This window comes from Euleptes europaea, chromosome 3 (genome assembly GCF_029931775.1).
Source record: "Euleptes europaea isolate rEulEur1 chromosome 3, rEulEur1.hap1, whole genome shotgun sequence".
Classification (NCBI taxonomy): domain Eukaryota; kingdom Metazoa; phylum Chordata; class Lepidosauria; order Squamata; family Sphaerodactylidae; genus Euleptes; species Euleptes europaea.
In genome coordinates this window covers 9,802,912-9,930,340 of record NC_079314.1, presented here as the reverse complement: position 1 = coordinate 9,930,340, position 127,429 = coordinate 9,802,912, and the positions used below count along the sequence as shown (strand labels likewise).

The 127,429-nt window shown below is 53.0% G+C and overlaps 3 protein-coding genes across 6 annotated transcripts; 1 reads left to right on the top strand and 2 right to left on the bottom strand.

Moving 5' to 3' along the window:
* Nucleotides 1-10,392: 10,392 nt before the first annotated feature.
* EXOC3L2 (exocyst complex component 3 like 2) lies at nt 10,393-43,550 on the bottom strand. Its single transcript, XM_056846187.1, has 11 exons — nt 42,860-43,550; nt 31,091-31,727; nt 29,680-29,797; nt 27,454-27,561; nt 26,321-26,421; nt 23,534-23,644; nt 22,879-23,014; nt 22,254-22,376; nt 20,442-20,597; nt 17,420-17,541; nt 10,393-10,687 (listed from the first exon to the last, which is right to left on the bottom strand). Exons 1-11 carry the CDS (start codon nt 43,548-43,550, stop codon nt 10,393-10,395), a joined length of 2,598 nt encoding a protein of 865 aa, XP_056702165.1.
* A 22,133-nt stretch (nt 43,551-65,683) lies between these two features.
* On the top strand, nt 65,684-103,675 carry MARK4 (microtubule affinity regulating kinase 4). Of its 4 annotated transcripts, none has more exons than XM_056846191.1 (18): nt 65,684-65,746; nt 81,126-81,392; nt 83,318-83,371; nt 85,043-85,091; nt 86,136-86,201; nt 88,863-88,933; nt 89,240-89,296; nt 89,733-89,969; nt 90,653-90,772; nt 92,374-92,473; nt 93,074-93,183; nt 94,067-94,229; nt 95,590-95,807; nt 96,968-97,071; nt 98,766-99,035; nt 101,119-101,198; nt 102,366-102,410; nt 103,339-103,540. In XM_056846191.1, the coding sequence occupies exons 1-18, from the start codon at nt 65,696-65,698 to the stop codon at nt 103,401-103,403; spliced, it is 2,127 nt and encodes a 708-aa protein (XP_056702169.1). In that variant the 5' UTR covers nt 65,684-65,695; the 3' UTR covers nt 103,404-103,540. The 4 variants fall into 4 exon arrangements, with proteins under 4 accessions (XP_056702169.1, XP_056702168.1, XP_056702167.1 ...); XM_056846190.1 differs by having other exon boundaries at nt 94,064-94,229; XM_056846189.1 differs by lacking the exon at nt 101,119-101,198 and having other exon boundaries at nt 103,339-103,675.
* Nucleotides 103,676-106,683: 3,008 nt separating this feature from the next.
* CKM (creatine kinase, M-type) lies at nt 106,684-116,845 on the bottom strand. The gene is made up of 8 exons (XM_056846195.1): nt 116,778-116,845; nt 113,634-113,849; nt 111,108-111,262; nt 110,856-110,988; nt 109,376-109,547; nt 108,059-108,182; nt 107,393-107,582; nt 106,684-106,930 (listed from the first exon to the last, which is right to left on the bottom strand). Exons 2-8 carry the CDS (start codon nt 113,824-113,826, stop codon nt 106,752-106,754), a joined length of 1,146 nt encoding a protein of 381 aa, XP_056702173.1. The 5' UTR covers nt 113,827-113,849; nt 116,778-116,845; the 3' UTR covers nt 106,684-106,751.
* Nucleotides 116,846-127,429: the final 10,584 nt, after the last annotated feature.

The window sequence follows — 127,429 nt, the reverse complement described above, 5'->3', positions numbered from 1 at the left end:
AATTCATCCACCTTTAGACAGAAGCCTTCCATGGGGCAGGGGCAGGTGGGAGGAACCCCCTCTCCCTGCATATCTGTCCATCTCTGTTTTCACCAAGCCCTTCATGCAAAGAGTCGAGGGTGGCTGGCATGGGTGCCCTCTCCTCCTTGGCAGAATTCAGCAACAATCTCCCTTTTGCAGCGAGGTCTACAGAATTTGCTAGTTTCTGCTGGGCCCCCCCTGTTGACACCCGCCAGGGCTAGTTGGGCACCTTAGAAGAGATGATCGTACAGAGCTGGCTGGGATCCATACGGAGCCCTTTCTGGCACTGCCTCCCACTGAGTCAGGCCCTCAGCCCATCTGCCTCAGCATTGGCCGCTCTGGCTGGCAGGTGCTCTCTGGGGGTCTCAGACCATTGCTGGACTCAGCTCCCTGAGATCCTTTGGCTAGAGAGGCTGGGGGCAGAAGTAGCTGTCCTGCCGCTGAGCGACGAAGCGCGTTCAGCATTCCCATGGTTTCAGATGCATCTTCTTGTAAGCCTTACAACAGGCCTGTAAAGTAGGCTGGTTTTATTTGCCCTGCATTGCAGATGACGAAACCGAGGCGAAGAGAAAGTGGCTTTCCCAAGGGAGTCTGGGTGGATGACCTGAGATTGGAACTGGCAACATTCTGGGCCGCAGCTCACTCTTAGCCACTAAGTCCTATCCCAGTTCTGGATCAGGCCCAGGCTTGAACGATGCCAGCCTCTTGTTGCCCAACTGTGGCCAACTGGATTCCACCCCAGGAAGCCTGGGCCTGAAGGCAACGGCGCTCCCCTCTTCCCCAGCAACTGGTATTCAAGGGTAGGCTGCCTCTGGACATGGCTGTTAGGTCTTTTGTGGCACACCAAGAACCTAGGGTTGCCAGGTCCCTCTTCACCACCAGTGGGAGGTTTTTGGGGCGGAGCCTGAGGAGGGCAGGGTTTGGGAAGGGGGGGACTTCAATGCCATAGAGTCCAATTGCCAAAGCGGCCATTTTCTCCAGGTGAACTGATCTCTATTGGCTGGAGATCAGTTGTAATGGCAGGAGATCTCCAGCTTGTACCTGGAGGTTCACCACAAGAAAAGAAGGCTCAGTGCTGTAAGGATAATTGGAGCAACCCAAAACAGCACTATAACACTATAAAGCAAATAAGTGAATTTTATAAAGTGCAAAGTGAATAAATATATACAGCATATACAAAGGGAGTACAAACAGATACAAAATTTACAATAACAATCCAATAAGTATGACTTATCAAGAGGATGCCAAGGATCCTGATTCAACAGGTAAGTTCAAGTAATCAACCAATTAAGGTATCATTTGATATTAGAATTTTTTGAATCATTCAAATTCTTTTTAGGTTGCAGTTATTGGAACAAAGCCACAGGAAAAAGATGTCAGACGTGTTGTCTAGATCGGGACCACGTTTCGCATATGGCTTCTTCGGTGACCTGTATCAATAATAGATATAAGTATAAGTGCCTTAGTAGGTGTTGTCTCATAGGGACCGCAAAGATTTGTATCCAGGTCTCCAAAAGATACAAATCTTTGCGGTCCCTATGAGACAACACCTACTAAGGCACTTATACTTATATCTATTATTGATACAGGTCACCGAAGAAGCCATATGCGAAACGTGGTCCCGATCTAGACAACACGTCTGACATCTTTTTCCTGTGGCTTTGTTCCAATAACTGCAACCTAAAAAGAATTTGAATGATTCAAAAAATTCTAATATCAAATGATACCTTAATTGGTTGATTACTTGAACTTACCTGTTGAATCAGGATCCTTGGCATCCTCTTGATAAGTCATACTTATTGGATTGTTATTGTAAATTTTGTATCTGTTTGTACTCCCTTTGTATATGCTGTACCTGGAGGTTGGCAAACCTACAAGAGCCTAAAGGTGACTGCAAAAATGTTTAGACCTCTGCTGCTGGTTCCAGTGCTTAGAGACCAAGCAAAGGTGGTTTTCAAGCCTAGCTTTAGAAATGCACCTTGCCCTCTGTTTCTGGAAGGAGAATTTCCCCTTCCTGTAGGGTGTGTCTGCCCTTTCTCAGAGTATCTCCACATCAGGAACCGAGCTGGGGAGGTGGGGGGCTTGCTTAAGGCATTGCAGGTGTGGAGTTGGTGTCACTGGTGGGCTCCAACACTCCTGCTAGTGAGCCCAAGGGAGACCATTGAGGCCATGCGGAGCAGGAGGGGTGCAGACCTTCTGCCCCACCGGGATGAGCCAGTGAGTCCGGCTGGGGGCCTCCAGGCTGCCTGGCCAGGGCTCGATCTCTGCTCATGATGGAAAGGGAGCAGGGCGCAACACTACAGAGTGCTTCTGAGCTTGTGCAGAATGCCTTTCCATGCATAGCCAGTGTGGCGTAGTGGTTAAGAGCGGTGGTTTGGAGTGCTGGACTCTGACCTGGAGAACCAGGTTTGATTCCCCGCTCCTACACATGAGCGGCGGAGGCTAATCTGGTGAACTGGATTTGTTTCCCCACTCCTACACGTGAAGCCATCTGGGTGACCTTGGGCTAGTCACACACTCTCAGCCCCACCTACCTTACAGGGTGTCTGTTGTGGGGAGGGGAAGGGGGTTGCAAGCCGGTTTGATTCTGCCTTAAGTGGTTGAGAAAGTCGGCATATAAAAACCAACTCTTCTTCATAGCTTGCTGCCTCCAGCCAGCCATACCCCTCTGAATGAGGAGGGTGTTGGGGGCAGGCAAAGCGTGGCCCCCAAAGCAGGCTGAAGCCACTGTCAGTAGCTCTGAAACGCTGGCCCCAGGCCTGCTCCCCCCACCCCCCACCCCCAATGCAAGGGCTGTATTTCATCTCTGTGGGCAGGCAGGCCTGTTTGGAAGGAAATGCACTTCTCACTTAGAGCATTTCCCTGCCTTTCCCAGAGAATAAACATCCCCCTGACCCCTCACCTCCCTGCCTCCGTTGCACCAGTCATGGGGAGGGCGGGGGTTTCCTTCCCCCTTGCTGGTGCCCTTCGACCCCCCACCCCCAGCACCCTTCTGTCAAGTGGTCTTGGCTCCCCCAAGGCCCGCCAGGCACCCCTGCGTCCTACCCCACCCTCAGGCGCCAGAGCACCTTTCCAGCAATTCCTGCCACCCCCACCCCAATTTGAGCGGCCAGTTTCTCTGGCAGCCCTCTGACTGACCGGAGGGAGTTGGCTGGGCCCTGCAGAGAAGCTGTTGGTGTGGCAGCTATTTATAGGGTCCTCTTCCTCCCTGGCGCTAGACTGACCGGTTATTTTCAAGCAGCATCCCCTCCGCACGAGTTGTGACCAATTCCTTTGCCCCCCCCTCCTTTCTTGGACACTGCTATCTACTGAAATGACAGAAATAGCTGAGAGATGCATTTCAGTTGTTTATTTCCAAGGACTGGCGCAGGAAAAACCTGTGGAACTCCCTTCCCCAGGAGATTTGTCCTAAGAGTTCCGTGCTTCTGTTGCCATTTCATTGCCAGGACTAAGCTGGCTGAGGGGGGAGGGCGGTTGGAAGTTTAGGATCTATGTTTCCTCTTGTTGGTTTTCAGGCAAAGGCACTCAGTTTGTGTCAGCCGTCCTGATTAACACGGGGGGCCCAATCCAGTGAGAAAGTTTCCTGCGTAAGCTTCATTTACACGAGCAGGCTCTTGCGCCTCTCCTGGTCACATCAAGGAGCATTTGCAGGGATCAGCTTCCTTGTGGATCAAGCTTTATATCCACAATCCTAAAATTCCTACTGAGCGTAACCAAAGGGTAGGGAGAGCATTACATGCACATCAGTTTAAAACAGGTTTCTAGTCCCCAGGAAAGCAGAGCAAAGCGTGAGCAACACCCACTGGGCTGGCGTAAGGAGTCCAACAGGTCAGCGTGACCCAGAGTCTCTGTCTGTGGGGCACCTCTCAGCATCTTCCTTTCTGGGGGGCTGGTCTTGTTGCTGCCTGTGCTGTTTCCTGGGGTCTGCAGGGGGGCTTCAGCACCTCCTCCCTCACACAGCAAAGCAGAACAAATTATGCCACATAGTTTGGGCAACGGAGGCCGGTGACAGAAATCACCCTGTATTTTGCACCCCGGAACTCTCTGTGCACCTGCCTGCAAAACACAGTTTTGTAGGAACACCCGAAGAGCGCAGACATGAAGCTTTCTAAGAATCCCAGCTTTCATTTAAAAAATACAAAACCACCAACCAAGTTTCTAGCCCTTCTGGTTACAAGATGTGCTTTAATGTGGGAGCAGTGGCGGATCTACTATGAAACTAATGAAGCTTGAGCTTCAGGGACCCCTAATCCTGGAGGGGCCTTGAAGCAATTTTTTTTTTTAATGAGTTAATTTTTCAACAAAATCAATGGAGTTTTTATAAAGTGTTTGTTATTAAAATAAGGCTATTTTAGTGATAGAATCATAAGCCAATGGGTTGAAGTACTTAATATTAGAATATGCTCTAATACCCATTTCATATGGCCTCAAAATGTCCCTGTAATTGGTCAAATTTCAAAATTTTCTCAGGGGCCCGAACCCACACAGCTGTAGGGGCTCGCTGAGCTCACCCCAATCTATTCATAGTCTACATTTTGGCAGCTGGATTCTCAAATCCTTTGTTGGTGCACGGCTTAATAGTTCCACAGCTCAGCCCTTAGGCTAGAGCCAATCGGAACCATAAAAAGTTATCTGAATTCTCAATTCAGGCTATGCTTGTCTCACTTGTGCATTCGAACACCGAAAATCAGATTTTCACCTACGAGCCCGCTCTGATGACCTTCTACCTTTCTATTAGAGAACGAACCAATACGTCTGCCATAGAACAGCCCCACTGAAGAAGACCAACAGCGGTTACCCAGACCTCATTGCCGGTGGGAAGGGGCTCACTGCATGGCCCATTTCCAAGGACTCCACCCCACCACCCTGTTCTCCGCCATTTGGGCCTCAAGGTCCTTGCAAGGGCAGCAAGGACCTTTGGACCTTGTTGGATGTTGCCGTATTGTTGCCGGTTGCGAAGGGGCCCCCATAACAGTTCACTCTTCATGTTCCCAAAAATGTAGGTCCGCCACTGTGTAGGAGGGCAATTTCAGCTGAAATCTCCCAGGAGTGTACAGTTGCCAGCCTCCAGGTAAGCTAAATAAAACAAACAACCTGTGCCATAATAGGATACCTAAGGATATAAGCAGCATGGAGGCTCTAGTATTAGTCACGGTGCAAAAACCGACATACACCGTGTAGTCATAGAACATTCAAAAATATTTGCTAGGCATTAACGTCATGCCCTAGAATGAATCAAATGCAAAGTCAAAAATTATATATATACATACAATATAACAACCAAAAAGATATACAGAATTGCAATCCAATAGCAGCGCAACAATAGTTCATGGGCACAAAGCCTCAAAATAAGTTGCGATAGCACCCGAAGAGGGACCCGTCGTGGTCCACAGAAGAGTATCCATCGGGTGCAAGGAGAACCTCAGAGAATTCAAGGTGGATACGCTTCTGTGGACCACGACGGGTCCCTCTTCGGGTGCTATTTTGAGGCTTTGTGCCCATGAACTATTGTTGCGCTGCTATTGAATTGCAATTCTGTATATCTTTTTGGTTGTTATATTGTATGTATATATATAATTTTTGACTTTGCATTTGGTTCATTCTAGGGCATGACGTTAATGCCTAGCAAATATTTTTGAATGTTCTATGACTACCCGGTGTATGTCAGTTTTTGCACCGTGACTAATACTAGAGCCTCCATGCTGCTTATTTCCTTAGCCTCCAGGTAAGGCCTGGAGATCTCCCTGAATTCCAGACAACAGAGATCAGTTCCCCTGGAGAAAATGGCAGCTTTGCAGGGTGGACACTATGGTATTATACCCCGCTGAGGTCACCCCTAGTCATACCCTGCCCTCCCCAGGTTCCACTCCCATATCTCCAGGAATATCCCAACCTGGAGGTGGCAACCCTAGCCCTGGGTGGGTGACAGAGCTTCCAAGAGAGAAACGGGCTTTCTTTCCCCCACAGACCTCCTCGTTTCCCCAGAGAACTTTCCCAACTAGATGTTCGGCTGACGTGGTGATTCTACTATGCAGCGTAGCTGAGATTGGTCATTTGCTCAATTTCCTATTGTTTATGCAGGTTGCAGAATTTGGAGGTTTTTGGTGCACGGCCTGGAGTTCTTGAGTGGAGAATTTGTTTAAAAAAATGTTTGATTCTGGATGTATCCAAGTGCCTCTCTCCCCCAAAGGGCTGCTTGCAGATTTGCTCTGGTGGCTCTCCATCCCGTTCTTGGGATGTGGGGCTTTTTTGTCTCACATGAGACAATTTCCTGATGGATAGAGTCCAGGGGGTCCCATCTAATAGTTATTTACTTTCTTACTTCATACCCCACCTTTCTCCCCAGTTGGGTTCCAAAGTGGCTTACATTGCTCTTCTTTTTATCCTCACAACAACCCTGTGAGGTAGGCTGTATCCTCTGTTCCAGGCTTAATGGCATCCAAAACCTTAGCAGTCAGCTCTACTGAAGGTGTCCAAGATTTCAGCTTTTTTCTTTTTTGGGGGGGCGGGGAAGCTGTTCTTGGAACGGAGTGGCGGTGAACTTTGGCTTCCCTTCTGCGAAGGGACAGCCAAGAGGTCGCGGGAGGGGTTGGCAGGGGGGCTGGCTGGGACTGCAGCTATTCTTCAGGTTTCAGGAGAGTTTACATGTTGCAAGATAAATGGCCTGTCCTTTTCCCGCCAGTGTTTACTTCTGGAGGGTCTATTGGACAGGTTGGACGTGCGAAGGAGTGATGGGGGGTGAGGTGTGATTAGCAGGAAAGGGGGGCAGCAGAATCTCTGCCTGGTGGAGCAGGATCCAGGCAACTTCTGAGAAGGAGAGCAGGCAAAAGAGTGCGGAGAGGCCATTTGAGTGCACAGCTTCCAGGCGCACATGGCTGCCAGGGCAGAGCTCTGGATTTCTCTCTGGAGCTCCCTCCCCCTCAGAGACCCATAGCCCTTTGACCAGCTGGGCAACCGTAGCCTGCCAGTGGCTTGCCAGGGGGTGGGTACGCCAGGCAGGCACCTCAAGGACCCCCAATGGGCCTCGCATGGGTGTTCAGCCCAATCGGCACAAAGCATGGGGCTTGGTCTGAAAGCGGGTGGGGTGGGGTCCAAGCCCACCTGCCCATCATGGTCTGCCCCAAATAGGTTTGCCAGCTGTTGAGGTCAGAAGGCAGGACACCTTGAGCAGGGTGCCTCTGACCTTGTGTAGAGTCTCTCCCCTCTCTCAAGGTTGCCAGGGGCTTTTCTCCAAATATCTGAAAAAATTTCACCCACATACTGGGTGTTTATGAAGAAACCCACCTCTGCCGCTCCTTCTCTCTTAAAGGGCTTATGGACTCAGTGCCTCTGAACATATGCAGAGTGGCCCCAGGAAGAGTTCCACCTTTGAGGGTTTTTTTTTTTGTATTTTGAGAAACACATTTTATAGAAAGAAGGGAAATAAGAAAATGCTGGACGCCAAAACGTTTTGCTTACTGGCTTAACACCTGGAGGTTCCCATTCCAGCTGCTGAGCCTGCCCTCCCTTGCCCCCACTGCAGGGCACTTTGCACACGCTCATGAGGATGCCAGCCTCTATGTGGGACCTGAGGATCCCCCCCAGAATTACAGCTCATCTCCAGACTACAGAGATCCATCCCCCTGGAGAAAATGGAAGCTTTGGAGGGTAGATTCTATGGCATTACACCTAGGGTTGCCAGGTCCCTCTTCACCAATGGAAGGAGGTTTTTGGGGCAAAGCCTGAGGAGGGCAGGGTTTGAGGGGGGGAGGGACTTCAATGACATAAAGTCCAATTGCCAAAGCGGCCATTTTCTCCAGGTGGACTGATCTCTGTCGGGTGGAGATCAGTTGTAATAGCAGATCTCCAGATAGTACCTGGTGGTTGGCAACCCTAATCATACCCCACTGAGGTCCCTGCCCTCCCCAGGCTTGACCCCCAAATCTCCAGGAGTTCCCCAGCCTGAATCTGGCAACCGTACCCCATCCCCTGCTGGTGGCCAGGGGGGACCAAGCAACCCCACATGCTCACCATCACCCTGTTCTGTAGAATTACTTCTGGCATTACCCCTGACTTTCGCAATAGGGCCCTTTCTCAGCTGAAGCAGGATCCCATTTCCCTCCCTGCCCAGCCTACTCACCACCAGGCTGTCAAGCTCTGCCTTCCGCACGTGCCCAGAGGTGCCCGTGTCCTTTCTGCGTAAGGTCTTGGCTCGCAGGGAGCACCGCCAGCTGCACACACACCTCCGTCCCGGGTGTGACCTTTTGTACCGGTCCCCGCCAGCCACAATGTTCTCTGTCTACCTGGCCGCTTCCCATGAGAGGCAGGGCCTGCTGCCAGGCCGGTTCCCCTGCCCCGCTGACAAGCCACAGAGGGCTGCCCCGCCTGCCCTGGGTCTGGCCTTCTGTACCTATGCCCCTTTAGTGGCTCGGGTGGGGGAGTCAAGATCAGGAAGGGTGATGCAGTCTGCCTCAGTTGGCCCATTTGCCTGTTGCCAGTTATTTCAGGGGGAGCATTTAGGTTTTGTGCCTGGGTTTTCTCTAGAGGGGAGACGTCAAGGCTGCCTATCTCCCCCCCCCACCTCCACTTAAGGTCTGGCCCCCACTGGCTGGCATGGGGAAGCCGCAGGGTCCAGCTGAGCCCGGGGGAAGGGAACTTCGCAAGAGCCATTCGGATGCTGGGCTGAGAAAGTCGTAAGGACACACTGCTCCCCTTTGGCTTACTGCCCTCCACCTTGTTTGGGGTGAGGGTATGGGGGTCAAGACCCAGCAGCTTGTGGGGGGGGGGGAAGGCGGGAGCACCCAGCTCAGATTCCCATTCTTCAGACTTCATCTTTGGATTCCCACAAATTATTTGTGGAGGGGAAAATATCGAGGCCGAATCCTGCTTCGAAGGCAAATTGTTTGCTTCCAAGCCCCATAATCTTCATGTCCCATGCATGGGTACTTGCAGGTGAGAGACAGGCCCTCTACGTGTGCTCAGAGGTACCCTTCTGGGTCATTTATTCACAGGTAGTAGAAAGGTAGTACCTTTCAAAGGTAGTAGAACTGTTCTGGGGCTGTCAAAGGTGATGTTGCTTGTAGAGAAACCATTTTCCTGGGAGACTGCATGCACACAGCATCTTGTTTCAGCTTGGGTCCCTCATGGGGGGGGACTTCAATGCCATAGAGTCCAATGGCCAAAGCGGCCATTTTCTCCAGGTGAACTGATCTCTAGCGGCTGGAGATCAGTTGTAATAGGAGATTTCCAGCTAGTACCTGGAGGTTGGCAACCTTATGTTCTCAGCCCTCAAGGAGTTGAGTGCACTACAAATCACAAAGTCAAATTCTGTGGCCCCTCACAAAATTGGCATAATTTATACTGCGGAGCACATGAGGGACAATGGGGCGGGGGAGGGAGAAATATGCGGAGTTCTGAAGTTTCCACCTTCCTGGTTTCTTCACTACCTTCCCCAGGCTTTTCTCTGGAGCTCTGAGGATCACAAAGTTGGCCAGTCCCTCCACCAAGGGTGGGGTGTCCACAGCCCGGCTGGAGAGGCCTGAGTGCTAGGAAGACCGCTCAGAAGAAAAGTGGGCATGCAAAGATTTTAGAAATAAAATTCCACCCTTGGATTCTACATCCAAACCAGGCTTCAGGGCTTAGTGGCAGCAACTGCCCTGTAGTGCCACCTACCCCCCTACCCCCCACCCCCAATGCATGGGATGGATGAAGCCAGTTCATACCATTCCCCACTTCCAAAAAAATACAGGGCAGAAGAGATAAATTAATATGCATTTATTTGTTCTTTACACAACAGAAGTATCTTCTATTGCCCTCCTTCAGCTGAACTCTGCCTCCTGTACCCCGCCCCAAACAATTGGGCTGGACAACCCCCCAATCATCCCTTTCATGCTGTCTATAGAGCTGGATGTGGGGAACTCGATGGCTGGGGGTGGAGTGCGTGGGGAAGCAGTGGGGAGGGGCTGGGCTTGGTTATTGAAATAAGCCCAGTTCTCCTTCTGCTACTGAATTGGGGGGGGGGTCCACTCTCTCCTCTTTCGCCAGATTGGGAGTGGCTGAAGTTGCTGAGTGGGGCCCAAAGGAGGGATCCAAGGCCTCCCACCACCACCACCAGTTGCACCCCATGAGGCGATTTGAGCGCATTCCTTTGGCCGTCCCCAGGCTGGACAATTTGCATTGTTGCTGTGGTCATTCTTGGCCAGAGAAAGAGGCTCTGTGGGGAGGAGAAAAGCCGGAAAGCAGCCAAGGCGAGTCCTGCATGAGCGTTCAGATCCCTCACTTTGAGCGCAGAGTTCGTTGGAAGCAGGAGGCAATGGGGGGGGGGGCTCCAGGCCCCTGCTCAGCAGCCCCCAGCGGTTACATGGAAGACTAGGCGTGGGTGGGCCAAAGTTCTTACACCTGTGATTCAGCCTCGTGCTCTTTGGGCCGCTGCTGCCGCTGCCGCTGCCGCCTGGGCCTCCAGCGCAGCCGGGAGAGGCAGGCGTGACCCACGTGCGAAAGGTGCTGCAGTTTGACTTGGACACAGGACACCTCACTGGTGGGGATCTTGGAGAAGAAGGCCCGTTCCTGGCGGGGCAAGTCTTCCTCCTCTGTCTTCTCCAGGCCCTCCATCACGGCCAGGATGTCCTGGCGCTGGACTTGGTTCCGCAGGCCTCGCACGTCCAGGATGGCCGACACGTGCTTCTTCCTGGAGGGGGCGAGAATCCCTTGACCAACCAGCCTTTGCTTTGGGCTGAAGGCAGCTTTGGAAGCACCACAAGAAAAGGGTCTCATCAAAAACAACTGTGGGCTTCCAGGCCTGAAAATCAGCTCACACCAGCTACTCTTTTAGACTGACCACGTCAAAGAAGGTGCCGTGGCGCTCTCAGGGCAGACTCCGATACCCGACTACTAGTGTCACGACTGCGGTCAGTGGCTCCCCGCACATCTGCAATAACTTCACCGACACCAATCGGAGCCTTCTGTTCCTGCGCTCCTGTGTGTGTGTGTGTGGGGGGGGGGTCCAGGTGGGCAGAAGTTGCTCAGGAGGAAGAGAATCCTCCAACCGACACCTGGCCTGAACCACTTCAAATGCAGCTAGGGGATCAATGGTGTGAATGCTCCGGGCACCGCATTTAGGAAACAGCAAACTCCCCGAGTGTCCCAGGCCACCCTGGCTGAGAGCAAGTCCCAGCCGAGCCCTCTCTCTTCAGAGGAGGAGCCTGCCTTTGGTGGGGGCGGGGAGATCCCGGAACGGCCGGAGAAGAGCCAGGCCATGATCCGATCACGTGGGCGGTGTGTGCACGTGGCTCCGTCCAGTCGAGCAGACCCTCCTGTGGCCGTGACTCCGCACAGCGGAGAGACCGCAGCCCCAGTGCCTTTGCCAAGGGGGCAGTCTTCGTGGACCCTGACACTCCAGACAGGGGAGGAAATGGGCTCTGAAGCTGGCCTAGGGTTGCCAACCTCCAGGTTCAGCCTGGAGACAGAATTACAACTGAATTACAATTTCGACAGGGATCTCTCCCCCTGGTGAAAATGACTGCTTTGGAGGGTGGAATCTATTGCATCATATACCCTGCTAATGTCCCAGCCTCCCCAAATCTCCAGGAATTCCCCAACCCGGAGTTGGCAACCCTAAGCCTGCTGCCCCCCAGGCCTTCAGAATGGCTCACCTAAGGCCATTGCCAAGTGCCTCACAGAGCAGGGGCTTGAACCCACGCCAAAGACCTGCGTTCAGAGGCAATCCCCTCCTTCAAAAAGGGGTCCTGGGGCTGAGGCTGGGCCCCCCACAGCAGTGCCCCTTGCGCCCCCTTCCCTCTCCCCCCTCGAGTCTGTGATGCACTCCCGTTCCCAGGCGCAAGGCAAGAGAGCGCCGGCGGCTGGCTCCACATCCCTCCTGCAAGAGTTTATTTAAAGCCCCGCTGATTCGGATGTCTCGTTAACTTCAGGAAGCTGGCATGGGGCCCACCTAATCAGCCAGGCCCCGTGTTGCTGGCTGCCCGGCAGGGGGGGGGGCAGAGAGCCGGAGCATGGCTGATCATGGGGTTAATGGCCCCTCCGAGGCATTTTTCCCCAGCACTGGGGCCTGCAGTGTGCAGGGGAAGCCACCCGCTTTTGGAGAAAGGCGTTGCTAATCAGCCGCTCGCATCCGTCTGCAGGGCTCACGTCTCCCTGTGCCTGGCCTAACCTGGTCTCCTCCAAGCAGTGTCCCCAATTTCCTAGGAAGGCTCGCCTGGCAAATCCCCCCCCTTCCTTCCTGCGGGGGAGCGGAATGCAATCAGCAAGGGGGGGGTTGGGGGCCGTCTGCTGTTCTTCCCCCTCCCCAGCAGGCCTTGGCTGTGCCAGAAGGGAAAAATGCCCTCCGATGGCCAGGGAGCTCCCCAATGGGCAGCCAAGGAAGAAGAGGAGTTGGTCTTTATATGCCGACTTTCTCTACCACTTAAGGAAGAATCAAACCAGCTTACAATCACCTTCCCTTCCCCTCCCCACAACAGACACCCTGCGAGGTGGGTGGGGCTGAGAGAGCACTAAGAGAGCTGTGACTAGCCCAAGGTCACCCAGCTGGCTTCATGTGGAGGAGTGGGGAAACCAACCCGGTTCTCCAGATGAGAGTCCACCATTCCAAACCACCGCTCTTAACCACTACACCTCGCTGGCTCTCTGATGAAAGCGGCAGGCCCCACCGGCTGCAGGACGGGCTCTCCTCCCCACCATTCAAACAGCCATTGAGTTACAGAGAAACGGCAGGTGAGATCGGTGTGCCTTCCTGGGGTTTCAGCCTCTGTCTCCGGGATTGTGGGGAATGGGGCAAATCTTTGGGGTTGTTTTCTGCTTGACTTCATGACAGCTTTGGCTGGCCGGTCTGACTCCTGCCCCCCACCCCATTCCTCCCAGCTCCACCCAGCACAGCCAGGGTCTTTCCAGGGTCATGGGGGCCTTCCGCTATTTATTGGCTACTCTTCAATACTCACCCTGCCTTTCCCAACAGGCCTCAAGGTAGCGGTAGAACAAGCCCATCAGAATTACAGCCCAAGAAGAATAACAATCCACAATAAAACCCCAAACACCAAATAATCTGGTAGCAGCGGCAGAATGCGCCGTCAGGTTTCTGCCAACTTATGGCGACCCCTCATGAGTTTTTCAAGGCAAGAGACAGGGATAGGTGGTGTGGCATTGCCCGCCTCTGCATAGCAACCCTGAATTTCCTTAGTGGTCTCCCTTCAAAATACTAACCAGGGCCAACCCTGCTTAGCTTCCAAGATCTGACAAAAGTGGGCTATCCAGGTCAGGGCAGAAGATGTTCAGAGGTGGTTTGCCATTGTCTGCCTCGTGCAGTGACCCTGGACTTCCTTGGTGGTCTCTCCCTTCCCCCCCACGTTGTACTAACCAGGGCCAACCCTGCTTAGTTTCCAAGATCTGACGAGATCGGGCTAGCCTGTTCCATCCAGGTCTGGGAAATTCCTGGAGATTTTGGGGGTGGAGCCTGAGGAGGGGTGAGTTTGGGGAGGAGAGGGGCTTTTGCCATAGAGTCCACCTTCCAAAGTGGCCATTTTCTCCAGGGGAACTGATCTCTGTTGCCTGGAGATCAGTTCTAATAGCGGGAGATCTCCAGCCACCACCTAGAGGTTGGTAACCCTAGCTCTCTCTGACCAGCCCATGAGCTTGGCCAGGACTGTGCCCCAAAGGGACAGCCAGGCCTGGGTGAGCCAGAGCAGAGGGCGGGAACTCTTTTTCTCCACACTATCAGAACGATCCCGGGACCTCTTCATCCCAGCAGGGCCACCCTGCCACCCACGCAAAATGGCCCCTGTCAGGAAGCTTCGACTGAGCCCACTTCCTCTCTGAGGTCCAGCCGCTTGTTTTCCTTCGGCTGCATGTCTGTCTGTCTGCCTTTCTTTTTTTTAAAGAAACAACAAGCCCAAGAGGGTCCAGATAAAACAGGAAACGTCCGTCAGCCACACTTAACGGGCAATCTGTCGCCTCCAAAACAATTCCTGAGGACGCGTAAGCAGGAAGATGGAAAGGGAAACAAACAGCAGAGACACACGATAAGGTTCGGCTTCGCCTCCCTGAGTGACGCAGTCGGCTGGCAGCAGAACGGGCAGCAGTGTGGAAGGGAGGGTATTTATAACCCGCCAGTCACCTCTTTCCTGGGAAAATGGTGGTGACACTTCAGTTCCAAGAACACACTGCTACGACAACCCTCCGGGAGGAAGGGGGACGCTCCATCTACTCCCCGAGGGCTCTCTGGAGCAGGGCTTCCCAGCCGCAGCTTCCAGGGGCCCAAGAGGAATGAGAGAGAGGTCATGGCGGGGCTGGTTTCAAGCAAGGGACACTCACGACCTCCTCCCGTGCCACTGCCGTGGCTCAGAGCAGATCTGGCCGGTGGCAGGACTGCCCAGGATATTAGCCCATCACCACCTGTGCCGATGGCCAGGTGCAAGCTCATGCGGAGCGTTGCCACGTTCCTTGCGCCCCTTCAGGCCAGGGAAAACCATCTCTGGATCCAGCTCACGGGAGCTGTAAAGGGAAGGATGCGTTAAGACAGAAAAAGAGACGTCTTGCAGGAACAGGGAGGCAGGGCACGCCGGGGCACTGGCAGCCTCTCATGGCACTGCCTGGGAAGCCCTGCCCTGGGCCTTAAGGCCAGCGCTATCCCTTGATCTGCTGTGAGGGGCAGAATCCAGCCTCAGTTTTGTAGGGAAACCTGCAAGGCAAGAGGTCTCAAAGCCAGGTCCAGTTCTGCGTCTCTCAGGCCCTCCTACTGAACTCATTGTCCCTTAGGGTTGCCAGGTCCCTTTTCACCACTGGCAGGAGGTTTTTGGGGCGGACCCTGAAGAGGGTGGGGCTTGGGGAGAGGAGGGACTTCAATGCCATAGAGCCCAACAGCCAAAGCGGCCATTTTCTCCAGGGGAACTGATCTCTATTAGCTGGAGATCAGCTGTAATAGCAGGACATGTCCAGCTACTACCTGGAGGTTGGCAACCCTACTGTCCCTTTATCCCAACATGGCCACGTCTTTTCACACAGGCAAACGGATGTGCCACCAAGCGGAGAAACTTCTCCGGCACGCAGCTTCAGCAATGTCCAACTCCATGCTGGGGATTATTAGGAAAGGGTTTGAAAATAAAACAGCCCATGTTGTAGGGCCCTCGTATGAAGCCATGGGGCGGCCCCATTTTGAATGGTGTGTGCAGTTCTGGTTGCCGTATCTCAGAAAGGAAAGCGCACAACTGGGGAAAGTACGGAAGAGGGCAGCCAAAACGATTAAGGGGTTGGGGCACCTTCCATATGAGGAACGGCTGGAGAGTCTGGGACTTTTCCATCTAGAAAAAAGATGGCTGGGGGGGTGGGGGACAGCCATGAAAGAGGTTTATAAAATTATGCACGGGGAGGAGAAAGCGGACAGAGAGAGCTTTCACTCCCTCTCCCATAATACTAGAACTTGGGGCACCCCCCCAAAATTGCAGGGAATTCAGGTCAAAAGGAAATACTACTTTACTCAATGAGTAATTAAATTGTGGAATTCACTGCCAGCAAATGCAGTGAAGGCCACAAACATATTTAAAAGGGGATGGAGCAGATTCATGGGGGAGAGGTCCAGCAACAGCTACTAGCCATGGGGAATAAAGGGAACCTCCATATACAGCAGCAGTCAACCCCTGAAACCCAGCGCTGGGAGGCAACATCGGGGAAGGCCTCGGCCTCTGCGTCCTGTTGTTGGACCTCCAGACGGATTGGTTGGCCGCTGTGTGAGATGGGATGCTGGGCTAGATGGACCCTCACTGGTCTGATCCAGCAGGGCTCTTCTGAAGTTCATATGCTGCCAAGGTAGAGGCTGTTCCAAGTGAGGTCCTGAGAGGCTGCCTTCGCCTCTCCATTCTTGAGGGTGGAAGCAGCCCCTGGCAAAGTCCGGATGGCTTCTCGAGGGCTCTCTGCTTTGGGGAGCAAGCAGCATCCTCGTTGGCCATATGCCTGGACCTCAGGTTGCGCGCACATCCTTACCTGATGGGCCTTTTCCGCTGACGGGGGAGGCGGCTCTCATTAACGCTTCCACTTACACTTTGATCTCGCCTTTGTTTGTTCTCTTGCATGGAACAGACCCGCTGCGGCTCCCCAGGGCTGTGGGCAACCAGCCACGGCTTGGAGCTCAGCCACCTGGCCTGGCAAAGCCCCAGGCTGTATCGGCCCGGAGGCAAATGGGGTGAGAACCCGGGTGGGACAGGGAGGGAGGGGCAAGCCCCAAGGTGACAGTGTCTCCGAAAAGCAGAAAGAAAACTGTCTCCCCGAGTCCCGTCACAAGCAGAGGACAGGGAGCGAGTCAGGGCAAGCGACAAGCGGCATTCCTCCGAGCCGAAGGTAGCCATCCAGCCCGCCAGTAAAGATCCTCCTGGCCAGCCAAGGCCTGCTCTCAGTGCCCCCGCTTGTGACAACCAGAAGCAGGCCCTCTTCAGTGGTGGCACCTCACCTGTGCAATGCCCTTCCCCTGGCACACATACACACACAGAGCCTCTTTTGGGCTACATGCCAAAATAGTTCTCTTTAAAAGGTAAAGGTCCCCTGTGCAAGCACCGGGTCATTCCTGACCCATGGGGAGACGTCACATCCCGACTTTTTCTAGGCAGACTTTGTTTGTGGGGTGGTTTGCCGTTGCCTTCCCCAGTCATCTTCCCTTTACCCCCAGCAAGCTGGGTACTCATTTGACCGACCTCGGAAGGATGGAAGGCTGAGTCAACCTTGAGCCGGCTACCTGAAACCGACTTCCGTCGGGATCGAACTCAGGTCCTGAGCAGAGCTTTTGACTGCAGTACTGCAGCTTAACACTCTGCGCCACGGGGCTCCTAGTTCTCTTTACCCAGGCTTTTAACCTAGGGGTTTTAATCCTTTAAAAATGGTTTTTGCAGTCCACTTTTAGCCTGAGTATTTTCTGAGAATCTTTCTAGCCTGCGAAATATTTTAAAGCCCTGGCCTGAATGGCCCAGGTTAGCCTGATCACAGCAGACCTTGGCTGCTCAGCAATTTCAATTTTCCATTTTCAATACCTTTATTGGCATACCATCAAGCAATCAAACAAAGTATAGGCTGCTCAGCAAGGTGGGCCCTGGTTAGTGTTTGGGCGGGAGACCCCCAAGGAAGTCCAGGGTCGCTATGCAGAGGCAGGCAATGGCAAAACCACCTCTGTACATCTTTTCCACTGACCTGGATGGCCCAGGCTAGCCTGATCTCATCAGATCTTGGAAGCTAAGCAGGGTCGGCCCTGGTTAGTACTTGGATGAGAGACCGCCAAGAAAGACCAGGGTTACTATTCAGAGGCAGGCAATGGCAAACCGCCTCTGAACGCCCCTTGCCTTGAAAGCCCTACGGGCTCGCCGTAAGTTGGCCACAACGTCCCAGCACTTATTACCACCCCTCCTGCCAGCAACTCTATGTCTGCACTCACTGCACGTCAGGAAAGTCTTTGGCGAGGAACCCCACTGCCATCTGGACGGCCGGTGTGTCTTCCAGCTCGATCATCTCGGCCAGGTGTGGTACGGCGGAGTCCAGCCAGGAGGAGGTGGATTTCTGCAAGGGAGGGAGGTGTGTGTGTTTGTGTGTGTGTGTGTGGGGGGGGGGGGTAGTCAGCAGCTGTCAGGGCATGGAGTTAATTATAGCTCACCCAGGGGGGGTGGTTGGGAGGACGGGTTGCCCCGGCAAACAAACTGGAGGAAGTGACCTTTTCAAACAAATCACACACGACCAGAGGAACTCCCTGCTGGGGGGACACAGGGAGGTGAGGCAGAGTTCCCCGAAGGAGCTGATAAACATCAGGAACCACTCATCTGTCAAAAGGACAAATGCATTTTTCGCACTGCAGGCAGCCTCAGCTTAGAGGAGCAAAGGGCGGGAGAGAAGAGCCATGGCAGGAAGGTGGGGACAGGCCCCTTCCCGGCCCCCACCCATTTCCCCCTCACAGCCCTCTCCCCAGCTGCTTTTCTACAGAGGGCCCTGAGACCTGGGAGAACAGTGCCTGGGGAGGGGGCTCCACGGAAGGTGGACCCAGCCCTTCTCTGCTGTCACTCACAGCATCTGGCACAGGACCCTCTCAATGAACCAGGCAGGATCATCCCTGCCCCCAGCCAAGGGTGGCCCTTTTCTCTGCAAGCGGCAATTCCGGAGCGGAGCCCAGCCAAGCGAGGACAGCCCTGCCTTCCTTGGCCAAGAGATGGGACCCAAAAGGCTGAGAAATGGGGGAGGGCAGCTGCAGATGGGTCCGGATCACAGCCTCATCCGGATCACAATGACAAACAATTCTGAGTATGGTGGGTGGGCTCTCTAGGTTATCTTGAGGCAGCTAATTTGAGCTGCCCTCCATTTTAACAACACTACCAAAGTTCAGTGGCACCATGTTACTGCCTTAGGCACCAGAGCCGTTCACATGAGTGGCAAAAGTCTGCTTCCGGTAACACTGGGAGGAGAGAGTTTCCCCTTCAGAGAAATCCTGGGTGGTGAGTAGGGTTGCCAGGTCCCCCCTCGCCACTGGTGGGAGGTTTTGGGGGTGGAGCCTGAGAAGGGTGGGGTTTGGGGAGGTACTTCAATGCCATTTTGGGAGGGGAGGGAGTCCAATAGCCAAAGCGGCCATTTTCTCCAGGGGAACTGATCTCTATCAGCTGGAGATCAGTTGTAATAAAGGGAGGTCTCCAGCTACTACCTGGAGGTTGGCAACCCTACATAGAGTCCAATTGCCAAAGCGGCCATTTTCTCCAGGGGAACTGATCTCTATCACCTGGAGATCATTTGTAATAGCAAGAGATCTCCAGCTAGTACCTGGAGGTTGGCAACCTCCAGGTACTAGTTGTGAGAAGCTCTGTGAAGGTGGAGAAACTTCCCGGGCAGGCCGTGGCTTCTATCCTACCCGCTCCATGTAACCATGCCTGAAGACCTCCATCATGTTTCCGTCAGGGGAAGGTTCCTTGGGCTTCAGAAGTGGCAGAACTGAGCCGAGTGGGAGGATACCAGGAGGCAGGAGGCTCCCCTGAGCAGATTTTGCATGGGAGTATTGGGGACACACCTGGGTATGAATCAGGAGGCCAAAACATGACTGCAAATGGACCCTCTCGCCTGGCCATTGGTCGGTTCAGAAAACCACATTTCTGGTTTCCATACATCCAACCCCACCTCCCACCTCCAGGATTGCCAATTTTAAGTTGGAGATTTAGGGGTGGAGCCTGGGGAGAATGGGTTTTGGGGAGGGGAGGGACCTTAGCAGCCTATAATGCCATAGAGTCCACCCTCCAAAGCAGCATTTGCTCCAGAGGAGCTGATTTCTATAGTCTAGAGATCGGATGCAATTCCAGGAGAACCCCAGGCCTCACCTGGAGGTTTGCAACCCTAAAGCCCCCAACCCTGATTCTTGTGTATTGAGAACTGCCCCTCTCTCACAGATGCACAAACACCAGGGCAAGGGCAGGCAAGGGCTTTAAGGGCGAGTGGGAATTTATCCCTGGGCAGCCCCAAAAGGCCCGGCCAGTGGCCCAGGTGGGGTCTTTAGAACATGCCCAAGCCAGAATCCCTTAAAAAGTGTGCGGGGTGGGGGTGGGGGTGGGAGGTCCATGACAGGCACTTGGGGTTCCCTGAATGCCCCTTATCTGGTTATTGACAACATTTCTTGCCTGCCTTTCTGCCCAATCAGGGCCATCCTTGAGGGCAGAGAACTTGATACCTGCTGGCCAGCCTAGACTGTGCACACGAGTTCCCCGGCAGGCAGGCTGGCAGGGAGGGTCCTGAAGGGCAGGAACTTTGACTAGATTCCAAGGGATTCGGGGGGGGGGGAGAGGCATTCTTCACTCTCTCCTGTGACACCAGGGGACGGTGGGCCGTGTCTCAGAAGCAGAGCCTCTGCCTTGTGTGCAGAAGGTCCCCAGTTCAGCCCCTGGCATCTCCCATTAAAAGAAGAAGAAGAAGGAGTTGGTTTTTAAATGCCGACTTTCTCTACCACTTAAGGAAGAATCAAACCAGCTTACGATAACCTTCCCTTCCCCTCCCCTCCCCACAACCGACACCCTGTGAGGTAGGTGGGGGCTGAGAGAGCTGTGACTAACCCAAGGTCACCCAGCTGGCTTCATGTGGAGGAGTGGGGAATCAAACCCAGTTCTCCAGATTAGAGTCCACCGCTCCAAACCACCACTCTTAACCACTACAACACGCTGGCATGAAAGAGGAAAGGATTTTCTCTACCTGAGGCCCTGACTGGCCAGAGGACAGAGGCCTGACCTTGACAAACCAAGGGCCTCACTCACGAGGAGGCAGCTTCATGCGTCCACCTTGCCTTGTATTTGGGGACACCCCTCCTTCTACTCCAGGGTTCCAAAATCCAAGTGCTCTCCCTCCTCCTCTTCATGAGACCCCTATTCTTCTGCCCTCCCCATTTGGAAATTGGTGATAGAGCCTGCCCCCCCAAAAAAACACACACAAACGCTTCTCACCAGCTGAGCGAAGAATTCCTGGAGCTGTTGAGCCTCACTGCGCAGCTTGGCGGCCATTTTTGACCTCATCTTTGAGGATGTGCAGATGATCCGAACCCGCATCAGGGGGCGAATGTATTCAGTGAGGACACCGTGGTGCACGTCTTTCACCAGCAACTGATTGGTCAAAACAAGAACAGGGCAGGGGAGAGACCAGTGTTGGCAACAAGGCAACAATTTCTGGGGCACAAAAGAGAAAGGGACCTGCTGAACCACACTGGTCCTCATGGAGCAGAAGGGCTGCAGCCTTTGGAGATGCCAACCAAGGGCTGGGCTTACCACATCCCTTTGCTGGACCTGCTCCCCTGCCTATAATAGGAGCCTGGCATGCCGAAAGGAAGCAGCCCAGTGCCAACTCCCTGGATGCATTTCAGATTCCTCTTAAAGGCAGAATCACAGAGCCAAGAAAAGGGTGGTGACCCGAAACGGGGCGGGTGGTCCCTTGCTCTCAAGGCTGTGCCAACCTCCAGCTGTGCCAGAGATGCTTTTGCATTGGGGGGGGGGAGTAAATGAAAATGTATCCCCCTCCCCAGGGAAAGTGTTCCCACTGTGCCCCAGAATGCCTCCAGGGTCTGGCTGGTCTGACAAAGGGAGCTTTGACTCTTGAAAGCTCACCCCCCAAAAAACCTCGTTGGTCTCTAAGGTGCTACTGGACTTGAATCCAGCTCCTGCTCTGCCAAAGGCCTTTTATGCCTGGTCTGTTTCCGCTGGATCTGCTGCTCTCTAACTGCACAGTATTTGCAGTTGAATTCTCAAAACACTGTGCACAGGGGCTTTTTGCCCTGAAGGAATTCCAGGAGTATGCATTCCCAGTGAAAACTCAGAGCTTCTGAACCACGTGTGACTCCCTCCCCCCTGCAAACGTGGCTTTGTAATTTGCTGTAGTATTTTTTTTTTAATATGTCACCACCCACCACCAGCCCGGCAGTGGGATTCTTTTATTTGATCTGAACCGAGTGGCCATTTTACAGCCAAAGCAAAGAGGAGTCTGGACAACCCCACCACCACCGCCACCACCAATTTGTTTCTGGTGATCTCAATGCAGGGGTCATAAGAACATAAAAACGGTCATTTGTGATCATTTCATCATTTCATTGGTAGCCTTCACTGGCAAACAAAACAAAACAAAGGTAATAGGGGGCATATAAGGGGAGGGTGGCAAATCAGCCCTGCTTTGCTCCATCCTGTTGAGAACTGAAACTGACCCACACTCACTGTGAAACTGACCAAACAGGCAGCCTCATGGTATTCCAGCATTATTCTCTCACTTATACAGAGGCATAAGGAACGCCCCTGAACATGTGAAAAAGGAATTTTCTCCTTCCCCACAACTGTCACATAATCCCAGCACATGCATACCTCACGTCTGATATAATGGGATGCTGCGGAGATGGGCGCACGGCTTGCTCGGAGGCACCAGGCTGCCCTCATTTTTCCCTCTCCACTTATTTCTCTTTGGACTGAGAGGCTAGTAGTTGCACAGTGCGAGATTGGGATGGGGGGGGAAGCAAGAATGGGCGTGGGGGAAAAAACCCAAAGTGACAAGTATGCACAGGCTTTTGAGTTGGGATTGAGGCAGACTTTAAACTCGGGGTAAAACAGCATCCTGAAAATCCTGGGAAACCGCGGTGGGACAGCGAGGTAACTTCTGAAGGTCAGAAAATACATGCATAATTAAAATGAAGCCCCAAAGCAGTCAGGGGGTGACCTCGACAAGAACAACACGTGCATAAAAGGCCAAAGTGTCCTCTGCTTTCCTGGCAGTTTGCTCACCTGGTATGGCTCCAGCTTCATCTTCTTCATCTTCTGGGCATGCTCCAAGAGAAGACCCATGATGGTGGAGAAGGCCTCGGAGTTGTTCAGCCATTTCCTCTTCATCAGTTTGTGGAAGTAAGGCTGTTGGGGGGGGGGCAGGGAGGAGATCAGAAGGAGCAGAGGGCAGTGTGGTCTGCAACAGGGAGGCAAGCGGTGGGATTGGGACCAGGGAGCAATGCTGCTTCCCTGGGAGCGGCTGGGATCTGCTCCTGCACAGAAGGCGGGACCTGGGCAGGAGCAGCGGGGTCAGGAGCTGTGTCTTCCTGCCCGCCAACATTCCCAGCATCCCTTGCTCCCGGCGACAATGATGGAGACAGCAAGAGCTTGGAAGGGATCCTCTTGTTTCCCGGGGGCCCTGGCCCACTGGGGCCGGAGTCTGACTGGCCACATCCGCTGTCTCCCCCAGGATGTCCACCTGGGAGTCAGGCTGTAACAAGATGTTTTGCTTCTGCATCCAAATAATCTGGACAAATTAGCTCTGTAAGAATTAATCTATTAAAACATTTAGCCTCACATATCTCCAGAATCTACCTGATACAAACTGTCTTGCAATTTTTAATTCGGCCCTCCCCGAAAGGAATACCTTCAGGTTTTTAAAGAGCTGGCTGGCCAATGTGTGGTTGCAGAGCCGAGTCACCCTGTCCAGACAGGCGCTGGCCTGGCCCTCTGCTTTCTCGCTCTCGGGGTGACCAAATCTTGCCAAGTCCCTGACGTATTTCCTGGGGAAGAAACAGTTGTCACTGGGGTTGTGAGCCACGAGTGCAAACAGCAGGCCTTTGGGCACCAGTGCCATTCTGTGTATAAAAAATCCAGCTGACTGAGGATGCACTCCGTGGCACCCAATGGAGCCCTTGGGATGCTTCTTTTTGGGGTTGCCACACTTGGACACAGTATACCCCGCTGGAACATGCACATCAAAACAGGCCATGATGTGCCAGGAAGGGTGTCAGTCTCTTTGCTCACCCAGAGGCGTGTAGAGAATGCCACAGTTGTGGGAGCAGGGACTAGTCTCCACAGCAACTGTAAGATCACCCACTCCTTCATGCCTACAAGTTCCAGGCTCACCCAGCCATTGGCTGAGCTGTGGAGGTTCCAGGGAATGTTCACAAACACTCTGGAAGGGAATATGTCAGTGGTAGGATTTGGCACTTTCTACGGGGGGTGGTGGTGGTGGTGGTGGTGGTTAAGTGGCTGCCCCTATTTTGTCATTCAGGTTGGACGGAGGGGGGGACACTCACTGGAAGGGTGGGCAGCAATTGACCAGCGCGATGGTCCGGCTCATGTAGCTGTCAGCCGTTAAGATGCTTTCTGCTTGCCTCCCGTGGAAATTTTCCACCTTCTTCTGAAAACTGGGGGGGGGGGGGGTTGAAGACAAGAATGGGGGGGGGACAAAGTGGAAGAAATGTCAGGGGGGACAGATGCCCCCTGCAAGCTCAAAGCCCAATTTCATTCCCACGTGCCCACAGCCCTGGCCTTGGGGCCTGCCCTGCCAACCTCCTCCCCATGGAAGCCCTGCAAGTTTCCTCCATGGCCCCTAGACCCACTTTTGTCCCAGTGCCAACCAAGAGAGCCCCTTGTCGTCCCCCCACCTGGAGAGTCCAATTCAGCCCTTAAAGAACCACCACTACTGCACCTCCCGGTGTCCCCTGCGCCGCACCCCCCCCCCCCCAGTCTGTGATCCCTCCTCCTCTCCCATTCAGCCTCTGGATGAGCTCCAGAAAGGGAGGGGGTCTCTCCTGATCGCCCCTCCCTAGAGACTTTGCACAGATGTACAGGAATTATGAACTGACCCCAGGGGCTCCTGAGTGGTTCACCAGTGCCGGATCTCTCACACCTGCTAACCCCAACCGGCACTGCTGCCCTTCAGAAATGCACAGTCTCCTGTGATGCCAGGGGACGGTGGGCCATGGCTCAGAAGCAGAGCCCCCGCCTTGTGTGCAGAAGGTCCCCGGTTCAGTCCCTGGCATCTCCCATTAAAAGGCATGAAAGAGGAAAGCTCTCTACCTGAGGCCCTGACTAGCCGCTGCCGGACAGAGGACAGAGGACTGACCTTGACAATCCAAGGGCCTGACTCACGAGGAGGCAGGTTCACACATCCACCCAACCTTGAGCCACCTCCCTGGGCTCAGCGGCCCCTGCTCTCCACCCAAAGAGGGCTGTCCCTAGGGTTGCCAGCTCCAGGTTGGAGATTTTGGGGGTGGAGCCTGAGGAGGGCAGGGTTTGGGGAGACGAGGGGCTTCAATGCCGTAGAGGCAAATTGCCGAAACGGCCATTTTCTCCAAGGGAACCGATCTCTATCGGCTGGAGATCAGTTGTAATCGCCGGAGACCTCCAGTCACCACCTGGAGGTTGGCAACCCTAGCTGTCCCACACCCTCCGCTGTGCTCAGGGCAGCCCCGTGGGCACCTGTGGGCACTCACTGTCTGCGCAGACAGCATCCATTCTGACCCACACGTACATCCGCCCCAGGTCACTGAGGCAAGCACTCCGAGAGGAAGTCCAGATAAAATTAGCCTCTGGCAGAGTTTGGATTATCCTGCCAGCTCCATCAGGCCCTCCTACTATGCCCCGGCCTCGCTGGCATTCCTCTAGAAAGCTGGAGCAGAGCAGCTATTTAGATGCCAGGATGAACCCAAGTCTTGGCAACCCCTTTAGAGCTGGCAGCTGTGCACCGCTCTCCCCTCTCCCCTCCCCAATGTACACACAACCGTGCTCAGCACCACCAGTGTGCTTTCCTCCTACAGGAAGCCCTTGCAGGAAGCTTGTTCAGAGCAGACAGTGGGGAACTGGAAGCCACTGAAGGGGTGAATGTGACAGCCTCCCCCCCCCCCATGTGTCCCCTCCCCAAAATTATGCTTCCCCACAGAGTAGAAATGGGTGTCCTGCTTGGGGGGGGGGGTAAACAAGACCCTCAACCCTTTTGTGTTTCCCTGCCACGTCCAGGCTGCCGGGCCGCTTTGCTCTGCCTGCCCACTGTGGAGTAAACGGAATGGGCCATCAGGCATGGGTGGTTGCAGGGAGGATGGCCTATGGGATCTGCATGAGTTTCTGAACTGAGGTCCCAAGAGAAGGCTTGAGGCCCATTCGTGACAAAGCTGGGTGTCTGAGGCCTGACACACAGCCCACAGGTCTGTCACAAGGAAAGCAGATTTGTGCTAACATTTCCCCGGTGTGTGCAGTGGTCTGAGTCGGATTCCCAACCTAAAATAGCCGGGTGGTGGTGGTGAGAAACCACCACCACACCCCATCAGCACTCTTGGAGGCCTCAGTGGTGCAAACGGAGCCAGATTCAAGTCCAGCAACACTTTAGAGACAAGCAAGATTTTCAGGGTATGAGCTTTTGGGAGTCAAAGCTCCCTTTGTCAGATACCTGATGAAGATATCTTTGTATCTAACAAAGCTCTGACTCTGGAAAGCTCTTGCCCCAGTTGGTCTCTAAGGTGCTACTGGACTCGAATCGAGCTGCTCTACTACAAACCAATGCAGCTACTCTTTGAAACTAGTTTCAAGCCAGGAAAACAGTGCGGGTGGGAAGGCCTAAAGCACCCCTCTTCCTGCACTCTGCGGTCCTGATCGAAATAGGACAGCACGCACCTGGGAATTAAGTTCCTAACAGGCGCACATTGGATCCAAAGTCATTCTGGCAGTCACCAGGATTTTATAACATGTGAATCAGCTCTAAGAAGTGCAGGTGTGGCGGGGGGGTGGGGGGGAGGATGCCCTGACAATTTTGCCAGAGACTGTCCCCAGCACTAACAGGTCTTGAATCAGGATAGAAACAGCAGATTTGGGGCAACCATAGCTGTCAAATTTCCCAGCATTCATGCAGGTGACCAATTTTCTTTGGACCGAACCATCAGATGCTTTTAAATACTGCAAAACTGGGGTGCCAGCAAACATAATTTGCTCCAGCTCTGGACAAAACACTGCCTCCCTGTCAGTCCGTCCACCAGTCCTGTCCCCAAAGGGTCCCCTCAGTGGCTGCAGAAGATGCCCCCGCATGCCCATGCTCCTTGGCACCATACCTCTGCAGGAATTCCACCAGGCAGTTCAGGCAGCACTGAGCCATTCTCTTCCCAAAGTCTGCCGTGATCTGGGGGGCTCGGTCTGTGTGAGCCTTTAACACCTGCGAAGGGGGAAAGGTTCAGTGCTGGCCAAGCCGGAGGGAGCAGCAGCCTTCTGAGGCTTGCCCCCAAAGTCTCATTCTCCTCCGCTGCAAAGGACAGGACAGACAACAATGAGGGGTTTCCGCAGGGGACAGCTCGGAGGAAGAATTTCCACCTGGAGGGGGCCAAGGTCTTGAGAGGGGGCTCTAAGAGTCATAGAATCATAGCATTGGAAGGGGCCATGCAGGCCATCTAGACCAACCCCCTGCTCAATGCAGGATCAGCCTAGAGCATCCCTGACAAGTGCTTGACCAACCTCTGCCTGAAGACTGCCAGTGAGGGGGAGCTCACCACCACCCCAGGTAGCTGGTTCCACTGCCAAACTACTCTTACTGTAAAAAACGTTTTCCTAATATCCAGCCGATACCTTTCCACCCCATTATTACGAGTCCTATCCTCTGCTGCCAACAGGAACAGCTCCCTGCCCTCCTCTAAGTGACAGCCCTCCAAATACTTAAAGAGAGCAATCCTTTCCCCTCTCAACCTCCATTTCTCCGGACTGAACATTCCCAACTCCCTCAGCCTTTCCTCGTAGGGCTTGGTCTCCAGGCCCCTGGTCATCCTCGTCCCTCTCTGTCAGACCCTCTACTTACTTCCTGTTCAGAAGCCACTGTGCGAGCGCACGTGGGTCAAATGCACACACAGAGCATGCAAGCAAAACAGAGAGAGCTGCAGGTATGAGCGAGAGAGTCCAAAGCACCGGTCAGGACTTCTTACTGGTCCTGGGGATGAGCCCAGAGAGGCAAAAGGCTGGTTGAACAGCACTTGACACAATCCCTGAGCAGAAGGGACAGGACCCCAGAGGCCTCCCACCAAACACCCAAAGCCTCTAACTTGGTTGCGGCGGCTGATTTGGAAGCCAGGGCTACATGGTCAAGTGTGAGGCCGGGGTGGATGTGAAAGGATTGGGATGAGCAGAACATGCAGGCTGCAAGGTGGCGTGCAAGAAGTGCCTAGAGTCTGATGTATAGGAGGTCCAGAGTCTGACGTACGGGGATGATTTTGCTGGACAGGCAGGACTGGGAGTCGTTGGCTTCCTCCTGGGACCACTTCTCTTCCTCCTTCTGCAGCTCTTGTTTCATGTCCTCCATGATCTTCGCCTGCAATCAAGCAGCAAAGGGAGATGGAAAGGGATGTAGAGAGGGAGGGAGTGCTTTCCTATGGAGCGGGGCCTACATGCCATGGAGCATCTCTCTCTCGGAGGAGCCATTGGGTGACTTCAGCAGCCTCCATTTCCCCAGTGTTGCCTTCCAGCCTTCCAGCCACTAGTTCCACACGTGACAGGCAATCAAATGAGTGATATGTGATCACTTTGTCATTATATTTCCACCCACACTACCCTCCCTCCCATGAGCTCCAGGCACCATGAGTGGCCCCCTATCCCCCTCACTATATCTTCCCACATGAACACCCAACCAAGGTCATCCAGTAGAGTTGCCCAACCCACAAGCGGGGCCTGGAGGTCTCCCAGGTTTACAATTGATCTCCCACACTAGAGATCGGAGAGCCAGCACAGTGCTGTGGTTAAGAGCGGCAGACTCTAGAGAACCGGGTTGGTTTCCCCACTCCTACACATGAAGCCAGTTGGGTGACCTTGGGCTAGTCACAGTTCTCTGAACTCTCTCAGCCCCACCTACCTCACATGGAGCCTGTTGTGAGGAGGGGAAGAGAAGGTGATTGTAAGCTGCTTTGACACTCCTTAAAGGTAGAGAAAAGTGGGGTATAAAAGCCAACTCTTCTTCTTCTTCCCCTGGAGAACATGGCTACTTTGGAGGGTGAACTCTATGGCATTATACCCCATTGAGCTCCAGCCCCTCCCCAAGCCCCAACTTCCCCAGGCTCCACCCCCAAATCTCCAAGAATTTCCTAAGCCAGGGCTGACAACCCTGTCATCCAGTCAGATTCAAAGATATATGGTTGCCAGTTCTGGATTTGGAAACTCCTGCAGATTTGGGGGTGGCGCCTGGGGAGGGCGGTATTATACTGCCAGGAGAAGCCACCGACGTGATCTGTAGCAGAGATGCTGTGATGTATAGATTGGAATGTAACCTTTGAAAATCACGTAGCAATCCCCTTTGGGAGATAAACAGACGGCAAGCTGATGAAAGAACAGATTTGAAACGTGCACAGGATCGACCCCACATCCTTTCCTTCTTACATCGTTATTCCACGAGCCACTCTGGATTTTTCTGGTCAATAAGTGTGTGAGAAACTACTCAAGTTGCAAGTGAAGTGCTCCCCCCCATTATTGTAGTGGCGTGTCACACTATACAGCACAGAGTACTGCGTTCTGAACTTCTTTAGCGCTTGGAACTTTGTGCATCTTTTTTGTGCATCTTCTACTGTACAGCAGGCGCTCCTTTGTTTAGGATCGATTCCTTTTTAGCATTTTTGCTTAGGTTAGTGTTCTTTCTAGTACCTGGAGGTTGGCAACCCTATTGCAGGGAAGAGGATGGGGTGAAGGCACGAGACAAGAGGGGCAGGTGACAAAAGGAACCAGAATGGAGAAACCAGCTAGGGTTGCCAACCTCCAGGTGGGGCCTGGAGATCTCCTGGAATTACAACTAATCTCCAGACCACAGAGATCAGTTCCCCTGGAGAAAACCTCTGCTTTGGAGGGTGGGCTCTACATAGGGTTGCCAGCTCCGGATTGGGAAATATCTGAGGAGAGCGGGGTGAGGGGAGGGGAGGGACTTCAGTGCCATAGAGTCCAATTGCCAAAGCAGCCATTTTCTCCAGGTAGGCTTACCTCTAGGTTACCTCTCCTCCAGCGGGAGGTTTTTGGGGTGGAGATGAGTGAGATTGCGCGCACGTACCACAATCACATCACTTCCGGTTCACACCCAGAAGTGTGAACCGCATCGCAACGGGCCTTTTACTTTTGAGTGGTAAAAGGCCCGTTGCGATGCGGCACTTCCGGGTGTAAACCGGAAGTGACGTGGTGCCTCTGGCAGGTGCGAGTGCACGCGTTGCCCGCCGACCCTCACTTTGGCAACTCTATCTCCAGGTGAACTGATCTCTACCAGCTGGAGATCAGTTGTAATAGCAGAAGATCGCCAGCTAGTACCTGGAGGTTGGCAACCCTACTGATGGATCCCAAGCCACAAGCAGCTTTGACGCCTGACTGCGGTCTCGTTCCTGGCCTCCTATGAGCCACAGAAGGATGAAATCGTTTTTTAAAAATGCTGCACCCACATGCCCCCCCCCCCCGACATTACCTTGACGGCTGCGATGCAGTCCTCTTCCAGGCTTAGCTGAGTCTCGTGGGGCAGCAGCGGGCCCAACTTCTGGGCCTTGTTGACCAGGGGAGCAATCTCACTTCGGCCCAACACCTCTCTGTGTGGAAGAAAGAGAGTTAGAGAAGGGGCCCCCAACATGGTACCCACTGCCGGCCCCACGGTGCCTGCTGGCACTTTTCCTAGCAGCCACCAAGTGTTTTGAGAAAGTGAGCTGGGCCAGGTGGGGCTTTTGACTGGCCACTGGAAATGTGATTGGCTGTGCTAATTTTTAAAAACACTGCTTTGGCAAAAGCTGCCACCGCAGCACAAGGATCTTCACTGTGTGACTGAAGGTAAGCCGCGGCAGCCATTTTGTGGCTGGCTCCGGCTCTTGCAATGGCCATTTTGCAGCAGCCATTTTGTGGCTGCGCCTGCTATGCTACAAGATTCCAAAGATGACCACAGTCTCAAACAGCCTGGGGACCCCTGAGTTAGGGGCAGGGTTGCCAGCTCCAGGTTGGGAAATGCCTGGAGATTTTGGAGCTGGAGCCTGAGGAGGGCAGGGTTTGGGGAGGGGAGGGACTTCATTGGGGTATAATGCCACTGAGTCCACCTTCCAAAGTGGCCATTTTCTCCAGGTGGATTAATCTCTGTCACCTAGAGGTAATTTGTAATAGCAAGAGATCTCCAGCTACCACTTGGAGGTTGGCAGGCAACCCTAGTTAGAGGGATACTGTTTCCCCTAATCAGTCCCTGGGTATGGCCAAGCCAGGCCATGCTTGGTTTCCAGGCTGGGTTCCCACCCACCGTTTCTTACAGGGCCTTGTGAGTGGGGCCATCCCAAGCTCACTCAATTCCTGAGGCACAAAACCCATATGGTACCTCCTGCCCTATCATCAGCATGGGAGGGAAGTTCTCCTGCACACGCCTCAAAATTGTCCAAGAACACCCCCCCCCTTGCCCAGCTCCCCCTCGTCTCCAAAGTGGAAGAATTTCCCAGAGGGTCAGATCTGCTGGCCTAGAACCTAAGGTTGCCAGGTTCCTCTTCGCCACCGGCGGGAGGTTTTTGGGGTGGAGCCTGAGGAGGGCAGGGTTTGGGGAGGAGAGGGACTTCAATGCCATAGAGTCCAATTGCCAAAGTGGCCATTTTCTCCAGGTGAGCTGATCTCTATTGGCTGGAGATCAGTTGCATTAGCAGATCTCCAGTTAGTACCTGGAGGCTGACAACCCTACTAGAACACCCTGCCGCTCTTTGCCTCCCTGCTGCAACCTTGAGGAGAGGCTTCATGTGAGCGGGGGGGGGGGTTCCCAGAGCCTTTGGGTTCTGCTCTGGAGCCCACAGGGCAGGTGGAGAAGGGCTGTCGGCCTTTGCCCCTTGCCCTTGCTTGCAACCCTTCTTTTCTCCGCTGACCTTTGGTAGATGTTGCAGTTCCAGTCCAAGACGAAGTACAGCTCAGAGATGTTCATGCTCTTCTGGACCACCTCAGCCAAGCGCTCTGCCAGCCCCTGGTGGTAGCTGCACAGATAGACACTGAAGGCCTCGTACTCCTTCGGATAAGCATGCAGCAGGTGGAACCTCACTGCGCAAAGGTCCTCCCAGGCACACTTGGCCAGCCTGTCCATCAGCGCGGCCACGGGGCCGGCCCTGCCTTCAGTGCACTGGCACAACCTCTGGCACACCAGCTTGTTCACCGCTTCCATCCACTGCTTCTTCATGGCTCGGGGCCGGCTTCCCTCCACCGTGCCCCCCTTGGACTCCAGCCACCTGCGGTCCGTCTCCTCCTCCTGCTGTATCACCCGTACCATGAGCTCCAGCTCTGGCTGCATGCCCTTGGCAGTCAGCGCCTCTGCCAAGACGGCCCAGAGCTCCTTCAGCAGGGCTTCGTAGAGTAGGGCCACGTCCTTGGCCTTCCGGCTCCCATCCTTCCGCATCTCACGGTTCTCCGGGCTCTGCTGACCATCTTGATCACACTCCGCTTCCAGTTCGATGATGTGTTCGTCAGCGGTCACGAGGTCCCTCTGATGGATGAGGTTCAGGATCTCCAGAACTGAGAGTGAACAAGAAGAAGACATCCAATGTGTAAAGATGGTTGGGGGACCCCCTCTCTACCAGGAACCTTCAGGGCAGCATGGCGGTCGTGGTGGTGACAGCAGACCAGAGGCCAAAGGGAAGAACCACCAGCTTTGGACCCCACCTTGGGAAGTGGTTATGGTTCAGTGGTTAAGCATCTGCTTGGCATGCAGAAGGTCCTAGGTTCAATCCCTGGCATTTCCAGTTAAAAAGGACCAGGCAAGAGGTGATGTGAAATATGCTTTTCCGCCTGAGCCCCTGGAGAGCTGCTACCAGTTCAAACAGACAACACTGCTTTGATGGACCAAGGGGTCTGATTCAGTATAAGGCACACATGAAGCTGCCTTGTACTGAATCAGACCTCTTGGTCCATCAAGGTCAGCCTTGTCTACTCAGACTGGCAGTGGCCCTCCAGGGTCCCAGGCTGAGGTCTTTAACATCACCTCCTAACTGATTCTTTTAACTAAAGGTGCCAGGGATCTTCTGCCAAGCAGATGCTCTATCACTGAGCCATGGCCCCTCCTCATGAAGACAACTTCCTGTACGCTCACCCACAGATAATCCATTGGTATCCCCAGACCTGCCCAAGTTATCCGTTCCTCCAGAGCAAGATTGGCTTTTTGCCTGGGCCGCTATTGGACTTCAGCCTTGCCTGTCTCTCTTTGGCCTCTTCCTTGCCCTGCGTACATAAGAACATAAGAAAAGCCTTGGTCTGATCCAGCAGGGCTCTTCTTCTGTACGTATGTCGGGTCAGCTCCTGCTACGGTGCCCTTGTCCTTCCCAACTGCACACGGACAACACAGCCTCCTTCCTCACCCCCCCTCCAGCACGTGTGTGCCCTAAAGCACACTGAGCAGTTTCCACGGGGCCCCTGCACCCTCCCGACATCCTGACCTTTCCCAGCTCAGGTTCAGCATGTGCCTCAAGCCAGGCAGCCATCAGAATATTCCCCTCCCTTCCCACTGGCTAATCTTTAACAGGAGCGCTGCCAGAGGTCAAGCTTGCTGAGAAGATTCCAGGGGTTCTGGGTGAAAAGCCTGGACCTATGGAAAGTCGTCTTGGGATCACTGTGTGGTGAGAGAAATACTGCCACGGCCTTCCTAGAATCTGACCCTCAGAGACATCCATCAAGAGGGTGGAGACACCCCCAGGACCAGCACACACCACGGCCTGGCCTCTGCCAGATGCAGAGGGAAATTCCAGCAGAGAGAATGACGCATTTGCCAGCCATGGGAATAACGACCCTGCCTTGTCAGCATTGGGGAAGGGGGTGTTAAGGGGGGCCCCTCTGGTTTCTCAGTTCTCAGCAGACATGTTAATGACAAAAGGAGCGGATTTGCCTGGAGGTCACATAAAAACCACACCTGAACACTTAAAGCTGCCTTATACTGAAACAGTCCATTGGTCTGTCAAAATCTGTATTGTCTACTCAGCAGCTGTCCAGGTCGCAGGCAGAGAAAGGTCTTCCACATCACCTAATTGCCTGGTCCTTTCATCTGGAGATGCCGGGGATTGAACCTGGGGCCTTCTGCATGCCAAGCTGATGCTCTGCCTTGGAGCAACAGCCCCTCCCCCAATGCTTTTCCTGGGGCAAAACTGAACCCTAGACGCAAGTCTGCCCCAGCCAACCGGCCAGGCTCCCCAGAGTTCCCAGTCCAGCCAGTAGGCCCTCTGTGAGGCTACCAACTATGAGGGTTCTGCTGCAGGTGAAACGCCCCCCCCTTTCCTAAAGCCATCTCTTTGGCATGGTGTGCTTCCCTGGGGCTTTGGCTCCCGACTTTCCTTCTCTGCAGCCGGGGCTGCCCTCCTCCAGGTGGTTCCTTGGAAACTGGACCGACCTTTGGACCAGCCAAGAACCTTCCTAGCCTCGGGACAGCCGCAGATTGTTGAAATAAGCCCGCCTGCTTATCTCCGGCTGCAGTTTCCGTGGAGCTCCAGGCCTGACTCAGCAGATCTGCCTGGAGAACTGCCCGGCATGACTGAGTTCACAGATTGCTAGACGGCACCCTGGACTTGAATGGAGGGTCCAGGGCTGAGCTCCCGATGAGTTTCTCTCCCCCAGTGCCGGGGGTCCCTGGAATTGCAGGAGAAGAGAGTCCCGCATCAGACTACCTGTACTTAGGGTTGCTAGCTCTGGATTGTGAAATTCCTGGAGATTTTGGGGGTGGAGCCTGGAGAGGGTGGGGTTTGCGAAGGAGCGAGACCTCAGTGGGTATAATGCCACAAAGCCCACCTTCCCAAGCAGCCATTTTCTGCAATAGACCAGTTGTAATTCCGGGAGATCTCCAGCCGCCACCTGGAGACTGGCAACCCTACCTCTACTGGTTGCCTTGAATGCAAGGGGGGAATGTCAAAGGAAGGTTTTGTCAAAGGAAGGTTAGAGTTTCTTGAGGACACTTCATTTGAGCCCCTGCTCTAGTCCAATAGAGGGGTGGCTCCAAGGGGCCCAAGTGACCAAAATCTGAGCAGCAGATTAAAACAAACAAACAAACAAACAAAAAACCAGAAATCCAGCCTGAAGATGTGGAGGGGGTGCAGTTGGGCCTCTCTCTGGATTTGCTTTCTAAATCCTCCACATCCAGGAGTGTTGATCTGTAACTAAGGGAGAAACAAAACAACAACTAGATATATTTTTTAAAAGTTCAAAAAAGGGGGGACTCTAAGAAGTGTGACCCGATTTTGCTTTGACAAAATAACAGCATCTCTGCACTGCAGGGGGCAAAATTTGAGCTCCAGCCCTCAATCCTGGAACTTGTGCTACAGTAGTAGAAGGAAGTGGCCTTTGAGCATGTGCAGAGTTGCTTTTAGCCATTGCACCTGGAGTTAGGGGTGCAGGTGCAACCCACAAACTTTCTTTTTAACGAGTTATTTAATTGCTATTAAAAAGGTTCAGCATTTAGGGCCCAAGGAGCAAAAGGTCACGGAGCAGGGGCAGTTGCCAAGAGGTGCAACAGCCCTGTCCCCTGAGCCCGCCTGGCCTGCAGCAGGAGTGAGGAAGGTCCCGGGCAGAACTGAGGGAACTGCTCATTTCTCTGCAGGCAAGACAGAAAGAAAAGAGCCGTTGAAGAGTATGCAGGGGAAGAAGAAGAGTCGGTTTTTATATGCCGACTTTCTCTACTGATTAAGAAAGAATCAAACCAACTTACAATCACCTTCCCTCCCCCCTCCCCACAACAAACACCCGGTGAGGTAGGTGGGGCTGAGAGGGTGTGACTAGCCCAAGGTCACCCAGCTGGCTTCATGTGGAAGAGTGGAGAAACCAACCCGGTTCACCAGATTAGCATCCGCTGCTCATGTGGAGGAGTGGGGAATCAAATTCCTACATGGACACATGAAGCTGCCTTCTGCTGACCCTGGGGTCCATCACAATCAGTTTTGTCTACTCAGACTGGCAGTGGCTCTCTAGGGTCTCAGGCCAAGGTCTTCTACACCACTTACTACCTGATACTTTTTAAACTGGAGATGCTGCCAGGGATTGAACTGGGACCTTCTACATGCCAGGCAGAGGTGCCAGCTCTGCCACTGAGCCATGGCACCTGCACTGTGACTAACTTCACAGTAAACATTTCCAAAACTGGGCTGTTGAACTCTTCGTCAATGTGTGCATGTACTAGTAGGGTCCCCGACCAACTGGGTGGGTTGGGTACAGAAATATGCCTGTAGCAGAGGCAGTGGGGCTGCTCCACCTGCCCTCCCCTTGGCCCCGGCTTCCTTTCTCTCCTGCCAGTCACCCCCTTGCCCATGAGCCCCCCACTCTGAACGTGGAGGTTCCCCAGTAACCACTGATAGACCTCTCCTCCATGAATCTGTCTAATCCCCTTTTAAAGCCGTTTATGCCTGTGGCCATCACTCCATCCTCTGGCAGCGTATTCCATATTTAAATCACTCGTTGTGTAAAGTACTATTTCCTGTTGTCCGTCCTGCATCTACTGCCCATCAGCTTCATTGGATGCCCTTGAGTTCTAGTATTTTGGGAGAGGGAGAAAAAGTTGTGTGTGTATTAAGTACCGTCAAGTCGCTTCCGACTCATGGCGACCCTATGAATGAAAGTCCTCCAAAATGTCCTATCTTTGACAGCCTTGCTCAGATCTTGCAAATTGAGGTCTGTGGCTTCCTTTATTGAATCCATCCATCTCTTGTTGGGTCTTCCTCTTTTCCTACTGCCCTCAAATTTCCTAGCATGACTGTCTTTTCCAGTGACTCTTGTCATCTCATGATGTGACCAAAATATGATAGCCTCAGTTTAGTCATTTTAGCTTCTAGGGTCAGTTTAGGCTTGATTTGATCTATAACCCACTGTTTTGTTTTTTTGACAGTCCGCAGTATCCGTAACACTCTCCTCCAACACCACATTTCAAAGGAATCTATTTTCTTCCTATCAGCTTTCTTCAATGTCCAGCTTTCACACCAATACATAGTAGTAGGGAATACCATGGCATGAATTAATCTAATCTTGGTGGCCAGTGAAAAAGTTATCTTGGTCCATTCTCTCTATCCGGGGCATAATGTTATAATAATGTCTTCCTTTAGTTATCTTTTTAAAACTGCAATGTCCCAGACTCTTAAGCCTTTCCTTATAGGAAATGAGCTCCACTCCCCAGATCGTTTTGGCTGCCCTCTTCTGTACTTTTTCCGGCGCTGCAATGTCCTTTTTGAGGTACGGTGACCAGAATTGCACACGGTGTTCCAACTGAGGCCATATCATAGATCTATACAGGGACATTATAATTAGGTTTGCCACCTCGGGGTTGGGAAATTCCTGATTTTGGGGTGGAGCCTAGGGAGGGCGGGGTTTGGGCAGGGAGCGACCTCAGCAGGGTACAATGCCACAGAGCCCTCTCCAGGGGAACTGATCTTGGTTGCCTGGAGATCAATTGTAACAGTGGGAGATCTCCAGGTGCCACCTAGAGGTTGGCAACCCTAATTATAATATTGGTCATTGTTTCCAGAGTAGTGTAGTGGTTAAGAGCGGTGGTTTGGAGCGGTGGACTAAATCTGGAGAACCGGCTTTGATTCCCCACTTCTCCACATGAGCAGCAGAGGCTAATCTGGTGAACAGGGTTTGTTTCCTCACTCCTACACATGAAGCCTGCTGGGTGACCTTGGGCTAGTCACGGTTCTCTCTGAACTCTCTCAGCCCCACCTACCTCACAGGGTGTCTGTTGTGGGGAGGGGAAGGGAAGGTGATTATAAGCCGGTTTGATTCTTCCTTAAGTGGTAGAGAAAGTCGGCATATAAAAACACTCTTCCTACACACTTGACACTGAGAGACACTGTCCTTCAGTGTTACTCCTCTGAGGATGCCTGCACAGCTGCTGGCGAAACGTCAGGAAAGAAAACTCTTTTTCTTCTTCTTTCCTAACAATCCTCTCCCAGGGGCAGGGATGCAGGTTCCCCAAAACTGTGACCGGTCCCTTCCACTCAGTTCCTGGTTGATCCTTTTCCTACCCCCAGCCGCAAATCAGCTCAGCAGAGAAGCCGTCCAGACCAGGGGAGGGTGGAGGCAGGCGTTTGTTGTTTAGACCAAGGTGAGCGGGCTGTCACTGACAGATTGTTCCGGGCAAGGAAGGAAGGTTCTTTCCAGGCTTGTGAACCAAAGTTGACTGGGCTTTGCCTATTTCCCAACCTGCTCTGCTCCCCACCAGAACTCTCCGAGGAGGCCTTTTCCTTCCCTCCGGGCACCGCCGTCACCAGCAAGGTCAACAGGGCCACCTTTTACAGACACTGCAGCAAGGCAATCAGGAGGGGTAATCAGGCTGGAACAATGAGCCCGGACCAAAAAAAACACACCACCCTCATTAGCCTCCCTCGCCAGTTGGAACCGGAGAAAACAGGCCGGCCCTGGCGGTCAGCGGGAACCAGACCTGCTTTGGAGGCCCCTCGGGAAGGGCTTGCAGACAGCGAAGGCGCAGCAGCAGCACACCCGTGCTCAGGCACGGAAGTGGGAGAGCCGCTCTCCAGTCTGTGCAGTGGCAGCAAAGTGAGGGGGCCTTTTCTTGGCCCCTTGAAATGTTTTGGGGATCATCAGTGTGGAATCCCAGAGGGACCTCGCACACACACATGTGCAAGCCACTTACAACCAGTGTCGGACCTACATTTTGGGGGCTCTGAAGCTTGAAGTGTCATTGGGGCCCCTTCACAACCAGCAACAATAGGGCAACATCCAACAAGGTCAAAAGGGCCTTGCTGTCCTTGCAAGGACCTTGAGGCCCAAATGGTGGAGAACAGGGTGGTGGGGTGGAGTCCTTGAAAATGGGCCATAGAATGAGCCCCTTCCCACCAGCAACGAGGTCTAGGTAACTGCTGTTATCTTCTTCAATGGGGTTGTTCTATGGCAGATCACCACAGCTTAAAAAAAATCAACTACTACATCTCACATTTTGATTAAAATTGCTGTACTGGGTTATCTCACATGTCAGTTACTGATAATTCACAGTGGGTAGCCGTGTTAGTCTGTCTGCAGTAGTAGAAAAGAACAAGAGTCCAGTAGCACCTTAAAGACTAACAAAAATATTTTCTGGCAGGGTATGAGCTTTCATGAGCCACAGCTCACTTCTTCAGATACTGAAGAAGTGAGCTGTGGCTCACGAAAACTCATACCCTGTGGCTCACGAAAGCTCATACCCTGCCAGAAAATATTTTTGTTAGTCTTTAAGGTGCTACTGGACTCTTGCTCTTTTCTACTATGTCAGTCACTGGTGTGAATAAAAAATGTTGTAGAAGCAAAACAATAGTTATATAAAAACTCAATAGATGGCACTGGAGAGGACAGAAGATGCCAAGAGGAAGAAAGACTCAGGTCAACCATTGTAAAGGCATTACCCTCGACATGACCCACATGAATACTTATGTTGAACTGTCTACAAAGAATTCTACCACTAGAAATTCAGTAATGAGAAATAAGCCAGGTCTGTCACTTCCAAGAAACTGAATAAGCAAAATATATTTAAAAAATTACACTAGAAAACAGAAATATCTTGGTAAATATGGGAACTAAAGTGCTTGTTGCTGGTTAACGAACCCAGTAGAAATATACACATAAAAATATCATCTACGCTAACTATGGACCAAGTTTATAAGCACACCTTGACCTATACATCTTTAACACTAAACACTAGCAAAGATAATAAAAAACTTAACCAAAAACGAAGAAAAAGAAAATTGGGAGGAATGAAAGTCACACCACCCAACATCAATGCGCAGAGAAAAGTATTGGTTCATTCTCTAAAAGTGTGTGGTTGTCCTCAACCAGGGCCAGTGCTTTTTCGGCCTTGGTCCCAGCCTGATGGAATGCTCTTCTGAGTGACATCAGGGCCCCGCTGGACCTTCAGAAGTTCCGCAGGGCCTGTAAAACAGAGATATTCCACCAGGCCTACAACTGAAGGCAACCACAGGTTGTCATCATTACCAGCCTCCCTCCCCCTCGGGACTTCTAAGGGGGAGGGATTTGGCTGCTTGGCCAAGCCTCCAGCAGCCCTGTAATTATATGACTACCATCTTGTTAACTGTACTAATTGTATTGAATGGTTTTATGAATTTTATTATTTATGCATTTTAGATATATATTATTTTATTATGATTGTTGTTACCTGCTGTCAGGTAAGGGAGAGGAATGGGATCTTCAGTAGCTGCCACCACTCTGGTGTGGGCCTAACTCAGGAGGGCCCAGAGCACCTTCCCTGCCCCTGGCTGCTTCTTCTTCCAACAGGGTGCACTTTCTAGGTGACCAAATGGGTCGTGAGGACCCAGGCAGAGTCCCAAACAGTTTATTAAAGAGTTCTAATAATAATGATAACTCAAGCCACAATAATAATGATAACTCAAATGACAAAACCAGCAAAGGCAGGCAATCAAACAAATAAAAACCCTAACATGTCTATCTTTACTGTTCCTAGACGTCTCCTGCCACTAGGCCTCAGGTTAAATCACCTGTCCCTAGCTGTCTCCTGCCACTAGGCCTCAGGCTATCTCACCCCTTCCTGGATAAGGGATTCCTCTGTCTGCAGCAGCCTCTCCCCAGCCCCGCTCCCTAGGAGTGAACGCCCTCCCTTTTCAGGCAAAGCCTTTTATTCCTTCTGCCCAGGCACCACTCCCTTACCCCTGATTGGCCCTAGCCTTCCTTCCAAATCCTCTTCCACCAATCACAAGGCCCATAGGGTACCTGGGAGATGTAGGCCTGGTAACTACTTTAATATAGGCCTCCCAAGGGCCTGTAGGCCACACTTGAGGCTTAGGGTCACAACACTTGCCATGAGCCCAGCTTTGACCGGGAATGAGGGCGGGCTATAAATTTAACTAATAAATAAATAAATAAATAAATAAATAAATAAATAAATAAATAAATAAATAATAGGGAGGTAGAAGGTCATCAGAGGAGGCTTGTTAGGATAAAGAGGTGAAAATACGATTTTTGGTGTTAAAATGTACAAGCGAAACGAGTGCAGCCTGAATTGAAAATTCAGACGTCTTTTAATGGTTCCGATTAGCCCTAGCCTAAGGGCTGAGCTAGAGAACTATTAAGCCGAGCACCAACAAAGGATTTGAGGATCCAGCTGCCAAAATGTAGGCTATGAATAGATTCTGGCCAGCTCAGTGAGCCCTTACATCTGGGGGTTCGAGTACTGCAAGCCCCCAAGAAAATTTTGAAATTTTACCGATTACAGGGACATTTTGAGGCCATATGAAATGGGTATTAGAGCATATTCTAAAGTCAATATTACGTACTTCAACCCATTGGCTTATGACTGTATCACTAAAAAACTCCCATCGATTTTGTTGAGAAATTCACTCATTAAAAAAAAAATTGCTTCGGGGGCCCCTCCAGGATTAGGGGCCCTGAAGCTTAAGCTTCATTAGTTTCACAGTAGATCCGCCTCTGCTTAAACCAAGCCAAAAACATGAGGGAGGGAGCAGGGATTGGGGCCCTCATGCAGGACCTTTTATTAGGATCAAGAAACTACAGAATTAGTCTGCACAAAAGCCACTGTGTGGCTTTTCTTTTTTATTGTTTCCTTTGGCCCAATCCCACCTGAAGCTGGCCTTAGACCGAGCCAGACCACTGGTCCATCAGGGTCAGTACTGTCTACTCAGACTGGCAGCGGCTCTCCGGGGTCTCTCACATCACCTACTGCCTGGTCCTGTTAACCGGAGATCCCGGGAATTGAATCTGGGACCTTCTGCATGCCGAGCAGAGGCTCCACCTCTGAGCCATGGGCTCTCCCTCATAAAGTTATCTCACAATACACTTCTTAGCCACAAGACTCTCCTTTTTGTTAAATTAAAAGCAAACATTCCCTTGCTCTTCTGGAAAGGGCACCTTTTATGACAGGGGTGCCAGAACCCTCCAGCGGAGCATTGGTAGCCGGTGGCAGCTGCCGCCCCGGGGGCTCTTGGAAGCCAACAGCACAACCAGTTCAGAGTCAAAGGGCACGTTCCTTTCAGTCAGAAATAGCTGAGCATGGCGCTAAACAGCCTCTGTCTTGCTCAGATCAAGGGAACATAAGATGGCCCTTAGTCTTCTTACCCCCCTGGGGACAAAGCGGGGAAGTGTAACGAATGACTGTGAGCCATCTCAGCTAGGTGGAACCTAGGGATGCCAGGTCCCTCTTTGCCACCAGCAGGAGGTTTTTGGGGCAGAGCCTGAGGAGGGCGGGGTTTGGGGAGGGGAGTGACTTCAATTCCATAGAGTCCAATGGCCAAAGCGACCGTTTCCTCCAGGTGAACTGGTCTGTATCAGCTGGAGATCAGTTGAAATGGCAGGAGATCTCCAGCCACCACCTGGAGGTCGAGCAAAAAGGGGTTTTGATATAACAAGCACACAAGCCACAAATAAAGAATTAGCAATGTCTATGTCAATTTAAATTATATTGCATAAGCAACATATAACACCGCAAGCCATGCATCAAAAAGCATATTACATCATATGCTTAAATAACAAAGTACAAATGGCTCCACAACACAATTCAGAATCAATGTACAATGTAAGGTGTAGATCCCAAAGTGTACAATAGCTTTGAGCCAGAAAGTATCAGCAAACAGTAGCGTGTCCCCCCCCCCAAAAAAAGCGCTATTCAGGGCATGCGCAATGAAAACTTTGAAGCTGAGTCAACGCTGCGTGTCCCAAAGAAAAAGCGCTGTGTGGGACAAGCGCACATGAAGTTAATCAAAACGCCGCTCCTGCGTTAGAAAGCTTGTAAATAAAATGAAATACAATCTGCTTGATGGTAATAAAGTGGAAAACAAATAGTAAATACCGTCCTTGAAACAAACCCGAAGGTTGAAAATTGTGAAAAGCAGTAATTTGCTCAAACTAGGATTGGTAATCTCCAATAGTCTCCAGCCTAAGCACGGCAGCCGTAAACACAGTATGTTGACAAGTACCGATAAATGCTTGTTTCGGTATTTCCTTCTTCAAAACATTACTTAACATGCATAATCCATCAGACCGCAACGGTTGCAGTTCTCGGAAAGGGACTCATATGTCATTATAGTGCTTTTTTTCTTTGGGACACGCTACTGTTTGCTGATACTTGCTGGCTCAAATCTATTGTACACTTTGGGATCTACACCTTACATTGTACACTGATTCTGAATTGTGTTGTGGAGACACGTGTACTTTGTTATTTAAGCATATGCTGTAATATGCTTTTTGATGCATGGCTTGTGATGTGTGACTTGTGTGCTTGTTATATCAAAACCCCTTTTTGCTCAACCTAATAACAGCACACGGTCTTTAAATACCACCTGGAGGTTGGCAACCCTAGTGGAACTTCCATGCACAGGTATTGTATGGCTTCCTTTCATGTACCAAGGCAGCCTCCCTCTGAGCACCAGCTCAGGATGGATGATGGGATTGGGTCTTGGTTCCCTCCTTGTGGGCTTCTCGGAGACCCCAGGCTGGAACGGGACCAAGCAGCTGTACTAGCAGGAAGCACCTGGAGGTTGGCATCCCTAGGGAAAAAGCAGGTCCTGATGCAGAAAGTTTAGTGAAAGTCCCACTGGTAACCACTGCTGGTGGAGAACACAGGTGGAAACGTACCGGGTGTTTCAGCAGAGGCAACGGTTACTACGGCAACCAACCTACCTGGTGCAGCCCCCTTCCAGACTCACCTGAAAGAGGCTCCTTGGCCTTGACCGGCTCTACATCCTCCGCAACTGGCGCCGTCTCCAGGGTGTCGGTCTGGTTGAGCTTCTCCACCAGAGAAGCCCTGCGCACCTTCCCCACCAGCCCGATCTTGAGGAAGGACATGCGCTTGATGGTGTCTCCCCCGCTGTTCTCCTTCTCGACCAGGCCGCAATCCAAGTTGTACAGGCTCTCCTTGCGGCGCCCGTTGAAGCGCTGCAGGAGGCTGAAGTCCTCGGAGCTGCGGCGCATCTTCTTCCTCTCCGCACTTCGTTGGCCCTGGTTGCCCTCCAGCAAGGGCAGCATCATGCGGCCCAGCAGGGACCTCCCCTCGGGCCCTTTCTCCCCATTGGGGGTCTTGTCCCTGCCCCCGCCCTTCTTGCCTTTGCCCTTGCGGAAGGGGGACAAGCCCACCAGCCTCTCCAGGGTTGCCCGGCGCCTGTAGCGCCCCTCTGGGCTGCTGTTGAACAGGTCCCCGGGGAAGTCACTCCTGTCCTCTGGGGAAGGCTCTCCGCTCTTGGGGGGCGTGTCCCCAAGGAAGGAGTCTCTCTCATTCTCCTCGAGGTCTTCCTCAAAGGGGTTGGTGCCCCTGCTCTCTTGGTCCAGGATGAGCATCCCGCCGCTGCTCTCTTCCCGGCTGGCCATTTTGAGATTGTAAGGATTCTTAAGGACCGGCATAGCAGCTGCTGCGCCCTGTAACCTGGGGGTGGAAAAGAGGAAGGGTCACCTCACCAGTGTTCAAGGAAGTGGGCAGACCTCAGTGCATTTGGGTCTCTTCTCCCAGAGGCTTCGCTTAAAGATCACACAGCTGTGGCAGATGGTTGTAGGGCTGCCAGGTCCCTCTTCGTGACCGGCAGGAGGTTTTTGGGGCAGAGTCTGGGGAGGGTGGGGTTAGGTGAGGGGAGGGACTTCAATGCCATAGAGCCCAATTGCCAAAGCGGCTATTTTCTCCAGGTGAACTGATCTCTCTCGGCTGGAGTTCAGTTGTAATAGCAGGAGATCACCAGCTGGTACCTGGAAGTTGGCTACCCTAGATGGTTGGGTTAGGGGAATGTTCACAGATCCAGGCAACAAAAGCCATGGTTTGGGGGGGGGGGTTGGAGGGAGAGGAGAACAGCAGCTGAATGGCAGACAGGAGAAGAGAAAGAGACCAGGGAAGGGAGAGAGACCCCAGGAGACAGCCCTGAGTCACATGAGACAAAATAGCCACAGGGAAAGGGGAAGATCGATATTATTATTTATTTACATTTGTATGCCACCTTTCTGCCTTTATAAGGTCCATTAAGGCAGTTAACAATTTAAAACATATATAGTAAAATCACATTTAAAAACTACTAAAATCAACCTCCACCAAACACACATTAAAAAAATTAAAAACAGAGTTAAAATACATACAAAACATAAAAACAGCAATTAAAACGTTAGTTTTAATGGGAGCAGAGTAACTTTGAGATAGCAGGGGAACATCCTTGCAGGGCTCTGATACAAACATCTGGATTGTTTGTATATATTATTTTGCGGGAAAGAAGGACTTGGAAGGCATTGGGGCATCAGTTGCATGAGGGAAGTTGCTAATCCAGAAGAGTTGCTGTTTTTACACTTTCCTTGTTGGCATGGAATTCTGAACTCTCGACCCAGATCAATACTTAAATGGACCCACCTGAACTCTGTCAGGACACACCTGAACTCTGGCATGGAAAATCTGTCAAGGTGTCTGAGCAGGAAAATATCAAGGAATTCCAAAATTTACTGTCCCCCCCCCCCTCTAAATGATGAAGTTAAATAACCGTAACTCTTTCTGGATCACTGAATGTTCAAAACAAAGAGCATGCCCCCATACTCATTGGCCATTGATGCCCGGGAGGTTTTGCCTTGGATTTGCCACTCTCTAGATGCACATTTTCCCCATCCAAATTCTCAAAACTCAAAAATAAGCCCCCATGAAGAGTTTTGAGAATTCGGAGGGGGAAATGTGCATCTGTCAGGCCCTGACTAAAATCACCTGAAGAAGGGCTCTTGGCAGGTCCAGGCCAGGCTCTGGCTTCAGGTGGTTATTGGTTCACATGTCACAAACTCTGTGTATAGTTTCTCATCCTGCTATCCTGTTATTCACTCAGCCTGCAATCCACAGCTGTTGTGTTGTCTACCTTGCCCTGGGAACTGTTATCTCGGAATTGTTTCACTTTGTTTTCCTTTCTCTGGCTGGAGTGCTTTTAACCATGTATTCTACCCGTATCATGCCATTAGCATCCTTCTTCGTTCTATAGACAGTCAGTTCTTTTAATGTTCCTTTTTGCTCCTAATAAAGTATTATTGCTTCAGGACCCCCTGCCTGGATGAATTCGCTTTTAAGGGATGATAGAGGTAAACGGGCGCCCTGACCTGGATGGCCCAGGCTAGCCTGATCTGGTCAGATCTCAGAAGCTAAGCAGGGTCAGCCCTGGTTAGTATTTGGATGGGAGACCCCCAAGGAATACCGGGGTTGTTGTGCAGAGGAAGGCACTGGCAAACCACCTCTGTTAGTCTCTTGCCATGAAAACCCCAAAAGGGGTCGCCATAAGTCGGCTGCGACTTGACAGCACTTCACACACACACACAGAGGTAAACGCCTGATCCTGACAGCATCTAGAGAGCAGCAAATCCAAGGCAAAACCTCCCGTGCACAAATGGCCAAGCAGCGCTGCTCTAGTTTTGCAATCAGATTGAGGAAACATCGGCAACACTCTCTCCCTCCCAGACAACTGAGGCCTAATGTAGTCTCCCCACACACAAACAAACACACACACGGGATTCATTTTCTCCTTAAGAGGGGATCGGTGAATCCTTCCCCCCATCCCATCCTCCTGTGGGAGCAGCTGTAGGAGACCCAAAAGCACATGGAGACTGAGTCAGCTGAGCTGCTGGTGAGGAGCTGAGACTGAGGGACCCACCGAGGCACCCATGGACTCCCCGCCCCCAGCTGAGGGGAGGGTGGCACACGGAGAGACCCAGGAGCCATCCTATCCACCCTCACACCAGTGGCTGCCCCGCATCTCGTTTGAGGTTGTAACCCTGGCGCAAGAAGCGCTTAGAGGCCAGGCTGAGACTCAGGGAGCCGAGGACCTTGCTGTGAGGTCATTTTCCCTGAGGGGATGGTAACTGGTTCTGTTTCTTCTGAGCAAACGGTTGCATAACTAAAGATGCTTACAACAACTGCTTGAAGCAGAATAGGATGGCAATTAGTTGCCCCTGAAAGTTTCAAGGCAAGTGAGGATTTGAACTCAGATCTCACTCCACTGCTCCTACAGGTGCTCATCAGGGAGAAGGTTTTTTTTTCCGAGACACCTGGCCACGTTGGACTTTACAATTAAGAAGCAACACTTTTAAGTGACATCAATACAACAGTGCTTTGGAACTGGAGGGGGGGATTAGGGTTGCCAGCTCCGGGTTGGGAAACACCTTGAGATTTTTGGGGTGGAGCCTGAGGAAGGCGGGGTTTGGGGAGGGCAGGGACTTCAATGCCATAGAGTCCAATTGACAAAGCGGCCATTTTCTCCAGGGGAACTGATCCCTATCATCTGGAGATCGGCTGTAATAGCAGGAGATCTCCAGCTAGGACCTGGAGGTTGGCATCCCTAGGGGATATACATGCCCACCAGCCCACACCTGCAGACTGGACACACCTGATTTCAAGGGGAACCCGGTGTTCAGGGTACAGGTGGTTTCCCCCTTTCAGCCATAGGTTCCCCTCCCTCCAGGACTTGCTCACTTGCCCTGGAACCCAGGTGACAAGGCGGAGGAACAAGCTCCCTTGGGCTGGCTGGGAACGAGTTGGCATGGTTCCTTGGACCCTGGCCAAAAAATTATAGTCTCATAATCACATAATTGTGGATTTCATTGATGTTGCCTCCCTTCTCAGCCCCCGGAATAACCGCAGGCATTTCCACTGCCTACAGCCACTTCTATGGCAAGCAGGTTGCTTCTTTATCAACTCTTGACTAATTGAACACTTTCCCCCACCCTGCGAACGGCTCTCCTGCACCTGCTGAATGGTGGCAGGGAGGGCCTCTAACCAAGACCCGGCAGCCAGCTGCGTCTCCCCAGGAAGCGAGAAGTAGCTTTAGGAGTCCCTGCCTTGCCTGCCCAGTCCCTTTGGGAGCTCAGCCGGCCCACAAGATCTGGCTGCCCTGATGGCCCCACCACCTGACCCAAGTCAGAGCACTCTGGGATTCTTCGCAGCGGCCGAGGATGCTGGGGTGTGCCGAGGATGCTGGGGTGTGCCTCTCACACGGCACGCGGCTTCGTTGGCACCCTGGAAATTATTGTCACCCTCCCTGAGCGTCCACTGCTGGGAGTTCCTTCTGGCAAGATCTGATGGGGACAGCCATTTATTTATTTGTTTTTAAAATTTATAGCCATTCCCAGCTAGGCCAGGCTCAGGGCGGGTAATGACAAGAAGGAGGAGGAGGAGGAGTTGGTTTTTATATGCCAACTTTCTCTACCACTTAAGGAAGCATCAAACCAGCTTACAATCACCTTCCCTTCCCCTCCCCACAACAGATACCCTGTGAGGTAGGTGGGGCTGAGAGAGCTCTAAGAGAGCTGTGACTAGCCCAAGGTCACCCAGCTGGCTTCATGTGGCGGAGCGGGGAAACAAATCCAGTTCACCAGATTAGCCTCTGCCGCTCATGTGGAGGAGCGGGGAATCAAACCCAGTTCTCCAGATTAGAGTCCACCGCTCCAAACCACTGCTCTTAACTACTACAGCACGCTGGCTCCCATTTTAAACAACGTAAAACCATAAAACGTCAGTTTAAAAACAACCACAATCATAAATAGCTATAAAATATCAAGATGGCATTAGCAGAAAAGGACAGTAGTAGCCACTGCAGACCACGTCGCGCAGTTGAACCCCCACAGGTATCAGAAGGTGGGGGGGAGAGAGAGATTTAATTCCCACAGTGGAGACAGGAGCCATACTAAGAGGGTATTTCCAGAGATACTTCCAGGATTAAAGGACTGACATGGATACCTCCTTTGGGAGCATCCAGACAGTGGAGTCCCACGTTCCTCTTTCCACTAGGAAACCCTCCTGGGCAGACCCCGCTGATACAAACTGCCCGGCCCCTCCTCTCCCCACCATAGTCACCAGCAAGGGACATGCATGGGCTAAGCCCTTCTTCTTACAGTGTCCGCAAGAGAGGCAGACTATAGCATAAACAGTCAATAAATAAATAAATGCTGCTCCAGTGAGCCGAGGTTACAAAATGAGAGAAATCCCCTGCATTTCTTGGGGTTTCAGAGCCCCACAGCTGGGAATTAACTTGGGGTGGGTTCATCAGAACTGCTCACCCTCAGGATATGTGAAGCAGGGAGGAAGAAGGCGGCAGAGGAGCTCAGCTGCACTGGGCCCCGGGGGCCAAACGTCCCTTCTGGGGCCCCTCCCTTGGGCAGAAATGCATCTCTCTCGATTCCCTTCTTGCAAACGGGGGTCGGGGTGGGTGGGGATAAAAGCAACCAAGCCAAATTATGCTTGAAATGCGAGAGCTAAGAGGAGGGTGAGGCTGAGTTTGCATTAACTTTTAAAATTGCTTGATAAATTATTAGTAGCAGAGTAGACGGTGCCTGGGCATGTGTAGAGGGCTTTTCTCTGCCTCTGACTGGCTAAAAAATCTGGAGCCAGGAGAAAGGCCTTCCCAGAGGATGCTTGACCCTTGCACCTCTTTGCGGGAGACAGGAGCCGGGGAGAGTAAAGTCCTTATGCTCTGTTCATAAAGGGGCTGCGCGGGAGAAACCGTACCTTCATAGCCACGCTGTCGCAGAGAGCTTCACCTTCTCCACCCTCCCCAGCTGAGCCCATCTCTTCCCTTCAGATTAGGACTGCTAGCAGGTGCTTTACCTTTGGATAAGACTTGGATCCTCCCCTTTCCACGTGACAGGTTTTTCTTTAACCTGCCCACCTTCCAGGAAGTGGTGGGGGTGAAGAGAGAGAAATGGTGAGGAACTAACTGCGGCCGTCCCGGAAAGCCGCAGAAGGCCCAGCTGCAAAGCCCCCCTCTGAGCCACTCGCCCGGGCGCAGGTCATGTCAGCAAAATACAGGAACTGAGCCTTGAAAAGAGGAGGCTATGCTTTTCAACCGCGTTCTGGATGAGGCCGGATATATTCTACCCAGGAGGTGCCAGGCATTTCTAGTACTGATAAGGCAGGGCAGAATCCCCAGTGCGCCATGCTTCCCAAAGCTGTGGAAACAACGTTGGGCATTTAACAACTATCCCGCCACTCAGCCCCCGCCCTACTCCGGGCACATCTCAAAGTTCACACCAGAATTCACACCTTGACAGAACAAGGCAGCGCCTTGCACGATATGAACCAAACCCCCACCCTGGAGACCAGCTTAGTCACTTGCCAGGCGGGCAGGCTGAGACCGCTCTTGTCTTGGTTTGGAACAAGATGTTCTCTCTTCACGCTTATAGCCTTTTTTTCTGGATCGGTTTGAGGTGGGGAAAAGAGCACACAAGCTTTCAAAACGCTTTGCAGCAAAACTCATTGGTCGCCCCAAAAGAACGTGTAACTTTACACCACAGATAACAGTAACTGGTGTATGGCCTGGAACATTTTTTTAATTTCCTTTCCTCTTTATCATCCAGCCAGATGAAGAGTTCTGGACAACTCAAAAGTCTGCACATTGATTGCAATATTTAAGTTGATCCTAATAATAAAAAAGGTATCAATAACTTTTGTTTGGAATTTTTTTTCTGTAGACCAAGACAGCTAAGTTTCAGAGGGTAGGCAAGTTGGTCTGCAATGGAACAGCTAGATTCGAGTCCAGTAGTACCTTAGAGACCAACAAGATTTTCGAGGTATGAGCTTTCGAGAGTCAAAGCTTCCTTTGTCCGATATGCAGCTAACTATGGTCTTTTATGTATGGCTGTTTCACTCGCCATCACACCTCCGACGACTTCAGGTCTCTGTGTTGATTAAGCATGCTGTTTTCGACTGGCAGAGGTCACCTCGCTCTCCCCCTGCCTTTCCATGCGTTTTGTCTGCATTTTCAAATTCAAAACAAAACAGGTCTCTGAAAACGGGCAAAATACAGGGGGAGAGCGAGGCAACCTCTGACAGTCAAAAACGGCATGCATAATCAACACAGAGACCCGAAGTCGTCGGAGGGGTGACGGTGAGTGAAACAGCCATGCATAAAAGACCTATCAGATTTCCAGCATCTACTGGGTGTAATCCAAATGTACAGTAATATGTACAACAGCCCTGCAAAGTAGACCGGTATTATCATCCAGACTTGAACTGAACTCAGCTGAAGCTCTTGTTAATGTTTGTATTTTACAGTTTGGGAACTGATCTTGAAAGTCAATTATGATCAGGGATTCTGGGACAGAGACGGGGTTATTGCCAAATCTCTCCAATCCAAAATTAAGCAATATGCATCCATCACATTTTTAAGGAATGCTTTTTGCTCTTCTGAGTCTGTAATGCTGGTGTATAACCTACACAGGCTAGGATCCAATTTAAGAATGGCTCTTCCCTGCTTTTTATCCCAAATTAGCATTTTTATGTTTCTACAAATCATACACAAGAACCGCAAAGGCTTTTAGGGTCACATGGGATGCAAGCCCTACAGGCTGGGCCTCTAAGCAGGGGTCCTACTGGTTCTTTCTGCTTGAGGTATGCCTTGGCAGACAGTCTGCATCTGACTTTGAGGGCGCTGCCCCCTGGAAGCAGCCCCACCGTATCTCTCTCTCTAACACAATTGTGGATTGCCTGAGAGAGCGGGAGACGAGGAAATTACACACCAGGATGGAGAGACAGGAAGCAGCCCTTTCTCCTCTCTCTCTCTGTGTGTGTGTGTGTGTGTGGGCAGGGGGAGGCACTCTGCACATGTGTGGGCAGGGGGAAGCACTCTGCACATGTTCAAAAGAACTCTCATTGCCGGATCCTGCATTTGCAGCTGAGTCCTAATGAGCCAAAGCTAAAAAAAAAAAAAAGCCCCTTCGACTGACTCCGTTTCGGGGCTGATCGCTACCGGGGTCTTCCTCTGACATCAGCAGAGCGCTGGCTATGTGCAGGGCGGTGGTTCCTAAAGGCTTGCAGCCAACATGCCATAGGCTAGCAGGGGGAAGGGGAGAGTTCACGGGCTGGCAAGCTGGTCCAGATGGGGTGGAGGTGGGCAAATGAACATTGGGAGTGGAGGGAAAGAGAAGGGGAGGCAGGTGGCCCCAGGCAGAGCTCTGCTGGAGCCACCCGTCTTGGAAGAGGGGCTTGAAGAAAGAGCAGGGGCAGGGAACAAGCAAAAGGAAAACATTTAAAAACTCGATCACAGAGGGGGCAGCTCTTTGTCAGCCTGGCAGAGAGGCCAGTGCCAACAGAAGATGTGGCAGAGGGGCATGTCAGAACCTTTTGCAGAGGGGACGAGTCCAGACAGGGCAAGGGGCCTGCCGATACCCTTCGGGTGTCCGGGGACACACTGCAAGATGCCCGACTGGTCACAGAGCAGCCATATTTTCTGAGGCATCAGTGAGGAAGAGGACGATCCAAAAGGCCCCTTCGAGGATCCCTTGCAATGGTGCAGATGATGCCGGAGCACAAACAACGCATTGGGGGTGTTTGCGAGGGGGATCACAGCCAGTAGAAGGGCTCAATTGGAGTCCAGAAACACCTTTAGAGACCCCCAAGGTTTTTGAGAGTCAAAGCCCCCTTCCTAAGGTGCTTCTGGACTCGAATCTAGCTCTTCTACTGCAGACCAACGCAGCCACCCTCCAGAAAGTACCGCTGCTGGGTAACTGGCCAAGTCTCTGCCTTGGTTCTTCCATTCTACTCTGTAAAGTGGCATTTTGGGGGCACAATTCTCGGCCACCGGTGAGACGATGTGCGTTTCTCCAATTGTGTGGGGTGTGGGCATCAACCCTATCAACATAAGCCCTGGCCAAACCAGAACCGACAAGCAGGAGTCTCCCCACACCAGAAAGGCACAGAGGGTTTTATTCCAGCGGAGGCTTTCATGCCCACTCCGTTCTGGGGCCCGTCAGGGCAGGGGGCTGCCTCGCCGGAGACAAGGAACTGGACCCCTGCGAAGAAGCCACCTCTGTGATTCCCCTTCAGGAACATCAGCCACGCATCCGGCATGTGCTGCGGGAAACCCGGGCGCAACAGGTGGGGCTGTTAATTAAAAAATTAATGGAATAGCAATATATGTTCCTTTGATATTAGAACCTAAGATGTTATATAAGGATAAAGACGGGAGGATCCTGTTGATAGAAATTGTAAGTGGTTTTCAAAAAATGTTATTAGTTGGTATCTAGGCACCTAATACAAATCAAAAATTGTTTTATAATAAGTTGGCCTCGATATTAGCTGAATATGCTAAAGAAAAAATTGATTTGGATGGGAGATTTTAACGGAGTGATGCAACCAAAGTTGGATAGATCTGCAAGGAAGAAAAAGGGCAATTACCAGGTATTTTCAACCATCTTATAGAACAACGGGAAATGTTGGATAGATGGAGATTGGTCAATGGAAACCAAAAGGGATATGCGAGCGGGCGAGGCGGAACCCGCTCGCTCTGCGCCCGGGAGCACGGGTCCCCACGTGCTCCCCCACCGCCCCTTCTCCCCCAGCGGGGGCGCGCGCAGGCTTCAAAAGCCGGCAAGGGGCTCCCGCCGCCCGCGCGAAGCAGCCGGGCTCGCGGTCCCAGAAGCCCCGACGGGGCGGGCGGGGTCGCAGCAGCCGGGGGGCTGAGAGAGAGAGGGGCGAGGCGGGGAGGGGGAGGCTCCTACCTGGCGGCGCTCTCCCAGGCAAGCGGCGTGCTGCGCTGGGTGGGGGTCTCAGTCCATGCGCTCCGCCGGCTCCTCCGGCGCCGCGCGTCTTCTGCCGGCCTTGGAGAGGGAGGCGAGGAGGGAGGGAGGGAGGGAGGGAGGGGGGCGCTGGGCAGGGGGCCGCTTTCTGCAGAGGAAGCCCCTCCCAGCAGCCGCGGCTGGTCCCACCGAGCGGAAGGCGGGGGGGGGGGAACAGGAGCGGGGGCCCCTCCCGAGATGACGCCTCCTGCCCTAGGGCACCGCGAGCCGGGGGGGGGGGGTCTACTGAGCCAGAGCTCCAGGGCTGCCAACTCCAGGCGGGAGTTCTGGGGTGGAGCCAAGGGAGGGCCGGTCCCCCCTCCGAAGCTGTCGCGGGCCGCTGATGCTCGGGCGCTTCGCCTCCCCTCCTCCGCCAGGCTGAGCTTCGTGGGAGTGGGGCGTGATTTCCCCTACCTTGCACTTTCCCCGGGGTGGGTCGGGGGGGGCTCCGTCTCTGCTTTGGCGGTCAAATGGCCACTCGGTTTTAGAGGCCATTTATGCACCGCTGTTTCCTCGCCAAAACGATAAGGGGACTAGAGCCGCTGCCCTATGGGGAGCGGTCAAAACGCTTGGGGCTGTTGAGCTTGGAAAGCAGGCGGTGAAGGGGAGACATGGTCGAGGTCCACGAAATTATGCATGGCGTGGAGAGAGTGGACAGGGAGACGCTTTTCTCCCTCTCTCATAACACCAGAACGTGGGGGTCATCTGCTAAAGCTGGAGGGTGAGAGATTCAAAAACAGATAAAAGGAAATTCACAGTGGGTAGCCATGTTAGTCTGTTTGCAGTAGTCAAAAGGGGCAAGAGTCTCTTCTGCATATCACACCTAATCCCATCAAGCCTGCTATTCACATTTACATACTGTTCCTCTACTTAAAGACCGATGGATTCACATTCTAGCTGTATCTGAAGAAGTGAGCTGCGGCTCACGAAAGCTCATACCCTACCAGAAAATATTTTTGTTAGCCTTTAAGGTGCTACTGGACTCTTGCCCTTTTTGACTAGATAAAAGGAAGTATTTTTTCACACAAGACATAGTTAAATTGTGGAACTCCCTGCCCCAGGATGTGGCTGGCGATGGCTGCCAACTTGGAAGGGTTCAAGAGGGGAGTGGACATGCTCATGGAGGAGAGGGCTATCCATGGCAACTAGTAAAAATGGATACTAGTCGTGATGCATACCTATTCTCTCTAGGATCAGAGGAGCATGCCTGTTATATTAGGTGCTGTGGAACACAGGCAGGATGGTGCTGCTGCAGTCGTCTTGCTTGTGGGCTTCCTAGAGGCACCTGGTTGGCCACTGTGTGAACAGGCTGCTGGACTTGATGGGCCTGGGTCTGATCCAGCAGGGCCGTTCTTAAGTTCATCCCTCCGACAACTCCGGGGCTTTGCTGTGATTATGCTTGCATGTTCCAACCCTCAGGGGCTGCCTTCCTCTTTCTGGCATTTCCGCATGTTTTGCCCACGTTTTCTGGATTTGTGTTTAGCCAGCATCCAGAAAATGCAGGGAAAATGTGTGGAAATGCACGGGGGGAGAGAGGCAACCTCAGGGTCAGGAAATGCAAGCATAATCTCAGCAAAGCCCCAGAGTTGTAAGCGGGGTGACGTGATGAAAGTCGTGCATAAATGGGAGTTCTGAGAATTCAGATCAGAAGAGTGTGTGCCTTCAGAGTAGTAAACCCGACGCAAACTTACCATGCATTTACATTTATTGTTACGGCCATTGGCCAGCATAAAACGAAGCAGTGCAAGTACCTAAAACTTCCCATGCGTAAATAGCCACTTTCTCAAGGGAAAAGGATCCCTGTGATCCGATCACTTGTAATTCCAGGAGATATCTGGGCCACACCCACCTGGAGCTTGGCAACCTGGATTCGGCATGGGGACCTGTTTTGCAAGGCCGGCTGATGACTACAATCCTCCCCCCCCCGCCCCCCCTGCCCACCTCTGGGATTAAGGGGAAAGGATTTCCCCTGACCTGCGGAGGGGCTTTCCAGGCAGGCTAGAGGCCCGGAGCCTTTTGCATTAAAAAAAGAGAGAATGAAATGACATGAAAAGAGCAGGGCCAGAGAACGGCATAAGAGGAAAAAGGGTTGTGCAGCTTTAACATGGGTGCAGCTGTCGAAACTGCACTGCAGGCTGGGCTGCTTCTCTGGCCTCTGCTTGGGGCAACCCAGGGAGACAAACACCCATATGCCACATAGCACTCTGCTCACCCCCAGCCATCCTCAGCACAGAAGGGGGCCTGCATCCCCTCTTGAGTCTCTGCTGGCACCAGCTGGGGTGGGGAGGGGGCTGTACCTTGGCCAGTGAACCAGCCCTGTTCACTGCTTGGGGGCACTGGTAGGTGCTCAAGCCCCCCCCCCCAAGCTCTGGGACCCCATCCCACAAAAGCGATTGATGCAAAGAACAATTGATCCTCTTGACAGATCCTTTTCCCTTGAAGTTTCTACTGGCCCTCCCATTGAGAGGGGTGAGGCAACGGTTTCCAGCAGTGGCTTTTGTGGACAGAATGGACTGACCTGACCCATCTGGGTCTCAATCAAACACCTGACTCAAGGCCCGTAGTGGTGCTTTTCTGCAGGGTGCATGCCAGAGAACGTCTCCTGGATTGCTGTCCCTGTTAAATATGAAGAAGAAGCAGAGTTGGTTTTTATACCCCAATTTTCTCTACCTTTAAGAAGTCTCAAAGCAGCTTACAATCACCTTCCCTTCCCCACAACAGACACCCTGTGAGGTAGGTGAGGCTGAGAGAGTTTGGAGAGAACTGTGACTAGCCCAAGGTCACCCAGCTGGCTGCATGTGTGAATCAGATGGCCGGCATTGCATGCTGTCTGCAGTTCCATCTGGTCAAGCTCCCTGGCTGGTCCTGTCCCCTGCCTGCTTTCTGCAATTTCTGGCCTTCTCCTGCCACCCCCTGGTCATTCCAGGGTTTTAAAAAATTAAATACAGACCCTTGCCCCCATAAGAACCTTGTAGCAGCAAAACCAAGGCATTTGGGACAGTTTCTTTGTGCCCCCAAAATTTTGACCCTGATTTAGGGCTAATTACATCATTTTCCCTCTTGCTCCCTTGTTAAGCAAATTTATTTTGCACTGATGAGAATGATAAATAGAAGGGAATGCTAGAACCATGAAGTGCATTTGTAGTGTAAGGAGTTCCTTTAGAGGAAGGGAATTCTTTGCGTGCTTTGCACACAAAAGGTCTCACAATGATTCTCCAGTACCTCCAGTGAAAGGGTCTTGGAATCTGGGTGTGTGTGTATGTCTCTGTCTGAGTTCCTGGAGAGCTGCTGTCAGTCAGAGTTGACAACACTCAGCTTGAGGGATCAAGAATAACACTGTTTTGTTTCCATATTTTTGGACACTCTGTAGCTGTTATGGGCATTCTCTCTGCATTGGGCACCTTTGGGATCTGGTGGCGTGGCTGGACAGCCATGGCGCTGATCCAGAAGGGCCCGCCTGCTGGCCTTTGTTTTGGTCTCAAGGAAAGCCAGCCAGAAGGAGACAATTGGCCAGTGTCTGCCCCCCCCCCCCGTCCCCTTCCTCCCCTTGTGGCCTTTTCACAGCTGGACTGTTGTCTCCGGGATTCCGCTTTCCAGAAGGGAAACCCTCCGCTGGGGCTGCCTTTAGCTCAGCTCCTTTGAGCAACGAGATGCCCTGCGGGTTGCTGGCCAACCCCCGACAGCGGCCGAGTGAGGGAGCCCTGCCCGCACTCTCATCAGGTCAGCTGAGTCAAGCACACAGTCACTGCATTACTAGGGTTGCCAGGTCTCTCTTTGCCACTGGTGGGAGATTTTGGGGGCGGAGCCTGAGGAGGGTGGGGTTTGGGGAGGGATTTCAATGCCATAGAGTCCAATGGCCAAAGCAGCCCTTTTCTCCAGGTTAACTGATCTCTGTTGGCTGGAGATCAGTTGTAATAGCAGATCTCCAGCGAGTACCTGGAGGTTGTTGTATGAGGGGGCAGCACGTGGCTCAAAACTGAAATAGGCTTTGTTAATATTTTTGATGTCTTAAAATCAAGCCGTCTTAAAATCAATTGGCTATATTTGAGTTGTGATTGTAAGCAATATTAGCCTTAAGCCCTGCGAGGCTACCACGAGTATTTGGTTTTGTTGTTAGTGCTTCTTTTCATAATTTAATAATACATGCTTACAACTTTTTTTGGCATTTGATGTTGCATATTTCAGTTTTGAGCCACGTGCTGCCCCCTCATACAGCTTTCACTATTTGCAGCATAGGTTTTTTATATCTCTAGTACCTGGAGGTTGGCAACATTATGCATTACCACTAATTTCTTTTTAAAAAGAGCTGATGGGGCTCAGACCTCACACCAGTTTGGAATGCATCCAGGGGCACAATGAAGTAGCAACCAAGAAAAGAGTGTCTGTGAGCATAAACAGAGTGAATCCCCCATAGTAATGACTTGGGACTCGGCTCTAGCTCCAACACCTGCCTTTTGTGGAGGCCTCAGATCAGAGGTCCCCATCGTGGTGCCCACCAACTCCTTTCCTGGTACTCAACAAGTGTTGTTAGAAAGTGGGTGGATCCAGTCTGGGCACTTGCCCAACAGGGCTTCTGGCTGGCCACTGGAGACCTAATTTGCTGGGCAAATTAAAATAATGTTTCAGTGTCAGCTGCCACTCTAGTAGGGCTTTCAGAACACTTCTGCTTGGTGTGTGTGGGGGTCTTCTACAGCACAGCGCATTTCCTCTGCCCTCCTAAATTGAAACAGCGGCCCAAAGGACACCACAAGGAGAGGTGGGCCGGCAGAAAGACAGTCCCGCCTAGAAAAATTGCCTTGTTGTGGTGGGAATGAAGCCTGCCTGGTACCCCGGGCGTTTCGACCCCTTCTGCAGCTTGCTTTGGCTGTCAGGAGGGCTCTCCTTCTCCATCGGGCTTGCCAGCCTATATTGCGGGCATGCACAAAGGCACATCTGTCTGCTTTGCATTGCCATGGAGGGAAGGGTTAATGCCGGGGTGGCTGGGTTATGGGGATTGGCTGCAGTGGCAGCCAATGGCGAGTGAGCATGGAGGCTGCTAGTCCCCCTTGGCAAGGATTTGGAAGGGGGAGGCGGAGAGATATTGGCGGGTGACAGACAGACAGGCCTGTCTCCATGCCACCTTGCAGCCAATCACAGCCACACGTGGCCGGCTCTCCCCCACTGCAGAGGCTGGCAATTGGCTGCAGCGTTTTGCAGGGTGGGCACTGACCCCTCCGCGCCCTGCAGGCAAGGCTGGGTCAGACTGCCCCCTTGGTGCACTCCAGGCCAGAGAGGGAGGGGGCCTCTGCAGAGAGAAAGCTCAGATAATTGCCCCCCCCCGCCCCACTTCGCCAGCCTCACCCAGAGTAGGCCCTGGCTCAAACCAGGAATCACTGTCACATCCTGGCAATGCCCTGCGGGCTACCCAGGCCTCATTCCTTCTCAGCGGCAACAATGCAAAGTGCATTGTTTATATCCGTGTGTGATCCTCCTGGAGTCCCTGCCAGAAAGGGGGGCTATCAATGAAGCACATGAATACATCTCAGGGAGGAGCCGCCCCTGGGAGACAGCAGCTGCTTCCAAGGGGCTACAGCAATGCCCTGGTGTTCCCAAGAGCCACTGGGTCGAGCGCAGTTAAACACCAGAGAGAGCTGGAGACACGGACGGGGTGCCATTTGCCCTGTTTCTCAGCCTCACATGCACACCCCTGTGCAATGCCCATGCCTTCATAAGCCTGGCTCGCCTTGCAGGGTTGTCCTGAAGATTACTGAGGTCACAGAATAAGGGCGCCGAGAAGCCACTCTACCCAGGTCAAAGCAAGAAACCCGAGCCAGATCGCATCCGTGACGCCCTTAGAACATCTGGACGGGGCTGTGTTGATGCACTAGGAAAGCAGTTGTAGTCCAAGGCTCTCAAGGAGCAAAGCCTTCTCTTCAGAAAGGAAATTTAAAGTGCCATCCTGAGCAGAGAGGCTGGTGGTGGAAAGTGCTATCAATCTGCAGCCGACTTATGGCAAATGGCAGGGTTTTCAAGGCAAGAGATGAACAGAGGTGGTTTAACATCGCCTGCCTCTACATAGTGACTCTGGACATCCTTGGCAGTTTCCCATCCAAGTACTAACCAGGGCCTTGGCTGTCAGGCCTTTGCTGTTAGCAGGAGTAAAGGCTCTTGACATGAGTGGGCCAGTTTCTGGCTACACATCAAGTCCTTGGTTCTCATGCCTGTAAACTCTGTGTACAGTTTCGCTCGTCCTGTTTTCTGCAGCTGTGGTAATGTTTAGTCTGTCTTCCTGGGAATCGCTTATCTTGGGTTTGCTTAGCCATGTTTACCTTCACAGCCTGTAGTACTTTTAATCATGTAACCTGCCTATGTTTCGCCATTACCAGCCTCACCTGCCGGTAGGCAGTCAATCCTTTAATCTGTCTTTTTGCTCCTAATAAAGTATTACTGCTTTAGAGCTACCTGCCTGGATGAGTTTGCTTATGGGATGCTAGGGACAGATGCCTTATTCTGACATTGGCTTCCGAGATGGGGCTAGCCTGGGCCATCCAGGTCAAGGGAAGAGACAACCAGAGGTGGTTTGCCTCTGCATAGCAACCCTGGACTTCCTTGGTGGTCTCCCATCCAAGTACTAAGCAGGGCCAACCCTGCCTAGCTTCTGAGATCTCATGAGACTGGCCCAGTCCGGGCCATCCACATCAGAGTTACACCCTTCTAAATCCTTCTTTTCTCTTTTCAAGCTCCCTTGACCCAAAGGTCTTGAGCAGTAAAAGGGGAGCCTTTATTTCTTTAAGGAAAATATGGTGGCTAGATACTTGGCTACTGGCGGTATTGTTCTTGGGTCTCTATCTGCCAGCAAAAAGGGGAATGTTTTATCTTTTGTTATGGTGGCAGGTAATTTGATTAAGATGGGAGTACCCTTCTAAATCCATCAAAGTCAATGGGCTTCGAAGGATGTAACTGTTCAGAATTGCACTGTTAATCTGGGGCATTTCCAAGTCATCCAGTAATGTGTGTGTACTTACAGATGCCTCCCGAGGAAAGGGGCCAGGGAATTCAAGATCTGACACTTATCAGTCTTTTCACATTTCGTAGAATAACTGCCGTGTCTCCTGTAACCCTGAATTTGACAAACAAATCTAACCCTCATCTAAGGTGAATTTGTTGTGAAACTGGATTAGGATTTGTACCTTTACACAGAGGTTATATCTGATAGGGTTCCCAACCTCCAGGTGGCACCTCAATAACTCTTGCTATTACAATTGATCTCAAGATGACCAAGATCAGTTGCCCTGGAAGAAATCTGTTTTGGAGGGTGGGCTCTATGGCATTGAACCCCACTGAGGCCCCTCCGTTCCCCAAACTCTCCTCTTCCCAAGCTCCACCTCCAGGTATTTTTCAACCCAGAGCTGGCAACCCTAGACTGTGCAAACAGCCCCCAAGGGTATCTGGCATGCCCCTTTCCTGGGGTCGGGGTAGCAAAGGGGCTAAGCTGATGAGTCCTGATCTGAGAGCCTGACGCTTCTCGCCACAGATTAACTCCATGGCCTAAGGCATGCTATTCTCCACACAGGCGGCCTCAGGCCTATTTGTAAGGATTCTCTCGGTCATGCCAGCAGTGCCAGGCGAGTGCCAAGCATTAGCAACCTTGATTGGCAAATGGTTTATACATTTCACAATTTGGCAAAGAAAAACTTCAGCCTTCCCAGGAAAAGACTTTAGCCCTGTCCCAACTAAACATCTGCAGAGGCTCAGTGGGGAGGGGGCTGCAGCACACCAACATGTTCAATGCTCTGGAGGTGAAGCCAGAGCAGGGGGGGGAGGGGGGTTATGTGCAAATTTGCCCAAGTCAAATATGCCTGCAAAGAATCCAGGCTTTCTCTTCTCTTAGTGTGAACATTTTTAACAATATTCCCAATTACAGCATGGTGTAGTGGTTAAGAATGGTGGTTTGGAGCAGCGGACTCTAATCTGGAGAACGGGTTTCATTCCCCACTCCTCCACGGAAGTCCAGCTGGGTGACCTTGGCCTAGTCACAGCTCTCTCAGCCCCACCTACCTCACAAGGTGTCTGTTGTGGGGAGGGGAGGGGAAGGTGATTGTAAGCTGGTTTGATTCTCCCTTAAGTGGTAGAGAAAGTTGGCATATAAAAACCAACTCTTCTTCTACAGATGTTTGGGGGGTAGATTGGGGGGGTATTTAAACTTTGAATTGGTAAATTCATGTTTAACGTTATTGCTGCGACACTGATCAACGAGACTGCAGACTTTGCTTCTCCTCCCCTGTCTTTTCATCTGTGAAGAGTCCCTCGCAATCAAAATTTGTCATTTCAGAATCTGAATTTCCATTTCAATCCAACTCCAGTAGCCCCTAGGACAGTGATGGCGAACCTTTTAGAGACCGAGTGCCCAAACTGCAACCCAAAACCCACTTATTTATCGCCAAGGGCCAATACGGCAATTTAACCTGAATACTGAGGTTTTAGTTTAGAAAAAACAACTCATACATTCACATATTTTGCATTAAAAGAAAAACATAATAGCAGAGCTTTCAATGATACAAACAACTTTTTATTGAAAGGTAAAAGTTTGCATTTGGCATGCATCTCTCCAGGACTTGTCCTCTGCTCAGCCACCGGACATTATTGTACATAAGTAAACAATTATACTGTGCCTGAACCTCCTCAAGAAGTGCTTGAAACTGTCGACAATTCAGAGCACGAGCCATGATGTAATTCACCATTTTTGTGACATCTTTGAGGACATCGTCAAATTTTTTGAACAATTAATGTGATTTTTGCTGTTGTGTGCATGCTGATAATTTGTCTACCCTTGGCTCATGCTTTGTAAGTTTGAGAGCAACACATGCAGCACTCAGGTCATCTGTTAGCCTGTTTCTGGTGTCAGATTTGATATAATTCAAAGCTGAAAACAGCTGCTCACAAGCATAAGATGATCCAAACAAAGTAAGGAAAGCAATCCCAAGTGCTTTCATTGACTTAAAATTATTTGGCAGAGAATTCCACACTTTAAGGATTTCATTTTCAGAACTAACTGTGCTGTCCTTTGGCAGCCCTTCTATCTTCTCAAGTGTTTCACGCAGGTCATAGAATTTATTTTTCCAGATAGAGCTTTCTTGAAATTCTATTAGCTCCATTTCCAGATTTTCTAAATCTAACCAGTGTAGGCAGGAAAGACCAAGTTCTTCAAATTTGACTTTATCTGGAGAAGAAAACACAGAGTTGTCTCCATCTTACGGAACTGTAAAAATCTGTTACTGAAATTCACCTTTGCAGCTGCTACAATGCTAGAACATTCCTTGTAGATTTCCTGATGGCTTGTAGGATTGTCTGCAAATGTTGTAGAATTTTCTAAATGCTTTTTTAGAGGGGTGGGGCCCCAGACAAACTGAAGTCCGGCGGGGCCCCGCAGCTCAGCTGAGAGGGGGGGCGTGGCAAGGTGCTCGGCCACAGCCTCCCCCGTCCAAACTGAAGACGGGCGGGGGCCCCGACAAACAGATGAGCTGTGCCCGCAGCTCAGCTGAGAGAGAGGGAGGGGCTTGCCCCGGGTGCAAGGAGAGGGAAGGCACCAGCGCAGGCTTGGGGAGCATGGGCTTGGGGAGAAGGAGCACCGCCCTCAGTGCCCTCACCATGGCAACACAGCACAGCCCTAGGCACACGTGACGGGTCCGCGAGTTTGTGCCGGCTGCGGCACGCGTGCCATAGGTTCGCCAACACGGCCCTAGGAGAACAACAAGGTTTTCAGGGTATGAGCTTTGGGGAATTAGAGCTCCCTTCATCACATACCTGAAGAAGTATCTTGTTATCTGACAAAGGAAGCTTTGACTCTGGAGAGCTTAAACCCTGACAATTTTATTGGACCCTAAAGTGCTTCTGGACTCGACTACAACTGCAGACCAACACGGCTGCTCTCTGAAACAATCTTCATGGAAGGCACCATATTCATCCACATGGAATAAAGAAAAAGAATTGGTTTTTATATGCCGTCTCTACCACTTAAGGGAGAATCAGACCAGCTTACAATCACCTTCCCTCCCCCTCCCCACAACAGACACCCTGTGAGGTAGGTGGGGCTGAGAGAGCTGGGACTAGCCCAAGGTCACCCAGCTGGCTTCATGTGTACGAGTGGGGAAACAAATCCAGTTCACCAGATCAGACTCCACCGCTCCAAACCACCTCTCTTAACCACTACACCATGCTGGCTCAATCAATGGAACTCCACCAACTTCATAGTATCCGACCATGGGAGCTTTGACTCTCAAAAGCTTATACCCCAAAAATCTTATTGGTCTCTACGCCAGACTAACTAGGCTATCTTCTGAAGCTTACCTTCATGGACTTACATTGAGCCACATTTCCAACCTGTGTTGACTGCATTACAAACCAATACTTTTGGCACCTTCTTGTAGTTTGACCCCCACCTCCTGTTCTGCCATTCAAATAGCTTTCACCCAAGCACAAGGTTACCCTGCCTGGGCCACGGTGCCAGCAGGAACCGGCCGCCTAGCTAGATCACTGCTGGAGAGCAACTGCACCAAGACCGGACCTCTGGCTCTACTGCCACGAGAAGCTACCAGGGCACTTCATGGGAGCCAGGGGCCCTGCTAGAATTTCGTATGCAGCTGCCATGCCATCTGGAAGCAAACCTGCCCGTTCTTCTGGGTGCCCCAAGAGCCCAGATCCTGTTTTCAACTCCAGCCTTCAGCCATGGAAGACTTGAGGCCATAATCATGAATGGGGTGGCTCTGGGCATGTTCCAAGTGTTTTCCCTTCATCGGACAAAGTTCTCAAAAAGTTCATAACCCAAAAATATTCTTGGTCTCCAAGGTGTTTCTGGGCTCGAATCGAGCTGTCCTACACACAAAGTAGCCACACACAGCGCACACCTACAAAACTGGGGGCAGGGTTTCTGGGTCAAAGGGCGTGACTGTGAGGCAGGGTTGAGTCCACAGCTCTGATTCATTGCCACAGCAGGACTTGTGCCCAAACAATTGGGCAGAACCTTAGCGGGAGAGGCAAAAAAACACACCAGCCCTACAGCAAGGGCACCAGCACTAAAGTGCCAGCTCATGTCCCGGGGTCACGTTCGGTGCAGAAACATGGTCTTGGGCTGCAATCCTCGGCCTCCTTCCTTGGGTGTACCCCCCCAGCCTCATGAGGGGGGGGGGCCTGCGGCAGCTTTGCTCAGGCTGTATGCAAAACCCTCTTCTTTTGCGGAGGAAACAGAGGGAAGCTGAGGCAACTCAGCCAGCCACGAATTCCTGCTGTGGCCCCCCTGCTATGGGGCGGACTGGCTGGCTCCTTAGTACTGAAGCTCGAAGGAGGTCTGGTTCCACTCCATCTTGGGGGGCAGCTTAAAATGCTTTCTTTATTCGGGCTCAGAGAGATGTCCGGGAAAGCCTCCAGCTGCAGTTTTAAATGCACAGGGCTATTTCCCAAAGGGGCTTGAGACCCTAATAATTGCACTCCCACACGCACCCGTGCATGCCCTGCGCACGAACGCACACAAAGCAGCCTTATAGTGAATGAGCCCATCAAGGTCTATGTTGTTTACTCTGACTGGCTGCAGCTCCTCAGGTGGAGGGTCTTTCCCATCACCTACTGCCCCGCCTGGGATTGAACCGGGGACCTTCTGCATGCCAAGCTGAGGCTCAGCTGGTGAGCCAGGGCCCTTCCCCACACGCAGAAGCCCTTTCTTCAAATCCCAGATGTGCAGCGATTGGTTGACTGAGGTCGTGTGGGTGTGAAAAGGGGAACTCTGCCTATGCTCAGAGGCAGAAACCTACTCATCTTCGGGGCCTCCCTGCCTCTGGTAACTGGGTCTTAGGCAAAGCCGCGGTCCAGCCCTAAGCCTTGTACTGAGTAAGCCAGACCTGTTCGGATCTTGCCAGCACAAAAGACTCGACCTTTGGAGAAGAGACGAGCAGCCCGGCTACCGAGCGTAAATAACTATTCAAAACAGTGGTTCCCAACCTTTTTTTGACCAGGGACGACTAGGACTTTTTTGTTCGGTGCAGGGACCCCAAGGTTCAAAATAAAAATTCCAACAATTTGAAAATAAACTTTAATCATAACTGTTAGTTAAACATTAAACTTAGAATAATATTTGAATATATATTTTTTATAATAGAGAACTTTTAATTGAAAATATTAATTTATTATGGGTTTATAACTTTTGTTTCGCGGACCTCAATTTAGTTCTCGCGGACCCCTGGGGGTCCACGGACCCCTGGTTGGAAACCAGTGATTTTAAAATTCTGGTTTTTTTTTTTGTTTTTTTAAATGGCAGATCAACCTATGCGTGCAAAGACCCCTCCGCCCTTGCTCAAAGGCTTTCCTTTCCCTGGCGCAGGAAAGCGCCTCGGGAAGAGGAGGGAGCTGGGCTCCAACCGAGGCTGCGCCCTCTGCACGCGCGCAGAGGCTCTCTTTCGGAGGCTGGCCGGTGCGGGCGGGAGAGAGGAGGCTGGCGCAGGGCGAGGCGAGCGGCGGCGCCTTTAAGCGGGTCGGGGGGCTGGCGCTTGGCCGGCCGCGTCCTCGCCCTCCCCTTCCCTCCCCCTCGGAGGCGGCGGCGGAGAAGCTCGGCGGGTCGTTTTCCCGGCCCCGAGGGGTCCCTCCTGCCGCGGCCGGGCTCCCTGCGCCGGCAGCCTCCGATGAACCGCGCGGCCGGAGGAGGAGCCGCCGCCGCCGCCACCGCGGCGCTGCGCCGGAGACCCGCACCGGGCGGATGGGCGCTGGGGAGAAGCGGCCGTGCTCGCGCGCCCGGCACCCGCGGGCGGCCGGGCAGTGAGCCAGCCGGGGCGAGGCGAGCCGGGGCCGGCACGATGCGCCCTCCCGGTGCCCGCTGAGCCGCCGCCGCCGCAGTCGCCAGCCCGCCCCCCGAGCGCCAGGAGGGAGGGCGAGAGACAGGGAGGAGGAGGAGGAGGAGGAAGGCAGGAAGGCGGCGGCGGAGGAGCAGCAGGACAATCGCCGCCGCCGCCGCCGCGGCCAGTCCCCGCGAGAAGATGTCTGTGCGGACGGCGCTGGCCGCTGGCAACGAGCGCAATGCCGAGGCGGTGAGTCCCGCGGACTGCGGCATCCCCGGCCGGAGCGCTCCGGGCGTGGCGGAGGGCGGCGGGGCCCCGCCGGCCGGCCGCCCCGCTGCACCGGCCCCCCGGGAGAGGGCATCGCCCGGCCCCAGCGAGAAGGGCGCGCCGTCCCCGCCGGGGAGCAGGTGCCGCCTCGCGGGCAATGAATGGGCGGCCGGCCGGCGGGCCGCGGCGGGGCTGTTTACCTGGCGCCAGCGAGCAGCGGGGGGGAAGGGGTCTCCCCGGGAGGAGGGAGGCGGGTGACTCTGCTGTTTTGGGGCCTGCGGGGCAGGGGCCGCGGCCCGGCCTGGTTCCCCGAGAGTTTTTTTCCCAGGGGCTTGCAAGGGCTGGCCTTCGCCTGGTGCTAGAAGGCCCCTGGCCTGGGGGGCAGGCTGGCCCGGAGGGAGGGGTGGCCGGGCACTCTTTGGGCTCAGAGAGGCTTGCCCTGCTGGTTCCTCTGGCAGTGGACCGAGGGGGTGTCCGCCCACCCCACCCTACCCCAATCCAAAAGGTTGCTAGATGGAGACGCTGGGCGCAGGCTGGCACAGAGGATCGGTTGGTGTGCCTGGCAACTGGTCTGTTCGGAAATGCCATCCCTCAAGGCGACAAGATGGATGGCAGCCGGGTGGGGATGGCAGGTTGCACATGCCAGGAACCGTGGGGTGGCACGCACCAAAACTCAATCACCCCCCTCCCCGCACGCTCACACACAGTACCGCAAACGCATGCCCCTCTGGGTTGATTCCCCCCAAACAACAATCCAGAAAATGACCATTTGCATTCCTTCTGCATCAATGGAGTCTCTGAAACATAAAATGAATGACAGCCACTCTTTTGTGCATCATGCACATGTGAGAATTGGGTGTACGGGGATACATACTGGCATGTTGCGGGTTTCTGGCTTTGTGGATTTTTCACAAAATCAAGTTTCTAGTCCTTAGGAATGTGGAGAGAAACGTGAAGGCCCCCAGACCACGTAAGGTCTCAGAAGCTGGAGAGGGTAGAGGTGTAGGGGTGTGTATGTGTGTGTGGGGGGGTGGAGCTTGCAAAGGATATCCTGATCCTGGAATACTTTGGTGTGTAGCAGGAGGGTAAGGGTGGGGGCACAGCCCTCACTGCCTTGCGGAGTTTGGGCCTGGTTGAATTAGGGAGCCCAGGTCTCCGGAAACCTGGATAATCCCCCCCTTTCATTCTTATGGATCAATAAGCAACATATCCAACCTGCAGGAGATTTGCAGAGCAATCCTAAGCGTGTCATCGCGCTCTGTTAATTGGGTCTTACTCCCAGGTAAACCTGCATAAACGTACAAGTTTAGCTTAAAAAAGCAACAACTCCCAGCTTGGCCACTGGATTGATGGGTGGCCATGAGAAAGTTGCTCACCCCGAAACTCCCCTGCAGAGCTGTGAGAAGGAAGGAAGGAAGGAAGGAAGGAAAGAGGAAGTCTCATCACCTGGCCGCACGAGACATCTCCATGCTGATGAGGGCCATAATAATTATGTGTTGTGAGCAATTGAGGTGTGTGCGTGTGTGTGTGTGAGAGAGAGGGAGGTTGTGCAATTTGGGCCTCCAGCCACGTCACGCCCCACGTGTGGCGAGTGGGGCGGGCCCCTGCAGGTGAGCCGGGTTTCCAGTCTCCACAAGGCCGCCTCACGCTTTGGCTGCTGCCTCTGAGGCGTTTCTCGATCTCAGGCCCCACCCTGTACTGCCGCCGCCGCCGCCGTTGTTGCTCGCTGTTGTCATCGATTTGACAAGGCTTCCTGACAGCCTCAGCATGTTGCAACCACTGCCGTGTTTCCATGGAAGCGAGGTCATCGCCATGGGAGCCAACCTAGGCCACAGCCCCAGAACCTGTTCTCGGAGCTGGTTTGGCCCTGCCTTGTCGAACGGGGTGAGGAGGAAGAGGGCACCTCTGCGCGTGTGCAGAGGGCTCCCCTTTCCCCTGGGGCTGAGTAACCACTGCCTGTGCCCACTCTCTGAGCTTTCGCAGTGAGCCCCTCCCCTGAGGCACGGGGTGGGGCTGCCAGGTAGACTCAACCTGTGAGCCACCATGAATACTCCCCAAAGCCTTGCTGTAGCTTCCCACAGTTGGATGCCATGGCTCAGAGGTAGAGCCTGTGCTTGGCATGCACAATCATAGAGTTGGAAGGGACCACCAGGGTCATCTAGTCCAACCCCCTGCACAATGCAGGAAATTCACAACTACCTCCCCCCCACACACACCCAGTGAACCCTACTCCATGCCCAGAAGATGGCCAAGATGTTCTCCCTCTCATCATCTGCTTAAGGTCATAGAATCAGCATTGCTGACGGATGGCCATCTAGCCTCTGCTTAAAAACCTCCAGGGAAGGCGCACTTACCACCTCCCAAGGAAGCCCGTTCCACTGAGGAACCGCTCTAAGGTGCCAGGTTCAACCCCCGGCGTCTCCAGTTAAAAGGACCAGGCAGGAGTGATGGGAAAGGCCTCAGCCGGATACCCTGGAGATCCACCACCAGTTAAGTAGACAATACTGACCTTGATGGTCCAACCACAGGTCTGAATGAGCAGAAGGCCACTTCATGTATGTTCATGTTTAGGGAGGGGCCGTGGCTCAGTGGGCGAGCCTCTGCTTGGCATGGTCCTGGGTTCAATCCCTGGCATCTCTAGTTAAAAAGGACCAGGCAGCAGGTGATGGGAAAGACCTTTACCTTTCTAACAGTTAGAGCTGTTCCTCAGTGGAACAGGCTTCCTCGGGAGGTGATGAGCTGTCCTTCCCTGGAGGTTTTTAAGCAGAGGCTAGATGGCCATCTGTCAGCAATGCAGAGTCTATGACCTTGGGCAGATCATGGGAGGGAGGGCATCTTGGCCATCTTCTGGGCATGGAGTAGGGGTCACTGGGTGTATGGGTGGAGGTAGTTGTGAATTTCCTGCATTGTGCAGGGGGTTGGACTAGATGACCCTGGTGGTCCCTTCCAACTCTGTGATTCTACGATACCACAAAGAGCTGTTGCCACACTCAGACAGTACTGACTTTGAGGCACTGAGATTCTGATCCAGGATAAGGCAATGCCATGTGACCATGTGTAAGCGAGAGGGCAGGGTGTTAAAATGTGATACCTTTTTTGGGAAAGGGGGGGCCTTCAATGGGGGAGGCCTGTTGGAGCGTGCCCCTATCTTGCATGGGTGGGTTGGGATGCTAATATGGCTGCTGCTGGGAGGGGGTGCTGCTTGACTCGGATCGGTGCTGTGAGCACCCTAAACCACGGCTTTTGTTGTGGTGAGCCCGGGTCCCAGCCCCGGAGCCCCTGCAGGGGCCACAGGGCTCAGCCCGCTCCAGACCACCAACGGCCCTCTTGGGCAGCTACCCCAGTAAGTTAAACGGCCAGTCTGCCCGTGGCTTCCTGCTACAGAACCTGGAAGGCCCAGGTGCCGCCTGCCTGGGTGAACTGGGAAGTCTGAACTCTCACCATAAGCTGTGAGTAGTAGAAGAAGAAGAGTTGGTTTTTATATGCCGACTTTCTCTACCACTTAAGGACTTTCTCTACCACTTAAGGAAGAATCAAACTGGCTTACAATCACCTTCCCTTCCTCTCCCCACAACAGACACCCTGTACGGTAGGTGAGGCTGAGAGAGCTCGAAGAGAGCTGTGGCTAGCCCAAGGTCACCCAGCTGGCTTCATGTGTAGGAGTGAGGAAACCAACCCAGTTCACCAGATTAGCGTCCACTGCTCATGTGGAGGAGTGGGGAATCAAGCCTGGTTCTCCAGATCAGAGTCCACCGCTCCAAACCACCGCTCTTAACCACTACCCCACGCTGGCTCCCCCGCAGCATCCCTCGCTGGGCCTTGAGCCGGAAATCTTGCGGGCACTGGAGGGTCTTCTCCGAGCGAGCTGCCCTGGGATCTGCACGTGGTAGGGACTCGGCTACAGCCCTCTTTGGGAATGGGAAGGAACTGGAGCTCGTGGCCCCAGCTCCCGTGACTGGCAGGCCGAGCGGGTGGAGGCAAGGCTGGTACCAGTTCAATTCAGGGAGTGTGGCCCTTGGCACTTGGAGCAGCGTTAGTGTTGTACCAAATGCGTCAAGGCTTTCTGCAGAGGTGCTCATCCACTGGCACTGCCCCTTTAGGACAGCTGTCTGGGTGTGCCCTGACTTCCTTACACCAATGTGACAGTCCCTCAGTTATGTTTAGTGGCGGCAATCGCCCCAAACTTCTCTGCCGGTTTCCCCTTGAGTGACGGCTCCTTCTGTGACCGCCTTGGAGGTGTCTCAGGGCAGGGCTTCTTTCTGGCCACCTTCCTCTGTTGTGCTAATCTTCTAGAATTAAGTGGGCTGGTATTTGGGGTGGCTTCCTGGCTAAGCAGCGTGTCAATCCGTCAGGCGGAAGCAGGCCGGCCTTGAAGGAAGGCATCTTCCGGGACCCGTGTCCAGCCCTACAGGTGCTTGTGTGTGGTACGTTGCACAGTCTGTTGGCTTGGTCTCAGACCTAGGTGTTGTGTGGAAAGCAAAGCGAAAGGGATCTGGATTCTGATAATGGAATTCTGCGCTTGAAGTAGATGCAAGTCAAAACGAAGCTGGCGAAACTTGCTTGGTCCCCGGGCCTTTGGTCGAGAAGTCTAGGGTTGAACCCGATCTGCTCCATCTTGCCTTCAAAGGACAGGCCAGGTTGGAATGGTGTCTCTTGATTGCCCGAGGATGGATCAGTGCAGGAATTTGCAAGCGTCTCATGTTTTGTGGAATGCTTCACTTAGCAGGATTCAAGCCTGTTTATCTGTCTATGGTGCATTTCCAAAGCATCCTAACCGTTGTCAAAATCTTGTGGCTACAAGTGAAGTGCCAGCCAGCCAGGGAGTGCCGAGTTCAAATCGTTCCTGAACCACAAGTTTAGCAAACCATTAAGGGGTTACTGTACAGATTTCTGAGAAATATCTGAATCCCTGTGTAAATGCTTGGCACCCCCTTGCCTTGTTCTGCTTCTTGTGCTCTTGGGTCACATGTCATTCTGGATCTTCCTTCTGCATTGCTCTTTTGAAGAAGGATCTAATGACTGTGGAAAGGGCCTAGCAGAGTCCCTGTGAAAGGGCTAAGGGTGATGGTCACTGAACTGGCTCAAGTCATTGTGCCAGCCTGTGCAGGGCAGGTTGGCATGGGCTAGGATGTCCCTGGAGCCTCCTTCTGTGTTTTTTTGGGGGGGTCCTTTAAGTTGGCAGGGGACCATACTGTTGTGGTGGCAAGTCCCCCTGGGGGAAATCCCTTGTCAGTCCCCCACATAACTCCAGCTCATAACATGGAAGCTGTTTTTTAAGTGATTTATTGCATATTATTTTCAGCGAGTGCAAAAGCAGTAGAAAAGGTACAAAAATCAGTAGTATTTTTTTCTAAAGCAAGTTTTTATGGCGAGAAGGAGGCACTATAAAATTATTGTTTGTTAAGATAGTTTCCAAGGATAGTCGTGCTGGTCTGTGGCAGGATAGCTAGAGTTGAGTCTGGTGGCACCTTAGAGAGGAACAAGATTTTGGGGGTATGAGGTTTTGAGATTCAAAGCCCCCTTTGTCAGTATTTGATGAATGGAGCTGCGACTCTCAAAAAAGCAAACTCCAAAAATCTTGTTGCTACTGGACTCGAATCCAGCTCTTTGTTAGGATTGTCAACGTCGTCATCCCTGGTTTGTTCAGCAGACTCTGGCAGGTCCCTCTAGCCCCAGGGAGGGCATTGGTAGCCCCACAACTGGGAGATGCTTAGTTTGGCCCCTCCCGTTTCCCACCTTCTGGAAAGTATGGGCTGTGGGGAGACTGACCAGGCTTTCTGGCATTATGTGTGTGTGTAAAGTGCCGTCAAGTCGCAGCCGACTTATGGTGACCCCTTTTGGGGTTTTCATGACAAGAGACTAACAGAGGTGGTGGCTGAGGGGTAAAAGAAGCCTTTTCTGGGCTTCATCTGTGCCAACACCACTGGCATCCATTTGGGTGTCAAGGTGGATGCTCCAGCCAGGATTGACCTGCATTCCAGGATGTTTTTGCTGCTACCGTACTCAGCTGTGAGGTTTTTTTTCTCAGCCAGGCTAACAGTCCTGCAGGGATTCACTTAGTTTGCTTTTGAATTGCCATATTGGGCTTCATTGCAGAATTTAAGATATGTGTTAAGAACATCAGAAGAGCCCTGCTGGATCAGACCAGTGAGGGTCCATCATCTTGTCTCACGCGGTTCGGCCGCTTCGTCTGGAGGGCATAGATGTTGCCTCCTGGCCCTGGAGCAGAACACGTGAAGCTGCCTTATACTGAATCAGACCCTCGGTCCATCAAAGTCAGTATTGTCTACTCTGACCCGCAGCGGCTCTCCGGGGTCTCAGGCAGGGGTCTTTCACGTCACCTATTTGCTTAGTCCCTTTAACTGGAGATGCCGGGGATTGAACTTGGGACCTTCTGCATGCCAAGCAGATGCTCTACCACTGACCCACAGCCCCTGTCTGCTAGCAGCCACTCTCATCCCCTTTTAAAACCATCTATGCCTGTGGCCGTCACTGTGTCCTCTGGCAGTGGATGTCTGAGCCTATGTTGTTGTTGCTGTTTTGCTCTTTTATGCAATCGGGTATTTTAATAATATTTTTGTACTCCACTTCGAGCTCTGGGAAAGGGGTTTATAAATGGCCTGAAAGGAAGGACTCGATCCCACCCCTCGCTTGCAAAGCCCACACAAACACGGGGCTGGGTGCCTTCGCATTGGCCCAGTGCGTGTCCCCCCCCCCCCACCGCCTGTGGCTCTTTCCGAGCTGGGAGGCTGGTGTTCCAGTGCATTATTGATGGGCTGGGAGGTGGGAGGGAGGGGTCTGCCTGTGGGGCTGTGCCCTCCCCCCCTCACCCTGTGCTAGCCTGACAGGCAGCTCTCCCTTGTATCCCACAATGCACTGAGGCATTCCTGAATAGCCTCCCGTGGGAACAGAAAGCCAGCTTTTCAGAAAGGGCAGCCTATGACAGCGAGCGCATTACCAACCAACACCCCCCCCCCTTTCCAGGAGGCAGGGGAAAAAAATCCATAAATGCCGGGATGCTTTTTCCGGAGCGTGCAAGATAAGCGGTTTGCGGGGCTCTTTCTCTCCCTTCACCTGCCACCGGCGCTGCCCTTTCTTTGCTGGGGTCGAGCCAGGATTTCTCCTCTGACACCCCTGGAGACCGGGGCTTCTCTCCCAGAGCTCACCGCTGCTGGTCAGGGCTGACTCCGTCAGTGCAGGAGAGTCGCCAAGTGAATTGAAGTGTGGGGTGTGTGTGTCTGCAGTTCCCCTTCCGGGTGGGTGAGTTTTGGAATATTGGGTTCAGGAGTGGGTTGGTAGTTGGTACTTTTCAGGGGCTACCACGTTGCTCGCTCGCTCTGGAATAGGCTGTTCTGTGCAGGAGCGTGGGGCTGGATGGTACTGGGGGGGAGCGTTGGGGCATGAGAGGTTGCCGTTTGCAGAGGTCTTTCCAGAGATCCATGTGTTCAGGAAAAGTGCCAGCGATTCCTGTAGGGGAGCTGGAGAACCGCACTGTGTACATTTCTAGGTGTATTTTGGATTGGGGAGGGGGCTGTAAAGCAAAACACAGTTAGGCCAACAGGTGCTGAGTGCCAAGCAAGCATGGAAACTCTGTCCCAGGGTGGCCGAACCTGACCGCGCCCCTGCTGAGAGCCATTCGGGGGCCCTGCTTATTCAAGCGAGCCTGCCCCAAAGACCTCTGTCCGCTTGTCCAAAGGCACAGGAACCCTGTGACGCGTGGAAGAGCGTGGAAGAGCTCTGATCAGAGGGGGGGGGGATCTGCAAACGCGGTGGTCTCCTTGTGTTCTCTCTGCCTGTGGGGAAACTTCTTGCAAAACCCAGGAGGAGGGAGAGCCGAGGAGCGATCCGGTCCCAGCTGGCCAGTTTGGTCCCCTCCCTTTCTTCCCTGCCTTGTTTAACTGAGAGTGGCTGGGCCTGGACGTCTGCCCCGGAGCCTTTCCTTCAGGGAAGGACCGAGATTGGGGATGAAGGGAGGAGAAGGAGGGTACCGGTAGTGGAAAAGGGTAGTTGGGACCCCCACAGCACCGCCACAGGTGGCACGGAGGAGAAACTAGCTTCCCATCCTCTCCAGCAAACCCCCTTTAGGTGCCAGGGGTCTGGCTTATTTGGGGAGGGGGTGTCCTGTGGCAAGGGGTTTTGCTCCCTGCCGAACTGCTGCCTCTCCCTGCAAGGCCTTAGGTGTGTGCCGGGTTCTGTTTTTCTAAAGGAAGCTGGAGGTCCGTTGGGCTGAGGGGGAATCTTGTGTGGGGGTTGCCTCAAAGAGGCTTGGGAGGTGTGGGTGGGTGGGTTGTCTGAAGAAAGCCCCTGGGCAGCTTGAAAGCCTGTGGTGCTACTCTGGCCTGGCACACTCTCCCAGCTGCCTGCTACTGGCAGGGCTACTTGGCAGGGGCCGCGGCTCAGTGGTAGAGCATCTGCTTGGCATGCAGAAGGTCCCTGGTTCAATCCCCAGCATCTCCAGTCAAAGGGACTAGGCAAGTAGGTGATATGAAAGACCTCTGCTTGAAACCCTGGAGCGCTGCAGCCGGTCTGAGTAGACAGTACTGACTTTGATGGACCGAGGGTCTGATTCAGTATAAGGCAGCTTTGTGTGACCATGTGACCATGTCCCTGGTTCAATCCCTGGCATCTCCAGTTGAAAGGACCAGATAGGAGGTGATGGGAAAGGTGTCTGCCCTGAGACCCTGGAGAGACGCGCTGGTCTGAGTAGTCAATACTGGTCTTGATAGGCTGATGGGCCGATTCAGTCTAAGGCAGCTTGATGTGTGTACATGTGTTCACTTCATCAGGTGCGTGAAGTGAATCCTTTGTCTGCATATATATATATACACACACACGTGGCAGTGCAGGGGTGCTTCTGGGCAAGCCCCATCAAGATCAGGGTTCAAATCTTTGCCCAGACAACAGGCTCACCGAGGAGGTGTCGAGCGTGGCTTAACTCTCTCTCAGCCTAGTGCACCCTGCCGGGTTGTTGTGAGGAGAAAAAGAGAGACTCTCCCCCCTAGAATGCGACTCCGAAGAAAGGCTGGATACCGTTGTGTCAAACAGCTTAGAAGTGCTATGAAGTGCACATCATAGCTCGAGCGTGGGGCAGGTCAGTCATTTTGTATTATTTAATGTCCGAAGGGAGTATGATTGCCAACTTGGAGCCGGATACCTGACCCCCAAATAAGTAGCCATCTTATCAGTTGCTTTGCCCTCAAGATGAGAAAGAAAGGCTGTTTGTTCTCTTTGGAAACATGTAGCCAGCGGGTGAAGGCTCACGGTCAATGGTGCTCCGAGAACCTTTGCCCCCCCACACACACATACACCAGTGGGAAAGAGATCTTCAGAGCCTTCTTTTCCAGAGCCTACCAGAGACCTGTGCAGTTTGGGCCCTTCCAGGGCCATGGGAGACCCCCAGCCAGAGCCCAGGTGGCTGCCAGGTGGGTTGCTGCTCTCCTGGTTTTACTGGTCCATGTAGGCAGGAAAGAAACCCCCCATGATCACACCCAAAGCAGCCTTCTGCTGAACGTCGGTCCATCAAGGCCAGTATTGCCTATTCAGACTGGCAGCTGTTCCCCAGAGTCTCAGTCAGAGGTCTTCCGCATAACCTGTTGCCAGATAAGGATCTGGAGAAGTTGGGGATTGAACCTGGTGCCTTCTGTGTGCAAAACAGAGGCTCAGCCACTGAGCCACAGCCCCTCCCAAGTGCGTGAGTGAACACATGAAGCTGGCTTGTACTGAATCAGACCTTCAATCCATCAAGGTCACTGTTGTCTCCTCAGGTTGGCAGTGGCTTTCCAGGGTCTCAGCCAGAATTCTTTCCCATCACCCACCAGCGTGGTGTAGTGGTTTGGAGCGGTGGGCTCTCATCTGGTGAACCAGGTTCGATTCCCCACTCCTCCACATGAAGCCATCTGGGTGACCTTGAGTCACAGCTCTCTTGGAGCTCTCTCAGCCCCACCTACCTTACAAGGTGTCTGTTGTAGGGAGAGGAAGGGAAGGAGATTGTAAGATGGGTTGAGTCTTCTTAAAAAGGAAGAGAAAATCAGCATATGAAAACCAACTCTTCTTCACTGCCAGATCTGATGAAGGATGCTGAGACTCTTGAAAGCTCATGCCCCAGACATCTTGCTGGTCTCTAATGTGGTACTGGACTAAAGCCTAGTTTCCAGTTCTTTTAACTGGAGATGCCAGGGATTGAACCTGTGACCTTCTGTGTGCCAGGCAGGTGCTCCTCCCCTGCCATGGCACCTCCACAATGCAAGATTCTCCTGGGGGGTCCCCGTTGAGCCGGGATGATGTCAGGCCTGGGTCCTTTCTCATAGCCCAGAGGAGACCAGGGCTGCTCTCTTCGCCTGCCCAGCCCCAGGGGCTCCTGGAACCCCCCTCCACCCTTCGCTCAGCGCACATCAGGTTGGGCTCCTTGCTTGACTTCTGTCCTCGCTGCTGCGCATGGAGAAAGCAACTTCTGAGGCAGAAAAATTCACCTCCCGGCTCTCAGATTTGGTCCACTCAAAGAAATGGAATAGAAAAACAGCTCTTTGTGTGCAGGAACCCCACGGTGGGCAAGACGCAGGGGGAGGGAATCTTGATGCTTGGAGAGGGGCATCCTTAGGCTGCCAGGTTGGGGGGGGGGCTTCAGGAACTGGAGTGGGTGGGATGGCACCTGCTGGGCACTCGGGCTGCCTCCCGCTCATCCCAGGGAAAAACCTGTTAAGGTCCTTCTTGTGCCAGTTTACACTCTTGAGTCTCTTGAGTCACAGTTTTGTTCTTTTACTACATTCCTGATGATGACGATTTCTTGCATTCATAGAGCAGTGTATTCAACATCTGTACTTGAAAAAACACACCAGGTTTTAGAATCTATATTTTAAAAGTTCAGATCTGAATTCCTGAATACAAGTGGTTTCTGGATGTCTTATGTCTAGGATAATTCACAGTGGGTAGCCGTGTTAGTCTGTCTGCAGTAGTAGAAAAGGGCAAGAGTCCAGTAGCACCTTAAAGACTAACAAAAATATTTTCTGGTAGGGTATGAGCTTTCGTGGTATCTGAAGAAGTGAGCTGTGGCTCACGAAAGCTCATACCCTACCAGATTATGTCTAGGATGTATTTTGACTGGGTGGGGGATATTAAGAGCACATTTGTTGTGGTTTTTCTTTTGCCCTTTTTAATTCTGTTGGGCCACTGTGGGCATCACAGTTCACACTGATGGATGGCTGCAGAGGGCACGCAGGTGGGGTCATTCCACACAGGGGGAGGGGGCCACTTTTGGGAGCCCAGCCGTGGGATGGTGGGTGTCCACTGGCAGGTACGGCTGGCCTCCTCTGGATCTTTTTACTCCAGTTTTTCCAAAGTGCTGAGAGAAGAACAGGCCTGCCAGCGATAGAGTTTGCAGGAGATTCTGAAAACTTTCCCTCCCTCTCATGATCCTGTAGCAGCATAGCTGAGCAGGAGATTTGGCTCACTGGCTGCTAAGGCAGGAGCAGAGAGGAGAGGCAGCCTGGAAGTGTGGTCGGAAAAGCTGAGAGGACCAGGCATCTGGCAGGCCTCCCTCCAGAGGTGTGCCACCATTTTCAGCTGGCCTTGTGGCTGTGCCTAGGACAGCAGCCTAGACGTAGACATTTGTTGGGTGGTGCTTTTCTCCCTACCGGGAGCTGCTTTGCCAGCTTCATGTTTGCATCTTGGGCTGATGTGGAAATAGGTTTGCCAACCTCCAGGTGATAGCTGGAGATCTCCCACTATTACAACTGATCTCCGGGTGACAGCGATCAGTTCACCTAGAGAAAATGGCTGCTTTGGCCATTGGACTCTATGGCATTGAAGCCCCTCCCCTCTCCAAACCCTGCCCTCCGCAAGCCCCACCCCCAAAATCTACAGGTAATTTCCAACCCAGAGCTGGCAACCCTATGTGGAAGGGACGGGAGCAGGGTCAGTAAAGAAGTTTGGCTCCTGGCCTGTGTTTGCATGGCAAGGGGAAATGGCCAAGTAAGGCCCCGGAGCCAAGGGAACCAGCTGCTGGGCTTCTGAACTGGTGATGTGCCCAGGAGGAGACCAGGCTAGATCCTATTGGAAGGAGCTGTGGTTCAGTGGCAGAGCCTCTTCTTGGCAATCAGAAGGTCCCTGGTTCAGTCCCTGGCATCTCTAGTTGAAAGGATGAGGTAGCAGGTGATGTGAAAGACCTCTCTGCCTGAGAACCTGGAGAGCAGCTGCCGGTCTGAGTAAAAGGAAGTATTTCTTCACACAACACATAGTTAAATTGTGGAACTCCCTGCCCCAGGATGTGGTGATGGCTGCCAACTTGGAAGGCTTTAAGAGGAGAGTGGACATGTTCATGGAGGAGAGGGGTATTCATGGCTATTAGTTAGAATGGATGCTAGTCATGCTGCATACCTATTCTCTCTAGTATCAGAGGAGCATGCCTATTATATTAGGTGCTGTGGAACATAGGCAGGAAAATGCTGCTGCAGTCATCTTGTTTGGGGGCTTCCTAGAGGCACCTGGTTGGCCCCTGTGTGAACAGACTGCTGGACTTGACGGACCTTGGTGTGATCCAGCAGGGCCATTCCTATGTTCTTATGAGATATTGATGGGCCAATATCTGATTCAGTATACGGCAGCTTTGTGTGTTCAGAACGATGCAAGGCGCTCTTTGGCCAATGTTTAGGCCATTGTGCCTTCCAAACTGTGCGGTGGGAGGAGCAGTGCAGCTGCTGCGAAGCTCCTTGCCTTTCCTTCCGGTGGGGAGGGAGCCTTTCCAGGCCCTGGGGGTGCACACCTCCCTCTGGGATTTCCGGCGGGGAGGGTGGGAGCCCCACGTTGCCTTCCATGGCCCAGATACGAAACTGCAGCTGCAGCACTCTGACTCCATCAGGATATGACTGCGTGGATCCAGCGCTAATCACTACCTTTGTGCCTCTGATGGGGCTGGAGGGGCCCGCCCCGTCTCTCCGCTGTGAACTGGTGGTGTTTGGTTGCGGTGTGGGGGGGGAGGCTCCACCCCAGGAGTGGCAGCATTTCAGGTTCGTTCTCATACCAAGCAACCCAATTTGAGGCAAGAGACGCCTGCCCTCCAGAGAGTTGGATTTCGTAACTGGTTGAGGTAGCTTTTGTCACGCTCCGTTGGCAACCCCCATGGCTGGTGGTGGAGTAGGGATTGAGAACAGGTTGTTTGACGTGCCCCCCCCCCGATAAGAAACTGGGCTGTAGGAGCCAAATTGCCAAACCTTCCATTCACATGGCAGCCCCACTCTGCCATGGAAGCCCATTGGGTGGCATAAGAACATAAAAACGGCCCAGCTGGATCAGATTCAGGCCCGTCAAGTCCATCAGTCTGTTCACACAGTGGCCAACCAGGTGCCTCCAGGAAGCCCCCAAACAAGACGGCTGCTGCAGCAGCAGCATCCCGCCTGTGTTCCACAGCACCTAGTATAACACGCATGCTCCTCTGATCCTGATGAGAATAGGGATGCATCATGACTAATATCCATTTTGACTAGTAGCCACGGATAGCCCTCTCCTCCATTAACATGTCCACTCCCCTCTTAATGCCTTCCAAGTTGGCAGCCATCACATCCTGGGGCAGGGAGTTCCACAGTTTGTGCATTGCGTGAAGAAATACTTCCTTTTATCTGTTTTGAATCTGTCACCCTTCAGATTCAGCAGATGACCCCGTGTTCTAGTATTATGAGAGAGGGAGAAAAGCTTCTCCCTTCCCACTCTCTCCATACCATGCATAATTTTATAGACCTCTATCATGTCTCCCCTTCACCACCTTCTTTCCAATCTAAACAGCCATAAGCGTTTTAACCGCTCCTCATAGGGCAGTTGCTCTAGTCCCCTGACCTTGGGCCAGTCACACACACTCAGCCTAACCTACCTCGCAGGGTTGTTGCGAGGGTAAAATGTAGGAGAGGAGAACAACGTAAGCTGCTTTGGGTCCCCATTGGAGAGAAAGGCTGGATAGAAATGAGGTGAATAAATAAGTAAATGTTAAGGTGTGGAGCTTAAACGCCCCCATCAGTGGCTTTTTAAGAGGATTCAAGTTTATCAGGGGCAGGTATGTCAATAGCTGCTGGTCATGGCAGCTCAGATTGGAGCCTCCAGATTTGGGGCAGTCTACCTTTGAGTTTCCGTAGCTGGGGACAGAGAAGAGAGGACTAGTCTCTCCACCATTTCATCCTTTCGAGCTCCTGAGGTGCCCCTAAACATACAGGGAGCACCAGTCTAGCTAGACTTCCGCCTGTTCCTTCCAGGCAGCTCTTGAGTTCTGCATTTCTTTCTTGGGAGAGAATTATTGGCTCATTAATCTGAGTTAGATTTAGGTTCCGTAGTTTCCACTTCTGTGCGCATGTGTTTGTGTGCACGTGTATTAGACTTCCGTTTCTCATATATCTGTTTCAAGCGGATTTTTATAGGTGATCTTACAGGTGTGTTTTGTCATTGATGGTTTCCAATGCAGGTCTTAATTCTAAAAACAACACAACCCTGTGTTCTGGGACTTGGACCTGCCTATAGGAAGGTCTGTGGCAAAGGGACACCCCCGCTGTGCCACTCCGAAGAAGAGGTGCTGCCGAGCCGCCTGGAGAGTGGCTGGGACTGTTGATCCCCATAATCTCCTTGGACTAAAGATCTTTTGCTTTCTAAGCTCGTTAAGGTGACCGGCTTCTCTGGAGAGGATCTGTGGGGCTCCGTTGCCAGTCCTGGGAGGAGGCGATGTTGCCCCTCTATTACATTTTGTGGAGTGCTTCAAATGGCAAAGTTTTTTTTCCTTCTGTGGGCATCGGCAGGGGTCACAGGAGGAGTGGGGGGGAGGCAGGTGTGAATTTTCTGCATTGTGCAGGGAGTTGGACTAGATGACCCTTGGGGTTCCTTCCAGCTGTATGTTTCTATGTTATTAACTAACATGTTTTCAAGCCTTCGAGGGTTTTGTGAGCCAGAGTGGGAGGGGGAATGTCTTGTTGGGTCAATGATACTTCCTGTTCGTGGAAGATGTGCCTGTGAAGAAGTGGAGTGTCAGGAGTCATTGAGTGTATGTGCAGAGTGCTTTTCCTCACCCGTGTGAAGAACATGAATCTTTGGGATTCCAAAGATGCCTTTGTCAGGGAACCGTGAGCCGGGGCACCTCTTTTGAGAAACCTCGCACTGCCCAGAATGGGGGGGGGGTATATGGCAAATGAAAACAGGTAGGTTTTGCTTTTCAGAAGAACCGAGGAGTTTCTTAGGTCTTGGGTGTGCTTCTGCTTACTGGTACAACATCTGTGGGCAGAGAGATTGTCGGCCATGAGACAGGGTTGTGCCAGGGCAGAGGTGGGGCACCTGATTCCAGCCCCCGCTTTTTGTTCTGGGTTTGCACTGTGACGCCCTCCTCTCTCCCTTCTAGCACCAGCGCTGCCCCGTGGTGACGCTCGACCCCGCGCCCAACCCGGCAACGCCGCCCCTCTCCCCCCAGCCCTCCACCCTGGCCAGTAGCCGCTCCGAGAAGGGCTCGTCATGGTCCAGCCGCTCGCTGGGTGCCCGGTGCCGCAACTCCATCGCCTCCTGTGCCGACGAGCAGCCCCACATCGGCAACTATCGCCTCCTCAAGACCATCGGCAAGGGCAACTTTGCCAAGGTCAAGCTTGCACGCCACATCCTCACCGGCAGAGAGGTGAGGCCGGAGCAAAGCGGGGCGGGGAGGGGCTGGTTGTGGGCTGTGGGGCAGAGAGGTCCTGGAAGAGCCTGTCCTAAAGACCCTTGGCGGGGCCCCCAAACCTCAGGCTCTGGTTATTTTAACGTATTTATTTGTTGACTATATGTATAGTCTGCCTTTTCCACTGAACAGATCGCGCAGTCAATATAAGGACACCTCTGATAAGCAACGTACTAGTGCTAGGATTTCAGAAATCTGAATAACCATAACGTAAGGTAAAGTGTAGACGACCGGGGAAGGCAATGGCAAACCACCCCGTAAACATAGTCTGCTTAGTAAACGTGGAGATGTGACGCCACCTCATGGGTCAGGAATGACCCGGTGCTTGCTCAGGGGACAACCTTGACCTTTAAGAGACGTCATGCAGAGTGGAGGTACAATGCAGAGAAATAGATAGAATTACATCCGTAGAGAACAAGGGAGTGCCAGTAGGGAAACTCGAGTTTGTTTATTTATATTTTCGATTAATATCCTGCCCCTCCCCCACTGCAGCAGGGCTCAGGACTGGTAACACCAAATCAAATACGTTTTAACAACAGAAGCAATTAAAACAGGTTAAAATCCATAAAATACAAATAAGATGGCGCCCCAAGTTCCCAGCAGAGCAGACTCCCGAGAATAACAAACCCCCCACAAAGTAAGTGAGGTGGGGGACTGAGGGGGTGCATATAGAAGATGTGGAGGGGGGGGGCTCTGCCTGGTGACTGGTGGATGTAATAGAGCAGCCAAAGGTCTTCAAGCATGCGCCTGGTGGGACATCTCCGCCTTGCGGGCCCTGCGGAACGGGGCTAGATCCCCCAGGGCCCTGGTCTCCTCAGACAGAGAGTGCCACCATGCAGGAGCCGCAGCCAAAATAGGCCCAGGCTGAGGGCAACCGGACTGCTCTCGGGCCAGGGACCTCCGGCGGAGTTTGGGAACTAGAGTGAAGCATCCTTGGGGGGCGGGCGCAGCGGGTGAAGCGGTTCCTCGGTCCAGCAAGTCTGAGGGTCCCAGACCATTAAGGGCTTTTAAAGGTTAAAACCAGCACCTTGAACCTGATCTGGAAGCGTATCAGCAACCAATGCAGCTGACGGAGAAGAGGTTGAACAGAAACTCTCCAAGGGGTGCGGCAAACAGAATTTGTATCCTACAACTCAGTGTTTATAGTCCACAGCCCCTTTACCTTTATAAAACACCTTCCTCAGCGGGCATATGAAGAAATGAAACGTTCTTAGGCATGGTACTGGAGAGGAGATCAGGTATAAGTATTTTAATAAATAAATGAGACAAGCCACAGACCCACCCACCCCGCCCCCCATACCGCCTGCCATACAGGGTTATAACACCAATCTGGTGTTGCAGAACTACTGTGGGATTACCCCAGGAAGCCCTCGGCAAATGCTAAGTGAGGCTGTGGTTCTTGCTGCCCGTGTCCAGGGCCCCTGTTTGCGTGCCGGCCAGGGGGCCCTCTTGAGTCTCTCCTGTGAGAGAGAAACACGGAGGACGGCTTTGGGCTCTCCCGAGGATCCTGCGCCCGCCGTCAGAGAATCGCTTTCTGGAGGTGGAGCGCCTTGTGCCGGCCTCAGCTTGAGCCTCGCTTGTGTGCATGACATGGACGTAAGCCGCAGGTTGTCCCACGGCAGGCCTCCCTGTGAGGAGCGGGGCCTCCCTCCATGTGGCTCGGCCTGGACTGGGCTGTGTTGGTCTAGGTGATGGCCAGAGCAGGAGCACAGGGGATACATTCCCTTGTGAGAGTAGCCTGTAGGGGTGGGGCACAGGGAGGGGCCATTTGCCAGTCGTTGGCAAAAGGGTGGGGGGCTGGAGGCGGGTGCACGGTGACCCTCCCCCCAGCCCCCCACTCCCTTTCCCCCAGAGGCTGACTTTCTGCACTCAATTTCTTTTAGGTGGCCATAAAAATAATCGACAAGACTCAGCTGAATCCGACAAGCCTCCAGAAGGTGTGTGTTTTGGGGAAGGGGCGCGGAGTGCATTTTGCCTTCCCCCAGGTGGAAGAGCCCAGGTGAAACACACACACACAAACACACACACACACCCTGGGGTGTCCCCAGCAGATTTTCAAAGGGTCCCTCTGGTTCAACAGAAACAGCATGTCAGACTAGGATCTGGGAGATCCGTGCTCTGCCATGGAAGATTGCTGGGCAACCTCAGGCCAGTCTAAGCCACCCTCATAGGGTTGTTGTGAGGATAGAATGGAAAGCTGGGTTCACCTTGGAGGAAAAGGTAGGATGAAGTGAGGTAGGTAGATGCAGGATGAGGGAATGGAAAGCTGGGTTCACCTTGGAGGAAAAGGTAGGATGAAGTGAGGTAGGTAGATGCAGGATGAGGGAAGGGGGGGTTTGGGCGTGCAGCCGTCACTGCTGTGGAGCTGCACATGGTGGAGATCCTGCTGGTGTAGATTCATTCCCAGAAGTTCCATGTTGGACCCTCCACACAAATGCACCACCAGGCACTATTTGCCTGGCAATGTTCAAGGCCCCCTCACAGTGCTCTCTGTCCCCCCCACCCCCCACGAAAGAGTTCTTGTTCTGGCCGGGAGATATTCCTTTCCAGGCAGCCCCCAGTCTGAGACGGGAGCCTCCTCCCCCCCAGAGCCCCCTCCCCGAGATTGACCTTGCCCCCCCCAGGCAGCTCCAATTGCTGCCACCGGTCCCTCTCCTCATCCCCCCCATCCCTTCCTTAATTAGCGCCGGGAGTCCAAGTTGGTCGCTGTGGTAACGCCATCTCCTGCCAGCACAGCGTCGTGCTGAGGGGGAGTTGTGGGGGGTGGAGTTGCTAATTAGTGGCTGGATTTTCCAGGACAAATGAGCTGGGGGGGGGGAGAAGGCATGGATTGTGGTGCTTGCCCTCCCTCTCCGCATTTAGTCATTTCCCCAACAGGAGGAGGAGAACTCCGGATCCAAGTTGCTGATCTGCCCATCTTCCTCGGAGGGGGAAATCTCCACCTTCCGGTTTCACATCTTCTCCCCCACCATCGAAATTTGTGCTCCCCGCCTTCTGTGGCCAGCAGGCCTAGCGATGGCCATGCGTAGAGAAAATAGTAATTAATCCTGAAAGAAATAGCTAGGGTCTCAGGGTTGGCGTGTACTGGGAGGCCAGCTGGTTTGGCCCTCCAGGTGCTGGGGCAGCCCCCTCCCCCCAGACCCCCCCCCACATAGATCACCTGCCACGCGTAGGGGGAAGGGGCCTTCTCAAGAAAAAGCGTTCCAGAGTGACTCCAGAAAGTGAGCCAAGCCAGAGACTGCAGGCGCTGATAAGCCACTGCACCGTTTAGGACTTGGCTCTACCCCGGGAAGCCCCCGCCCTGAGGTTAGCCTTTTAAGGGCTACGGGACTTGTCATTTGCCACAACACAGTGGCCCCACTGGGATATATGGGTTTTTTTAGGAGCAGGGCTCACCGGGAGCCATCTGGAAGGAAACGGAGTCTCCTGCCTCAGGGCCTTTTCTGCGGGTGCTCCCGTCCCACTGCGCTCCTTCTCTGCATGTGCCCCTGCAGAGCCCATCTGAAGTGGGCCCGGAGAGGGGGAACGGCCTGCCGGCCCCAGCCCTCAGGCAGCTGGCGGGAGGAGAACGGCCTGACGCCTTTTTCTTCTCCCCTTTCTCTTTGCAGCTCTTCCGGGAAGTTAGGATTATGAAGGGTCTGAATCACCCCAATATCGGTAAGAAGGCCGAGAGAGGAACCTCTGTCCCTTCAGACTGTTGGTTGCTTGTCAGCAGAGCAAGGTGGGAGAGAAAGAGACAAGAACATCATTGCCCCCAGGGTGGGACACAGCGCGCATCCCACAATTCCACGGTTTTGCCACATATGTCAAGAACTTGGCACGGAAATTCTGCCTCATGAGCGTCTTGACTTTCATTCATTTCCCAGGTTTCTTATCTCTTGTGGCTACAAAAAATGAACTTATACCAACCCAGTGTAGTGTGCCACTGTGCCACCCGCAAAGCGTCGATGAGGGCCCCCGAGACCTGAGTTCAGATTCCCCCCTTGGCCGTGACAATTAAACTGTTGGCCTTAACCTGCCTCACAGGATTGCTGTGAAGGCAAAAGCAGGAGAAAGAGAGGACAAAGATGTAAAAAGTGTGTGTGGGGGGTGGGGGGAGTAGGACACAGATTTAAAGTATACATTGGAAACAACTGGGTAAATGCCCGCTGGAGATGCAGGGGGTGCGGGGGCAGGGTGGAGGGGCAGGCACAGAGTAGGTCTTCCAGCAGCGCTGTGTGATCTCTTCTCTCCCACCCCCAAACTCCAGGAAGTAGTTGTGCTAAACAAGCAGCCCAACTTAATTGCCACGATTTATTCTGGTCACAGAATCTGGCTTTTTGTTTGCACAGAGCGTATTCAGGCTGGTGTAGAAGGCCCTGTGAATGTGGCCGATTCCCGCTGGTGGGAGGTTTCCTTGTCAGAGGCAGCTGCTGTTCCCTCAAGCTGGCAGGGTGTGGGACTCCTGCGCAAAAACCTCCCGGGGACCGAAAGACCCGAGAGGGGCTGTGGCCCAGTAGGAGAGGCTCTGCTCAGCATGCAGAAGTCCCCAGGTTTTATCTCAGCATCGCCAATTAAAGTTCAGTTGGTAGGGGATGTGAAGGTCCTCAGCTTGAGACCCTGGAAGAGCGACTGCCCGTCTGAGTAGACAATACTGACCTCGGAGGACTTACGGGTCTGATCCAGTATAAGGCAGCTTTGTGTGTTGTGTCTCTGTTGCAGTGAAACTCTTTGAGGTGATAGAAACAGAGAAGACCCTCTACCTGGTGATGGAGTACGCCAGTGCAGGTAAGGGAACGGGCCCTCCTCAATCCCTTGAGGCTCTCTTGGCACCTGCTTTTGCTCCACCTTTGCTCTGTTCTTGTTCATAGAGTTTGAAAAGACTGCCAGAGTCATCTAGTCCAACCCCCTGCGCAATGCAGGAAATTCACAGCTGCCTCCCCCCCACACACACCCTCAGTGATCCCCTACTCCATGCCCAGAAGATAGCCAAGATGCCCTCCCTCTCATGAACTGCCTAAGGTCACAGAATCAGCATTGCTGGCAGATGGCCATCTAGCCTCTGTTTAAAAACCTCCAGGGAAGGAGAGCTTACCACCTCCCCAGGAAGCCTGTTCCACTGAGGAACTGTTTGAACTGTTAAAAAATTCTTCCTAATATCTAGACGGAAACTCTTTTGATTTAATTTCAATCCGTTGGTTCTGGTCCGACCTTCTGGGGCAGAAAACAATTTGGCACCATCCTCTATATGACAGCCCTTCAAGTACCTGAAGATGGTTATCATATCCCCTCTCGGTCCTCTCCTCTTCAGGCTAAACATAGCCACCTCCTTCAACCTTTCCTCATAGGACTTGTTGCTCATGAACCTGCTACACTGGAGGGAGGGTCTGGAGCAATCCCAGAGTCAAGCCAGAAGAGGAATTTGCTGCCAGCGCCCCACGTCTGTCCGTCGCGAGCGGAGGCGTGGAGTACCAGGAAGCACTCTGTCCTGGCCACCCAAACAAGCCACTGCGTAGGGTGCTTCTCTCTCCCGGTCTCGCTGCTCAGCCTCCCCGAATGGCTAAAATTATCCCTCATCTGTTCAAATTCTCCCCAGCCTCCACCCCCGCAGTAGCTGCCTACCTGGCAGCTGGCTCCGGGTGGCAGCGCACTGGGCCAGGCTGGCATCAAAAATCCAGGGAAGATTGACAGATCCCCCCCCCCCCATTTCTCCCTCCCATCTTAGCACTCTGGTGCCTAGGCGGCATCTGCCCGGAACTGGTCTCCACAAAGTTTTAAAGCAGTTCCAAGCCCATGAGCAGGAAGATGCAGAAACAAGCATGCAGATGAGAAGAGCAAGAGCCCAGTAGCACCTTAAAAGACTAACAGAATTTCTGGCAGGGTATGAGCTTTTGGGAGCTGTGGCTCACAAAAGCTCAAGTCCTGCCAGAAATTCTGATAGTCTTTAAGATGCTTGTGGACTCTTTCTCTTTTCTACTGCTATTGACAGACTTACACGGCTACCCATTGTGATCTAAGCATGCCAATGTGTGTTCGAGCCATGCTTGCCGCCTCCAGAGTCTCGGTGGAAGGAATGTGCCACCTGTATGCAGGGCAGGCTACCCTCCAAACACTGACCAGCTCCAGACGGGTATAGGGTCAGCAAGGGGGCTGCGTGGGGTGCCCCCATTCCTGCTCAGGGTCCTTGGGGAGTGCGGTGTCTGTTTACCATTTCTTTCTGACCAACGTAGCTTTTGTAAAAAGGAGACATTCCAGAGGCTTTTCTCTGCCCTCCTGTTGTTCTTCCTTCAGACTCTTGCTCTGAACTCAGGGGTTGCAGCCTGGAGTTTCTTCCTCCAGGACCGGATGACCTCATTGGGCTGGATCCAGACGACGTTTTCTTCTCATGGAAGGCACTTCTGTCAGCAGAGCTGAACTTTCCTGCCCCTTCCTCTCCTGCTGCAGCCCGTAGATCCCCCCTGAAATCCTGCTCCAGAGGGGCCCTCAGGATTGTCATGAGGGGCAAATTGGGGGTCTGCAGCAGGAAAGGGGACAGGCAGGGATTATACCTGCCCTTCCGTTAGCATAAAATGTAGTCCAGATCCCACCCATTGGTAAAGCATCTGCTTTGTAGGCAGAAGGTTTCAGGTTCAGTCCCCCGGCATCTCCAGCTAGAAGGATTAGGGGGTGTGGAAGAAGAAGAGGAAGAGTTGGTTTTTATATGCCGGCTTTCTCTGCCACTTAAGGAAGAATCAAACTGGCTTACAATCACCTTCCCTTCCTCTCCCCACAACAGACACCCTGTGAGGTAGGTGTGGCTGAGAGAGCTCTAAGAGAGCTGTGACTAGCCCAAGGTCACCCAGCAGGCTTCGTGTGTAGGACTGGGGAAACAAATTCAGTTCACCAGATTATCCTCTGCTGCTCATGTGGAGGAGTGGGGAATCAAACTCGGTTCTCCAGATTAGAGTCCACCGCTCCAAACCACCGCTCTTAACCACTACCCCACGCTGGCTCCCTCCAGACCTCTGCTTGAGACCATAGAAGGATGCTGCCAGTCAGAGGAAATAAAAAGGAGCTGGGTATGTCAGTCCTCTGATTCAGGAAGGCCTGGGAATGGGGGTCTGGGCTTGTCCTGGTGGTGAATCCATCCCATCCCCTCTCCGCACACACAGGCCTATGACCTTGCTTCTGGGACGTGCAAGCAGGGAACTTCTCTGCCTCTTAAGAGTGTACGTAGTTCTGGCAAGGAGACAGCCAAAGGTGTTGAGGGGCTTGAGGCCAAAATCCAAATGGCTTCCCCCCCTCCCCTGACCTGTGTTGGGAGGGGGTCAGATCCAGCCGTCACCTGAGAAACTGGCCTTATGATAGCACTGGATTGGGGACTGGCAGGAAGGAAATGAGTGGGTTTCTCAGCCACTGGGGCCAGGATGGTCCCGGAGTGTCTCACTTCGTCTTTTCCCTCTTTGGCAGGAGAAGTCTTTGACTACCTCGTTTCTCACGGACGCATGAAGGAGAAAGAAGCCCGGGCCAAGTTCAGACAGGTGTGGGGAAGCACCCCCCATGTCTGAGGATCAGGCTGAGGTCCCAGATCTTAGCCCTGGGCTTTTCAGTGGGACAGGGGAGGGAGGGAGAAGAGCAGCTGCTCCCCGCTCTCAGTCCTGCCGTCAGGGATTGATTTCCCCCCTCTGGCCTCTGGAGCTCGGAAGAATCGATCCGGTTGGCCTGCACCGCTTGACTTTGAAGGGCCACCCGTGACATTCTTAGATGGTCTTGGCTGGGAGCAATGCTCACATGCATGTTTGAACAAGCACATGACTCTCCTTCTGTCCCTCTCCCCCCACCCCCAGATTGTCTCGGCTGTACACTACTGTCATCAGAAGAACATTGTACACAGGGACCTAAAGGTAAGAAGCCCTCCGAGCTCCCGTCCCCCAACCTGCAATACAGATGCTTTTGGGTACTCTGAGCGCCGTGTAGTTCAGTGGGCTCAAAGTTCCCACTTGGCTCAAGACTCTGTGGTGCGGCCTCGGGCACAGTCTCCCACTTTAAAACCTCAGTTCTCCCATCTGTGCAATGCGAATAATTATTACCTACCTCTCAGAGTTGTTGTGAGCTCCGCAGGGCTGGGGGAATCACCATCACTGGGGGAATTAAAGCGGCTTCTCAGATTTGTGCTGGGCTTGTTGTCAAGGAATAATTTCCCAGCCCCCCCCCCCCCCCGTCCCGGGGCTGCCTCTGAAAGAACGGCAGATGCTCCTGCCACCCTGGAGACTGTGACCCTCTTATTGGAGGCGGGGGTCCCTGAGCATTCTTCCTCACTTCCCCACTCCCAACACACAGGCTGAAAACCTTTTGCTGGACGCGGACGCCAACATTAAAATAGCTGACTTTGGGTTCAGCAACGAGTTCACGCTGGGCTCCAAGCTGGACACGTTCTGCGGGAGCCCCCCTTATGCCGCCCCAGAACTCTTCCAAGGGAAGAAGTACGACGGGCCCGAGGTGGACATCTGGAGTCTGGGGGTGATCCTCTACACGCTGGTCAGCGGTTCTTTGCCCTTTGATGGGCAGAACCTCAAGGTGAGGCTGCAGAGGGAGTGGGGGTGGGGGCAGAAGGGCAGAGCAGCCAAGGCGAGAAGCAGAAGAGGGATGGGGAGGGGGTGCACAATTGTGGCCTTTTTATTACAAACAAATTCATTGGACTAATGAGGGGGGGTTCCCCCCTGAAATGGTGATGGAAAGTGCCATCGAGTCGCAGGTGACTTATTACAGCCCCATAAGGTTGTCAATGCAAGAGACGTTCAGAGGTGGTTTTGCCCTCGCCGGCCTCTGTGCAGCAACCCTGGACTTCCTTGGGGGTCTCCCATCCAAGTACTAACCAGGGCCAACCCTGCTTAGCTTCCGAGAGCTGAAGATATCGGGCAAGCCTGGACCACTTAGGTCAGGGCTTTCCCCCCCAAAAATATATTTTTTAAATGGCATCCTGTTTCTGAGTGCCCTGGTGCCCTGCTTCTTGCCTTCGTGTACAATGGGGTTTTCTCAGGAAGCTTGAGAGCCGTCGGATGTGCTGTTTCTCCGCCCGTCTGGAGGCGGCAGGGCGATCCAACCGACTCTTCCGGGGCTCGAGGGAGCCGTGCCACTCGCCGGCGCTTTGGGCGTCTCGTGCATAAGGGCTGGCAGAGGAGGGTAGCTGGAGGCAGGCAGGCTGTGTCGGGGAAGCGTGGCTGTAACCATGGCAGTGCTGCATGCCTCCTCCCTTGCAGGAGCTGCGGGAGCGTGTCCTGCGTGGCAAGTACCGTGTCCCCTTCTACATGTCCACCGACTGCGAGAACATCCTGAGGCGCTTCCTGGTGCTGAACCCCTCCAAGCGCTGCACCCTCGAGGTGAGGGCACTCCTGGAGGTTGTTGGGGGGGGGCCTTGCCTCACATGCCCACCCCTTTCTCGCCTTCCCTGAGCGGTTGCTCACTCCCATTCATCTGGCATGGCCATGGCCCTCCTCCAGAGAGGGATGCCGGGCCCTGGCATTCCCAGGCAGGCGGGCACACCACCGCCAACCCATTTCCCTTACCGGAAGCGAGTGAGGCCTTTAATTAGCTAATGTCTCCGTGGGATCTGGCCCTGCCCACCGCCTCCCCTCCCTCCCCGCTCCTCACTAACCCCCCCCCTTGGATGACTGTAATTTGCCTAATCCACTCTTGGATAATTATACGATGTGTCAGGGAGTTCATATGCGCCCCCATGTGGCATGCAGGCGCTTTCTCCCCCCCCCCCCAGCTGTTGCTCTGCAGGCTGGAAAACAAGGGGGAGGGGAGCTAGGCAGGTGGTTTTCCCCTTTTGGGGTCCTCAGGGAGTGTTTGGTTTCCTCTCCCCACCCCCATGTGCAGGCAGGATCAAGCTAGAATCCAGGGCTTGTGCCTGAGAACTGTGTGACGTGCTCAAGAGTGCCTCTGAGAACACACTGAGTCCTTTTCTCCCCCCACTGGGTTAAAGGCAGCTGGCATCTTCTCTTCTGAGATCAGAGGAAGCATCTCCCAGGCAGGCTGGAGCCCTGAACCTTAGACTAAAGTAGGGTTGCCAACCTCCAGGTGGGACCTGGCTATCGCCTGGAAGTGCAACCCATCTCCAGATGGCAGATATCTCCAGGAATGTCTCAACCCAGAGCTGGCAACCCTAGAGTGAGGAGAGAAGGCCCACCTTAAAATGGGAAGGCCTGGGGTGGGGGAACTGGAAATATTTCCCAAGGACTTTCCCAGTGCATCCTCTGAAATATTTTCTGTTTTGAAGTGAACGAAATTTTTTTTTAAAGACAATCCATTTTAAGAGAAGATTTTCTCACTCAGAAGATAGAGCCTGAAAATGTCTGCTAAATAACCTACAGCATTAGGGAATGATTATTAATACGCATACCATAGGCACGGACAGCAAATCTTCAACAACACATTTATCTTTTAAATGTGAATAATTTTGGCAAGAGTTAATAGACTAATGTGTGTGATATGTTCTCCATCCAGATATGCTGCTAGTCCAATAGTGACTGCCTGAGTGGTTCTATCCAAATAAGACGCTTTCTTTTGTTCACTGCAAAATTTGTTTTCAACTTCTATTTTTCCCTGCCTGTCAGATGGCAAAAATTAAAATCTAGGTACCGAGGTAGCAGGATGCGGCAGGTTACAGCGCCCTCTCAAGTGCTGGATGTATTTGCAGTTCTGCTTGTGGGGGGGGGGGGGGGAAATATATATTTTACAATTTTTAACATATACCAAATAACACCAGTTTATATGCTGACTGAATCATAAATGATGCATCTTATGTTGTGAAACCAGTAAAATAAGTTTCACTTTGATAGGAAAGGAAGTGTCACATATCTTTCGATTCCTCCGACCCAAACAGTCATTTCTTTCCAAGACTTCCAGACATTTCCAGAAATTTTATATCTCTCGGCGTGTCCCCTTAATGACCTCTCCCCATTTTGCCTCTTCACAGCAAATTATGAAAGACAAGTGGATCAATATTGGCTACGAGGGAGATGAGCTGAAGCCTTACAAAGAGCCGGAAGAGGACTTTACGGACGCCAAGCGCATTGGTGTGTGTGCCCATATGTGTGTTTGAACCATGTCTGGGAGAAGCAAGGCGTCTGGGTATCTCTGCTGATGGGGCACGCAGGCTGGCCCTGGGTAGCCCAAGAAAGCACAGGACAGGGGTCTCCAACATGGTTCCCAAACTTCCTGTGGGCACCATGGCGCCCGCCAACACTTTTGTGGCACCCGCCGAGTGTTTTTAGGAAGTGGGTGAGGCCAGGTAGAGCTTCTGCCCAGCAGGGCTTCTGATTGACTATTGGAGATTCAATTGGCTGTGCAGATTTTTTAAAAGGTTGTTTTGGCAGCAGATGCCACCATAGCATGAGGATCTGCACTGTGTGACTGAGGTTAAGCTGTGGCAATCATTTTGTGGCTGGCTCCACCTCCTGTGGCAGCCATTTTGTTGCTGTGCCCACGATGCCGTGCCAGAATTCCAGATGTGTCCGCAGGCTCAGAAAGGTTGAGGACCCCTGGCGCGGGGCGTCTGTGCGTCAGTCACCTGAGTGGGGAAGGGGTTAGAGACGGGGGCCGTTTGGCAGCACCCAGATCCTCATTGCTTCCCCAGTCACTTGTTTTCCTCTTTCTTTTCCCCTGGCTGTCTCCAGAAGTGATGGTGGGCATGGGGTATACTCGTGAAGAGATCAAGGAAGCCCTGACCAACCAAAAATACAACGAGGTCACGGCCACCTACCTCCTGCTGGGCAGGAAGAACGAGGTGAGGCCTGCTGGATAGGCAGGGGGAGACCCGGGAGGAGTGCTGAGCAACCGCAGAATCCCCATGAGGGGAAGGGGGAAAGGGGGAGGGCTCTGTAGGAGCCCCTTCCCCAATGCTGGCTAATCCAGGAGCAACAGGGGGCGGGGGAGGCCAACCTCGCTTTCACCTGGCACTCTCTGGCGGGAGGCAAAGAGGGCATTGCAACCCTGGACCAAAGGGCAGCCAAAACCAAGGGGATTGGGCACTTTTCCTAGATGGAGGAGTGTAAGGAGTTTGGAGGTTCCAAAGCAGGGACGAGAGAGGCTTGTGACATTCATGCACAAAGAAATCAGGTAGCCTCTTCTTCCTCTCCTGCACCTCTCAAACTCAGGGGCACCCCTGTGAAGTTGATGGGTGATAGATTCAGGACCGACAGGAGGAAGGGAGTTCTTCACTCCATTAACGTGTAGAATTCGCTGCCACTGGATGTAGTGGTGTCCACTGGTTGACTTGGGGGCTAGAAGAGGTCCACCAGGGACTGTTAGCCACAGTGAGCGAATGGAAATCTGTTCAGAAGCAGAATATCTCTTTCTGGGAGTCGCCAGGGATTGAACCAGCGAAGGCCTCGGCCTTACAAAGCACGCGGCTGCCCCCTGTATGAAACCGGATGCTGGACGAGGTGGACCTTTCAGTCTGATCCAGCAGGGCCCTTCTGGTGTTCTTATGAGCATCAGGGGAGACTGCGAAAGAGATCCCCCTCCAGAGCAGCTTTGGTCCACGCATTTCTGGCGCAGGCTGGATGGCCGGCTCACCTGGCCCATCCAGTGCCAGCAATGCTCTTTCCTTACCCCCCCACCACCACCACCCGGGAACTGGGCATAACAACCGTAGTGTCTCCCAGCAGGTGGAAGGGGGTGAGTCCCGGACAGGCAGCAGCCTCTCGCTGGCCCGGGTGCGGGCGCCCAGCGAGGCCTCCAACGGCACCAGCAAGTCCTCCTCCTCCTCACACACCAAGAGCCAGCGCAGCTCCTCCACTTACCACCGGCAGCGGCGGCACAGCGACTTCTGTGAGTGATACCTGGCATCTGGCCCCACCCGTTGCCCTCACTTGGAGGTGGCTTCCGTGTACCGCCACCCAAAAGGACCCGGGGGTCAGGGGCAGGGCTCTTCTTCCAGTCTTGCAAGCCCACATGGCACATCGATGGCTGGAAAGAAACAAAAAACAAAGCTGCCTTTGTGTTTTCAAGCTCCTCTTTGCCTGGAAACTATACTTGCTTTCCCAGGGTGGGCAGGTGAGTGGCGATTCTCATGCCTCATCCACCAGGGGAAAGTGGGCCTTGCAGCCTCCTTGCTTGGATCCTTTCTTGCTGTGTCCGCCCACTCCGCTAACCGTGGTGCGGGGCGGGTGCTGTTCGTTGGCCCCTCCAGACCCACCTTGGATTGATCTGGCATGATGAGCTATGACCTCATATCAGCCTCTGACTTCTCAGGGGTTGAACCAAAGATGGACATGTTAAGTGCTGTCCGGTCGCTTCCAGAGGTTCTCTTAAATTTCACAGCTGGAAGGACCCGAAAGGTCCGTACCATGGGCAGGGCTGACCCACAAAGCTCTTTCCCCTCAGGTGGCTGGGGAAATGTGTAAGGGGCACCTGAGAGGTCACATTGGCCCCGCGCAGGCTCTGGTTTCTGGGCCGGCCCTTGCCGCAGCAGAGGCCATGTGGCTGCAGCAGCCTGGAATTCCTAGTTCGCATAGATCCGGATTGTCGTCCCAGAGTAGCCATCCAGGGGAAATCTGCCGTGAGAGGCAGCAGGGACACAAGCAGGTTCTTGGGAAAGGGCCCCGTCTGGATCTTGATGGCGCAAACAGCCAGCGTGTCTCAGCACAACTATAGGAATGAACAGGTGTGGGTGATCCACATTTGGGGCTGTTCAGTTTGAGCACGGGGCAGCTTTCAGGTGTTGGCCGTGGTGGTGCAAATGAGCTGCATGGCGTGTGTGCCGATGCTGGCCATGTGCATCCCCTGCAGCAAGAGGAGTTACAGTCCCTGCTTGCCCCCCAACATCCTCCCCCACTGATCCTGTACCTGAGTCTCTCCTCCTCCTTGGTGTAGGACAGGGTTCCCCTTGGGCACCATGACACCCCTCAGTACTTCCTTTGGTGTCTACCAGGCTTTTCAGAAAATGGGCAGAGCCGTTGTAAGGCAGGGGTTGTCATTCAAATGCAAATGGGTGCCTAGTGCAGAGGGAAGTATTCCGTTTGGCTCAGTCTCCAGGGGCGATTTTAGATCTGGCTGCCACAGCCATTGGAGGCAGTACTCTCCGCCCCCTCCCAAAGTTACTTCGGTGCCCGCAGGCTTAAAAGGATCGGGGACCCCTGGTTTGGAAACTGAGCTCACCCTGCGGGTCTCCCCCTGCTTCCGTTTGCAGGCGGCCCCTCCCCTGTCCCCATGCATCCCAAGCGGAGCCCCACCAGCACCGGGGATGGCGAGCTGAAGGAGGAGCGCATGCCCTCGCGCAAGGCCAGCTGCAGCGTCGTCAGCAGCAGCGGAAGGGGCATCCCGCCCTCCAGCCCCATGGTGAGCAGCGCAAACAACCCCAACAAGTCCGAGATCCCTGACCGGCGCAAGGATAGCGCCGTCAACACGGTGAGTCGGTGCCTTTCCAGCTCCCGGTTCTCCTGAGCCTTGGGCCCATGGAGCCTGGGTGTTCCCCACCCCAACTCTGAACACCAGGGCTAACCCTGTGACCTCTACGACCCCCTAATGCTCAGGGAGGGGAACGACAGCTTGGCTGTACTAACAAATTCTGCAAGAGAGCCAGCGTGGTGTAGTGGTGAAGAGCGGTGGTTTGGAGCGGTGGACTCTAATCTGGAGAACCAGGTTGGTTTTCCTACTCCTCCACATGCAGCCTGCTGGATGACTTTGGGCTACTCACAGTTCTCTGAACTCTCTCAGCCCCACCTCCCTCACAGGGTGTCTCTTGTGGGGAGAGGAAGGGAAGAAGATTGTAAACTGGTAGAGAAAGTCCTGCCCTGAGACTGGCCTTGGCCAGGGAGGGCAGGCTATAAATGGGGGGGGGGAATAAAGTCGGCATATATAAACCAACTCTTCTTCTTCTAGCCAGCCCTATGGCTAAACTGCTTGGGAAAGGGTCCAGTTATTTCTCCAAAGGCCGGAGCATGACCTTTTCTCTCCCCCGCACCCACCCACAATGACAGAATGGGACTAAAATTGTCTGCGGCAGCTCCATCGGCGTGCCCTCTTTTCTCTCTGGCTGGGCCAGGGAGCAGTGGAGCCCATGGGCACTTGCCTAGACAGAGCAGGAGTGGTGCCCACCAGGAGTGGGTAGTGCCTGTCTTTGGATGCCCACCTTCCTGACTATTCTGGGAGTGGATGTCATGGCACCGGGAAAAGACTTTGCCCCCCACCCCCCCAAGCTGGCACTAGCTTGTTCTCTGGCCTCCAAGGTTTGTTTATCTCCTCGGTTCCTTGGCTGAAACTCAAACCTTTGCCTGACTTGTGCACTTCTGCTCTCTCGCGCACACTTCCTGGCTGCCCAGAGCCCGGCTCTCTCCTAGTCGCCCAAACAGTTCACCTGAGAATCCAGCCTCCGGGTTGCGTGCCAAACTCCGGCGCAGAGACAGCTGGCTCGTCGGGTCCCTTGCATCTGGCTGCTGTGGGAATGAAAGGCCGGTGTTGGGGGGGGACCCAGAAAGGTCTGGCTTCTGGCAACTGCTGTCCCTTTTCTCACAAGCACTTCCAGCACCCTTCCTAGCCTGGGTCTCTCCCTCTCTCTCTTGTTGCAGAATAATATTCCCTCGAGTATGATGACCCGGAGGAACACGTACGTGTGCACAGACAGGCCCGGCGGGGATCGCCACTCATTGCTCCAAAACGGGAAGGAGAACAGGTAGGATTTGGCAAGAGCTGGGAGGCAGCTGTTGATTTAGGGGAGGGGCCGTGGCTCAGTGGCAGAGCCTCTGTTTGGCACACAGAAGGTCCCAGGTTCAATCCCCGGCATCTCCAGTTAAAGGGACTGGGCAAGTAGGTGATGTGAAAGACCTTTGCCCTGAGACCCTGGAGAGCCGCTGCCGGTCTGAGTAGACAATACTGATTTTGATGGACCCAGCGTCTGATTCAGTATAATGCAGCCTCATGTGTTCATGTATCCCGCTTTTGGGAGGGGCCGTGGTTCAGTGGTAGAGCCTATACTTGGCAAGCAGAAGGTCCCAGGTTCAGTCTCTGACATCTCCAGTTAAAGGGACTAGGCAAGTAGGTGATGTGAAAGACCCCTGCCTGAGGCCCTGGAGAGCCACTGCCGGTCTGAGTAGACAATGCTGACTTTGATGGACCGTGATGGACTGATTCGGTATAAGGCAGCTTCTTGTGTTCATGTGATTTCTAGAATAAGAAGTGCCAGAAGGCTGAGCCCTGCTGCCCTGGACATTTTCACCTGCATCCCCAACTGGGACTTAATCCATTTTCTAACTTCCGGAGCACGTAGCCCATGGCAGTCCTGACTCGTCCTGGGGACGGACTTGTGTTCATTGCGGACAGCAGGAAAGATGAACTTCTTTGGAAGAGGGGGAGGGTGCTTAGGAAGAGGTGGCGGCGTGGTCTGCCTTCAAGATGGCACAGACACTGTGCCCACCTTGTGCCAAGGGGAGAGTAAAAGGATGCAGGACTTCTGTGCCGAGGCAGGTTCTCCAACCAAGCGGCTGCTGGGGGGGGGGGCGCAAGGAGGAGAGGGTGCCAGTGCGCCACAGGGGCTTGGCTCCTTCTTGGCTGTCAGCAGCCCGTGTGGAGACTGCCCCCGCCCTTCCTGCTCCTGTGCTCAGCAAACCCCCCCCCCCGCATGGAGCATTGGAGGAGCTCACGGCTGCTGGCAGACAGAATGCTGAGCTAAAGGAGCCCGCAGGGCCATTCCAGCACACTTTCGGAAGGGGTTTGTTGGCACCAGAGCAGAGAAGCCTGGCCCCGCAGGGTTTTGCCATGCCCTCTCCTCCTGAGTGGCAGCAGCTGCATGCCAGCCTTGCCCCCAACCCCCCGGTCCCCATTCCTGTCCCTTCCCACGGACTTTGGCTCACTGCTGGCCTCCTGCCCAGTTTCCACTCTCCAGCTTGATGCTGACAGATCCCCAGGGAGGGGCTGGGATCCAGTGGCCCACGTGACTCTGGGAGAATGCAGGATAGTGTCTCCGGGAGGGGAGGAGAACAGCCCTCCTTGGGCAAGAGGAGATCTTGCTCCTTACCTGCCAAGGAGGGACAGAATTCTGAAAAATCCTAAGGGACCGATGGTTGATCGACAGGGCAGGAGGGTTGTGCGTTGGGTCAGGGGGCTCTGGGGATTGTTGTTCCATTTCGGATCCAAGTTTCCAGGATTCCAGGTTCTTTAGTCCAGGAGCTTCATTCCTAATCCCAGGCACATAATGCCTAATAGTAGTGGCCAGCTGGCTTATGAAAGACACTCTGCACGTGCCCAGAGCACCCTTGACTTTTATTAGCGCATTACATGTTTCTATGCTCGAATTGAGTCCTGGATGCATTTCAACTGTTGGGCCTGTCTCTCAACCACCACTCTTCTCCCCCACCCCACCCCCCGCAGCTCAATTTCCAGTCGGGTGCCCCCTGCCTCCCCCTCCAGCCACAGTATCGCCACCTCGTCCACGTCTTCTGACCGTACCCGGCTTTCGCGGGGCACCAACATCCGCAGCACCTTCCATGGAGGCCAGGTGCGAGACCGGCGTGGGACCGGCGTGCAGAATGGGCCCCCCACCTCCCCGACGCTCTCCCACGAAGCCACGCCCCTGCCACAGAGCCGGAGCCGAGCCACCTCCAACCTCTTCAGCAAACTCACGTCAAAGCTCACGCGGAGGTGAGTGCGGTGTGGCGCCGGCTGCCTGGTGTCAGGAATGCTGGCTGCGCCCCTGCCCCCCACCCCCCAGGCAGTCCTCCTCTTTCCCTCGCTCTCTTGCCCCCCCAGGAGCTCAGTGGCTTCACTCAGCACCGGGTTCCTACCCAGAAATGGCTGCCTTGATGTAGCCTCCACTTGTGGGTCAGAGAAAGGGCTGATCCTCCAGACTGTTGCAGGAAGGGGGAGGTGCCAGCCCTCTCTGGTAGCTTCTGAGAGAGAGAGAAAGAGATTGCTCCTCAGTGGGCTAACTGGGACCCCTGCTCCGAGCCACTGACCATCCTCAGAAAATGCCGAGCCCTCCAGAGAGGGTGTCCAGTCATGCGGCAGTGTGCCTCTGGTTGCGCTCGAAGGGAACAAGGGGCTTCAGGGTCCAGTTTCTCCTTCCTGGAAGAATTGTGTCAGGGTGTCTTGATCCTGAAATTCTCACTGACCATTGGGGTGGGGGAAGTGCCATCCAATTGCAGTTGACTTGCAGCAACCACAGAGGCTTTTCGAGGCAAGAGACCAGCAGAGATGGCGTGCTGTTGCCTGGCTCTGCGGAGCAACCCTGGACATCCTTGGGGGTCTCCCATCCAAGGACTAACTAGGGCTGAACCTGCTTAGCTTCCAAGAGCTGATGAGACCAGGATAGCCTGGGCCATCCAGGTTAAGGATAGAGATAAACAGAGGTGGTTTTGCCCTTGCCTGCCTCCGCGCAGCAACCTTGGACTTCCTTGGGGGTCTCCCATTCTAAGCAGGGCTGGCCCTGCTTTGCTTCTGAGACTTGACGAGATCAAGCTAGCCTGGGCCATCCAGGTTAAGACAAGTGATGAGGAGAGGTGCACTGCCATTGCCTGCCTCTGCATAGTGGCCCTTGACTTCCTCAGTGGTCTCCTGGCCCAGCTTAGCTTCTGAGATCTGACAAGATCGGGCTAGCCTGGCCCATCCATTGGCGCAATTTAAAATCCCCCCCAAGTGCTTGTCTGACTGGATCCATCACTTGGGCCTCAAAGCTGCTGCAGTGTTCTGTTGATGCTTCTGGTAAATGTGTGGGGTACCAAGTGGGCATGTCGGCCGCCTTCTGCGATGCCCTCCTGGCGGTTTTCCTGGTGGTTGTTTGGGAAGATGCCTGTGAAGGGGCTTCCCTTCAGTAGAGATCTTGGCTTCTTCGTACCACGGTCTGTTGTAGGGGTGTGAGTTAGGCAAAGCTGAACCAGAAAAAAACCTCAAAAAGGGAGGCGATTTAAAGGGAGCCGAAAAGCAGATCCCAAATCATGCTGAATTTTTTTGGCATGATTCGGATCACTTAGGCCCCACTGCTATTAAAAAGAAAAGACTTGGGGGGAGGGAATCCCCACTTCCCCTCTCTTCTCCCTCCCTCTCCCCCTCACTTACCTGATAGCCAGCTAGGCAGGTGCAGAGCTCCACCCCCTCACCTCTCGGCTCCATGTGGGGCTCAGAGGTAGCCGCCACCGGACTCCTGGACTTGAGGTAAAGGAGGTGAGAATGATGGAGGAAGGGGTAAAATTTGGATTTGGGCTTAAGAGACCCATTTTTGGGGGGAATCCTGGATATTTCTGATATAGAGCTTGGGAATATCCAAGATTCCCGAAAAAGTTCAGGTCCATTAAACCCGAATCCGAATGTTACCAATTTCTTTCTTTTTTTGCCAACCCCATGTCTGTTGTTGAAAAACAGAACAAGCTTTCTGCGGCCTGTTCATGATCCTCTCCAAGCCATAGAAGTTGTACGGATGCATCTAGCAAGGAAGTGTGCTCCTTGCTTTGCCCGCGTAGTTCCCCCTACACACACACACATGCACGCACATGCACGCAGTCAACTAGAACCTCTCAGAGGCACCCGAGAGCTGGCATGCCGGGAGAACCAGCCACACCCCACCCGGGTTGGAAGCCGAGAGCCGCCAGCCCCCTGATTCGTTGCCAGACTCCTGAGGCCGGGTCCCGCTTCCTCTGCGGCCAGGAAGGGATTTCTCTCCAAACTAACCTCTCTTGCTTCCCCTCTGCTCCTCCACGCCTGTTTCACTCTGGCTTTTCTCTGTTTTCAGGGTCACTCTTGACCCCTCTAAGCGGCAGAATTCTAACAGGTGCGTCTCGGGCGCTTCAATGCCTCAAGGATCTAAAATCAGTAAGTTTGGCTGCTTTTTTCGCCGAGGGGCAATGCCTGCCCTCCTTTCTCCACTGTCTTTGGCCGCCTCCCCTCTTTCGCCTCCCCTGTCTCTCTTGTGCCTGTATGGAAAAGCTTGCTGCCTTGGTTTTCTTCCTTAGCGAGGTTAGAGACCCCCAATGTTGATGCTTCGGACAGCGCTGAACTTCTAACAGAAGAGGTGCCGGGGCTCGCACGTGGCCAGAGGTCATGCCTTTAGCCAGGGAAGCCCTTTCCCCTAATTGCAAATGTGTAAAGGAGGAAAGGCAGTCTCTGCACATGCTCAGAATCACTCTCTCCTTTATGTTCCCAAGTCTGAGGCCTGGTGACTGATAGAGCTTCTCCGGCTGAAATGAAGCCCTACAGGACTTTCAAGCCTGAAAAGAGCTTGGCTGAAAAAAGCAGGGTATTTTTTTGGTGGGGGGAGTGAGTAGAGTGTGAGTTTCCTGGGGCCTTGTGTGGCCTGGAGCTCTGACCATTGGGTGGCACGGAGCATTGAGGAGAGTATCTGAGTGTCCCCAGTAGCAGAGAAAGGTGCGCCCAGGATGCCCCCCCCTTCAGAGCTACTTTGAGTCAGGGTGGAAGAGCCCCTCCCCCTCACCAGGTGTGCTACCTCGAGTCCCTCTGTACACTAACCAGAAACATCTGGCAGAGACTAGAGAGCGGTGGGACCCCGTCAGTTGGCCTGCCGGGGGTGGATTCTGCAAAGCCGGGTAGGGCTGGCTGGCTCCCCATTTCTCAGGAAGCCCCGGGCCAGCTGGGGAGATGGGGCTTCCAGGCCCTGCTCTAGTCCTGGGCCTCATTCTGATCAGGGTGCTCAGCCGTGCTCTGGCTTATAGTGCCGCAGGCTCACCAGGGGAGTTGCCAGCCCAGAGCCCTCCTCCCTGACTTGCTGTTTTTTATGTCCAAGGTTTTTTTTTTTTGGTATGGGGGAGCATGCAATTTTGGGTGGCCAGAGGCCCTTGCGAGCCCAGGTGGAAGCTTTCGGTTCCCAAGAGAGTGAATCCAGAAGGCTAGGGACCCTTCTTCTGGTCTAGGCAAGCGGCTGAGGTGGGCTGGAGGGTGGGGGCAGCCAAGAACCCCCACTCACTGGCACCTCTGCTGAGTCCAGCTCCCACTTTAACCTCTGTCCTCCTTTTTTTCCCCCAGGGTCGCAGACGAACCTGAGAGAATCAGGGGACCTGCGCTCACAAGGTACGTGCCATCCGCCCTTGAAAACTGTGCCTCCTCTGCCTGGGTAGCTTTGCTGCCCGAGCAGTATGTGGGAGTCTGCAGCAGTGCCGAGAAGGCTCAGGATGTGGCTCTGGGGGTGACATTTTGGCTTCCTGAGAATCTGGTCTTTTAAGCCGTGCAAAGATACGCTTCAGAGCAGGTGGGCTGTGCATGAGGCACTCTTGGAATTGTAGGAGGCCAGCCGGTTGGGGCAAACCTTCATTGCCCTCTGTAGCTCCTCCCCACCCCAATGAGCAGGAGACTGGAGTCTGCAGTGTGGCAACCAGTACAGGGCAAGGGAGGCGGGGCCAGACTGCGCTGATCACGCCTGACGCAGCAGCGCCTGCCCTACGTGGGAGCAGCTTTTGTGCAAGTTCTGCTGGGCAGCTTTCCATACTTGTCTTTAGGGTGGGGTCAGCTGAGCCCTGATAAGAATGCCAGAAGAGCCTTACTGGATCAGACCAGTGAGGGTCCCTCTAGTCCAGCATCCTGTCTCACACAGTGGCCAACCAGTTCCTCTGGAGGGCCAACAACAGGGAATAGAGGCCGAGGCCTTCCTGATAGGAACATCAGAAGAGCCCTGCTGGATCAGACCAGTGAGGGTCTATCCAGTCCGGCATCCTGTCCTAAATAGTGGCCAACCAGTCCCTCTGGAGGTCCAACAGCAGGGCAGAGAGGCCTTCCCCAGATATTGCCTCCTGGCACTTGTTATTCAGAGGTTGACTGCCCCTGATTGTGGAGGTTCCCTTGAGTCACCACGATCCTTCCTTTTTCCGACGTTTCACATGAAGGGTTTTGCAGGGCGGGCTAGCAGATAGTGCGCAGCATGTGTTTTTTGCCCTGTGTTTATGAGACCAAACATGTGCCTAACGTACCGTGGATCATGACATGAGAAACCTGTCTGTCGCAGTTGCAATCTACCTTGGAATCAAAAGGAAACAGAACCCCGGCTGCTCCGATTTACCTGGAATGTGAAGCTCACCAGCACCCGCCCCGCCGAGGCCATCCTGGCCGCCCTCCGCCAGGCCACGGACTCTGCCAACTGCTGCTGCCGCCAGACGGAGCCCTTCGTCCTGTCCTGCACGCATGAGAAGAGCCCCAGCGAGCAGCACTGCTGCTTTGAGGTGGAGGTCTGCCGGCTGCAGAGGCTGGGCGGGCTCCACGGAGTGCTTTTCCGGCGCCAGGCGGGCACCTCACTGGCCTTCCGGGGCTTGGTGGCCAAGATCACCGACCAGCTGCAGCTCTAGTTGCCTCGGACGCTCTCCGCTGCAAGGCTCAACCCACAGGCTGGGAAATGGCACCGGCAGCGGGGGTGGGGGGGAGGGGGGTGATTCTTGACTGCCCACCCTGTGCTCACGGGCCAGGACTTGGCTGGAACCGGACTCTGTTGCCCTGCAAAAAGAGGAGGAGCTGCTCTCAAGGGAGGGGGGCTGTGCCCAACCCCCCCAGGTGGGCTGAGGGGGGAGGGGAGGGGAAACCCAGGGAGGGGTTCACTGTGGGGAGATGTTCTTCCTTCACTTGCCCACACATGGCAGACTTAAGGGAGCCCGCTTCGGGACCCTCTTCAGGCCAGGGCAGGGAGGGGCCCAGGTCTTCTGACCCATTTCCCAAGCTCCAGAAGGAGAGGGTTCGTGTTGCCTTGAACTTTGGTGGCGAGGGGGAGGGATCTGTGAATAGAGGGGCATTGTGGACCCTGCCCCCCCCCCGGCTTCTTCATCCTGCCCACACCAGGGGAAGCCACCAACCTTTCAGTCCTTGGGTTTAAGTCCCCCACTCACCTTCTCGCAGAGGGAGGAAATAACGGTGCCCCAATAGGTCTATTTCGTTTAAATTAAATATCAAACTCGTTCAGTTTCACCCCAGAGCTGGTTTTTACTCCAGCTTCTTCTGGGTTTCGGGTTTCGTGGGCAAGATGTAATTATGGCCCCAATTCTGGATCAACTCAAACAGAGTCCCATCACCCCCACCCTCCCTCTTGGCGCCCCAGCAGCTGTGTCCTTTCCGAATGGCCAAGGAACCCTCCCCCCTCGCCTGAGTGGGTTTGCAGTCGTGGCTCCAAGGAAGGGGGCAGGAGGAGCAGAGGAGAACTGAGCATGGGTGAGTTCCGGGTTGAGGGAGGAGCTGCGGGCAGCAGTTCATCAGGTGGGCGGGTGACTTGTTCTTCACCTGTGGGGTTGGTGACCTCTGGCTTGGGGGCTCCAGTGGTGCTCGGCTCCTGTGAATAACGGTGGGGGCAGCGGGAACTCCTCCCCTGAAGACAATCGGGCAACTCCCGTCCAGTGGAAGATCCTTCCAGTTCTGTTCCCACTTAGCTTCGGCCAGCTAAGAGGTGCAGTTCAGCCTCTCCGGCTTAGAATCCCCACAATGCCCCAAGATCTCATGGCAGGCAGCCCCCCCTTGCCATATTGTACCCCCATTCCTGGACTCCAAAGCCCTGGTGCTGAGACCGCACCCCAGAGGAGGCTGGACCTCCGGGGGCGGGGGAGTTGGTTGAAGGGCTTCAAACGGTCAACTTCTTACAAGCTGGACATCCTGCTGGGACTGGCGCAGGTTGGCTCTGCTCAGAAATGACGAAGGAGGTGGAAATGGCCACTGGCACTTCCTGCAACCCCTTATGCGGCGGACAGGGGGACGGGCATCGGGCAAAGCTCTCGAGCCCAACTGCTGTGCCCGCCCCCTCTTCGCTTGGAGCTGGGGGTCAGCAGCTCAGAGAGGCCGAGCAGCCGGATGGCATCAAGGATGGGGGTCTGGTCTCGGATGGTGGAGTGGCAGCTGAGTGAGTGGGGGTGGGGGCGGAGGTGGACAGGAACAGTCCTGTTCTGGGTGGGGCAGGGGTCGAGGGGGGCTCATGTGGAACTTGCCCCAGTTCAGCCCTTAACTGATGACGCTAAATTTGGCAGCTGTGTGGGGGAAATCAAGTGGGTTTCCTTCCCTCCCATCTCCTTTTCCCTGCCCCCTTTCCATACACTTGCTCCCCCTGCTGTGAATTGCACCCTCCCCCCCCAAATCCTGCCTGTTTGCCCCCCTCCCATCTGTACAGATCCCCCTGTAAATAATAGTTCGGTTAGTCCCTGTATTATTGGGTAGAGATATTCATGAGCAAGCCCCTTGCCTTGGGACGGTTGTAAGTTATTCCAGCCCCAGCGCGACGGTCTCTGTACCAAACCTCTAATAAACGTAGAAAGCCTCCTCGCGTGCCTGGCTGGATCCTTGCCTTTGGGGACATTGCCGGGGGGTGGGGGGGTGGGCGGGCTTCAGCTGCTTAACGGGTGTCAGTCGCTGGCAACGGGGCAGTGGAGGGTGTGGCTGCACAGTGATGGGCACTCTGCTTATGTTCAGAGGTGGCTGAGGCTTTGGGGGTTGGAAAACAGACAGTTGGTTCAGACAAAGTCCCAAGTCCAAGTGACTGTTCAGCTCTCCCACCCGCCTTCCCTCTGCCCTGAAGCTCGGAGACCTGGCGATGCTGGATTTGGGGGAGCTGACAGGTGACAGACATTGAATGTGGAGCCCTCTGTTCATCTGCCCTGACCTGGATGGCCAGGCTAGCCTGATCTCATTAGATCTTGGAAGCCAAGCAGGGTCAGTTCTGGTTAGTACTTGGATAGGAGACCGCCAAGGAAGTCCAGGGTTGCTACACAGAGGCAGGTGATGGGCAAACCACCTCTGAATGTCTCTTGCCTTGAAAGCCCTACGGGGTCACCATAAGTCACCTGTGACTTGACAGCACTTTCCACCACTACCAGGAACACTTAGTTGAAGCTTTGAGGGAGGACAGTGATGGGGGGGGGTGTCCCCCCCACGAGCATTAGGGCTCAAGGACTTGAGGCAGCTGGAGGTTTCTTGCCAGGAACGGGAGTGCCTTTCCTTGGCTGTTTTACAAGATTGGGGAGGGGGCTCCCAAGTCCACTGTGTAGAATTGAACAGCTGCTGCTGATCCGAAACCGCCCACCCAGCAAACAGAAGTGCAGACAGCTGGGGAGTGAATTCTGTGGCGCTGCTCTCCCACCCTCACCTTTCGGACCCTCCAACGGAGGAAAAAACCACCCCCTCACGCAGAGAAGAATGAGACAGACAGGAAAGCCCTCTAGGGGGGAGGCAAGGCTTTGGGGCCATCGCTAGCTTTATTAACTCCTTCCACTAGGGCTCAGGTGGCGCGAGCTTCCCAGTTGGCATGGTGCAGCCACCCGCTCAGCCCTCGCCTCGCCTCGGCAGGAGAGAGGAGGACGCAGGAGAGTCGCTGCCGGGAGTGGCAGGGTTGGGGTCACCCCCCCGGAGTCCGAGCCCCAGTCCGCATGGGGCTGTCAGGGCTAAGAGATGGCGCTCTCACTTCTGAGCAGGGACCATGTCGTCGATGGCCTGGCCTTTCTCCAGCTTCTTCTCCATATCCACCATGAGCTTCACGCCGTCAACCACCAGCTGAACTTGTTCCACCTCGGAAGAGCCCAGACGGTCGGCGTTGGAGATGTCGAACACAGCACCCACGGCCTCGGTGTCCACACCACCTGGGGAGACAAGAAGTAGCCGGTGGGCAGCTGCTGCCGTCTGCTTCCCAGGGGGACAAGGAACTCCCTATTAGAACTATCACCACCCCCGGAAGTAGGAAGTGTAGCGCCGTGTTAATAAGGGCAATTTTCTTTTAACTTTCGTTAGGCTGGGGCGGGTTCTAAAGTACAAATACATCTGCCCATCAGGTATGAATCTCCTGTCTCGGGCTGGATTTCCCCTTCCACGCAGAAGCCATGTATCAAATTCTGATCTAAACCTGTTGGTGGCATTCAGCGGCTCAGAGGCCATGGTCCTGGCTATGAGGTCTCTAAGCGTTCGGTTCAGCTGAATGCCACGTTCCCGATGTTTGGGCTCTGCTGCTATGAGCAAAGGATGCCAGGTGGGCTTTTGGGAGGGTGGGAGCCAGCGACATCCTCTGGGGCTACACCGCCCCGTGGCAAACACCCTTTCCCCCTCACCTGTGCCACGCTTCTGCAGGCGGAGGCGCGTGAGGATCTCCTCGAACTTGGGGTGCTTGCTGAGGTTGGGCAGTTTCACGTGGACGCCCCCACGCAGGCCGGTGCCCAGGTTGGAGGGGCAGGTCAGGACGTAGCCCAGGTGCTCGTTCCAGCTGAAGGGGTGGCCGGCTTGCTTGAAGATCTCCTCAATCTGCCCCAGGAGAGAAGAGCGTTCAGCCCCGGCCGCACCCCCTGGCAGCATCCGCTCCCTGGCAGGCGCCAAGGAAGACGCCCCTCGTGCCTGCTCTGCCACATTCTTCTGACCCACCTGCATGAGCATCCTGCAGGTATGAGCTCACCCTCCTTCCCCCATCAGATGCAGCGGGACTTGGCTCAGGCCTGGGCTGGAAGTCTGGGCCACCAGTCAGAAGATGGAGAGGCAGCCAAGCCCAGCCAAAACATGTTCACAACACCCCTGCGTGCTGCTGCCCACCCACCTGCCCGCTCCAGCTAAAGCTCTCAGATCTGTCGCAGCCTGACAACTACGTGACTTGTGGGAGCAACAGTCTCTCCCTCTGGTCCTTGGTTTGCCCATGTGTTGCCAACCCCAACCTGCCTGCCCTCCTGGCCTACCCTCTCCTGCAGGGCTTTTGCCCCCTTGTAACACAAGCCAGCAATCCCGCTCACCTTCTGCAGCCCAACGCAGAAACGCCGGAAGACTTCCTTCATGTTGCCACCCTTCTGCATAGAGATGACACGGAGGTGGTCCTCCTCGTTGACCCAGACCAAGAAGGTCTTGTTGTCGTTGTGCCTGTGGAATAAAGGGCGCGCATGCCTCAACGCTTTCCAGTGGCCATCGTCCTCCCAGGCAAAGAGGCCTTTGCTATGGTGGGGAGACACAGACAGCCTGCAGGGCCCAGGGCTGCTTTTTGGCTGGGTTTTGGCATGCTCCAATCAGGAGCAAAGAAGAAGACGTGATTTTTATACCCTGCTTTTCTCTAACTTTAAGGAGTCTCAAAGTGGCTTACAACTGCCTTCCCCGCAACAGGCACCTTGTGAGGTAGATGGGGCTGAGAGAGCTCTGAGAGAACTGTGACTAGCAGGCTGCATGTGGAAGAGTGGGGAATCAAACCCGGTTCTCCAGATTAGAGTCTGCCGCTCTTAACCACTACACCACGCTGGCTCTCCAGCGTTAGAGTCCTCCCCCACCCCAGCAGTCCTGTTTTTACCCACTAGACCAGCACTGGTAAGGTGATTCTTTGTGGGGAGAACTAGGGGGCTATAACAGGGTTGCCCATCTCCAAGTGGTGGCTGGAGATTACAACTGATCTCCAGCCAACAGAGATCAGTTCACCTGGAGAAAAAGGCCGCTTTGGCAATTGGACTCTATGGCATTGAAGTCCCTCCCCTCCCTAAACCCCGCCCTCCTTAGGCTCTGCCCCAAAAACCTCCCACCTGTGGCGAAGAGGGACCTGGCAACACTAACAACAGAACACTTTTAGATTGCACATGGGAGCCTTATAGATAATTTTCTGTTGTGTACACCATTTCGGGCAATATTTTGGGAAGCAGCAGCTCTGATAATGACATGGCAAATCATACGTAAGCCTCTTCCTTCTCCTCCCCCAGGACTTCCTTGCTGCTTCTATTGCATGAATAGCAGTTTGAGTCAGAAGGACCTTGGCTGCTTCTTGCCCAGCTATGGAGCCTTCAGGAAACCCGGGCCAGGAGGCATTTCTCTCCAGCTGAAAGCCGCCTGGCAGGAGCCGCACCTCCCAGGGCCAGAGAAAAGGAATCTCCTTGCCGAAAAGGAGAGGTGATGTCGCAGGCCTGCGGGCAGCAATTGGGGACCAATGGTCTCTGCCTGACCCTGCTCCACCCTGCTTGCAATGGGTTCTGTGGTCACAGAACCTCCCCCCACCCCATTATGCCATTGTCCTTTATCTCCTGCACGGACAACCCCAACCAAGCTGGGACCCTGGGCTCCAGCCAGCCTTTGCTTACCAGATGCCTCTGGCGTCGGGCCAGTCGCGGGCCATGCCAGAAGCGAGCAGGAGAGGGGAGATGGGCTTGTCAAAGAGGAAGTGGTCGTCGATAAGCTGCTGCTGTTCAGCGTCCGTCATGTCCTTCAGGGGGTAATACTTGCCCTTGAACTCTCCTGCCAGGCTGTTCAAGGCTGGGGAGAGGGAGAGGAGGTAGGTGGCGTGAAGAGGCCATGCCTGTGGGTAGTCAGCGTGGGACTCTTCCAGCAAGGGAGGCGTGCGCAGCCTATAAAACCTGCCCTGCTATTGGATGGGCTACTGATCAAATATGGCCCCATACAGAAATCCTGTTCCATTCAAAAGCTAGGCAAGCTGGCAGCCGGTGAGGCATCGCAGGAGGGAAGGATAATTTGGAAATCTCATTCCACTCCTCAAAACCTCCTCCTCCAAGTTTTTTAAGTTCTCAGGACCTTCAAGCTGCTCCCCTCCCTTCCATTTTCCCTTTTAACTGACTGTCAATATTCCATGTCTCCTGGAGCCAGCAGAATCTTTATGGGACCACTTCTGCAGGGCTCTCTTTTGTTTGGGTTGTTGTACAGGCTAGTATTTTTCTTCATACTCCTCCCATGAGTATTTTGGCTCCCTGATGGCTGTGGGGCCCCCTGTTCTGCTGCTTCCATGGTTGTTAGGATTGGGGCACCAATTTTTGCTGTCGGAAGGGCTGATGGGACATGGAAATCCTAAGTGTCCTCCACCTAGAACTCAAGGCAGCTTACCGGGGACTCCGGAGAGATCTCCCTTCCAGGCATTGGCCAAAGTCAGGCCTGTTGGGTTCTAGCAAGGTTGCAGTACTGGGTGTTCTCCAGACATACCCCCCAGGACTACCAGATACCAGGTTTTCTAACAGTTAGAGCAGTTCCTCAGTGGAACAGGCTTCCTCGGGAGGTGGTAAGTGCTCCTTCCCTGGTGGTTTTTAAGCAGAGGCTAGATGGCCATCTGTCAGCAATGCTGATTGTATTACCTTAGGCAGTTCATGAGAGGGAGGGCATCTTGGGCATCTTCTGGGCAAGGAGTAGGGGTTACTGGGGGGGGAGGGAGGCAGTTGTGAATGTCCTGCATTGTGCAGGGGGTTGGACTAGATGACCCTGGTGGTCCCTTCCAACTCTATGATTCTAGCTATGCCACAAACATTCTGTGCCAATGTTCCCAGAGTATATTTTTTTATCAACTCTTTCTCTCATTTTATAAAGATGGGGATGAAAGCCCTATGGCAGTCAAAACCTATAACGGTCTGAGTTTAGTTTGGCAAGGGGGGCCAAGAATATCTATGAAAGAGTCCTACCCTCCTCATGAAGCTGCAATTTCTGGGTTCATTGGAAAGAGGAAATGAGTGAGACAGTGGATATATATGCCCCCCCCCCGCCCCAAAACACAAAATGGCCTACTAGTTGAAATTTTTGTAGGGGCGGCCACAAATGGGCAGAGGGCTCTTGCCCCCTTACCAGTGATGGAGAGCTTCTCTATGGCACGGCGCTCCCCACGGCTGCAGTGTGGTGGGAGGGTGTATCCCTTGATGCTGCGGCCAGTCCGTACACGGCTACTGAACACGTAGTTGGGGTCCAGATCATCTCCACCCTACAGGGAAGGTTGAGAAGGGGGGAAATACATTGGGTAGGTCACCGAACACCCGACCATACGTCTAGCTACCACGACGCGCGCACCCAATCACCACCACGCACACACCGAGGCCTCACCTTCAGGTTCTCATGGTTCAGATCAGTCTTGTGCTTGTCGGTGGGTTTGTAGCCACCATGACGGTCTGAGATGATGGGGTCGAAGAGATCCTTGAAGACATCGTAGGACTCCTCGTCCCCAGCTACGCAGCCAACGGTCATGATGAAGGGGTGGCCTGCCCACGGATGGAGAAAGGTGGCATTGGTGAAGTGTGGGGGGCATTTTCAGGAACGACTGCAACATCGCCTGGCAGGTCAGTTCTTCCTATCTGTGGTGACTTCCCTGCCATGCACATACCTTACGTCCAAGAGGCTGTCTGGGGAAGGTAGGGTTGCCAGGTCCCTCTTCGCCACCAGCGGGAGGGTTTGGGGCGGAGCCTGAGGAGGGCAGGGTTTGGGGAGGGGAGGGACTTCAATGCCATAGAGCCCAATTGCCAAAGCGGCCATTTTCTCCAGGTGAACTGTTTTCTATCGGCTGGAGATCAGTTGTAATAGCAGGAGATCTCCAGCTACTACCTGGAGGTTGGCAACCCTAGGGGAAGGAGTTTGCTCAAGGCTCATGTTTTGGCAAGCAGAGCATCAGAAGGGCAAGTCTTCCCCACAGGGCGTAAGCCAGCAGGTTCCTCTCCTGGGCAAGATTCAGGGACACGTTCATTTCCAGAGGGCTTGTGTCCTGCTAGATGGGATTCTGTGTTCATAGGGAGGGGGGAGAATCGATTGTTGCATCACTAGACTGAATGGCGTTGTAAGGCTGCTGTCATTCAGGAACAGAGCCTAATTAAGATATTGTTCTGATATGTCAGGAGTGGCATGGCCTCTTTGCTCCCCAGATCATGACCCATCCAGCAGACAGACCTCTGTAAAAATGGAACAGTTTGTAGGGCTGGCCTGAGACATTTTGGTGCCTGAATTGGGAAATTTGAATGGAAGGTGTGTATTCTCTACCACCACCAACAACCCCCTTTGCATGCTGATTTCTGTGAAGAGCTCTCTGGAGCCTAGAACTGTGCCTCTGGCATTGCAGTGGCTTTCTTGGGGTTAAGAACATAAGAAAAGTCATGCTGGATCAGACCAAGGCCCACGAGTCCAGAAGTCTGCTCACACAGTGGCCAACCAGGTGCCTCTAGGAAGCCCACAAGCAAGACGACTGCAGCAGCATTTATCCTGCCTGTGTTCCACAGCACCGAATATATTCGGCATGGTCCTCTGATCCTGGAGAGAATAGGTATGTATCATGACTTGTATTCATTTTGACTAGTAGCCATGGATAGCCCTATCCTCCATGAACATGTCCACTTCCCTCTGAAAGCCTTCCAAGTTGGCAGCCATCACCATATCCCGGGGCAGAGAGTTCCACAATTTGACTATATGTTGTGTGAAGAAATACTTCCTTTTATCTCTTTTGAATTTCTCACCCTCCAGCTTCAGCAATATAAGAAAGGGAGAAAAGCTTCTCCCTGCCCACTCTCTCCATACCATGCATAATTTTATAGACCTCTATTATACCTCCCTTTGACCGCTGCCTTTCCAAGCTAAACAGCCCTAAGTGTTTTAACCACTACTCGTAAGGCAGTTGCTCTAGCCCCCTGATAATTTTGGTTGCTCTTTTCTGCACCTTCTCAAGCTCTGCAATATCTTTTGTATAGGTGTGACCAGAACTGTACACAGTATTCTAAGCGTGGTCTCACCATAGATTTGTACAAGGACACTATGATCACAACAGTTTTATTCTCTATTCCTTGTCTAATTATGGCCGACATGGAATTTGCACACTGCACACTGGGTTGACATCTTCATCGAGCTATCCACTACCACCCCAAGATCACTTTCTTGGTCTGTCACTGTGTGGAACCAGCATTATTCAGACTTTTTCTACATGTTTTTGGTCTACTACCACCACCACCCGTCTGCCCAGGTCCCGTGGAAAACTTATTGTGAAGTTAGTTTCAGAGAGTAGCCATGCTGGTCTGCTGTAGAACAGCTAGATTCGAGGCCAGTAGCACTTTGGAGACCAACAAGATTTTGAGAAGAGCTTTGACTCTCGAAAGCTTGTACCCTGAAATTTTGTTGGCCTCTAGGGTCCTACTGGACTCTGGTCTAGCTGTTCATGATGAAGTGTAATGCAATCTGGCCAACAGAGGGAGCAAACAGGCCAAACTGTGGCCCAATGCTGGGGAGAAATTATTATTATTATTTTTTGCAGTTATCACATCTGACGTATAGCGACCCCCTGGTGGGGGTTTCAAGGCAGGAGACATTGGGAGGTGGTTTGCCGTTGCCTGCCTCCATATCACGCCCCTGGTATTCCTCGGAGGTCTTCTATCCAAATACTAGCCAGGGTCAGGGCTGAGAGCATATGTCTGGCATAAGGTCACACAGCAAATGTCCATGGTACAAATCCTTGGTTTCCCAGGTCCTCGTTCAACACCTTAACCACTACACTACGCTGGCTCTCGAGGGGCAATTGCAAGCAAGGAAATATAGATATTTGGCGTGCAATTTGTTTAGAGAGAGAAAGCAGGATGTGAGTGGTTGGGCGGGGCTCACCTGGGTTGTCCACACCGGTCTGGATGCAGTCGTCCAGGGTGAAGCCGCTGGGGGTCTCTTTGTCACGCAGCTTCTTGTAGATGTCCAGGTTGAGGACCTTGGCCATGTGGTTGTTGTGCTTGGTGAGGTCGGGGAACTCCTCCTCCGGCTTGAAATTCAGCTTGTACTTGTTGTGGGTGTTTCCAAAAGGCATGGTGGCGGTCGACGGGATGAGTCCTGCACAATGGAGCCAGAGGGGAAAGGGTTGGCCGTAGTGTGAGAGAGGGATCAGCGACCCTCTGCCCTGGCAAAGTCGCAACTGAGAGGGGTATCAAGGCTGAAAGTCCAGAGCCCTGACCCATAGGGTTACCACTCCCTACCCCCAAAAAGCAGGCTGTAGCTTTGCATTTGAAGAAGACATTCTCACGGGGTGCATGTGTGTGTGTGTGTGTGCTAAGACCATTATGTCCAGTGTGTTATAAAGGCTTCATTGCATCACTAGTCAAAATGTTCTTTGGAGAGGAGAAATTTTTTCGATTTGCTTGTCGAAATTTACTGTTGGCTGGTGACAATTCTTCATTCCAGTACTTTTTACAGATAACATTATGGATTTACAGGAAGTGACATATTCTGAGTTTTTGGACTATTTAGTTCTTATAACCATCCTCTTCAAATGCTGATTGATGAGATAAAGGTGGTTTTTTTTTAAAGCAGAAAATTAGAATGTAATTATGTGTTCAGCTTGGGGTAAAGGAAAAGGTAAAGGTAGTCCCCTGTGCAAGTACCAGGTCATTACTGACCCATTGACATCACAGCCCAATGTTTACTAGGCAGACTGTGTTTACCCAATGGTTTGCCATTGCCTTTCCCAGTCATCTACACTTTACCACCAGCAAGCTGGGTACTGATTTTACCGACCTCGGAAGGATGGAAAGCTGAGTCCTTAGATGAGAAACTGTCGTTGGGCTTCTCGCAGGATATGTTATTAGATCTTGGGAAAACTGAAGCTTTCACCAAAATTAAAAAGCGCATTAAAGAGCTTGATTATAAGAGCACTACTTTTCGTGCTCGCCACATTTGTTCATCTCAGTTTTACGGAATACCACCACCACGCGGTTTGCCCGCTTATTCTTATTATTTGACAACTCGTCTTTCAGAGCCTTCTGTTTAGCTAGACTGAATGCTAACCCCTCTATGGTTATGCAGGGCAGAATTTTGAATATACCATACCCAGACAGGACCTGTCCTTGCTCTTCTGGCTCTATTGATTCATTAGGTCATGCCCTCTTGAAATGTGGCTTTTATGAGGAACTTGGATCACATTATATCTCTCTCCTTTTAACATATAAATCTAATGCCTCTGTGTCTGACATAACGCCTTTTTTAGTAAGTGACAGGGATCCCAAGGCTACATTGTCAGTGGCAAGATTTATTTCAGTCCTTATATCCCTCAAACATTAGATTTACACTGCTCAAGATCAATGGATCAAGGAGCTTCTAAGGGATAAAGGAAAGGCTGAGTCAACCTTGAGCCGGCTACCTGAAACTGACTTCCGTCACGATCGAACTCAGGTCGTGAGCAGAGCTTTGATTGCAGTACTGCAGGTTACCACTCTGCTACGCCTTAAAATCCCTGAGCAAAATATAAAGTTCAGTTTTAAAACTGAACTTTCAAAAATGTTGGGCTGTGAACCTTAAACGATTTCCCACCATTTCAGACTGGTGTCCAGACTCCTGTCTTTGCTTCCAGTGCAATTCTATGCTGGCTGCCTCCTCCAACCTAATCTCATTGATTCCAGTGGGCTAAGACTGCAATAACTCTACATAGGGTCATACTGTTAGAATGGTAGGATGGCTGAGCCAGAGAGCCGTTTGTCCGCCAGTGGCAGAGGGGTTCTGCCAAGGACCTGATCCATTCTGAGCATGGACACAGCCTCTGTGCTCAGGTCTCTCGGAGAGGCCAGGATTTATTAGACATGAGGGCATTTTCTTGTTCCAGATCAAATGCCCTCCTGCCTGAACTTCACGAGAAGAGGGGCCGTGGCTCAGTGGTAGAGCATCTGCTTGGCATGCAGAAGGTCCCAGGTTAAGTCCCCAGACCCCAGCATCTCCAGTTAAAGGGACTGGGCAGGTAGGTGATGTGAAAGACCTTTTTCTGCCTGAGGCCCTGGAAACCCGCTGCCGGTCTGAGTAGACAATGCTGACTTTGATGGACCAAGGGTCTGATTCAGTAGAAGGCAGCTTCATGTGTTTGTGTGAGAACCTGGCCATTCAGGCATGCCTGAGCCCCAGCACCTCTTGTTTTAAAAAACAGTTGTGGGGCAGCCTCTGTTCCCGCTCAGGCCACGGCAGTCCTGGCACTGAAGCTGGTGAGGAACCTGCTGACGTGTCATCAGTAGTGAAGTCAGCAACTGTGCAGTCAGTCAGGGTGCTGGGGTGTGGGGGGGAGAAAATTCCACTGCTCATATCCAGTTGCCACCCCTTGGAAAATTGGGCATAACTTTAGCTGTCAGCCTCTCAGAAGCAGGTTTATTTATAGCAGCTGGTCTTGTCCACAAAAGGACCCGGCTCATGATGGCAGCTGCTACCAACCAAGATCACCTTCCAGAGGCTGCGTTCGCAAGGGGTCAGCTGGCCCAAGAAACCCAATATCAAGGTGAGTGTGTGTGCGGTGTGTGTGTCAGGCATCTGCAGAAGAGACAGGTCTGCCAGGGACTACCCCGCCCATCGGTCAATCTCCCCCCCCCCCAACATCAAACTAGTAGCAAAGGAACAGCGGGCACCTTGGCAAGGGCATGAGAACTTTATGGTCATCTAGAAGGCCGTCCCAAACCAGACACCTCTGAGGTGCCCTTCTTCTTCCCCTTGGCTCTTCCAGGGGGCACAAATTGGCATATCTTCTGGCATGAGAGGGTGTGGGGGGGAATCCCTGTTAACACCCCATACCCTGCAACCACACTTTTATGCCCCAAAACTAGAAGATTCTTACCATGTTAATGGAGAATTGTTTTTTAAACAAAGCGTCATGCATTTTTAAATCAAAATTGCTGGCTTCCACATGAAGCTGATGCACCTGCCCCTGCCCATTTCTCCGGCTGCTCCTCTGACCCCAACTCCCCCCACCCCCCAGCAACCACTCTGGAGCCAGAGAAGGGTGTTTGTTACCTGACAGGGAGAATCAAAGCCTGCAGCTTCCCCAGGGGCTTCACGTTGCCTCTTCTACTCCGGCACAATAGGTGACCCGGGAGTCCAGCACTGGGAGCCCAGAATATATACCTTGTGCTCTGTTCCGATTGGCCAACAGCTGACAAGCAGCTGCCCCATGATTGGGCGCCGCTGCCCCCCAGCTCAGCTCGGAATTTGGGCAGGAGGCTCAAGGAGGGTTGTCTCCCTCCCCCGTGACTCTCGCTCTTGTGCTCTCCAAGCTAAGGCCCTGGACTGGCATCCAAATGCAAAGGCAAAGTGTTTGAACATGTACAGAGCCTTGAAGCATGTACAGAGCGCTTCTGCACAGCCAGCCCTAGGCAAGGCATGGTTTGCATCTCTGGGCATCCTTGGCAGCATGCTCTCTCCTCCTTCGGAAAAGGTGCCTGGCATGTCTGAAGCCACAACACATCTTCCAAAGAGCTCTGAGCAACAACCCAGGGAGTCGCGTTTCATCTTCATGCCTACCCTGTGCAGTAGACTTTCTGCAGGAGGATGACTCACCCAAGGCCATCCAGTGAGCTGAGGATCGGATACTGGGTTTACCACATTGTAGGCCCTTGGCTTTCCCCTTGACCGGAATGAAGACCAAAGGTGGGGGGGCAGTCAAGTTAGTGTTGCAAGTGGGGGGAACTGGTTTGACAAAGCCAAGCCCTCAGGAACGGGGCCAGCTGTGACACATGAGCGTTCTAAAAATAAGGAGCCGCTGATAAAGGACTTGTGCCTGGAACAAGGAAAAGCTGCTCTTCAGGCTGTGCCTAGAGCCAGGGGCTCTCCTCTCTCTCCTCCCTAGCTGGGGGGCAGGATGTGCTAACCTCTTTGGGGAGCCAGGGCATTTTTGCCAGGGCCAGAGATGCCAGCAGGGTGTGTTTCCTTCTCTCTGGGTGTGCAGAGAATACTTATGCTACTGTATTGCCTTGAAAGAAAACGCTAAATGTAAGGCAATCCCCCCCCTTAAAAGGGTTTTTATGACTGTACATAACTGTAACTTGTCTGCAAATTTAAGACATGTGCCCTCCCCTTCCTTGATGACGCACATGGACTAGCCTTCTTGCTTCCAGCCTGGTTTCAGATGTGTAGTGTAAATGTCCCATCCAGCGACTGCTGCTAGATTAGGCCTGGGGCAGGGTAGATAGACTGGGAAGAAACAATGGCCCTGGGGGAGGGTCCTAGCCCCCAGCCCCCCCCACATACACACAAAGGAGGGAGGGAGAAACAGGCCCTTCTGCCACTGAGTTGGCCATCAGCCCAACAGGAGAATCCCAGTGGGCACAATGAATACCAGAGGGAGGACAAAGGGGCTGTGTGAGCCATTCACACACACCCCCAATAATTCAGCTTCTCCCCACATTTCTGAACTTTCCCAGACATGCTGATGGCCGCAAGGTCTTTTGTTGTTGTTTTTGCTGTTAAGTCACACCTGACTTATGGCGACCCCGTAGGGTTTCCAAGGCAAGAGACGTTGGGAGGTGGTTGGCCATTGCCTGCCTCCGTGTCACGCCCCCTGGTATTCCTTGGAGGTCTCCCATCCAAATACTTGCCAGGGTGGAGGCTGAGAGTGTGTGACTGGCCCAAGGTCACCTAGCAAATGTCCATGGCAGAGCGGGGATTCAGATACGGATGTCCCAGATCCTAGTCCAACACCTTAACCACTACACCATGCTGGCTCTCACCAAGGTCTAGAAACATGCATTTTAAAATCAAGGTATAAATAAATTGAAACCCCTCAGATTCCTTCACAGCAGGGTTGGACAGTTTGTTGCAAGACCTAGGAAGGAAGAGGGTGTTGGAGGGTTGGTTCATGCCAAAACCATCAGGTCTTCCTCCCCCAGAGAATACCAGGCACCTGGTTTCTAATGAAAGGGTCGGGATCTCTAAGGGTATCTAAGGGCAACAGAACTGACTTCTCCCTAAAGTAGCCTAATCCAGAAATAGTAGTTGAATAGCACATCTGCACTATACATCTGAGATAGGTTTGCAATCAGATTGTCGCTGCCGCCTGCAGTGCAGGATTGTGGAAATGGAAGGCTAAAAGCCCCAGTTGTTTAGGAGGCATAAACGGTTCAGCTGACTTTCAAAACTGGGGTGTGGCTGAGCCCAAAAGTGCCAGGCAGAAAGGAAAGAAGCCCTTCTCCTGATTGCCCCACTTGGTACTTTGCATAGTGTTCAAGTCTGGATGAGAAGCAGCTCCAGACCTGGTTCACTCCCCTCCCCAGCCCAGATTTGCCCCCTCGACGTTTGCTCTCATTGTGGCGAGGCAAGAGAAGAGTCCCAGCGGACCCCTCTAATGCATTCATTTTCGGTCTGCGCATGTGCAGGCCTGCCAACCGGAGGTTTTTAACAAGTTCTACCACAACAGTGCGTCAGTTCCGTCCATTCGTTCCCACCCACAGGCGATCACATGTCCTGACGCTGCTGCGCCCCCTCCCCTCGCTTCCTTTTTGCCGCCATCGGAGAAAGACTCCTCTACCGCTGCTCTTCTTGTCAGTTGGAACTTCAACCTTTAGGCCTGCTTGTTTTCAGAGGACTGGATCGCTAGTTAGCCCTATCCACTGGGTCAGATGGCCCAGAAGGGTTTGTTTAAGAAGTGCACCAATTGCAGCACGAAATTCCCGCAGACGGGATGAACATGCACTCTGCCTGTCCTGCCTCAGGGACAGTCATAATGTGGCCACATGCAAAGCATGCCAAAAATTTACTCCTAAAGCCAGGAGTGATGGAGCGTTGAAGTTAAAGGCCGCTCTTTGGGAGAAAGCCCTTCAGGCTTCTGAGCCATTGGATCCAACGTCAGGTTCAAAGCTGCCTCCAAAGCCGTCTCCGATATCGATGGAATCCAACCACTCTGGTCATGGTTTGGAGCCGAAGAAGCAGTCAGCTGATCTGTTGTCACCGCCACAATGCTGCTCCTCTGAACCTCCGCTGAAGAGACCAAGGTCGAAGGAGAAGAAAAAGGAGAAGTGCAAGTCTGATGCAACTCGACAACCGTTACAGCCAATGTCAGCTCCGAGTGCCACCCCTTCAGAGAGAGCACTGCCTCCTCCCAGAACTCTGTCTCCATGCCTACCAGAACTCCATGCCTCCCAGAACTCTGCCTCTATGCCTTGGCATCCATTTGCTGGAGGGGAAGCGGGTTTTGAGGGTGAAGCAGCTTTGATTCCAGACTTTGAATCCAATTCTGCTGCTTTGGTCTAGGTCAGGGGTCTCAAAACTGCGGCTCCAGAGCCGCACGCGGCTCTTTGGCCCGTTGAGTGCGGCTCTCCGAACTTGGTTCGGAGCCCCTGCTCTTGCGCCCGCTCGCGCCGGCAGCCGGGCTGCGGAGCCGGCGCGCCTGAGAGAGCGAGCGGGCGCACTGTCTCCCCCCCCTGCCGTGGAGAATGGCCGGGTCCCCCTTTCCCTTGCCCTCAATGGTTGGGAGGCTAAAGCCTCCCCTCTAGCCGCGCGATTGCTGGGCGGGCGGCTCGGCGGTTCCTGGCCCCCCGCCTATCAGCTGTTGGGCGGGGCGGGCTTCCTTTGGTAGACCTGGCCTCCAGCTGAGTCCCATTGGGAGGCCATGTCTACCCACTGGCTTTCTTGGCGGTAGACCTGGACTCCACATACACTCCGAGGAGGGGAAAAAGTCCCCCTTCAGAGGCCAGGTCTACCAATTGGCTTCTATGGGCCTCCGGAGGCCAGGTCTACTGCCAAGAAAGCCAATGGGTAGACCTGGCCTCCCGATGGGACTCAGCCGGAGGCCAGGTCTACCAATAGGCTTTTATGACGGTAAACCAGGCCTCCAGACAAGGACTCCAGACGGGGAGGGGGAAATGGCAGAGACTTACAAATTAATTTTTATCAATAAATAAGATGACTATTAAGTATGATATCAAGTTTTATTCAGTGTACCTATAGTTCAATTAAGACTTAAAACTTAATTAAAGTTTATTAAGTTAATAAACAGTGTACCTACCTATATAGTTTAAGTTTAAGAAATTTGGCTCTCAAAAGAAATCTCAATCATTGTACTGTTTGGCTCTTTTGACTAATGAGTTTGCCGACCCCTGGTCTAGGTCCATCCACATGACCATTGGCTACCTTGCCGCCAACCAGAGGACATATCCCCAGCTTATCTTGCCCAGTGGGAAGAATAATATGTTCAACTTCCATTTCCTCTGTCCCAAAGCAGACATCGTGTCAGCGTCATCATCTGATACCAACACCTACAGCTTCCAGGGGTCCTCCTTCCCCCCTCTTCGAATCCGACGCTGAGGAACCCAAGGAAGTCCTGGCAAAGTCAGATATCGGATCCAATATTGCTTCAGATCTGAGCCTGGACAAAAGAGTCCGTGGTACCACCAACAGGAGACTTAAAAATGTGTGGGGAACAGATGCTCTGGATGGTGTGTCCTTGGACATTGACAATTGTCTACACTGGAGCAGATCCTAGGGCGCCTCTATTCCGACTCACCGAGAATCACTGCTTTCCCTTTTCTACAAGGTCTCATGAAAGGAGTCCAGGACATCTGGAAAAAACCAGCCTCTGTTTCTGCATCCTTGAGGCATGTCGATGGCTACTATCAGATCCAGCAGGATTCGGCTCCATTCCTCACCACTCATCCACCACCAACGTCTCTCATTACCGAGGAACTCCATTCTAGAGGTCACCCTGTGTACCACTCGGCTCCGATCGATAAAGAGGGAAGGAAACTGGATTCTTTAGGGCGTAAAGCCTACTCATCTGCCACTATGGGGCAAAGAGTGTCAAATTATCAGGCCATTATGGCTGGTTACCAACTGTTTCTTTGGCAGAAGATGTCACCCTTCCCAGAACAACTCCCAGATGAGAGAAAACAACTAGCCAAATTACTCCAAATGGAAGCTATACGTTTATTGAAACAGCAGATAAACGCTAGGAAACATGGAGTCATTGCCACATCTGTGGTAATACATAGGCATGCATGGCTTAGGTCAACAGCCTTGCCAATTTAAACCCAACAGAAGGTTGAGGATGTGCCATCGAGGGCACAACGCTATCCTCCCAAGGCCCTGATGATTTCCTGACGCAAGTCAAGAAAAACAAACAAACAGCCAAGTTGTTAGGCATTACTCTGTCTACTTACAAACATTGGGGGGTTCTACCATCAACAATGGCAACCGTACTACTTGGACCAGAGTTGCACCATACAACTGTCCGCAGTATCCTGCCAGACAACCCTTGCCACAACAGTCATCTGCTCAGAGGAGAACTTCCTCTAGACTGAGGCAGAATCATCAAGGGCATTCGCCCAAGGAGGGACATAGGTCTTCCCAAAGACCATCCTTCTGACTATCCCAGAACCTCTCAGGGGTCCCTTTTGGTGACCAGTTGTCACGATTTTGTGAGGCCTGGGGCCGAATCATGACTGATAGTTGGGTTCACTCCATCATTTCAGAAGGGTACAGGCTAGAGTTAAAATCCAAGCCAAGATGTACGCCACTTACATTAGCAGTAAATAATCACATTCCTGAGTTAGCCAAGGAAGTTGACACCTTGTTACAGAAAGGGACTATTGAGTAAGTGCAGGATCCTGACAACACTGTGGGGTTTTACTCCAGGTTCTTTTTGGTTGATAAAAAGGATGGAGGCAAGAGGGCCATCCTAGACCTGAAAAAGCTAAATCGTTCACTGTTCATTAAAAATTTCAGAATGGTGTCTTTAGTTACTGTGTTACAGTTATTAAAATGTTCATCCTGGTTTGCAGTTCTAGATCTTAAAGATGCTTATTTTCATGTGACCATTCACAAAGAAGAAGAAGTAGAAAAGGGCAAGAGTCCAGTAGCACCTTAAAGACTAGCAAAAATCTGAAGAAGTGAGCTGTGGCTCACGAAAGCTCATACCCTACCAGAAAATATTTTTGTTAGTCTTTAAGGTGCTACTGGACTCTTGCCCTTTTCTACTACTGCAGACAGACGGCTACCCACTGTGGTAGGAGGAGGAGGAGAAGGAGGAGGAGGATTTTATATGCTGCCTTTCTCTACCACTTAAGGGAGAATCAAACTGGCTTACAATCACCTTCCCTTCCCCACAACAGACACCCTGTGAGGAAGGTGGGGCTGAGAGAGCTCTAAGAGAGCTGTGACTAGCTCAAGGTCACCCAGCTGGCTTCATGTGCAGGAGCTGGGAAACCAACCTGGTTCACCAGATTACTGTCTGCCGCTCATGTGGAGGAGTGGGGAATCAAACCCAGTTCTCCAGATTAGAGTCCACCACTCCAAACCACCACTCTTAACCACTACATTACACTGGCTCTCAACATCATAGATTTTTGCATTTCCAGTGTGGGTCATTGGTATACCAATACACGGTATTTCCATTTGGGCTGTCTAGAGCATATAGGGTGTTCACAAAGTGCTTTGCCCCAGCTATGGCTCACCTTAGGTTGCAGGGATGTACGATTTATCCATCCTTAGATGACTGGCTCCTAGAAGCTGACTCAGAACAGCAATTATATCACTATTTTGACATCATGGTGGAAACATGCCAGAATTTGGGCCTGGTAATCAATTGGGAAAAATCCAAATTGACCTCAGCTAGAACAGCCCAGTTTATTGGGGCTGTTGTGGCCGCTGCCCAAGCCAAAGGCTTTCTGTCGTCAGAATGAATTATAGCCACCAGGGACATGGTGAGCGCGTTCCTGAGGAGTCGTTTCCAAACTGCAGGGGCAATTCCAAGAATGTTAAGCCTGATGGCATCTACCACTGCCGTTCTACCATACGCACGGTTATTCATGCAACTCTGGTTCTTATCATCGTTTAAACCAGTGTTGCACTTTCTAGACCTGTCTTGAAATCACTCCTGTGGTGGTCCTCGCCAAATAACCTCCAGGAGGGTGTCCCTTTGGGGGTACAGGAGTTTGATGTCACCTTCACCACAGATGCTTTCCTAATTGGATGAGGAACACACTGTCTCGGCAAAGAAGTACAAGGTCAGCTAGGGAGGCCAGAATGCATGTCAATGTTTTAGAGCTATGTGCTGTGAAAAACGCCCTTAGCCATTTTGCATATACGGTGCAGGGACACTCGGTGTTGGTCAAGATGGACAATGTGGTGACAACCTCAACAAAGAAGGTGGGAATGGTTCCTGATGCCTCTGTCAGGAGGCAACAGTCGGTGCCGAATAAAAGCTACCCACATCTCGGGAGAGCTGAACCTCAGGGTAGACGTGCTCAGCAGGTCCTTCCCTGCAGCAAATGAATGGTCCATAGCAGATGTCTACCTGGAACCCACATTCCAGTTATGGGGGTACCCGGACATTGACCTTTTTGCCACAGCAGTCAACTCAAAGGTGGAAATGTTTTGTTCCCAGGCTAGAAGGGACTTAAGATCACTAGGAGATGCATTTCAGATATGGTGGCAGGGGAGGGGGGAGGTTCTGTTACACTTACCCCTAGTTCCACTTATCCCCAGAGTTCTGGGGAAGATGATGCCGGAGCAAGCCAAGGGGTCATAGGCACACCCTTTTAGCCCAGGCAAATATGGTCCCCTGGACATGTCACAGGGGCAGTACATCAGGTTCCTGTTAGTCCCAGATCTGTTATCTTGGGGGGACAGCCTTCAACCAGACATCCCACGCCCCCACCTCACAGTCTGAAGGGTCTGAATAGTTTCCAGTTCTCTGCTGAAGTGTGTGGCATCTTGATATGTAATGTGAGTTTATTGCATGCATAGTCTTTGAATACATGTTTTGTATAATAACTAGGTAGGACTGAGGAAGAGTCTCTGTTGGAGCTCGAAACGATCGTCTCCTCGTTACTAATCCCTCTTCGTTTCTTGGACTTGTCGCAATTGAAGACTGGCTTTACTCTTACGAGATTTTCAACTGTTTTATAAATTTTGTAATTATTGGAATACTATCTTTTGTATAGTCATTTTGTATTTCAATTATATAAGTTATCACTAAATAAATACTATTTTCACTTTTGCATACAATGTTGCCTCTGTACTGAATTCCTTATCTCCTTGATATTAGTACAGTGGTGCCTTTTTCTCCCCCAGTACCTGAAGGTTGGCAATCCTATTATCACTAGTGTTGGCCAAATTAATGTCAAAGCCTTTTGAACCCTTGGTCACGGCCTCACTTTGGTTGTTATCTAGGAAGGTCTACTTCTTAGTAGCTATCACCTCTGCTAGGAGGATAAGCGAGATAGCTGCCCTGAGCATGGATCCCCCCTTCCTAAAGGTGTTCCCAGAGAGGGTAATCTTGAGGCCTAGTATACAGCTCAGGCCCAAGGGGTTCTCAAAATTTCATTTGGCTCAGGAATTAATTCTGCCAACCTTTCCCCCCAAAGCCAACATCAGATAGTGAAAGGATGTTGTGCACACTCAATGTTAGATGGGCCCTATTATTTTATTTGGAAAGCTCCAAAGAATTCAGAAAGGATTCAGCCTTGTTTCCGTGCCATTCTGGTCCAAAAAAAGCAACCCTCCAATCACAAACATTGTCCAGGTGGTTAGTCCTCACCATAAAGAGGTGTTTTAAGCTAGCAGGTCTCCCTTGCCCATTAACTCTGAAGGCCCATGAGACCAGGGCTCAGGCATCTTTGGCTGCAATCCACAATGGCGCTCCCTTGATGGAAATCAGCAGAGCTGCCACATGGTCGCCGGCAGAAACTTTCATCAAACACTACACTTTAGGCCGGCAGGCGAGAAGGAAGACCCAGAAGGGAAAGGCCATCCCGCACTCCATCTTCAGCGCCTAAGGAGAGCTTCAAGCCACCACCATGGTACGGAGCTTGTTAAAATCCCAATGGGGGGACTGCACAGAAGACCGAAAATGAAAAACAGTTCTCACTCATCTGTAACCGATGTTCATTGAGGTCTTCTCTGCAGGCACACATTCCCTCCCTCCTACTCTTCTCATGCAGCCGTATGGGTGAGAGATGCCGGCGGCTTAGTAGGAACTGAGGGAGGGGGCGCAGAGGCATCAGGACACGTGATTGCCTGTGGGCGGGAACGAATGTACAAAACCGATGTGCTGTGCCCACAGTGGTAGACCTTGGTAAAACCTCTGTTCTGTAGGCCTGCACATGAGCAGTCCCAGTGTGTGCCTGCACAGAAGACCTAAGTGAACATCAGTTACGGGTGAGTGAAACCCTGTTTTTTCCCCACGGTGGCCAACCAGATGCCTCCAGGAGGCCAGGCCGGCAACTGCTCCCCCTTACCTTGTCTTCCAGTAGTGGGTAGTCACATATACACTGCTTCTGAACCTGGAGGCTCCATTTGCCCTACACAAGTAATCACTTTTGAGCTTTTCGAGTCTCCTTTTAAAGCCATCAAAGCAAGCAGTGGTCCATCTAGTCCAGCATCCTGGCCAACCAGTTCCTCTGGAGGTCCAACAACAGGGCATAGAGGCCAAGGCCTTCCCCTGATGCTGCCTCCTGGCACTGGGAGTCAGAGGATGACTGCCTCTGAACATGAAGGTTCCCTTTAGTACCATGGATAGTAGCCATTGATAGCCCTCTCCTCCATGCATCTGTCTAATCCCTTTTTAAAGCTGTCTATGCCTGTGGCCTAGACCCAACAAGAGATGGATTGACCCAAGAGGAAGACCCAACAAGAGAGGGATTGACTCAATAAAGGAAGCCACAGCCTTCAATTTGCAAGATCTGAGCAAGGCTGTCAAAGATAGGACATTTTGGAGGACTTTCATTCATAGGGTCACCATGAGTCGGAACCGACTTGACGGCACTTAACACACACACATGCCTGTGGCCATAACTACATCCTCTGTAGTCATAACTACAAAACCCTTTGTAAAGAAGTTTGTCCGTCCTGCATCTACTGCCCATCATCTTCTTTGGATGCCCTCGAGTTCTAGTATTCTGGGAGAGGGAGAAAGGTTCTCTTTGTCAATTCTCTCCACCCTGTTTTGGATGCTTTTATCTGATTATGCACTATTGCTGGCATCCTGTGCTTAATGTAACGGTTTGCCTGGTAAATCGAACCCAGGGCATGTATGGCTTGTCTCCCCCTCTCCAGAATCCTGAAGAGAATCTGCAGCGACTCACAAGAGCTGAGTGCAGTGTGACACCCACACACACACACCGCACACATGCTCACGTATGCACGAGCTGCAGGTGTCACCTGCTCCAGCTGAGTCTCACTCCCCTCCTCACTCACGTGCCCATCCCAAGGACTGGCATGTGTCAAGCAGGTGCCAAATTCCTCTAAACAGGGAATACCCCCCCCCCGCCATTGCTTGCAGCAGCTGCAGACACCCCCAGCCCTCCCACACTGGTAAGTGGAGCCCTGACAGACCCCACATGGTGGGGCAGAGCTCTCCACCTGGGGTGGTACTAGCTAGGGCGGGTTTGTTTTCCCCTGGCTAGCCAGCGTGCCAGTCAAACCAGCATCAAATGGAGCATGGCTGGCATGGCTTGCTAGCTTGCTAAGTGTGGTGATGCCCACTCAGACAACTTTTCCATCGTCTCCTGTGCCTTTAACCAGCTTGGTGTAGTGGTTAAGAGCAGTGGTTTGGAGCGGGGGACTCTGATCTGGAAAACCGGGTTTGATTCCCCTCTCCTCCACATGAGTGGTGGATGCTAATCTGGTGAACCGGGTTGGTTTCCCACTCCTACACATGAAGCCAGCTGGGTAGT

Coding starts and splice junctions, on each gene's coding strand:
- EXOC3L2 (XM_056846187.1), bottom strand. CDS start 43,550: ATGCCGGTCCTTAAGAATCCTTACAATCTCAAAATGGCCAGCCGGGAA. Junction 29,798..31,090: donor AACTGCAACATCTACCAAAG/GTCAGCGGAGAA, acceptor TCTTCCACACAG/AGAGGTGTTGGGCCGAAGTG. Junction 20,598..22,253: donor TGAAGCTGGAGCCATACCAG/GTGAGCAAACTG, acceptor TTGACCAATCAG/TTGCTGGTGAAAGACGTGCA.
- MARK4 (XM_056846188.1), top strand. CDS start 65,696: ATGTCTGTGCGGACGGCGCTGGCCGCTGGCAACGAGCGCAATGCCGAG. Junction 94,230..95,589: donor GCGGCGGCACAGCGACTTCT/GTGAGTGATACC, acceptor TTCCGTTTGCAG/GCGGCCCCTCCCCTGTCCCC. Junction 102,411..103,338: donor AGGGGACCTGCGCTCACAAG/GTACGTGCCATC, acceptor TGTCTGTCGCAG/TTGCAATCTACCTTGGAATC.
- CKM (XM_056846195.1), bottom strand. CDS start 113,826: ATGCCTTTTGGAAACACCCACAACAAGTACAAGCTGAATTTCAAGCCG. Junction 111,263..113,633: donor GACCGGTGTGGACAACCCAG/GTGAGCCCCGCC, acceptor ATCCGTGGGCAG/GCCACCCCTTCATCATGACC. Junction 110,989..111,107: donor TGAACCATGAGAACCTGAAG/GTGAGGCCTCGG, acceptor CCTTCCCTGTAG/GGTGGAGATGATCTGGACCC.